Source organism: Arvicanthis niloticus, chromosome 5 (assembly GCF_011762505.2).
Source record: "Arvicanthis niloticus isolate mArvNil1 chromosome 5, mArvNil1.pat.X, whole genome shotgun sequence".
NCBI lineage: Eukaryota > Metazoa > Chordata > Mammalia > Rodentia > Muridae > Arvicanthis > Arvicanthis niloticus.
Genome location: NC_047662.1, coordinates 51951882 through 52095214, shown reverse-complemented (window position 1 = coordinate 52095214; position 143333 = coordinate 51951882). Strand labels below are relative to the sequence as shown.

At 41.0% G+C, this 143333-nt stretch overlaps 1 protein-coding gene and 1 long non-coding RNA gene across 4 annotated transcripts in view; both read left to right on the top strand.

The window, feature by feature from the left end:
- The first annotated feature begins 42786 nt into the window (after positions 1-42786).
- On the top strand, positions 42787-107140 carry Atg4c (autophagy related 4C cysteine peptidase). Of its 3 annotated transcripts, XM_076934626.1 has the most exons (12): positions 43010-43150; positions 62022-62156; positions 66925-67008; positions 68951-69184; positions 72669-72999; positions 74421-74491; positions 75797-75933; positions 81089-81167; positions 81818-81894; positions 87481-87600; positions 104541-104593; positions 105795-105932. In XM_076934626.1, coding segments are annotated over exons 2-12 (1263 nt in total). In that variant the 5' UTR covers positions 43010-43150; positions 62022-62080; the 3' UTR covers positions 105796-105932. The 3 variants fall into 3 exon arrangements, with proteins under 3 accessions (XP_034359463.1, XP_076790740.1, XP_076790741.1); XM_034503572.2 differs by lacking the exon at positions 104541-104593 and having other exon boundaries at positions 42787-43150; positions 105795-107140; XM_076934625.1 differs by lacking the exons at positions 43010-43150; positions 104541-104593 and adding an exon at positions 42885-43004 and having other exon boundaries at positions 105795-106100.
- A 25130-nt stretch (positions 107141-132270) lies between these two features.
- Positions 132271-143333, top strand: part of LOC143442406 (uncharacterized) — an 11566-nt gene continuing 503 nt past the window's right edge. Inside the window, exons 1-5 of the long non-coding RNA XR_013110572.1 lie at positions 132271-132442; positions 132978-133015; positions 136148-136356; positions 139159-139272; positions 140366-140481. This is a non-coding gene — a long non-coding RNA (uncharacterized LOC143442406). The remainder of the gene's footprint in view (positions 132443-132977; positions 133016-136147; positions 136357-139158; positions 139273-140365; positions 140482-143333) is intronic.

Here is a 143333-nt window from a genome sequence, read left to right as displayed (position 1 = left end):
CAATCAATCGATGAATCAATCAGTCGAATGTAAATGGACGCAGCACGGGGTATGATGGATGCATAGGGTTTTCCTCCGCTTTCCACGCACTGTGCACACATACGCGCTCCGGTGCTGGGTTTGCTTCTCTGTGGCTCCAACTCTTCCTCCCACTTTAAGTTTCTTCATGGCATCTATCTGTGTCCCACAGAGATCTGTTACGTTTATTAGTTCCTTATCCGTTTCTTCCCACAAGCTCCCCTAACGGAACTTTCAAATCTTTGTCAATATGACATAATATTTGCACATCACTGTTTTAATTTGCATTTTTCATACATGCATTAGCTATTTTTCTGTTCCTGCGGCAAAGTGCCCTGGCCAAGAGCAACTTAAGAAAGATAACGTTTATTTTAATTTACAGTTCCAAAGGGATAGAAGTCCATGATGGCAGAGCAGAAGCGTGGCCATGGGGTCAGGCATCTGGGGCGGAATGCTGAGTGAAAGCTCAGGTCCTTTGCTGTAAGCACAAAGCAGAGACAACACACTGGAAGTAAGCGAGGCTGTCTACCCTCGAAGCCTGTCTCCAGTAACATGCTTCCTCCAGCTAGGCTGTACCTCCTAAACTTCCCCAAAACAACACCCTCTGTTGGGGCCCAAGTGTTCTAATACATGAGCCTATGGGGGAGGGGGTGCATCTCAATCAAGGAACCACAATGTGTAAAGCGAAATTCACAGGAACGCTTTCTGTATCTGTTTAGAAGAAATGAGTGTTTTTATCATTTTTAGTAAATATTACATACTACATATTTTAGACCTTATTTTCCATTTAATAAAGTGATTACTTTTACAGTGATATTTATTTATTTATTTATTTATTTATTTATTTATTTATATCCATTCCCTGTTGTAAGACGGGCTGTTTTTCAGCCCAGCCCCAAGTTCCCCAGAACAACAACTTGGACTCAACATTTATTTACAAATACCTATGCCATATAGCTAAGATTGTTCCCTGGCTAATTAAGGTAAAATAACCCATTTATACTCACCTACTTTCTGTCATGTGGCTGCTTACCTATGCTCAGGTACCCTGTGCCTGTCCTTCTCACATACCCATCCCCCACCCCCCCCTCGTGACTCCTCCAACACCTCACTCTATCCCAGAATTCCTTCTGCTCAGATATCTCAGCTTCTATTCTGTCCTTTCCTATAGGCTATAGGTTTTTAATTGACAGATGATGCATCCCTACAACACAGACTCCCCTTTCAGGAATAATTAGAAAAACATTTTTAAAAGTAAGTATAATAAAGTGGCAAGCTATAAGTACGTATATGACTATTTAGCAAAAGAATACTAATATGGAGCCTAGAGAAATAACTAGGTTTCAGGTTTATTTTCCAGCATGCACATTGTGGCCCACAACTGTTCAGTTCCAAGGAATCAGATGACCCTCTTCTGGCCTCTGAGACCATCAGGTACACAAGTGATACACAGACACATACAGGCAAAACACCTGTGGGAAAACGCCCAACAAACACCCATATGCATAAAGGGTTGTTTTTTTGTTTTTTTTTTGTTTTTTAAAGAATACTAATATGACAACAATTGTAGTAAACATTGTATTTGATTTGTGGGCTTTTTCCAATGAATGTCTCAATATTGTTATAAAATTATTCTATAACTTAGGTTGTAGATATAAAGATGGACACAAATACTCTTTATTCTGGTATTTGTGCCCTGTGTTAAGCCCCTCTCCTTGAATGTGGATGAAGCCTGTGGCTTGCTTTAGCCAGTAGCATCTGGCACAGATGATGAGATGCCGTACATGACCATAGAGCATGCAGCTATAACTTTGACCCTGCTGGTAAATTCCATTGACTCACTGGTCCCGATGAGGCAAGTAACCACAAGGAAAGACTCATCTGACAAGGAATTAAAGATACCATTCTTTGAATAAGGTCCTCAGTCTGCCAGTGTCCAAGAACGTGAATGTTACCAATAGCCATGTGAACTCCAACAAAGATCCTGTCCCAGTGGAACCTTACTTACATAATATCTGATTGAAGCTGCTGAGACACCAGGAGTCACAGGACGGAGTAAAGCTACACCTAGATCATAAGTCAGAGAGACGAGGAGAGTTAAATGAGTTTGTCTTGAACCTTTAGTCAATGAGTGTTTTTTAATCTATTAGGTTTGTGGTACTATTGCTATATAGTGATAAATTTACTAAGAAAGAGGATTCCTGGAAGGAAGCTGTGTCTGCTGAGGTTGATTGATTCATTGGAACTGATACTGTGGGGAAGTTGGAATGTTGCAGGTCCAGAGGTTAGTTACTTTATCTTGACTTGTGAGGAGGTTGGAATGTTGCAGGTCCAGAGGTTAGTTACTTTATCTTGGGCTAGTTCTAGCTCTCCAGAACAGCCATTCCTTGCTCACCACTGTATCAGAACTAACATCTTGTGACTAATAGATAGAAACCTTTTAGACTCTATTAACTTGGCAGGCCAGTAGCTCTGTTTTTGTTTTGTTCTGTTCTGTTTTGTTTTTGCATTGAGATTACTGACACAATGAAAGTTTAGGAAATGCCACATTTTACTGTTTTCCAGGGCTAAATTAATCAAGTCTGTTAAGGTTGATAACTCTTGTTAGAGGGCTTCACTCATCTTCTACGAAAGACTATCAAGGCTTATATAATCGAGAAGACCCATTATGAGAGGGGGCAGGAGGAAAGGCCATTATTACACTGATGGGATGTCCATTGCCCAAATCACAGAATCTATTGAAAGGTGGCCACTTCCATGAAGAGTTATCTACTCCTTCTGCCAGATGTGACACCTGGAACCCTCACTCCACAGGGATGGCTCTGCTCAGCCCTGGTCTCCAGGAACACACACTCATGCCTCTCAAGATTCATGTTACTTCCAAGCTACTATAAGGAGTATAGATCCTGTAGTCTTTCATACTCAAATCATCTTGACTCTAAGCCCTTCTCTCTTGCCCGCAAATGTTCTCTCGTTTTGTAGGTCAAGTCTCTAAGACCCTAGATTTCAAAAACCAATTGTTCTTTTAACCAAGTGAAGGCAGCGTAAGGGTTATCATTAATCTATAAGCCCCTCGTGCCCAGGGACAAATAACTTTCTGGAATGCTCTGGCTGATGTTCATGTAAGATAACAAGTCATGTGTTTTCACTTCAACACACAAGGTTGGTTTTCCCAGTTGCACAGGATGTCCTGGATCACACATAGGTAGGAGATCCGAGGCAGGAAGCACATCAGGATGTATGCTTATCCCCCGATTAGACAAAGGCACAAAGTACTTAGCCTTGTGGGTTTGGCCTTTAAAGAATCTGACTGGCCTAATTCAGCAACATTCTCTGGGAATCCCAGGTATGGACCTGGCCAGTGTGCATCTTTCTGGCCAGTACTAAATAAAGCTTGCTTTGACTGGACAATTGTAGATTTGGTCTCTCCTCATAAACTTCAGGTTTAATAGTGGCTTCAACCTGCTAAATAGAGTGCAGTCTTAGTTATCCCAAGAAAGTGAAGGAAAAGAACTTCCATTCTTTTGTGATGACTCCTCAGCAAGCACAAGTCATTTAATCTGTTGCCTAGGTTACCAGCCACAAAACCAGCCAAAGAAAAACAAGGGCAGTCCCAATTTTTTAGTTATTGTGAAAGATGCCACAATAATGCTGTCTCCTCAAGAAAAATAAGGCTCCTAGCTCAAGATCCTTCAGGGAATTTTTATTTTAGGAAACAAAAGGGATGAGAGTGTTAAGATTTGCTTATTCTGATTCTAATTTAAAATTCAGATGTTGGTGAGACTCACATGCCAGTAACCCCCAGCCTGTACTAGTTACTACTCAAGTCTGAGAAGAGGAGAGCACTGGGTGTGGAGACCCTGTGGAAGAGATATGTTAAACTGCAACCAAACACAGACATTACACATTTTCTTCTCGGTACTGGGGACTAAACTCGGGGCTTTGAACGTGTTAGGCAAGTGTAGGCTATACTCGTCTACATAATGTCAACATTTTTGTATATTGTCTTTCTGTTTTCTGAGGCTCTTTCTTTTTTCCCCTCCTTTTAGATGCATTGGACCATATCCAAATTCACCAAATACACTTTTTTTTTCTACTCGCAAAGATATGAATTTATTTTTACAGAGGTTACACCCTCCTCCTTCCCCTTACCCCCTTCCCTTTTCTCTAATAATCCTGTATTATTCTTCCCACTCAATAGTAGAGAAAGACAGCCCAAAGACTTCCTCCCACAACCTACTTACAGGAAAGAATAAAAACAATTCAACTCCAGCTGCGCCAGCAGGAAAGCCAGGAAGCTTTCCTTGGATTTGGGAGTCTTGTGCAAGCAGCTAGCAGTGTAGGTGCTTTCTGGCAATTTGGTTTTATTATTTTTGATTCTGCTCTTGCTGCAGAAACTGTCAATTGTCCGGCACTGATGTTATGTAGTAAGCATTGCCAAGTTTAATTCTAGTTCAGTTGTTTGGAGAGTTTGAGTGACCACGGGAGAAACGTTTTTATAAAATTCCATGTTTGGTGCATTGGCAGTTTGCTCAGGAAATGTGAGTCAGGCTCCCTCCCTCGGCCTCAGGGGAAAAAAAATAGCTTGATTTATCTCCTCTAAACTGGAGGCTAGCCCATAAATATGACCGGCACACTTGGCGTTACCTTGGAATAAGACCTTCAGCTGTGCTTCAGAAATAGTGTTTTAGGAAGTACAGACTGGAGAATGTGTAAGCTAATTTCTTTAAAGTTTCAAACCCTGGGAAAAATGGCTAAGGTGCCCATTTAACATATCAAAGTGGACTTGGCTACCTGGTTCTCCCAGCATCTCTCAGTCCCTACCTGTTGCAGGGCCCTCCTGGATGCCTCCTGCCCTTCCTGTCAGCTGCCTGTCACTATATAATCCAGCCATTTTGGTTACCTAGTCTTTTCATTTTACTCTCTTGGGCTTCCTGACTACCTCACCTGTCTCCCTGATTCTCCCCTCTCCCTTCCCATCCCTCCTCTCTTCACATGGCTCAGGGTCATGTCCACTCTGGAGTCTCCCAGACGTCCCTGCCTCTGGCTATGTTTACCTATAATATCTATAGTACTATCTATATAATATCTATAATAAACGTTCTCCTCCACCATACCTCTGGGCAATCATGTTCTTTTCCTTTTTATTTCTTTTTATCATTCAATTTTAGACAATAGGCAGATACATTTTTAATATTATTCTTATGCATCAATTTAAACAAACTCATGTATTCAGACAATGTAATGTGTCAAGCCAGAATTTCATGCATGTTATTGCTTAAGATTAAGTTAAATAAAAAGTTTAAAAGTCCAAGGAAAACAGGAAGGAAATAATACCATGATTGGCAGGCAGACATCCAATATTCGAAAGCAGTAGCTGAGGAGTTCAGCAAACTGAATGGAATACGGATGTCTGATGTTTCCAGAAACATTGTCCAAATGAAAAAAACCCTAGGATTTATCTCCAGCAGAATGGTATCAAATTCAGTCTTGCTACTGAGCAGTTCTGTCATTTAAACAACTTCACAAACCTCTGAATGGACTCTCTCACTTGTAGTATAAGGATAAATTCCATTATAAATTTCTTCACATAAACTAAGATGCTAGATTTCAATTTAAGATTTATAGTGAGAACAGCTTATGCTCACTAAAAGGCACACTCTATCTGATTCTTTTTTAACTGCATCTCCTGACTACTCTTATTTATTGTCATTTATCTTACATAAAAAAATCTTGAAGCCATAAAGCAAGCAATCAGTTCTCCTAGCCAACAGTGGCGTCATAAAATGAGGGTACCTCTGAGAGACAGAAAAGCTCCAGAACCGGGCTCTGTTTTAGGGTGCAGGATATTGGACTGTCTCCTTGTATGTACTGCAACAGGGATTTGATTTGAAAAGCAAGCACAAAAACAAGTATGTGATTATCAGCTTTGTGTTCCCCTCCCTCAAAGAAACCATCCCTTTTCTTTCTTAACACATTTCACTGTTATCAGACTGTTTTCAGAATCAACAGGCTGGGGGGATTCATGTTCAGTACAGTTCGGCATACTCTTTTCCTTTCAGGACTTGATTTGTATTTATTGGTTCTCAGAAATAAATATGAAGAAAGCAAAGTTTCTGAACTTTCAATTACTCATTCACAACAATAATCTATTAATAAGCACTTAACTAGAAACCGTGTAGAATCTTGGGGAATCCAACAGAAATAGTTACTGTTCACATGGAGTGTACAGTATGAAGACTGAGGGGAGGGTTATACCGATGCGGTTCTCTTACGTGACACAGGCTGGGTAAGTCAACAACAGTTGCCTGCTCACTGGGGAAGCAGAAAATCAGAGAGAGTCGCTCAATCCAGGAAGCTCGGCAGTCCCTAGGTGGGACTGCAGGGCCGGAAAATCCCTGGAGAGTACTGAGTCCAGGCTGAAATGCTAATGAGGCAGATTCTGACGCCAGCAGAGGACCTCAGCAGCACCGCCAGATGAAGCTGCTCAGAGGAGGGAAGGCTCGTCCATGCTGCCTCGGTATGGATTTCCGTTTTCATCTGAGCTGCCCGTTCGAAGCTGCCACCCATATTGAGGCAAGATGCAGGCACAGATAAAATTTTTTTAAAAGATTTATTTATTTATTTTGTGCATTAGAGCACACTGTCACTGTCTTCAGACACATCAGAAGAGGGCATCAGATCCCATTATAGGTGGTTGAGAGCCGCCATGTGGTTGGTGGGAATTGAACTCAGAACTTCTGGAAGAGCAGTTAGATGGCTCTTAACCTCTGAGCTATCTCTCCAGCCCACAGATAATGTTTAACAGTCAGTTTTCAAAAACAAATATGGCACTAGAGTAGGCTCAGCAGTTAAGAGCGCTGGCTGTTCTTCCAAAGGATCTGGGTTTGACTTCCAGCACCCTCTTGTAAGATCATAACCGCATGTAACTCCAGATCCAGAGGATTCAGCATCCATTTCTGGTTTCTGAGGGCACCAGGCATGCATATGACGCACAGATATACATGCAAGCAAAACACTCATACCCATAAATAAAATAATTTTTAAAAATCTAAAAACTAACGTTTATGTGCATGTATACCATACTTTACAAATTTAAAGTAGGAATAACCTGCAATTTAAAAATAATTATGCAAATTACAAAATCATTATGGTTAATTGCTTTTATCCAGTGGTTTTTTTTTTTTGTTTTTTTTTTTTTGTTTTGTTTTGTTTTTTTTTTAGGTTAGCTGAACTTTAGCATCTGGGGCCAATGCGTGGTTGTACACAACGAAAGCATGTGGCTCCTACCCAAATGCTGGTTGACATTGTTATTTAAGCGTAAGGGCAGGATGAAAGCAAACCGGAAGGAGGAACTGCAGAACTCACATTTGTCGGTGACAGAGTGATTCTTCACTGAGTGCTGTGAAGTATTAAAAAAAAAAAAACTTTGTTTCGCTACTACTGGAAGAATGTCTTTTGTTCTGTTCATAATTTAATTGCAACACACACCTTGTTTTTAATTTACTAATGAAGAAGTTGTACGGAGATGAAGTTGTAGGGAGATGGAAGGCAGAAAGAGAGGCTTAATCTGACCTTCGGCAGGGCCATGTTTATCCATAGTGAGGGGTGACTTTTATCAACCACATGTGTGAATGGTCAAAATGCCTACAGGAGACGGTAAGCAGCTTGTCATGAGGATGGAAATGAATTCCACAGTCTGCATTCGGAGCTGGGAAGTACAGTTTTTTGGCAGGAAGCTATCATGTTTAATTTACATTTTCTTTTCTTTTTTCTTTTCTAAGATTTATTTTTTAATTTTAAGTGTTTTTAATTTTAATTTTAAGTGTTTTTGCTTGAATATCGGTCTATGTACCATGTGTACGTAAGTGCCAGCCTGCAGAGCTGGAATTGTAGTGTGAGAACAAAATTTGAAAGCAGCATTGTAACAATAACAAAAATTCATGGTCAGCAAAGACCACCAACAATTTGTTAAATATAGTCATAATAAAAATATTAAGCCCCTGCAGGGGCAGGGTGACAAAAAATAAAGGCATGCAAGGGCATGCCCAGACAAGTCCAAACAAGCCCAAGTGAGTAATGGGCTATCTGGTGTATACTTTTCTCTCCCTCCCTTTTCTGGGAGGTCCGAGTTTCTGCAAGTTCTGCCAGTTCTGCAAGTTGCTGATGTTTGAAATATCCAATCATATGTAACCGCGCCAAATTTTCCCGCTCTCCCCAACCCCTACCGATAAATATCCCAAGTTCCCTGGGTCCAGGGCCAGAACCTCTATCTCCTGTGTGAGATATGTTCCAGCCCGAGGGCCCTCGTCATTAAACCTCCTCTGCAATTGCATCAAGAAGGTCTCTCGTGTGTCCTTGGGGCGTGCAGGTCCGGACTTGGGTGAGGGTTCCCTTGCGGGGGGGGGGGGGGGTGTCTTACCGTAGAAGGTTGATAGCTGTCGTGTGGGTGCTGAGAACTGAACCTGGTGTTAATCCTGAGATTTGCAAGAGAAAAAACAGTTCCACAATTTTGAGCCAAATTTGAAGCAAACTTTAGTTAAATACTGACCAGGATGGAATCTGATCAAGTCCACTCTGGGATCTCAGAGAGTGGTGCTGATTCATGTTTTGCAGGGGTTTAAAAAGGTAAAATCCACAGTTCACTGCATTTCCCTATCAGGGCCAAGAATACATCCTGATGTATCTCTGTATGTGATCGAGCACATCTGGTGTAGTTCAAATAAACTTGTTTAGGGGACTGAAACATTTATTATGTTCTTATACCTCTGCCTCCCTTCCAACCCTTATTCCACTCTAATCCCTTCTGACCCCCAACACTAGGTAGGAGAGAAAGAAGGTTAGAGTGGAAAGGGGACATCAATCTCTATAGGCTACTTCCTGTTAATTAGGGTCATCAGGTTCCTTGGGTGCCAGGGGCCTTCCTGGGGGCCTTTCCAACATGGAGTAGACAGAGTCAGAGGGTCCTTCCTGACAGGGTGGCCTTCAGAGGAAGTAAGGAGTCGGTGAGGGGATCCATTGAGTCTGGCATGATGGTCAGGGAAATCTCACCGCTGATTTGCCAGCAATCCCTTCTGTGGCTCTGACTTGTTAATAGTCAGGCCATTTCTGCTCCTCTGACTAACTAGCAACCAGGAGTTTCTTTATTTATACAAGTTTCACAGAACAAAGACAGACTAATGATTATTCAAGTGGTTCAGAATATATCTTTGACTCTATATTATATGTCCAGGGTTACAAGTTCAGTCATAATTAGAAAATACAAACAGAACAAATTATTATTATTATTATTATTATTATTATTATTATTATTATTATTATCAGCCCCATAACTCCAATTTAAAGAATCTAAAGAATGTCACCTCCAAGGCAAACACATTTATTATATGACAGGCTGCTTTAAGATTGGCAGCTTTTGCTATTTTAAAGCATTCCGCACAAACACAAATTATCTGAACTGGTTTTTTTTTTTTTTATGTGTAGCAAATCCTAATATCTAACTTCTACTATATGTTTTATCACCTATGCTATAAAATAGGAAAAGCTTATTTTAGTCAATCTACCTTATTTACTGAGTTTTATTCCTTCAAGAATATACCCTATATAACACCCCTGCCTTTAAACTACATTTTTAGAGACTTCTCAGCCTATAATAAAAAGAGACCTTGAATCTGTAACCTATCCTGCTGGCCAGCCTGAGCGTTTCGGTTGTCTCTGTTTGCCTTGCATCAGGTATGTTGTTTCAGTTTGCTCAGGGGCAATACTCCAAGAAAATTCCTAGGGTAATGGCCTTATCTAGCTATGTGCTTATCTGTGCTTAATGGTCTTCGGGGTGTAAGAAAGACTTCCAAATAGTGGCCAGATAAAGTTAATTTTAGAATTTTTCTAGAAAGATCCAGACATAATTTTTCTCAGGAAAAGACATAAAATGAATCAAAATGTAAGAAGTCCCCAATAATGCAACACACAGAAACCAAATCCCCAAAATTAGAGAGATAGGGGGACAGAGATTGTGGCAATCTGCTCATCTTTGCTGGAACTGAGTCAAGCAGCTGTGCTGGCTTCCTGACTCTCGATGTTTCTCGTGGACATGGTTGTGACACTTAGGGAAAGTCCAGTTTTTGTTGTCAGAATATCCAGCCATTCAGTAAACCAGCAATAGGCAACGGGGGCAGCAGCAAGAAGGACAGTAGCTGCCTTCTTCTTCAGAGCACCTCTGCCCCCTCTCGGGGCTCTGACATCTGTACCCTCTCCGGAGTCCTCAGAATTATCTGCAGCTGGCAAGGATAATGCCCCCCTATAGCATGAAACAATCCTAGTTAATGGCTGTGGACAAACTGAAGCAGCCCCACATCCCATATCTGGGATTAAAACAAAAACACATTCACATAACATAACTGGTTTTTTTGTTTGTTTGTTTGTTTTTTAAAGAAACCAAAATTCTCCCTACAGAGAAATGTGGCTTTGTTATTTTACAAGAACTACAACTCCCAGAATCCCAGGAAGTTATCTTGTCCCTGGGCAAGTGGGACTTACAGGTTGTTGTTGGCTCTTACATTTAGCTTTCGGGAAGAGCAGCTAGTGCTCTTAACTACTGAGCCCTCCGTGCATTCCATTTTATCACTTTCGTACACAGCCTAAGTCTAGATAATGGAAGATCAAGATCAATCTCTTAATACACATTTTCCAATTTCTATGAAATAACTATGCCCACTTCTGCTCTTCTCTTTCCTTTTCCTTTTTCCTTCTCTCTTCACCCTCTCTTCTTCTCTCCAGTCTTGGGACATGAACTCTGTGCTATATCTGCAGTCCTTTTCAAGATTTTGTTTTGAGAAAAAGTCTTGCTAAGATGCCCAGGCTGGCTTCCGTTGTGACACTCCTACCATGTCCTCCCAAACTGCTGGGATCCCAGGTCTGCACAGCTACTCTAGACACTGCCCCATCTCAGATATTTATACAACTTCTCTAAATGTGAGGTCAGGGGCGCTTGACAGCATCCCATTACAGAGTATCCCAGCATAAAGACACGATGGATGCAAATAACCTTAAGAAAGTAGAAGGTAGTAGGCCTCCTGAAATGATTACAAGTAAGGAGTTTTGAATGTTTACCTCTGTTTTAAATAAACTTACGTTCTAGGTTATAATGCATATTAAAAGTTTATTTAATTTTTAATTATCTTTTAACAACTGACTCAAAAAAAAAAATCCTGAATGTAAAACAATCTATTTTTATGAGTCAGTATGAGCTGGCTGTAGCCTTGCTGGAAACATCTTGACATACTAACATTTGTGCTTTTTCTTTTCTGTTCTTCCTTGTAATCTGTCCTCTCTGAATAACTCACAAGTAAGTATTCAGGTTGCCTTGAGAAGTGTGCTAGTTATAAAAAGCCAACAATAACAACTACACTGTTATGGTCTGACCCCACCCCCCACCCCCAGCATAGCTGTAGCCATTTTGTTCCATGCCTGCCAGCTATTTCATATCGTTGCTGTAATATGCCTGCCAGTCATTGACACAGAGAAGTGACCTGACTCGGAGCAGGATCATGCCGACCACAACTCCTGTTATGATCTGTATGTACTAAGATTTGTTAATCTTGAGAAATTCCACAAAGCTTTACGTAGGACCCATCAGATCAAAGGTCAAGCTGAACTGTTGTGTCTAAAATGGCTTGAGTCAGCACTGACCCCCTGGCAGCACTTCCTGCACCTGTGTATGAAGTCATTGTGTTTTTTTTTTTTTCCCTTTATTAGCTGACAGAAAAAGATGTCCATTGTCATAGTTCAGATAAAATCCTTTCTGAACTATGTCCCTGTTCTGACCAGTATTAAGGGTGTGCGTTTAATAAACCAAGCCTGTCTGACTGAGATCAGTGTTCACGTGGTTTGTGGAGTGACTCCTAGACCACAACATATGCAAAAGAGTCTTCATTATAAACAGTGGATTAAATGTTTGTCGTATCCTCTGGTCTCCAATGGCACCAGACATGCACGTGATACACACACATAAATGTAGGCAAAACACCTATACATAATAAATAAGAAAATAGAAAAGAAGTTAACTCAAGCGGAAGCAGGTCCAGAATGTGCTTTAGGAAGGACAAAGGCTAATGAGAATGCAAAGGAAAAACTGTAGCTCTGAGCCATGAAATTTAGGGATAGAAAAGGAAAAACTGCACTACTTAAAAAAAAAAAAAAAACAACTATTTATGTGCACAACGGCGTGTGTACAAAATGCACACATTCTAAATATTGAAATAATTTTCAAAAGTTACTTCAGATGGCAAGCCACTGTGATAAAGAATAGTAGAATAATACAAAATGTAGATAGCTCAGAAAAACAAACAAACAAACAGCAAAAACAACAACAACAACAACAAAAAACCCAACGGGCTTCAAAGGAAGTAGAAGAACAGCAAGGGACTCAATAAATCAATAAAATCAAAGTAGAAAATATACAAATATTTGACATTTAAAACCTCAGAAACATAGTGGGTTTGCTTGTTTGTTTGTTAAAGTAAAAGGCAACCAGCATTCTTATTTTCCCCAAGCTGTCTTCAGAGAACCAGAGAGTGCCACGAAGAAACTAGAGGCCGATCTTGAAGGCTAACCTATCAGTCTGGCAGGAATGAATGGAGCTAAAGAAACACTGGGGTCCAGTCTATTGTTAGAGATTAGTGGAAGAAAGTGCCAAGAAGTCAGCATGTATGCAGGAATCCCCTGCTGGGAAAGGAAAGGCTGAAGCCTTGAGGGCTTCCAGAGGATAAATTTATCTCCTGTAGAAAGATTTACAATTTGTCCAATGACCTTGCAGGCTTGGAGCTAGGACATTGATGGTCAGGGGACAGTACCTTGCCTGACTGATTAGTTGTATATATTTCTTGCTCTCTATTCAAACCTTACCTTTATGTCAGGGCCCTCAAAGATGTTGGGGTCCACACTAGCCCCACGTTGGGGCGGCCAAAAAATGTCACAGCCCAAGCAAAATGTTGAGGCCTGGGCTGCCCCACGTTTGCCTGCTACTGTATCCCGGCCCAAGCTGCTGCTCTGGTCCGCGGGTCAGGGTTCAGCAAGAGAGAGAGAGTGAGGTCAGACTCAAGAATGCAGACCAGACAGAGTATAATTCAATCCTGTTTATTCTTCAGTCTAAGTCCTAAGTCTTGAGTTCCTAGTGCCTAGTCCCTAGCTCCTAGTCCCTCCAAGTTCCAAGTTACTTCTTCCAAGTTCTCTTCCAAGTGCCTGCTACCTGTCTTCTCTCTGCTGTGTCTGGTTCTCTAAAGTGTCTCCCTAATGTCTGATGTGTCTGGTTCTCTCTAGAGACAAGTGTCTTCTACCTAATGTCTGGTGTGTCTGATTCTGATCTGTTCTGTCTCTGCCTTTTATATGTCTCACTTCTAAGCCACGCCTCTAAGTTACACCTTTAATCATGACCTTAGGTCTTGTCTCTAAATCTGATCTCTACACTTCTAAGTCATACTCTTAAGTCACACACCTTTAATCTCACACACCTTTAATCTCACACACCTTTAATCTCAAGGTATCTAAACCAAGATTATCGGAGTGTGCTCAGCTGTTGTAGGCTATTGTAATCCAAGTCTCATGTCAGGGTATATGGCTCAAGATGGCTGCAAAGCTAACAGCCGCTTTCTGCTAAAAGTCGGCTCCCAACACAAAGACAGGCTTAGGGGGATACTTGACCACTGTACCTCTCTTCCAATAGCGGCCACATTGAATGTTATCTTTTTTTTTTCTTCTGCTTTTCATTATTAATTTGCCTCCATTGATTGGCTTATTGAAGTTGTTGAACTTGGTCTGGTAGCAATATTGACCTGTAACATAAAGGATAACTTGAGGTCACCGAGGACACAGACTAAGAGAATGCAGTCTCATCTGGGGCTTATGGAGGGTTCCCATACAGAGGCTTAGTGTACCCAGAGACAGGGTATAAACACCATTTCAGCACAAAAATGGCAAACAGAAAGAGGAAAGTATCAGTAAGGGTACTGAGAGAAACTCTTTTCTATCAAAAATAGTTTGTTTGCCTAGGGCATTCTATAAACCTTTCCTATCTCAAGGTATAGCTTTGCCCAAACCCTGGATGCTAGACATTCCTGGGAGTTGACCCTGTCACACATTTCCTCTTTGCAGGGACTATGAATTAGCTCCTCTAGTCAGACTGTGAGGTCGAGCTCACCAATGCAGAGAGACACTCTCACCACTCAGCATTAGAAAAGAAGCTAAGGTGAACTTTACCCCAGTGTGGTGTGCCCCTTTGCCCAGCTTGGGTCTTTCCGAACCTTGAAAAAGTAAATTGCCTTTCCAGATTACTTTGGCTTTGGTGTGTCTCCTTGGTGTGACACTGGGAATAATATTCTTTTCTAGCAGCACTGAGAACACGAGCAGGGTCACTGAGCCCAGCCTAGGAGGTCCAGCAAGGACTCCAGAGAAAAGAACAGCCAAGACTGTGGGGAGAAAGGATGAAAGATGCTGCTTCAGAAAGGTTTTGAATCTTCACATGAACAAGTTGAAAAAAACATGTTTAAGCCAATGATTTAACATCTATCTGCATTTATTTACTTACTTATTTTTAAGCTAACAATTTACTTAATTGACTGATTGATTGATTGGAAATGAACACTGGAGGATGAACATAGGGTCTCATTCATGCTTTTACGTTCTCTCATTGAGTTACAGCTTCAGTCCTTTATATCTGGCTTGAATATTTTAATAATGTTTAATAGATTTGGTATATAAGTGGAGGACTAGGTCTAGTTATATAAGACCTATATATATTTTATAAAAGTGAGTCAGTGGGTTTTGGGGTTTTTTGTTTATGTTTTTTTGGTAGTTCTTTGATTAATTTGGTTCGTTTTTTGTTTATTTGTTAGTCATTTTTTTTTTGTATTTTTTTTTTGTTTGTTTTATTTTGCTTTGCTTTGTTGAGACAAGGTTTTTCTGTGTAGCCCTGTCATGTCCTGTAACTTGCTCTGTAGATCAGTTTGGTCTCAAACCCAGAAATCCACCTGTCTCTACCTTGGTAAGAATGTGCACCACAATGCCTGGCTGATATGATTTTTTTTTTTTTTTAACTTTAGAAACTCCGTTTACTAGGACTGCATCATAATCTTGCAACTGATGTGCTTCCTTGTTTTATGCTGGGCATACAGAACTTCAGGAAACGCCCTATTCCACCTTTTGGGGGTTGTCTGAAACATTATCTCCACTTCACTCAATTTTATAATGTTAATATGTATTATTCACTAATATTATTTTATGTACTACTACTATTATTGCAGAAACTTGAAAATAATTTCAATTCAATGAAAAGGAATATAAAATATTATCTTTCTTTTGCTGTTACAACTCAAAAGTATGTTCAAAAATAAAATTTGTAACAGATAAGACATTTTTACATTTATTTATCTATTGTGTGGGGACACATGCACAAACAGCACAGAAGTCAGAGGACAACTTGTCTGAGTTGGTTCTCACTTTCCACCATGTAGGCCTTGCGATTAAACTCAGACGTGAGGCTTGATGTGAGCAGCTTTGTGGGCTGAAGCATCTCAATAGTGTGCTGGCTAAAGTTAAGTTTTAAGTTTGAATTACTGTGCTTAAGAGATCTATAAAACAAAAATGCCTCTAACTTGTAAGCCCCACTTGCCCAAAGACAGATACGTTCCTGGAGTGCTGGGGGCTGTTCATGTTAAGAAGACAATCCGTGTGTTTTCGCTTCTGTAAACAAGCTTGGTTGCCCCAGCTGCACAGGGCGTGCTTGATCACAGTTAGATGGGAGGTACATAGGCAGGAAATGCGTCAGGGTGCGTGCTTACCTCTGATTGGATGAAAGTGAGAAGTATATAGTTGTGGTTGTTTGTTTTCATATCTTCCCTCGTGGTGTTTAAGACTGCTGCACACCAAGTAGGGAAGGATGAAGCAAAGCTGAGTTCCATGGTCCACATCTTCCCTTGGGGTGTCTAGACATGGATGCACACCCCGTGGGAAAGAATGAAGCAACATCCAGAACAGGTGGATCATCAGGATCCTGGTCTGGCAGTGAATGCTGGAGGAGGAGGTCTCCTCCGAAGATCTCAGTGTCACAGCTCCTTAATGTTACAGGTCTTTTAGACAACAGTCAATGAAGCAGCTCTCTCAGATAGTAGCCAACAAAACATGTCGTGTGCATACGCTTTATTCAGAGTGAACCAGGGCTATACCTATGAGCCTTGGAGAGTGGGTAAAGTTTCATTGCCTGGCTCTGGAGTTGGATAATGGCTTTTGCTCCTCCAGATCCAAGTGTGCTTGTTTAATCTCTAGCTGTCCTGTGTCTATCAGGACACCCGACTTTGTGACAGGAATAAGAGAGCAAAGCAGAATAGCCAAAGTGGGGGAAATTAGACAATTGGTTTTATTTAACTCCCTAAAACTTTTACTAAGATATAAACTGTTGTGGAATTGTCTAATGCTTGTATTATGTTAATTGGGTTCCCAAAATTGCACGAGAATCCACATTTAAGATGCTGAGGGTCCCTACCCCCAGTTGGTTTTGATTGGCCAATAAAGTTGCCAGCAGCTAATTGCTGGCCAGGAAAACAGAGGCGGGACTTTAGGATTCCTGGGTAAGGGGACAAAGAGAGGGAGGAGGATTTAGAACTGCCATGCGGGAGAAAGGATAAAGACCAGGTAGGAGAAGTACAGGACAGAGAGACAGCCAACATGTAAGAGTTGAGGACTGTGGCCCAGGAGCTGCAGGCCTGGGTCCCGGGCAGCCAGGATGGAATATAGGTTTTAGTAAGTAATAATTTAGGAATATTGGAAAGGAGAGCATGTTAGTCACATGGAGGTTTGTGAGTGGCCCGGCCATTGAGCTGTTTAAGGCATATTAAAATAGAAGGTTGCATGTGTGTATCTTTCATTCAGGAACCCAGAACATTGGAGTGGGTAATGAGGAATGTACCACCACTGGGGCAGTTTGAGTAGCATTAATTGCCCACAGCAACATAAACCTTATCTCAAGATTTGTAAGACTATTATGTGAACTTTCTCTACCTCAAGATTTTGTAAGTTTATGATTATGGTTAAAAATATCTAATTAAAAAGCTAATTTAGAACTCATAGCACAGCATAGATAGTTAAAAATCTCATATAAGTAACCTTATAATAACCAGGTGGTCTGATGCTTCCTTGGGATATAAACAACATGTAGCTTGCTGTTATCTTAGCTGCTTAGCCTATCAGGATGGAGGCAGCCACATAGCTAGAAGCCATCTTTGTAAGGTTTTAAGCTGCACTTCCATGTGTTCATACACAAGAATGCACCTCATGCTGGTAGCTGAACTTTAAAGAACAATAACCCACATGGTGTTGTAGGCTATTTGATCACACTGTGAACACCGAGATTGTGTTATTTATTGAAAAAACTTTTTCTAGTTGTGATGTGGTTCAGCCTTAAACCACATCTTTAACACCAAACAATGAAGGTAAAATTAGTTTGCAGAAGAAAGTACTCAGGTTTGAAAGTGGTGTCTAATTGAGTGGCAGACAAAGTGATGAATCAGAGAAAGATTTAACAGAATAAGATCTGCCCAACTCTCCTGAGAGAAAAGAAGCTACTTAATAGAGAACAATGCAGAGAGAGAGAGAGAGAGAGAGAGAGAGAGAGAGAGAGAGAGAGAGAGAGAAGAGGCAGTTTTATCAGGAAAGTTTTATAGAGACAGATTGAAGAGAGAACAAGCTAGACACAGGTGAAGAAGAATGAGCTGGAGAATGAAAATGTGCCAGAAGATTAGAACAGCTTTCTAGAGTTACTTTGAAGCCAAGCAGAGCAATTCAGTGAGAAGCCAAGAAGCCAAATTGAATCAGTCTCAGAGGCTGAAAACATTCTAGGCCTAGATAAGATTGTATGGAAGCTAGAAGCTTCCAGCACTAGGCCTAGGTTAGCTGGTGAGGCAGTAAGTCTTGGAGACAACAATTACATCAGGCACTTAAGTCACATTTACAAGGTTTTAAAGGCAGCAATGTCATGGAGAGCTGCTGAGACTTGGCACTGAGTGGCAAGGATGGAGGGACCTTAGCAGGTTTGGAGATGCTGGTGACCTTCGAGAGCTACCAGAAGCCACAGCCACAATGAAGTGGAGCTGGTTGGCGCCTAGAAGACAGGCTGTATGTGTTGCCAAGGGCAGAGATGGAGAGAGGACCTTGGGAAACACAGAGGACTGTGAATGAATTTCAGATACGGAATATTGAATTGCTTGTACTGTTGGAGTGTTGTTTTGCCTTATCCAGATTATGTCTGTTTCTTCCCTCTTGAAGTAAAAATTGGTACTTTATTTTTGATATTGTAGGCACCTACAGTTGAGAGATTTTGAACTTCTTCTTTTTTTTTCTTTTTGGTTTTTCGAGACAGGGTTTCTCTGTGTAGCCCTGGCTGTCCTGGAACTCACTTTGTAGACCAGGCTGGCCTCGAAATCAGAAATCCACCTGCCTTTCTCTCCCAATTGCTGGGATTAGATTTTGAACTTCTTTAAAAAGAATTTTTTGAGTTTTACCAAAAAGTTAAATGAAAAAAAAAACCTGGATTTAAAAAAAAATATTTAAATTTATAAGTCTATGGGACATTCTAAGTTTATAAAATGTTTTATATTATGATGTCTTTACATATATGTAATCTTAAAAAATAAATAAATAAAAGGCCGAGTCAGGGCCACAGCTCTGAGCATCAAATGCTAAACTACAGAAACTGGGGTATTCCTATCTTATAATGTAGCAAGTCAGTGACCTAAGCAGTCTGGAAAGATCTATTGTAGATAGCAGAGACTGACTTAAGAATATATGCCTAGCCTCCTTGTCTTTGCTAACTTTAAGCTTTAGCTATTTTAATAAACTGAGTCATACAAGAAACTGTCATATTCTGTAATGGCGCACTATGTAAGGACCAAGAAATACAGTTGCTAGTCTCCCTATGGACTGTATTTATGATTTAAGGCTTTATTTTGATACTAAAAGAGCTTTAACTCAGAAATCTTTTTTTTTTTTAAAGGCTAAACCTGATAGGGATAAAAATGCAAACCCTAATGTTATAAAAGTTGCTAACTTATTATAAACTATCAAAGATGATTAAGACATGCAAGTCACCTTATAAGTGACATAATTCTTTAATGAATTGTAGTCATACTTGTAGTCATTCTAAGTGCTAATATGATTTATTACAAGAATAATCTTTATTTGGCCTCCAAGACGTGTTTTCAAAGCTAAGCCTAAAGCAAATAACTATGTACAAGTACATTTATTTAAATCAGGTATACTTTATAATCATCTTCAAACTCTTCAGAGAGCTTCTGAATACGGCACTTAGAATGAAAAAGGATTCCTGAGATATTTTCTTTAAATATTTAAATTTGTAAGGCTATGGGATTGCTAACTGGTTTCATATTAAGGGACAAACAGGTTTCAGATGTAACTTTTTCTCTTCAGTGAAATCTCTATCTTTATTATTTTTCTTTCTTTGCACTTTGTCTTTATTTTATTGGATATTTTATTTACATTTCAGATGTTATCTCCTTCCCCCATTCCACTCCCCCCCCATCCAGGACAGATTAACTTTTTACTATTCATTTACTTAAAGGAACTTGCTTTGCAATGACTTCTCTCATTAATTAACCACTTAATCTTATAAGTGATTAGATAGAAATAAAAGGTTTAAAGTTTATGTAAGTTATGAGGGCCTAAGAAAGTAATTTCCGAGGATGTGAAAGCTTAAGTAATTTCTGGAGGTCTGAGAAAGTGACTTACAGTGTGTAAATACAAGTTGTAAAGAATTAAGAAGATGATCTAAAATGAAAAATGTTTCAGACTTATTTTTCCTCTACGCTGTTGTTAGACTGAAGATTTCAAAGGTTCAGAGTTTTAACATTGATCAGTGGAGTTTTGATAAGCTGATAAAGGTAGCTCTAAGTTCAAGATTTTAAATCTCCTTTGGTTGTTGTGGTAGTTTGAATATGCTTGGCCTAGGGAGTGTCACTATTAAGGAGATGTGGCCTTGTTGGAGGAAGTGTGTCACTGTGGAAGTAGGCAATGAGACCTCCTCCTAACCACATGGGAGCCAATCTTCTCCTAGCGGCCTTCAGATGAAGATGTAGAACTCTCAGCTCCTTGTGTACCATGCCTGCCTGGATGCCATGCTCCTACCTTGATGATAATGGACTGAACTGCTGAACCTGTAAGCCAGCCCCAATTGTCCTTATAAGAGTTGCCTTGGTCATGGTATCTCTTTACAGCAATGCAAACACTAAATAAGACAGTTATCATCTGAGTATAAATTTAAAGGTGCTTCCCATCATGCTAAAAACATCTCTGTCCAATCTATATATCCAGCTCTCTCTGGAAAGAGAAGAGAATATTCAGGCTTTTTAACCCAAAGCCATAGCTTTTACTATAACCCAAAGGCATGAGTCTACTCCAGCTGTTTTACAGATACCTGTTAGCTGGGTTTTTTTTTCATACAATGTGGATATAAATACATATTATGAATAGTCGTAATGCTAATATATCTAAATATATCTAAAACATTTTTATCTCTCTATTTGTAATCTATAAATTTCATGTAAGCTTCAAAGAGTCAAGGAAGTCATAAGACTTGGTCATCTCTCATAAGTCAAACAGACTCCAGATAAGTACTACTTTCAATCAAAAGCCTAAGTTTCTCCGTCTGCCTATTCCCAAGGGTGAGATCTCTTTCTCTCCCCTGTTCTTGATACTCTTCCCCTCCCCCAAGTAACAGGACCATGGGCCTGAAAGCTCCAAGTGTAAGATTTTCATTTAAGCTCCTAAACTTTAACTTGTACCCTTAGTCTATACCTGTCCCAGCAAATTTCTACTTGGCTGACACCACCCAAGAATCAGCTGAGGACTACAAACTGCTCCAAAATTGCTGTGAGCCTTGGACTTGCTGAAAGCTGATGTGAACCAGTTCAGCCAATGTGGTTGCTCCTTGTCTTGTCGGCTGAGTCAGTGAACTAGATGCTTCTTATGAATGCCCCATTGTCTGGATCCCTTGCTGGCCTTTGACTAGCATTCCAGCCTTCTTGTGTCCTGACAATGGTGTCCTAATTTCATCAGGGAATAGTTACAGAAGACAGTACATTATCCTCAGCAAAAAGCTGGACTATTAGGTCCAAAAAAAAACAAAAAAAAAAAAACAAAAAAAAACTCCTTGGCAAAAGAGACAAAATGACTACCTATAGTTTATTGGCATTCCAGGAAAGGTACTTGTTAGCATAGACTAAGACTTATGAACAGATAGATTCCTTAGCTGAACCACTTCTACAGTATGACAGGGCACTCAACCTGCTCTGTGTAAAACAATGAGGTTATTGTATGGCTTTAAGAGAAAATTGTTGACCGAGAGTGGTGGTGCATGCCTTTAGTCCCAGCACTCAGGAGGCAGAGGCAGGCAGATCTACAAGTGTTTGAGGCCAGCCTGGTCTACAGAGTGTGTTCCAGGACAGCCAAGATTATGTAGAAAAAAATCTATCTCTAAAAACCAAAAGAGGAAGGGAAGAGCTCAAGAGCGAGAGCGATTTCACAGGAACTTGGGAATCATTAGAGATAATATGGGTGTACTAAAAAAAAAAAAAAAAAAAAAAAAAAAAACCAAAAACAAAACCGCAAAGAAGAGGGGAGTGAAATAAATGACTGGTTCCCAGTTTCATCTCCAGACTTCTTCTAGATAGTAACTCTGATGTCAGCCATCACAAGGCCGTTGGCTTTTCTGTTTCTGCTAATTATTGTTGGCCCTTCCATCATTAAGCTTTAACTAGATACATAAATTCCTGTCTGGGTACCATTGAACTAACGGTTGTTAGATTGCAATATGAACAAATACATATTGTAGAATCAAGGATTTGACTCAGGATACAACTCAAGTGGGGAATGAGATGGATAAAATTTTGGTTTTAGCTTCAATTACTGTGTTTAAGAGATCTATAAAACAAAACCGCCTCAGGGCAGTGGTGGCACACGCCTTTAATCCCAGCACTTGGGAGCCACAGGCAGGCAGATTTCTGAGTTTGAGGCCAGCCTGGTCTACAGAGTGAGTTCCAGAACAACCAGGGCTACACAGAGAAACCCTGTCTCAAAAAACCAAAACCAAAACAAAACAAAACGCCTCTAACCTGTAAGCCCCACTTGCCCAAGGACAGATAACTGCCCCAATGATGGAGGCTGTTATTCAAGTAGGATAACAAACCATATGTTTTCATGTCTGTAACAAAGCTTGGTTGTCCCAACTATATAGAATATCTATCCCTCAACATGTAGGTAGATATGCTGGAAGTACATTAGGATGTATGCTTGCCCTGATTGGATGAAGATGGGAAATACATAGCCTTGTGGAGTTTGTCTTTATAAGCTTCTGACTAATGTAATTTGGTGCTATACTCTGGGAATCCCAGGTATGGATCTGATCCTAGGCAGTACTTAATAAAGCTTGCTTCGAGTTTGGCTCAAAAATTATGGTAGTGGTCTTATTTTCTTGCCCAGTGGGATTAACAATAGCCCAACCGTCAACATTTTTAATGTAAAAAATTCATCCTTGCTGAGCAGCAGCGGTACACAGCTTTAGTACCAGCTCTTGGAGGCAGAGGCAGGTGGATCTCTGAATTTCAGGTCAGCCTGGTCTACAGAGGAAGTCCCCCAATAGACAGGACTGGACAGAAAAATCCTGCCTCAAAATTTAAAAAAGAAAGAAAGAGAGAAAGAAAGAAAGAGAGAGAGAAAGAAAGAAAGAAAGAAAGTGAGAGAGAAAGAAAGAAAATTCAGATAACAAAACAATTTTAAATAAATAATTTAGATGATAAAAGGTTTAATAAAAACCTTTGTCACAAGCTTACCAAAATGTACACACTCTAAATTTAATTGTTTTAGTAACTCTGGCGCTCTAAAGCACTCTGGTTCTTAGAGTTGAGACCCAACAGGTCCTAGCTAGTGAAGACGGCAGTCAGTCCTGTCTAGCTGTTCTCCAAGGCTCCCTAGGTTTGCTGAGCTCAGATACTCCACCAGCTCCGTATCCAACAGTGTTTGGTCTCTGCTTCTCCTTCTGGCCCTGTGCTATAGTCTCCTGGTCTGATAACATTTATCTTCTCCATTTTGATACTTGGCCCTGACTCTGACTTCTCCTAACCCCGTGCACAGCCAGAAAAAGGGCTGTTATTCTGCTGATCAGAATGATTTGCTTTGAGACATTCTTCACAGTATGGGAAAACACACTCTGCTCTTCACACTATATAGAAAAGCATAGCATGCTGACATTGCTTGTTTTAGGGGTGGGAGCTAGGGAAAGGGAATTTTTATATAGTCCAGGTTGATTTAGAATTCCTTTCTCCAGTGCTGAACTACATGCATGCTCACCATACCAGCTTTCCACTAGACGTCCTTCTTACAGGGAAGTCGGCAGCGACTTCCACTTTTTCTTATTCTAATTTTCCTGCAGTAAATAAAAGCAAGAATAACTAACCAAATCTATAAGAACTTCTGCTTTTCAATTCCTCTTTATGCCGAACAGCTCAGTTTTCTGGTTTTTTTTTATTTTTAACTTGCATAGTATTAATTTATTTTTTATCAACATGAGGTATTTTTTATTAGATATTTTATTTACATTTCAGATGCCATCCCCTTTCCCCATTTCCCCTCCCTAGAAAACCCCTATCCCATGCCCCCTTTTCCTTTTTGCTTTTATACAATTTTTTAAATGTTAATCAAAGGCTTTATAAGTTTGGTAATGCTCAATCAGAAGTGTAACCCAATACCCAGCCTAGATATATCAACTATCTTTGACTGGTGGAGACACGTGAACATCTGCCTCCATGTCCTCTCCCCACTTCTCAACATGAGGTATGTTTGTATGTCAGTGGGGTCCAGTATAATATTCTGACACATGTGTAGTATACTCTGACCCACTCAGGGTGATTAACATCGGCGTCTCCTTGTGTCTTCGTTTGAGAGCCTTCAGGATCCTTTCTTCTAGTTCCTCATAAGATATATAATAGGTTATTATGAACTATTGTCACCTGCTGTGTTTTGGATCATAAATATTTATGGTTCAAACTGAGAATTCAGCATTGCAGTGTCTGATGGTTGCTGAACATTAAGTATACAGAATCTCATTGTGTAGCCCTGATTAGTTTGGAACTCATATGTAGACCAGTCTGGGCTGAAACTAAAGAGATCTTCTTGTCTCTGTCTCCAGAGTGCTGGAATTAAAGACACATGCCACCATGCCTGGGTACAAATGGATTTTTAAAAAGTTCATTTTATTTTTGTTTATGTGTATGTGTGTATATTTACATGTATAAGGGTGTCTTTAGAGGCCAGAAAATGTTGCATTCCTTGAGCCTGGAGTTATAGGAGGTTGTAGGCCATCTGCCATAGGTGCTCAAAAGCAGCTCTTGTCCTTTGCAGATACACTGCATGCATTAACCCACAGAGCTGTCTTTCCAGACCCCCAGCTGGATCCTTAACATCTAGAACATTCATATTTCTTGTAAGTTTGCTGTATCTACCAGTGTACAATTACTTTATTTGGGAAATAATTGTTCCAACCCTAGTGCCATGATGGTCATCTTTTTAAAAGTAGAAATTATAATTTGGGGGTTGGAGAGATGACTCAGTAGTTAAGAACAGTATTGCCCCCTGTAAATAACCTGGGTTCAGTTTTCAAAATCCATATGGTAGCTTACACTTGTCTGTCTGTAACCCCAGTTCCAGGGGATCTGACACCTCTCCATCCTCTGGGGACACCAGGCATGCACTCAGTGCACTTAGGTTAGTGTAGCCAGAGTGCTCCTAAACATAAAATAAAATGAGTCTAAAAATTGTTTTTAAAGCATAACTTATAATTTAGCCACAGATTTCTATTCAAATAAACTAATTTATTTATATATAAAAAATGATTCCAGGGCATGAAAGTCAAATGCCAAGAGAGGAATGACCTTAGCTGTGGAAAAACAAAGAAAAAGAAATCAGTTCTGTTCTGGTAAATCTAGGACATCAAATTGTTAGGCGTGACATGTGCTTTTTCCCTCCGGACATAGGTCACTGTCAGTGTTGTTTGCCAAGGCATTGGATCAGCTGGACCTTGAGAAAGCTGCTCTGATGTGTTTTAGTAAGTGTATTAAAATGCTCTGCTCCTATCTTACTGGGCACATTATTTTAACTGGTAACAGTTCTTCCTGAGGACAGTAGTGGGAAAGCAGTCATTTGCTTACTGGTTATTATTGATCAATGTGCACAATTGTCTTAATGTACTAATGATTCTGATTAGAGATCTAAGAACTGGGGAAATAAGAGTTTTATATGAATAATAAATGAATTATTCAGCTGGCCGTAGATGTTTTCTCTGTTTTTAGGAAAATATCTGGAGATTGGGGTACATGGAAGATACGGACAGACACGCATATACATGTGTGTGCACATGTGTGTGTGCGCACATGCACGCATTTTCTCTCTCTCTCTCTCTCTCTCTCTCTCTCTCTCTCTCTCTCTCTCTCTCTCTCCTGGAAGTCTACCAGCCAGAAAGAAGAATTACTGAGATTTTGAGATATAGCTTTCCAGACTTCATATATATGTTCTATTTTTGTTTAGAAATTCCACACAAACCCGTTTTATAACCTGGTATTCATGGGCATATTTCTGTGTCAACAAGTAAGACACTAAAATGTCCTGTTAGTTGTTAACACAGTATTTTATAGAACGAAAGTCATCGTAAATTACATGGAAAAAGTTATCTAGCTTGTTTCTAACTTTTGTCATTTATAAACATTAAAATAATAAACCCTCTCATGATAAAAAAAAAAAAAAACTATTGGAGGTCTTTTTTTCTTTTAAAGATAAACCGAGAAGTGGAATTGTCAGGTTATTGGTTAAGAGGTTTTGGTGGCAACTGACAGACACCTGTTGTAATGATTTCTGGAAAAAAAAACATGGAACTTACTGATTTTCATTTCAAAACCTTATTTATAACTTTTGGTGTATTTGTTTACTTTTCAAATCAGACATGAAGATGCTCAAAGAAGATGATGGAAGCTTGTGGTTTTTTTTCAGTCTTAGGTACATGTGTGTACACACAGGCACACACACACACACACACACACACACACACACACACACACACACACGACTCAGACTTCCCTGAGCAATGAAGTGGGAGGGAGACATCAGTAAGACTCAGGCCAATCCTTCTAGGGAGCAATTTCCTCTCTGATATGCTGCACGGATTCTGGATTCTCGCTACCTCAGCCTTCCCAGACCCTGATCTCAGTGAAAACACAAGGTTCTATGGAATCCCTAGTTCCTGAGACATAGTAGAGAACTCTCCAGGCAAGTGAAATGGGGTGATCTTGAGGCTCACATGTTCTTTTCTCTGCCTAGAGATCAGTGACCACTCACTGTTTCATGATCAGGGTCTGAGGTCCATTGGTTCTCATCTTTTGTCTGGTTTTAAAATTATTTCCTGTGGGCATGTAAAGCTGGCCCCTGTCGTTGTACCTTCTCGTCAAGTCTCTAGCTCAACAATAAGCCGGAGCCTGGAGGTCATGTGCCAGCCACCTGAGATCTCAGCTTCTGTGGAGCATGTGATCTGTGGAGCATGTGATTGGATTACAGAAAGGTCAGCAACAGATCTGGCCAAAGTAATGGCAGAATCCAGGGTAGAAATAACACTGCCATCGACAATCACGTAACCCTTTCTTTTCCAAGTATGTTTCTTCAGTGATTTTTTGTTTTGTTTTGAGAATTTCACACATTCATGTGATGTATTTTGATTAAATCTACTCCTACCCCTATTCCCTCCCCTCCAATTTCTCTTCTAACCCCCTCCCCCTTCCCACTGTTCCTTCCCAACTTTATGTTTGTGGGTAAAGGGCAACTTCTGGGAGCATGGTTATCCTCTGGGGAGGGGGCGGGGCATCCCTGAAGGAAACTGATTCTTCCTACCCACACATTCACAACACATACCAACTACCAAAGCTACTCAAACTTGGGCAGGTTTTCATGGGCCCTGGTTCATCCATGCTGGATTTTCAGCTGGCTTGGTTTTGGATTTGTGTGAGTATGCACTGGTGCTGGGAACTGAGCTCAAGGCCTTGCACAGTGCTTGGTCACTGCTCGATCCCCTCAGCCTGTGACTTTTTTTCCTCAGCTGCAAACTGAAGAGTGTTTAGAAACAAACTCTATGCCCCTCAACTGCCCAAATGCCATATTGAACTGCTGTGACTATCGGGGAGGCCAGATGTTGAACTGACATCTGGGATCTCTAGTCAGAAAGGGCCACAGGGGAATTGTCCATGGGGCAGCCACCCCAGCTGTGTCTCCTATTGTAAAAGAGTTAGTTTCTGTCACTTCAAAAACTACTTCAATAATTTCGAACTTGACAGTGTTCACCAATGGTTAGTGTCAAGACAGTTTTGTCTAGTACAGTGCATAAAGAAGCTACTGTAGACATAAACTTGATGTTTGAAGGTGTGTGGCAGAGAAAAGCAGTATGTCACAGCAGGAAGCCTGCAGCCTCCATAGGAACCAGAGAGAACTCTTCAGGTTAGCTTAGCCAATGCTGTAAAAACCCAGGCCAGTACATTTGAAAACATTTAGGCTAACCATGTCAGGCTGGAAGAGAAAACTCCCATTTTGGAGTCATCTGTGATTGATTTCAAGCTTTCCAGCCAGCTAGGCATCAGGCACCATCCACCTGCCTTTTGAGCAGCATTTGAGTCTGGCCACTTCTCTGAACTCTGCTGACTTCTTGCCCAGGGCTTGGCCATCTCTTACTGGGCTTGAGTCAAAATCTCTGGCTTTGACCCCAGTGCTGATTTCTGTAACAGGTATTATGTTTGCTGGCCTGAGTCTATGTTTGATCCTTGTGTCAATTCTGCCGATGTTCAATGTGAACCGCCCTTTCCTAACTTCAGTCATGGATCATACTCCGTTCTAGAAGTGGGTCCCGGGGAGACTATCTTTAGTGGGATCATTGAACTCGTCAATTTGCCATCTCATTGGGTGAATTTACCTAGACCGTATTAATCACCTTAGACTAATTAGACACAAAAATGTATATGCTGGGGGCTTTTGGGCAGACAGCTTTTTGCTCCAAATGATGTCTTTCTCCTCTTGGGTAACATGTACAGAGGAAAACAGAAAGCATGGGCGGCCATCATATGAGTCAGCTTTAAGGACAACAGAAAAATCAAAGAAAAGAAACCAAGAGAAGTCATAGGAAGTTCATTCTGCCTCTGAACTCAGTTATATCAGACAGAAAGAGAGTTGTAGGGAGCCTCGGCGAGCAGTGACAACATTCGACATTACAAGATGGCACTGGCATCCGGTGCTCCCACAAGTAAACAACTAAACTGCGCAGGTGCAAGAGGTGAAAGTGCGCCAAGTCACTGCCCATCCCGGCCGTAATATGGGGTGATGAGTGAACAGCCAATCAGAAGTGAACATGCCACTCTAGGGTGCATATAAGCAGTGCCTTTTCCGGGCTTGGGGTCTTCCGATTCAGCTGATACAAGAATAAAGCCTCGCTGTAGTAACTACCTGAACACTACCTCCCGTGTCTCTCTTGCGGGCAAGGGGACTCGGAAGGGGTGAGGAACATCAGGGGACTCGGAAGGGGCACGGAACAAAGAGTGAAGGAGAGAGAGAGAGAGAGAGAGAGAGAGAGAGAGAGAGAGAGAGAGACAGACAGAGACAGAGAGAGACAAAGAGAGAGACAGAGAGAAATAAAGCAAATCTGAGAATCTTAGGTTGAGTTATAACTTTGACCAGGCTAAGAGAAGAAATGTGAAGTCTGAGAACCCAAGAACTGTGCCTGTAAATTCAATTTTGGACTGTATTTTCTTTCTTTATGCAATCTGTGAGCTCCAAAATCTATGTCCAGGCACTGTTTATTGTTTTGCATTCTGTATTAATTCAGTAAGAACTTACTAATTATACTAATTATGTTCATTTTTGCATTGTTATTGATGTGTGAGATGGGATGAATCAATTATAATCTCCAAAGGAATTTTACAGTCTAGTTAGAAAGACAGGTGTGAAAACAAATTGCTTATGACACCGATATTGTGACACGTGCTGGAGGCAGAAAACAGTGCCCACGGCTTGCTTCAGACAGTATGAGCGCTAACCAGAAGTCTCAGTTGCAAGGGACAGAACCCCAATTTCAGACAGTCTATACAGAAGATGGAATTAAGAATTCCATGGCAAAGCTGACCGACTGGTGGGCTCCAGTTGGTTTTAGTATTTCTTTCCAGCTTAATTTCTTCTCCTTGGATCTCATTTTCTTTTTCAAAAGCCAGTCTGAAATGGATTTAGTGACGTGCCAAAGCCAGTCAGCACCTTGAGTAGTAGGCATGGTTTCCTCAGCTCTTGGGATTGTTGGCATCAAGTCCAGGCTCCCTGAGTGAATCTGGCACCTCACTTGAGACTGTTCGGCTTCCCTGAGGCCAGCCTGCATCCAAAGACTGGTGAAAGGGGTACAAGGGCCTGAACACTTGTCTTGATGTTTAAAGGGATATCCAAGGTTTAGGGTCACCTATGGAATAAGTTGAGGAGTCCAAGGATCTAGCGAGTCTGACTCTTGGTAGAACTTTTATAGAAACGATGATTGAATTCACCTCCCCCTCTGCAGCTCCCTCTCGGTGCCTCCACCATGTGTTCGATAAGATAAAAACAAAAGACAGTTCCAAATAGTGAAAGGCCAGGTGATTTGCACAGTATCCTGAGACCCCTTTCTGGCATGTGCACAATCTGTGCAAAGCCAATGAAGAGGCTCGTCTTCGCCTTGGCCTGGCCTGGAGATGGAGATCCCTCTGCAAAGACAGTCATGCCTCAAGGCTTAGAGACTTCCATATGACAAAATAAGTCCTACAAGTTTTCAGAAGCACAACTAGGTAGAATTGGTAGATGCGTCTGTATTCTGTATAGCCACAGATATCTTGTGTGCATATCTAAATGGTATAGAACTCCCACATCTGAGGAGTTAGCAGTGAAGCTAGTGACACCAACTATACTCACCTGAGAGGAGTCAACCTTAACTGAGAAAATCCCCCCAATAAGACTATAGGAAAGCCTGTAGGACATTTTCTTAACTAGTGATTGTTGGGGGAGAGCCCAGCCTATTGTGGGTTGCGGTCCTGAGCATTGTGATCCTGGTGTCTATAAGAAAGCAGGCTGAGCAAGTCATGAGGTGCCTGCAAGTAACAGTACTCACTTATGGTCTCCAGTCCAGTTCCTGCCTCCAGGTTCTGGTCCAGTTTGAGTTCTTAGCCTGGCTTCCCTTGATGGACTGTGATTCAGGATATAGAAGTCAAACCCATCCCTCCCAAATAGATTTTGCTCACGGTGTTTCATCACATCCTTTTTGTTTGTTTGTAAATTATCACAGAGCTGTGTAATATAAGGAAAAATGGCAAGAAGAGTCAGCCAGATCTAAAGTTATTATAAAGAAATCTGATGACAAGAAAGACTAGAAATTATTGTCTATTAAACATAACACAGTTTGGTTTGGTGTCACATAGCTATAATTCTAGAACTTGTAAGTAGAACTGGGGTGAAAGAGGAAAAGTCTGATGCCAGCCTGGGCTATGTACCAAGTCCAAGGGCAACCTGAGCTACATAGTGAGAACCTGTCTCAAAACACCAAGGGCTGGACATGTAGCTTGGTGATGGAGCATTCGCTCTGCATGTGTGTGAGGCCCTGGTCAGAATTCAAACACTGTACACACGTGTACACACACACACACACACACACACACACACAGAATTCATTTATGACAGATTGAAATTCTAGGTTCCAGCTAAAAGTGGTCTCAGATCTATTTTATTAGCTATTAACAATATTAAGTTTAAAATACGGAACTTTTGACAGAACAGATACCTCTATATGTGAATTTATTACTGTGGGTGTTAAGCCTTATTTGAATATAGGTCAACTCATTCCATAATTCCTGTGGAAGTAGGTCTATCCCATTTAAAAAAAAAGTATTCTTTTAACATAGAAAAAAACTGAAAAATCAAATATCAAGTTACTATCACCATCTACTGGCCACTAAACGAAATAGGTTTAATTCATTAGGTTTTTATGCCTGCTTGCTGTTCTCCAGTAAAGGAGACTGAGCACTTCAGGGGAAGTTTGCTCCACAGAAACACGGCACTATGCTTCATAATTAAGGAGGGTGTCATTAATACATTGGTCCCAATTTATAACAAATACACTCATGCTTGGGAATTGCTTGAAAGAAAATTCTGTGACAGAGTAGAATTAAAACTAGAAAACCAATTAGCTTCTATCTCGTGTGTCCTTGGCTGCTTTCTGTCCTCCCTCATCATCCAACACTGCCGATACTTGCTCACCTTCCTAAATGTTCTGCTGTAGTCCCAAGTAGAGCAGCAGCATGCGCGTGCATACACACACTCTCACACACACACTATAGGTTAGGATCTGTGTATGAAGAACAGGTGACTTTTACCTCGGTGTACAATCTAACTCCACCCATTTATCCTGCAATCTTTTCCTAAATGTTACATTATTTTGAAATTTTTATTGGATTTATTCAATTTTTTATATGTGTGTTCTGCTTACATGCACGTTATGTATACTATTTGCATGCCTGGTGCCCACGGTGGTCAGAAGGGGGTACCTTGGAACTGGAACTGCAGATGTATGTACCATTATGTGTGCACTAGGAATCAAACCCAGGTCCTCTAGAAGAGCAGCATGTGCTGTGATTGTTGAGCCATCTCTCCAGTCCTGAAACCCTTTCAATCCTTCTTGGATTTTTTTGGGGGGGAGGGGGGGCAGGGTCCCACTATGGAGGTTTGTCTGGCCTGGAGCGCACTGTGTGTATCAAACTGGTCTCACTCACTCACTGCTCCACCTGCCAGTTTTCTTATCTGCTGAGATTAAAGGTGTGTGCCACCATGCCTGGATCGTTTCTCTTTAGAGCTGAGTGATGTTCTGTTTTATAACTGTAGCAGGTTTTCATTTCATCTGATGATGGACATTTAGTTCATTCCACTGCCTTGCTACAGTGAACAGAGCAGTAATAAACACTGATATGCAAATGTCTCTATGGTAGGATATAGAGCCCTCTGGGCCATTACCCAGGAGTGGGATGTCCAGGTCACGTGGTAGTTGTCCTTTTAATTTTCAGAGGACCCTCCATGCCAATTTCCTTAGTGGCTGTATTAATTGGCACCCCATCAGCAGTGACTATGTTTCCTCTTTCTTCATGTCCTCTTTGACATCTCTTGTCATGTCCTCTTTGACATCTGTTGACAGCCATTCTGACTTGGGTGAGTGGTGTCACAAAGTAATTTTAATTTGTGTTCCTTCTTATGGAAACTGTATTTAGTCCATTGTTCCACTTGTTGATTGGCAGTTTTATTTTCTGAGTATTTAATTTCTACCACTGTTTTTATGTACCATTTTGTGTTCATTGGTTTATGGTGAAATAGAATACGTTAGAAAAGACCAATTATTACATTCTTATGTATTGTTTTTATTTAGTGATGTACTTAAAGCACTGTTTGAACTGAATATTTGCCAAGCACGACTTCACTTGCTACCTGTGACAGAATGACCTGGAAAAACAACAGAGACAATGGGTCATTGCCCTTAACACCCTGCTGACTGTCACGTATGCTTCTGTAAAATCTTGCTTGCTTGCCCATCCTACGTTGTGGTTTTAAAGTATAAAATGAGAATTTGAACTGGATGCAGGGTCAAAGTTTTCAGGAGCTGTCCTGGCCTCTCTTTCTTCTCACTGGTGTGGAGTGCTTACCTCAGAACTCCCACACGGTGTCTTAGTCCAATGGAGGCTAAAACTCAGACGGCTGCAATGCCAGCCCTGTGGCAATCCCTTTTCTGCTTCTGGCTCCCCAGACTCTGAATAGAAGTCCTCTGGTCATTCTGGGTGATCCTGAGTGGTACCTCAGGGGTATGTAATTCCATGACATGCAGCCGTACTATCGTGAATACTATCAGAAGAATGTCTCCTATTTCTGCGCTAGAAGCAATCCCAGCAGCTTGTCCAGAAAGAGCATGATGCCTTGCACATAGAGCCACCCCAAAGGCTTTGGTGTTTGGCTAATCTGAAATACAGATTAGGATTTATAGCCCATTAGTGATTTTATGGGAAGAAATATCCATCACGAAGCACACATTATTGATCTACAGGGACCCTAGTACTGACTCTTGTTTCAAACCATCAAAACGAGCCTTAACAAAATGAATCTTAAAGTGCTACTGGTGGGCTCTGGATGTGACTCCGAAGAGTGTTGCCTGGTGTGAACAAATTCCTAGGACTGATCCCAGAACCACATGAACTGAGTGTGGTGTTGCATGCCTGTAGTCCCAGTCTCAGGAAGTAGAGGCAGGAAGATCAGAAGTTTAGGACCATTTTCAAGGACTGACTATGAGGTTAGCCTGTGCTCTTGAGGCTCTGTCTAAAACAAAACAAAAACACACAAACAAAAAACCAAAACCAAAACAACCAATTAACCATACACAATTGGGTGAAATTTAACCTGCCCCTAGAAATTCCTGAAATAACAGGTTAGCTTAGGAGGCTACTTTATTTTGTAAAATTTAAAATCTCACATTATATGCATGTAAGTTGCTATTCTTGACATGCTTGATTTTAAGCAATTTTGCTAATGTGTGTATGTTCATTAATGTGACACCGCCTACAGTTATCTCAGCCATTCCTAGCTGAAATACAGGTATTCAAGGGTTAATTTTAGAGGCTGGAGAGATGGCTAAGTGCTTTACAACTGTCTGTAGGCACTCAACATTCAACTGGTGCATGCAAACAAAACACTCATATACATAAAAATAGATAAATCTTTTTTTTTTTTTTTTTTTTGAACTCACTCTGTAGACCAGGCTGGCCTTGAACTCAGAGTTACGCCTGCCTCTGTCTCCTGAGTGCTGGGATTAAAGGCGTGCAGCACCACCATCTGACAGGAATAAATCTTTTTTAAAAAAAGTTAAAGCCAGGTGGTGGTGGTGCATGCCTTTAATCCCAGCACTTGGGAGGCAGAGGCAGGCGGATTTCTGAGTTCAAGGCCAGCCTGGTCTACAGAGTGAGTTCCAGGACAGCCAGGACTACACAGAGAAACCCTGTCTCGAAAAACCAAAATATAAATAAATAAATAAATAAATGTTAATTTTTTCCCCCTGAGACAGTGTTTCTCTCTATAAAAGCTCTGGGTATCCTGGAACTTGCTTTATAGACCAGGCTGGCCTGGAACTCAAAGAGATCCACCTCCCTCTGGCTCCTGAGTGCTGGAATTAAAGGTTTGTGCCACCACCCCTGCTAAAAAGTTAATTTTTAAACTTGGGACTTAAGGGAAAAGGGGTGTGTGTGGGGGTCATTTAAAAATTCAATGGAAAAATATATTTTTAGTCCATTAAAATTAAAAAGACTCAAATAAAATTAAAATTTAATATGAAAAATGTTTACATAACCTTTAAAAAACATTTTAGAAAGATCAGACAATTTTCAATGTTTATTTTACTTTTACTTTGGTTTTGTGATGGGAATGTAGAGTGTCACATACACAAGGCAAATGTTTTCCTGCCCAGTTAGACTGCCAGCCTGTTACTGTGGCTAATAGTCAAAGCCTGTCTTATTGCCCATGTAAAGAACTGGTGCCTTACTTCATAACTTATTACACACTAATCTATATAGATTTGTATATGTACTATTTAGTATCATACATATCTCAGCCACACCGTAGATATGTATTCTGTATAGCAAACTTCCTCAATTTGTTGTAGTTTGGAAAAATATTTATTATTTTATAACTTTTAATTGGAATCTGGGCATGGCCTCTGCTTCATGGTCTTTAATAAAGTCTATGCCCAAGTGTAGACCAAGGCCTATGCGCTCATCTGAAGGTGCGGCCATGGGAAGACTGTGTTTAGTTCCTTGGGGTGGCTGGACTGAGAGTTTTAGTTCCTCCTTGGCTACTGCTACATGGTTTCTCGTTTCTCCTACGTTAGCAACTTGCTTCATGGGAGCATGTGACCCAAACTCAGAGAGTTGGTCAAACAAGCTGGAAGTCACAGGTTTATGCAACCTAGTCATGGGAATGGCAACCAGCACTTTTTTTTTTTTTTATGTTTTAGTAGTTGGACACCATCCACGAGGCTTAAGTCACATTCAAGGGGAGGTGATTGCACAATGGAGCAAACTCAAGGCATCCAGTGTCACCAGGGCCCGTTCTGAAGACTGCTCACCACAGTCAGCATATCCATCTGTGTAAACACGCCAGTTCATGAATACCGAATCACAGATGGGAACACAAACAGAATCAAGAAAGTTGCCACTTGGCTCTACTAAGAAATGGTCTTGACTTTCATTCACCTGTTTTTGCTTATCCCAACAACTTAAAGCCTATTTTCATTTATTATTATAAGCTATTTATAAACATTTTTTTTTTTAAAAATTCATGGTACTTTTTAATACTTTACACTAATTTCCAAGGAAGGTCAGGTACTTTCTGTAGAATCTTTAAAGTTTGAAATATATGATCATACATACTGTCTATAGATAGGAATAGTTTGACTTCTTGCCTTCTCATTTATAGCTCTTTTATTTCTTTCTCTTGCTGTCTTAGTCAGGTGAAGAATTGAAGCCCTGAAGATTGGAGAGAGTGGACACCCTTGTCTCACTCCTGAATTTAGAGGAAGCACTTTTGGAAAGACATTTTCTGGTTGGTATTTTGTTGGCAATATATTTGTTGTATAGAAACTATTATGTTAAAGTTTGGTCCTTTCTTTCTTTGACTGTATACATGTATGTATACATACATGTTCACATGTGTGTGGATGCATGTGTATGAGTATACATGCCCATGTATGTGGAGGCTAAAAATTGATATCTAGTGTCTTCTCAATAGCTCTGCATTTTATTTATTTTGGCAGGGACCTTCACTGAACCCAGAGCTTTCCAGTATGACTAGTCTAGCTAGCCAGCATGCCCTGGGGATCCTCATGAATGTCAGGATTCTATGTGACAGCCACACCTGGCTGGCTTTTCCCCTTTCAGATCTAAACTCCAGCCTCCATACTAGCATTTGATCCACTAAGCCATCTGTCTCCTCAGTTCTAATTTTAGTTTCTTGAGGGCTTTTATCATGAAAGAGTTTCTGAAATTTGTCAAAGATATTTTCTGCATTGATGGAGACGGACATGTGACTTGTCCTTGGTTCTGCTTGTGTGCTATATCACAGTTACCAGTCTGCATGTTCTAAGCAGTCCTCGTATCCCTGGAATAAAAGCAACTTAACTATGGTGCACAATTCTTCACTGTATTATTGAATTTGCTTTGTGTTTTGTTGAAGATTTACATTCATTAAGAAAATTAATCTCTATTTTTTTCTGTCTGTGGTTTTGGCATCAAGAAAAATTTGGCTTCATAGAAATAGTTTGGAAGCATTTCTTTCCTTTCTATTTTATAGAATAGTTTGATGGGCATTGGAGATAGATCTTTAAAGGTACAGTAGAACACAACAATAAACTTGTCTGATCTTGGGCTGTCAACACAGATCAGCAAGTAGAGAGGCTTGCTGCCAAGCCTGAAAACTTGAGCCTGTCTTAGAACCACTTGGCTGCAAGTCCAACTGTGACTTTTTCACGAACAGTGTGGCATGAACATGACCATATATATAAGCACATGTGCACACACACACACACGTGCACACACACACACACTCAACAATATTTAAAACACAAGCAACAATATTTAAAAATCCATCTAATCCTACAGTTTTGTTTGTGGGTTTTTTTTTTTTTTTTTTTTTTTTTTTTTGCTTCACTGTTATTAAAGACCTAAGCCCCCTTTCTTTACTTTTATGGATTTATGTCTTTCTTTCTTTCTTTCTTTCTTTCTTTCTTTCTTTCTTTCTTTTTTTTTTTTCAGTTTTAATTAAGGTCACTCATCGTCTAAAATAACTAAATCCTCTTTTCATAAATCTTTTGCTCTTTTTGTTCCTACTTTATTTATTTCAACCCTGATCCTTTTTAAAATTACTTTTTCCTGTAGGGGATGATATTTAGAAAACAGTGCCTGGTCCGGCTTGTTCCTGGGCAGCCACCACTTTCCCGTTGCTCCTCGGATCTGACAGGGGCTCTGTCCAGCTAGCTAGATGCTCAGGCCCTGGCACTCATGAGATGCAGTATGGCTCTGCAAATCCCCCACGCTGCATCCATAAAGTTTGGCTGAACCCCAGACAATATCTGCCATCCTCGCAGTACCCAGTAGAAATGAGACTCTTAAAGCTTAATGATTATCTAAAGGATTTATATATTTAGAAATTCTCAATCAACAAGATGTCCACACAATGAGAGTTGTTACCCAGTATCTAACCTTTTGATAGAAGTTGCTACCCAGGACAGCTTTCGACCCATCGTTCTCCATGGCTGATATCCTCCTTTCTCTCCTCCTTTTCCTCTACTTCTCCCCTCCCCTTTCTCTATTTCTCCCCTCTCCTTCCTCTCTTTCTCTCCCAGATCCACCTCCTCTTCTACTGCCTAATTACTGAGCTCCACTGCGAATACAATGTAGCAGAATAAGTATCCTGCTACATTCCCCTAATTTTGTGTCTGGCTTATTCTCATGATTTTAGTGTCTTTAGGTGCAACATGAGGTTATTTATTTGAGACCTCCTTGATATTGTTGTTTGTTTTGGGACAGTGTCTCCTTATGGAGCTAAGGCAGCCTGTACACTCATGGTTCTTCTGCTTCAACCTTCCAAGTGCTGGCACTACAGGTGGTACCCCCATGCCTAGTTCATGATTGCAAATATAGGCATAATCACCAAACTTCTTAGAACTGCCTTATTCATATCCCAAAGGTTTTACCAAATTATCTTCTCCTTCTTTTGACTCTAAGAATTTCTCATTGCCCTCATTGATTTATCCAATGACCCACCAAGCATTCGAAAGTGTTTTGTTCAATCTCCATGTGTTTGCATGGTTTCTAGTTTTATGCAGATATGATCTGATAAGATACAAGAAATTAATTGATTTTTGAATATTTGCTAAGGCTTAAAATGTGATTTATTTTGTACCTGCTGAGAAAAATGTGCATTTTGCAGATGTTAGAGTATTTTTTGTGTTTGTGTGCATGTATGTATTCATATGAGTGTGTATGCATGGGTATGCATGCATCTGGAGGCCAGAGGTTAACATTGTTTTTCCCCCCTCAATTGCTTAACACTTTTTTTTTTTTGAAGTTGAAGGCTTTCACTGAGCTAGTTAATTCAGTGGGGTTTATTGACCAATGAGCTCCTGGAAGCTACCTATCTGCCATTAGCTGGTCCAGCACAGGAGTAGACATGCACTTCCATTTTGTCTTTTATGTGGATGCTGGGGGTCTGAATTCAGGTTCTCACGGTTGCATGGCAGGTACTTTACCAAATGAGCAATCTTAGCTCCAGGAAATTGCTCATGGTTATCAAATGTGGCATTCTGATTAATAAAATACTCTGGTTAGAATCATTATTTTATTATATAACTTGGATTACTAATGAAAGGAAAAGCATGCGAATTAGAAATAATCTATATTATCCAGGTGTGGTGGCACACACCTTTAATCCAAGCATTTAAAAGGCAGAGGCAAGTAGATTTCTGTGAATATCAGGTCAGCCAGGGCTACACAATAAGACCCTGTCTCAAACAAATAAACAAGCAAATCAAAGCAACAACATTTCTCAAAACAAAACCACAAAACTAATGTTACATTAAAGTTGAATCTGGTAACATAGACCTGTAATCTAATACTTGGGGTGGCTGAGGCAGGCAGAATGCAAGCAGAAGGCCTGCCTGGGCTACAGAGTAAGTTCAAGGCCTGAGAAACCCAATAAGACATAATAAATAAATAAATAAATAAATAAATAAATAAATAAATAAATAGTAGGTGTCTAGGTGTATAGCTCAAATAAAATGAATTCCAAGTACATTGAAAGCACTTGGGATTTAGAGGCAGGAGAATAAGGAGTTCAAGGCCATTCTCTGCCACTCTGTGAATTGGAGACTGTGGTGGTTTGAATATGCTTGGCCCATGGGAAGCTTTGAATCTCAGCCCAATGCAGAAGAGACCTGTAGCATGTAATTTTTAAAAACCATGCTAACTCCAACTAGGGGCTGACCACGTTGGTTTTGCCTATTCCCCATGGCTAGCCCTAAGCAGCTGTCTGGCCCTGATTCCTGCAACCAGCTTGCTAAGCTGACCAAAACCAGTTTTTTCTGAAAACACCTAGAGCTAGCCAATTGTGTTCCTCAGGCCAACACCATTGGATGGTCTGAGGAAGCCAACACTTTGGTCTCACTCAGCTCCCTCTATCCCTATGAAAGGAAAACACTAGAGATTTATATTATATCAGCCAGATTTATATCAGTAAATCTCCAACCCCAATATGCCCATGCAACGTACACACAACTTAATATGAATACAAGCTGAACACCTAGATTGGGCAACTATGCCCTACACTACTCTATTGTCCAGCTATGAAACCCCTAGCTACTTGTCCAGCTATGAAACCCCTAGCTACTTGTCCAGCTATGAAATCCCTACCTACTTGTCCAGCTATGAGACCCCTAGCTACTTGTCCAGCTATGAAATTCCTAGCTCCTCCAGCCTATGCTTCTGCTCCATCTTCAACCTTTTCTACCTCCATTTTCCCCCTCCATCCTCTGTCTTGTCCTCTCTTCTTCCTCCTTCTCTTAAACTTTCATCTTTGCCTTTTCCTTCTACTGTCCAATTACAGGCTCTAGCCTTTATTCGACCAATTAAGATTGCACTTGGAATTGCCTGAGTACGTGATCTACTCCTCTTCGGGGCACCTCTCCCTCGAGAGCAGAAAATACAAACAGCAATTCACAACAGAGACCCTCCTTCTGGCTGCTCGCAGAAGAAGAGTCTCCTTCTGTCTGCCTTTGGATCAAGACGTAGAACTCTCAGCTCCTTTTTCAGCAGCACCATGTCTGCAGGTATGCTGTCATGCTTCTGGCCACGATGATAATGGACTGAACCTCTGAGACTGTAAGCCAGCCCTAAATAAATCTTTTATAAGAGTTGTCATGGTCGTGGTGTCTTTTTACAGCAATGAAACACTAAGACAGATTATCCTGTGCTACAAAAAACCCTGACTCTAAACAAAACAATAATAAAACCCACACATTGACAAAAGTTAACAGTATTAATGAGAAGGATGCTGTAGAGCCTCTGGCATCATTGTGCACACTAAGAGACTCTGAGAACTTTTTGGTTTGTACAAAATATAGTGTTTGGAGTCTGAGGGACAGACGGGTTCAAAAGGTAGTTCTTACCTTTTAGAAGGTAGATCAGCTAATAAAAGGTTACAATTTAACAAATGTTTAAGTGATTGTGCAGTCAAGGTTATATGTATTATTTTTCTTTTTCTTTTTACTTTGTAAAAGCTGAAGCTCTCTTCTCTGTCCTCTTGACATTTCTCCTAATTATCAAATCTACCCCTGCTCCAGGAACAGCTAATAAGTGCTTTGTCCCTCATCTGTTGAAATGAGCAGTCTGTCCAGTTTTGACTCCTGTGTATATGGCAACTGGCTGATGTAGACAAAGATACATTTATAGGAGAGACTACTGCTGGGTGCTGCAGCTCTAAGAATCTCTAAAAAGCAGTCTGTTACATAAATTACATACTTTTAAACCTCTCCTCTGTGTTCATTTACACAATTGAATATTAAAACTGCTTTAGAGCTATGTCTACCAGAAATGCAGCATGTTTCAAAAGCTTTCTTAATATCACTGTAACTTCATCGTGTTTATTTACCACAAACACCAGTGAATCCCACTCCTCCTAACTATAGTTCATCAGCATTCCCAGTCACTACTGGAAATGTTCTCTCCTACTGCAATTCCGCTTTGGTGCATGAGTATGAAAAGCAGCAGACTCTTTTCCATGATCATAGATTTTAAATATTTACTTGCTTGCACTGCATAATTTAGCACTGGGGCTGGAAAGCAGTTTATATGGTAGTGGATTCCTTGCCAGTGTCAGAGAATAGAAAGTCCCTCTGTGACTCCTGTGTGAAATTGTAAAAATGTAAGACATTCTCATTTCCTTTTCTAACCAATTAAAGTTTGTTTTACCATAAATCTACAGAAAGCCTCTGCTTGTGGTATACATATAATATACCATAATTTTCTGTAGTTAGTATATAAATCCAAGCCCTGGCTCTCATGGTTTGTTAATATAGTATGCCAAAAATTAAAATATAGTCATTCTGGTAGTACATGTGTGATGGTAAATCTTGGTGGTCAATTTGACTACATCTAGAATTAATTCAGACTAACGCTGCTGGGCATTGTAGTGAGTTTTCTTAATCAGATAATTTGAAGTAGAAAGACCCACCCTAAATTTAGACCACGATTTTTTTGGTAGCAGCCCAAATAAAAAGGAAGGAAGCTGTTCTATGTCCATTTGCCCCCATTCCCCGCCCCCTTTGCTGGCAAGTTCATTTATCCTGTTGCTGCCAGTACTAAATACAACTTCTTTGGAATTGAAATGAAGACAGCGCTCTAGGAATCTTCCAGGATCCCAATGCTAGATTAGGATTTCTGAGCCCTCTAGCCTCATGGATCAAGCAACTACCAGTCTCAGCCTTTCCAATGTGAGACAGCCATTGTTGAACTACCTGGACACATCCTGTAAGCAAGTTAATAAACCCCCTTCTAATATATCTTCATTCTATCAGTTCTGTTCTTTTAGAAAACTCCCGTACAAGTCATAGAAATTATGAAAAGGCTCAGGACAGCTTGTGAGATCTGTGTTATCTCCTCTAAGTCCTCAGAAAGTGTTCTGTATTTCAAAATATGAAACAAACTATTTAAGCAGACAAAGGAGCAGATACTTTGTTATCTATGCTAATAAACGCCCCTCTTGTCTTGTTATACCCCTGCACTGATTACTTGGCTGTCCCACGTGACTGATGAATAAATTGCTCTAGTAATTCTAGGCAACCGTTTTCAGGAGAATAACATGAATTTTCCCAGTGTCACAGCACAGGTCTCTTATTCTAACACAAGGGGGTTGAGAAAAGATAATGAGTTCTGGGCCAGTCTGGCCGTATTGCAAGTCCCCATCTTCAAACAAAACACCACTCAATTCTAATCGTGAAACACAGTTAAAATTCAAAGAACATATTTTGTATTTCTGAAGGCTTTCATTCTCTCGCTGTTTAACTGTCGGGTAGCAGAGATTGTTGATTTTTTTTTTTCCTTGTAGTTTCTGCTCTTATTTCTTATGCATTGCTCCAACAGTCTGTTACTGAAAACAATATTAGTAAAATTACATTTAGTCACCATTTAGTATTTCTCTTCTCATTTCTTAAAAGGCAGGTCACTACAATTCTTGACAAGAATTCTTGACTGAATGCACATGACCCTAGATGCTCCACCAGGATGTAACCAATACCCCAAACCACAGCTTGCCTTGGAGTAGATAGACTGTTAGTATTTTAATCCAAGTGGGCTTGGTTGTAGGACCCAGAGCTCTGTGCATGCTGGATCTTGTAGTCCCGAGACCGCAGACGTTCACGGTGCCTGGCGGTTGTTAGTTGATGTCCAGTAGTTATAGCTACGAGAGACAGCTGTAATCCTAACACGTGCCTGCCGCTCACAAATACACGGCTCTAGGCTCTGAGCTTGCAGCCCCGGAACTTAGGGTCTCGGACAGGGCTGCCTGCAGGACCGCGGCCTGCAGAGGCTTCGGTGTCCTGTGCTACGGTGGCCGCGCAGGGCCGCTTGCCTTACGTCCCGCGGTGCGTACGCGTTGTTCGGAGCGGCTGCTGGAGCCGGAGCGTGCCCTGGTGTGGGGACTCCGCGGCTGTACAGTTATCCAGTCCTGTGTCGCGGAGAGGTGGGCTTGAGGCTGGCGGAGTGAAGAAGGTTGGAGCTTGGTGTTTGTAGTCTCCGAATGGCCGGTTTGGGGGCCGTGGCCAACCACCGTCTGGGTTCCTGGAGGGTTTTGGAGCGTCTCTCGATTCTGCTTCCTCCTGCGGGTTATCTTTTGACGACTCCACGCCTTATGAACAGTAAGCCTTCCAGTGACCAGCTCTTCTATTCTTCTTGACCAGGAGAGGTTTTCTTCCTAGCTGCTTTAACCCATTGACTCTTCCTGTGCTACTGGTCTTCACTGCCTATTTTCTCTTCATTTAAAACAAAAAAGTGTGTGTGTGTGTGTGTGTGTGTGTGTGTGTGCAAAATGTTAAATCTCAATCTGTCCATCTGTAGCCCCATTGCCCCTTTGGGTTGTTTGTAACCGCAATCTGTAGCACTATATACCCTGATGTACTAACACTGCTGACTTCATAGTCTGGGTTTTGCTCATTCTCACATGCCCACCCACATCTGAGGGTTTTTCAAGTTGGAAACTCAGAATACAATCTTCCGTGCGATGTCCCGACGTCACTGGGGTCAGCTCAGCATGACTCTGCTTGAGTTTATGTTTCTCAGGGTATTTGTCAATATATATATATTTTAGTGATTTCTCTTTCGAATGGGGTTCATTGCGACCGTGGAGCTAAGAATATATTGTTTTATGGCCTTTTAATATTTGAATTACTTAGGTGAAGATTTCTTTCTGTTTATTTACCTTTTCTGACCTTACATTCCCTTGGGAGTTTGGAATTGATTTTGTGTCAGCTGATAGCAGATAGACACAAAGGAGTGATTTTTCCTGCCTGCTGTTTGTGGTTTTTAATTAGATTATGAGTCTTTGGAAGTGCCCAGAGGGATTGGAAAGGCTTTGAAATGTATTTTCTGAGTTTCAAATTAGAAAGCTTTTATTTTTCCAAACAGGGAAGCGTCCTAATTAGTCTAGTGTCAGAAGCCAATTGACTGGTTTATTTGGCATAAGAATTTGAGAACTGAAGTTAAAAACTGGGCAATGTGAGGGATTGTATACATTAGTAAAATAAGTTTAGAGGCCACTCGGTTGATGCTTCTTCTATAAAGTGATATTCATATATATTTTAAAAATATATGTTGTTATGTGTTTTTCTACACATATGTCTGTTTATCATGTGTGTGTCTGGTGCCTCCTGAAATCAGAAGAGGGTATCTGATCTCTAGGAACTGGACTTGCAGATGGTTTTGAGCTTCCGTGTGGGTGATGGGAATCGAACCAAGGTCATCTACAAGAATAGCCAGTGCTGGTAACTGCTGAGCCAACTCTTTAGCCCTGATGCACATATATCGAAAGATGTTTTGTTGAACTCTTTTTTTTTTTTTTTGAAGCTTTGTTCTTAGTAGTCTGATAGGTTTGTCAACATTTTTGTATTACTATTTGCTAATGTTATGCACAGAGATATGTGTCTTATTTTCTGGGAACCCTGTAAATTTAAGTGACTTTCGCAGCTCCCCTTCTAATGATTGTGTTACAGTGTTTCTAATATTGCTTCCTTTTGCTTTGTTTTGTTTTAAAACCCTCTAACCATGCAACCTGGGCTGACTTCAACTCTGTCTTCCCATCTCAGTGTCTGGAGTGCTGGGTTTACAGGCTATGTTTAGTGTCAATCTTCTTTAAGAGAGAGATAAAATCTATATCAAGAAAATTAAAACATAGGCTTCTGAGTTGGAATTATTTCTAATGCATCTGAAATGCTTTCAATTATGTTTATGCTTATAAATGTATAATATTTTAGTATTGGTGGATGCCTGTAATTCCAGCTCTCAGGAGGCTGATGCAGGAAGAATTCCATGAGTTGAGGCCAGGCTGGGGTACATAGTTTGTTCTAGGTCAGCTTGGGCCATAGAGTGAAACTGTCTCCAAACAAATAAACTCTAAACCACCAAACAAACAAACTGACCTCCACAAACAAACAAAAACCAACATATTCATTTTCAGAATTCTTTCATTCATGAAATTCTTTATTGGAAAAAGGTTAAGAAACTGCATGACTACATAATTTTAAAATATATTTTCCTGAGGGTTTTGGGTTTCAAGTTGACTTTTTCCTGAGATTTTAGTCTCTTACTAGGCAGTTATTAGAGTCTTACTATTTAATGAAATGATGACATTTACTGCTTAGACCACCTTGCCTCCATGACTCATCTTTGTACTATATAATTTCAAAGTATTATCTCCACATTATATGAACTCAGTAAGCTATTATTATCAATGTTTTGCAAATGGAGAAACTAAAGCTCAAAGAATTTGAGTCCAGCTCCCTCCCTCCCTCCCTCTCTCCCTCCCTTCCTTCCTTCCTTTCTTTCTTTCCTTTTTTTCAAAATACATACGAGTACACTGTAGCTGTCTTCAGACACACCAGAAGAGAGCATCAGATTTCATTACAAATGGTTGTGAGCCACCATGTGGTTGCTGGGAATTGAATTCAGGACCTTTGGAAGAGCAGTGCTCTTAGCCACTGAGCCATCTCTCCAGCCCCAAGTCCAGTTCTTTTTGATGCTTCTCTCTCTCTCTCTCTCTCTCTCTCTCTCTCTCTCTCTCTCTCTCTCTCTCTCTCTCTCTCTCTCTTTTTCTTGTTTTTCGAGACAGGGTTTCTCTGTGTAGCCCTGGCTGTCCTGGAACTCCCTCTGTAGACCAAGCTGGCCTTGAACTCAGAAAGCTGCCTGCCTGTGCCTCCCAAGTGCTGGGATTAAAGGTGTGCGCCACCACCGCCTGGCTTCTTTTTGATGCTTCTCAATGCAACAAAGCTGCAAAGATTTGTTCTTTATCTTGGGATGCATAAAGAGCATTAGTTCAACAAATACATGTAAGTGGCAATTTTATATCTATCCGTTTCTAATTATCTTTCTGTTTATATACCCATCTATCTGTCTTATATCTGTTCATCCATATTTAACATCTATGTATCCTTCCATCTGTGTATTTATCATCTTTCATCTTAAGTAATGGGCAGAGATTGCTTTAAGTAAAAGTTATGAGGAAAGTACTTGCAGGTGGAAGCATGAAGTGAACAGATCCCTAAAGCTGAATTGTAGGGGCTAAAGATTAGAAAGATACCAGTGGGCTGCTTTGTCATGCACGTAGCAGGCACACAATGTCTGCATTCAAAGAAAACACTTTTCAGTGAAGCAGTGGCAAGAGCTCAGATGTGAAGCGCTGGGCTGCATAGTTCCTAAGTGATTACACTGAGAGGGGACGGAATCTGAGAGCCGATGGTGGAAGGACCGGTACCATGTATTTACTGTAGAATTGTGGGGATGGTCTAGCAGCCTAGAGACCAGGGTGGCTGGTTGTCAGGTTTGAAGAAGTAGACCAGGTAGGTGACTTGTAGATTCACCTGTTTTTAGTCAAATCATAGGATTTACATAATTTTCAAAATTGACTATTTTATGAGTTAGCATCAATTAAGTAAGCTATGATTGCCAACTATATGATAACTTTTGGTTCCGGAGTTAAGTTGCAAAATGCTGCTACCAGAATTTATGTCATTAGGTATTCCTTCTGTTGGAATGTGAGCCTTATACCCTCTTTATTTTTGTTTTTAGGACTATTTATGAATCCATTTGTGACTTTTATTTATTAGCTAGGCATTCTTCTAGGTCACATTGTAGTGAGCATCCTAGTTAGGGTTTCTATTGCTGTGACAAAACACCATAACCAGAAGCAAGTTGGAGAGAAAAGGGTTTATTTAACTTACAGGTCTACATTGTTACAGGTCTACATCATTAACAGAACTTGGAAGCAGGATCTGCTGCAGAGGCCACGGAGGAGTGTTGCTTTCTGCGATGCTCATGATGCCTTATTCAGTTTGCTTCCTTGTAGAACTAAAGGACCACTAACCTAGGGATGGCACCACCCACAGTGGCCTGGGGCCTCCCCCCATCAGTCACTAATTACGAAAATGCCTTATAGCTGGATCTTATAAAGGCATCTTCTCACCTGAAGTTCTCTCCTCTCAGATAACTCCAGCTTGGGTCAAGTTGGCATAAAACTAGCCAGCACATTGAGTAAAATAGTCTACCATAATCAAAATGTCTGTGTAATAGAGAAGGCAGGCATCCACCAACCAGATAGTCAAATTTGAAGTTACATCTGTGTCAAATGCTCTTACAAAAGGACTTGATGCTCTTTATTCTGAGGTAATTTGGAGGGGAAGACTGAAGATGGGAGAGACAGGTAAGGAGAGAATCAGAATAGCATACATGTGAGATGAGACTATCTGGAGAAGGGAGGTCAAGGCAGAAGCCAATGGATGTGAGAGGTGAGGGAGACGGTGCCATTGATTACCCCTAGGCAGTTAGTTCTAAAATGAAGGCCTTGTGACTATGGACAGAGGTGAATTCCTTGAGATAGAGATCAGTGAAAGGTCAGATTTCTAGGCATAAACCTTTGCTATTAGTATGTTTATTATGGCAGTGATATTACAGGTTAATTTTTTTAGTTAAATTTTTTTCTTGTATGTCATTGCTTGTGGTGTGTGTGTGTGTGTGTGTGTGTGTGTGTGTGTGTGTCTGTGTTTCTGTGGATGTAAGACAGTGTCTCACTATGTAGCCAGACCTGGAACTTATTGTGTAAACCAGAATGGCCTCAAGCCCATAGAAATTGGCCTGCCTCTGCCTCCTGAGTTTAGTATATTTGAATAATGGACTGTCACTCAGATTCTTTTGGTATCTTTTATCTTTGAATGCAAAAGAGGAGGGTTATAGGTGAAAGCATCTGTAAATACCTTGGTGTCTGTTTTGAATTTGCATGTGATGTATTAAAACCATTTACAGCAGTGTGAGTTTGAATGTAACCCCCCTCCCCCAACCCCCAAGCTCATAGGGAGTGGCTTCATTTGAAAGGATTAGGACTCTTGGCCTTGTTAAAGTAGGTGTGGCCTTGTTAGAGGAAGTGTGTCCCTGGGGATAAGGCTTTGAGGTTTCAAATGTTCAAGCCTGGCCTGGTGTTTCTCTCTCTGCCTATGGATCCAGATGTAGAACTCCCAGCTACTTCTCCAGCACTGTGTCTGCCTGTGTGTCGCTGTGCTTCCCACCATGACAGTAATGGACCAAACCTCTGAAAACATAAGCCATCCCCAGTGAAATGTTTTTGTTTATAAAAGTTGCCATGGTGTCTCTTTACAGCAGTAAAATTCTAACTAAGACACTGAGTGGTACCTTTTTAAATAACTTTTTTTTTTTTTTTTTTTTGGCTTGACATTTGGCAGTAAATAGGGCATCTTGCTAAATTCTAACTTCACTTACTTAGTTCATATATGAATACTCATGTACATAGAGTGATACAGACATGGCTTTTTCCTTCAGAACCTCTCAGTTGTGTGCTTTTTGATGGGTACTGAGTCTGTCCAGTTAGTTTAGATTTCATATTTCACAGTGGTGGTAATAGCATAGAGTATATGACAGAGTGCTTGGGCTTTGAAGTCAGTATAGTTGAATTCAGGGTCTCTTGTTATGCACTAAAGTATAGCCATGCAGAGTTGTACAGAACAGCTTAGACACTGAGAATAGTAGAGCTGGCCTTATCCTTGTCACAAGGGTCAGGAGAGATACTGTGTGCCTGGGACCCCCAGCGTCCCTGGTGCAGTTTTTGGTGATTGTTATTAGGATGCATATTCTGAGATAATGTGACTTTGGTGACCGTGCTTTAGTTGTATTGCTTGGTAGTTGTGTTTGGCTTTGGAGAAAACATTTATCTAATTTTTAAGTTTTTTTTTTATTCATTGAGGTCCTGAGATGACTTAGCGCAGGGTTCTCAGGGTGTGTCCAATTGTTTTGTGATTAGTATGTGTCATTCCCGTGAGCCCTCAGGAGTAGAGGAGCAAGTAGTTAAGCTGATCTCAGGTCAATCTAATTTCCACCTTTGCTGGAAGTGCAGGCTTGGAAGCGCAGGCTTAGGTGCAGGCTTAGGTCGCTAGCTGTTACCACTCCCCCGCTGGAGCTTTGTTATGGTGGATGTGCTTTCAGTATTTACTTGTGCTTACATGCTTCTTTCTTACTCCGCTATTAGGAAGTAAGATGACACCATTATGACACATCCCTCCTAAGCACTTCCTCATGCAGGTTTAATAATTACGTCATTTTCTTACAACCAAGTCACCATTAGTATACCATAGCACCATGACCTTAATGTTATCTACTGTATTATCAGTATTCAAAACCCCGATTTTCCCCAAACAAGACAACAATATTACCATAGAATGAAAAAATAATAAATCTTAGTTATACTATACTTGATAGAATAATTGAGTCGTCACATTTCTGTTTTCTTCTCTTTATCCTTTCCTTTTGCAGTGCTGGAACTCAGAGCTAGGGCATCTGGCCTGTGCGTGTGGGTTGTTGCTCTTCCACCAAGCTTCTCCCCACCCTCTCTCTTTTACAGAGAACATCTCCCCCTCTCCTGCTCTTTCCCTTCTGTCCTCATCTTTAAAGGCAATTGATTTTTTTTTTTTTTTTTTTTTTTTTTTTTTTTTTAGTACAAACCAATTATTTTTGCAGAGTACCTCACAGAATTGATAAGTCTGATCACCTCCTATCAGTTAGGTTCTGGGTGTCCTGGTTAGTTTTTTTGTCACCTGGGAAGAGGGAACCCAGCAGACTGATCTATGGGCATGTGTAGGGGGTCTCCTTGACTGATGATTGATGTGGAGGGCCCATCCCACTGGACAGTGCTGCTGTTGGGCAGGTATTGTGTGGTGTGTAGAGAAGCAAGCCAGTGCTCGGTGTTCACGCTTCCTCCAGGTTTAGTTCCCACCGTCTTCAGACTTCCCTCCATGATTTAAGAATTCTCGAAACAATTTTTGCAGTGCATTATGATCTGTTACTGTCATTCTGTTTTTGTTTTTTAGATTTGTTTTTAAATGAGTGCTTTATTTGCATGTATGTCTGTGCACCATGTGTATATAGTGTCCTCTGAGGCCAGAACAGGGTGTCAGGCCCAGTGTCAGGTGTAACTCCTGACACTGGAGTAACAGATGGTTGAGAGCCACAACGTGTATGCTGGGAACCTGGGTTCTCTGGAAGAGCAGTCAGTGTTCTTAACCACTGAGCCATCTCTCTAGCCCCACATCCTTTTGTTTTGTTTGTTTTGATGATAAATTACTTCAGATTCGGTCAGTGCCAGCCTACAAGCTTGTTCCCATTTCCTTTGGATATGTTCTCATCCGTTGTTGGGCATTTTTGTACACTTTTGCACTGTGAGATGTTCTGTGCTCATCTGGTCCAGTTTCTGCTGGAGATCTGGAATCAGCTATTTAACCATAAAATCTTGGACTATTTACTGTGAGTTGATACTTTGAAACCAAGATCTGGGTGTTGACTATGCTACTGGTATTTTTGTTTCTAAGCCTTTTAAATAGGTCCTACACAGCCACCTAGAGTTACAGATAGTTCTGTACATCTATCTGTCCATGAGTTCATAGAATATCTTCAAGTTCAGCATAGAAGAGTTCTCTTTACTTTCCCAGTTCACCTCTCTCTCTCTCTCTCTCTCTCTCTCTATATATATATATATATATATATATATGTGTGTGTGTGTGTGTGTGTGTGTGTGTGTATGTGTATCTGTAGTATGTGTGTGTTATTATTTACTATATATATGTTATTATTATTTTACTATAGGGAGAATTGGGCTTCTCAACCATATCAACATATCTGCTTATCCATTCTATTCTGTAACACACACATAATGTTTTAAGATTACTAGCTCATCATTGTGCCCAACAACACATCTAGAAAATAAAGGTTACTTTGCCATTTTATGACCCTAGACTATGTTCTACTAAAGGTGTTGTATTCGAAGTTTTATTCTCTATTTAAAATAGGTATCTAGTAAACTACTTTTTAATAGAGTATAAAATCAGTCATCTATAAAAACTACTAAAGTAGACGTTATAATGTAAACTTTATCATAGTGTGCAGTTATAGAGAATCCAGGAGCAGTTATATCCACTGAAGAACATGTAGTTTATAGTTGTTTTTACCTCTGTAAGGATTCAAACTTGTGGGTATATTTCACAATTACTGCAATATTATTTAAATTTAAGAATCATTAAAAACCCCAACAGTTTCTATCTATAAGGCAAAGCAATTGAAACAATGTTCTTCTTTGGAGAGATGACACAATTCAGGCATCACTCTTTAACAATGGATGCAATTGTTGAGAATACTAATGCATTCCTGAGTGTTATGTGTAGTGTTTTCCTGCATTATGTTCAGAATAGAAAGATGCATTTGTATGTCTTTGGTCTTTGTATCTGAACAGTTATAACTGTGTTTGCCTTCTGATACTGTTTGTGTGTGATGCTCTCACTGGGAAGGGGAAATATTTCTGCCCCGTCATACTTTGTATCCCTGTGTGATACATGACCATTCAGTGGTGTGCCTTTTAGCATATAAAGTAGATGAAGGCAGGAACTGAGTTTCCAGGCTTGAATTAGTCCCTTAGTGCTTTGCTTCTCAAATTATTTGTTGAATGAGTGAGATATTTTATGTTTAAATGGTATATAGTTACTGCCCTCAACACCTGTGAAGTTTTTCTTGGTAAAAGTGACCAATGAATGATGACTTGGGGGCTTGGGCTCAGAGGATAAGAACACTGACTGTTCTTCCAGAGGTCCTGAGTTCAATTCCCAGTGTTGCGGCCCGAGCTGCCCCACATTGGGGGCCAAAATGTCACAGGCCGCTCTGTCAGTGTTGGACCTGCACTGCCAAAGCCTTGGGGGCTAAATTGTTAGAGCCTGCTCTGCCCCAAGCTACTCAGGTCTGCGGGTCGGGGTTCAGCAAGAGAGAGAGTGAGGACGGACTGGAAGATTGGAGACCAGATAGAGTGTGATTCAATCCCGTTAATTCTTCAGTCTCTCTTCCTAGTCCAAGTCCCAAGTCTTGAGTTCCTAGTCCCTAGTGCCTCCAAGTTCCAAGTTACTTCTTCTAAGTGCTAAGTGCCTAATGTCTAATTCCAAGCTCTTCCTCCAAGTGCCAAGACTCAAGTGCCTAATTCCCACTCCAAGTTGTACTGCTAACCTAATTCCTAGTTCCAAGTTGTATTGCAAGTTGTACTCTCTAACCTAATTCCTAGTTCCAAATTGTACTGAACTCTTCTGTCTGCCTCTGGACTTTTATATGTCTCACTTCTAAACCACGCCTCTAAGTCATGCCCTTAGGGCTTGTCTCTAAATCTGATCTCTAAGTCACGCCCTTAATCTAAATCACTCCATTAAGTCTCACACACCCAAGGGAAGATCCTGGGTATCTAAAGCAAGATGTTATCAGAGTATGCTCAGCTGTTGTAGGCTGATGTAATCAAGTCCCTTGTCAGGGTATATGGCTCAAGATGGCTGCAAGGATGATAGCCGTCTTCTGTAGGCTCCCCACATCCAGAAACCACATGGTGGCTCACAACCATCTGTAATGGGATCAGATGCCCTCTTCTGGTGTGTCTGAAGACAGCTATAGTGTGCTCATACATAAAATAAATAAATCTTTAAAAAAAAGAAAGATGACTTGGGAAAGAGTTTATCCATATTTCTTACAAATTTCAAACTCAGTGTCTTATTTCATATCAAAATTTATCTATCATCCATCCATATCTATCTATCTGTCTATCTATCTCTCTCTGAACAAGTGTTTTGCTTTCATGTTAATCTATGCATTACATGCATGTTTGGTGCCTTCGGAGGCTAGACTATGGTATGGATTCCTGGGATTAGAGTTATAGATGGTGGTGAGCTGCCATGTGGCTCCTGGGTCCTCTGCAAGAGCAGCCAGTACTCTTAACCATTGAGCCATGTCCCCAGCCCCTATCTTGTTTGAAACTTAACCTTTTCCATTTGGTTTCTTGTTTCTGTTAGTGTGACCATTGTCCTCCTATATGTCAGATGTCAGATCTTTGTGTTATTTAGGACTCTGTCTATGTGTGTACCATTGTGACCCATTATCCATGTATCATCAGTTCCACTGTTTGAGCTTTCTGGTTGCATCTTGTTTCTAACCCTTCATCAGCACTGTGGTCAAGCCTTCATTATCTACAGCCTTCTGATCCATTAAAGGAACTGGGGCTCATCCATGTGGAAAAGAGAAGATTGGATGGGATTAGGTAGGGTGTTTTAAAATATCAGCTGGAGGCTGGGTGTGGGGACAGAGGCAGGTGGGGATTTTTGTGAGTTAGAGGCCAGCCTGGACTACATAACAAGTTTCCAGGATAGCCAGGAAAACAAACAAACAACCCCCCCCAAAACCCAAAAAAACAAAACAAAACAAAAACGAAACAAAACCAAAAAAACCAAAAAAAAAAAACCAAACCCCAAAACCAAAAAAAACAAAAAACTCACCATCACCACTACCAAAAAAACAACAAAACAGAAACCAACCCAAAAAGCGTGTGCACGCATACACACACACACACACACACACACACACACAAGGTGGGATTTCAAATTGAAAGAAGAATTAGTTTCTAAAAATGGAAGCATGGCCACTTATTGGAAATCATAGGGTAGAATTCTGGTTCCATATTACATGGTTTCTGGAGATTGAATTTAGGTTCTCATACTTGCCAGGCAAACAATTTATGAATGATGTCATTTCCCTAACCCACCATATACCATCTTTCAAGGAAATGTAGTTGTTAAACATGAGCAAATATCCTGAAGTTAACATGAATTCTCTAAAACAGTTCACAAGGACAACGAACAATTTAAAACAGTATTGAGCCTTTACGGTTATAACTGTATTTTGGGTTTTGTACAGCACTCATGAAGTACCTTGATCTAGAAATGTTCAGTCAGAGGTGAAGGGAGTGTGCTGGGAAGGGTGTTGCAAAGGAGGGCTCATTTCTGTGGGCTAATGCTGGGTTCTTGATCAGAGTAATGGTTTGTGATGGGTGAACAAGTGTGAACAAGAAGGCAGATTGGGGGTTTTGCAGTTTGAACAGGATCTACTTAAAGCCTTTTATACTTTAACATTTTCTTTTGCTACTCTTTTCTACCAGGCATCATTGGTTAAGAGAAATCACTGATGGACAGGAGTGTATCACACAAGGACCAGTGATTGAGAGCTACTCATGCTTTTAGGGCTGGCTGTCTAGTTATTAGACATTCTGTAAGTTCCTTTTGAGTCTGGAGATTTGTATAAACTTCAGCTCTTACAATGTTGATTTTTATGTATAAACTGAATATTTAACAGCTTGGCAAGCTGCATTTTTAAGTATAAAATCTTGAAGTGTTTGTAGTTGACTTGAGTTGATCAGAAATTACTGCGATCCTGACATAAAATTTATTAATAAAAATGTAGCAAATACTAAGTAGATATTGGAGATAAAATCAAGACAATAAAGTTATCTTCAGATAGCCCAGATATTAATAACTTTTTTTTGAGGTAAGGTTTCTCTGTGTAGCCTTGGGTGTCTTTTTAATGTTTTAAAGGAAAGACTACTACTTATTTTTTGGAGGGATTTATATTATTTTCATTTTACGTATATGAGTATTTGCCTATATGTATGTATGTTTACCATGTGTGTACCTGGTACCCTCAAAAGCAAAAAGAGAGCACTGGATCCCTGGTCCTTGAGTTACAGATGGTTGTCAGCTGCCATGTAGGCGCTAGGAATCCAACCCAGGTTGTCTGGAAGAGCAGCAGGTGTTCTTAACTGATGAGGCATCTCTCCAGCCCTTAAGAATTCTCTTAAAAGTATTTATTTGTTTTTTATGTGTATGTGTGTGTGTGCTTGTCTGTATGTGTACCACATGCACATGGCTATAGAGGCCAGAAGAGGGTGGCAGACTCCCAGGTACTTGAGTTACAGATGGCTTGCAGCTGTCCAGTGTGGGTGCTGGGAGCTGAACCCAGGTCCTCTGCAAGAGCAGCAAGTGCTCTTAACCACTGAGCCATCTCTTCAGCTTTCTCATTAATATTCTTCTGACAACTTTTAGGTAAACCGTTAGGTTCATTTCAGCCTGTGTGTCCCACACAGGGTGGTTATAATGATGACGTAAGACAGCCTGTGAGCATGATGTAAACAGTGCAGCTCAGGTGTGCACCTGAGCCACAAGACAGGTGTGTGTGTGGACAGTGCAGCACAGGTGTCACCTGAGCCACAAGACAGGTGTGTGTGGACAGTGCAGCGCAGGTGTCACCTGAGCCACAAGACAGGTGTGTGTGGACAATGCAGCTCAGGTGTCACCTGAGCCACAAGACAGGTGTGTGTGAACAGTGCAGCACAGGTGTCACCTGAGCCACAAGACAGGTGTGGGAAATGTGCTTCTGCTCCGGACTTGGATTCCTCTCTACCATTTGGATTTAAGATGATGTTTGAGTATTGCATTTCATTTAGGTCATCATTATGAAAGAACTGTGTATCAACAAAATGTTTTTACGTGGAAGATATGAGGAACCTTCAAAGTATTTACTAGACGCATTCTTGGTGCAAAACTATTATACTATTTCTTTTGCTATTGGTCTTTCATTGTTTTCTAAGCTTGTTCTGAGGATACAAGTCCTCCCTGTCTTGTGTTTGGATTTTTTTTTTCTTTTTAAAATTAAAAAAAATTTTTTTTTTGTTTTAGTGCCTTCTGCTTGTCCATTATCTCTAAGAGGAGACAGCTGCTGTATCTATCAACACCCTGCCTCTTTTGTGCTAAGCATGCCAGACTCTTAGGTGTCATTTAAGGAGGATTTACATTTTCTAGAGTTTAAGCTTAGAGTGTAAAAACAGCTGATTGGCAGGTGCGGGAAGGAGCAGAAGTGGGTGCAATGTGAGTATCTCTTTAAGTAAAAACCTGAGATGAAGACAGAGATTAGGAAGCAGTGGTGATAGCTGAGAAGGGATTGCTACTTATTATTAAAAATATGCACATGTAAGGCATGAGCATGAAGAGATGGCTTAAGAGATAAGAGCATATACTGGTTTTGCAGAGGACTCAAGTTCTGTCCCCACCACCCACACTGGCTACCTCGCAATCGCCTGGAACTACAGCTCCAGGAAGATCTGTTGCCTCTGGTCTCCACAGGCTTCTGCACTCATGTGTGTGCATACTCTCCCAACACATGTATAATAATTAAAAAATAATAAAAATATCTTTAAAATACATGTGCAGAAATGGTGCTAATGAATGAAAAACTTGGGGCAGACTTTACTATTCATTTTATTTAATGCTGCAACAAAAAGGCACGTAAAAAATTCAAAATGAGGGCAGGTGAGGTGGGCCGGTGGGTGAAGTGGCTTGCCGTGCCAGCCTGATCTGAGTCTGATCCCCAGAACCCATAGTGGAACTGACTGCCGTGACCCTGCACACACGTTCTGTGGCATGAATGGGTCCCCTCACCTTTCCTGCTCTCCTCATCCTCTCTTCCTCTCCTCCCTTTCCTCCCCTACAATATTACTAAATACAATTTAAGATTTCTGAAGCAACTTTTGCATTTCGTTTTGCTGCAGAATACCTGTCTGGGAAGGCGCCCAGGCATATGTGCATGCACACTGTGACTGAGCTGTGTTTTGTAGCCATCCAGCAGTTGTGAGGTTGTTGTTATTTTGATGCTTTTCCAGGCTGAGTTTGTAACATCAACTATATAGAATAAAAATCAATCTGAAGCACGGCCAGTCAGGCCAGGCATTACACACTAGAGGGGATGAAATACACCGGAAATACACCTAGGCTTTCTAGGCTAATGAAATGATTTCCCCCTTCTTTAAATCAATGTTTTAAGTAGCCCAGGCTGGCCTTAAACTGCTAACTCAGGTGACCCTTCTGCTTCAGCCTTCAGAAAGGCTAGCCCTTCAGGTGCATGAAGCTTGCACAAACTGGTTTTAAAAAATGTAAAAACTTGTCCAGTCAGGGTGGCACACACCTGTCCTCCCAGTACTCAGAAGGAAGGTGGTTAAGTTCCAGGCTGGCCTGGCTTCCATTGTGGGCCTCTATTGAAGCAACCAAAACCTAGGGAACTTGCTGGGAAGGGAAATGGGGATGGTGAGAGAGTTCAGAACCTTACAGTAAGACAAATATTCAATGCTTTTCTGAAAAAAGTGTGTGTGTGTGCATGTGTGTGTGTGTGCACAGTGTATGATTTGTGTGCTGAGACTGCAGGTGTGTGTGCCTTCACAGAAGACCACTTTGGGGACTTGGCCTTGGGACCTGGAGGTCAAGTTTAGGTCCGAAGGTTTGCCCAGCAAGCATTTGTACTCACTCAGCTATCTCACTGGGCTCGCTCACCCTTATCTTAAGGTGAAACTACATTAGTGAATTAACAAAAGAGATCTCAGTAATTTTCTTTAGTTTTGCCTGCTTGCATGGAAAGCAGCATGTGGAAGCCAGGAGATGGTGCTGGATCCCCTGGAAGGGGAGTTACAGATGGTTGTGAGCCAGCTGTGGGTGCTGGGAGCTGCTCCATAAGAGCAGACAGTGCTCTTAAGTGCTTGAGTTATGTTTCCAACTCCTGACTGGACTATTTTTTAAGAAAAATAATCATAATAAAATGTTTAGGAAAATGAAAGAGTAGCTCTTAAGTTTTCTTACTTCAGAAGAGGGTTAGGAGAATATTTCTGGAGGTGACACCTTGGTTTTGGTCTTATAAAGTTATGCCTATTTTCAAATCATTCATATTATGGCTATTAAATATGTGCATATTTTGGTATATAAAAAGAAAGAAAACTAATCTCAATCCTCATATCAGATAGGGGCTGACCTGTATAGTAAGGTATCCTCAGCACATCAAAGACTGCCTCAATTGCCATAGCAGAGCTTTGAGGTGTCACGGGGTCCACTTAGATCCGAAACATGAACTTAGTTTGACCCTGTCAGCCAGATGCAGAAGTTGTCCTTGAGATGGCTGGACTCAGACAACTGTCTCCTTACAGCAGAAGCTGTTCAGCTATTGAGAAGTCCCCAGCTCCCCTAGGGCCTGGGACTTTGGACTTAGTTTCCCACTGTGATTCGATGGAACCGGAAAGCAAAATGGTAGTACTTAGGACAAGTTCCTTTCTTTCCTTCCCAACAGAGGTTAAGTAACAGGGCTGTGTCTGTTTAGAGATTAGCACTATTTATTTGCATATGAAAGCAAATTATTCATTTGGTCTTAACCGGAGCATATCGAGAAGGAAGCACATTTAAATATCTTCTATAGTTTCACTTTAAAAAATGGTCTGTGTTCAACTATAATTTTTTTCTTATGTTCTGATCATGTTTCTACTTTAGGAAGAAAAAGTTATGGCCCCAAGTGCAAGATTTAAAAAGAGCTAGTACAGAATTTTAAGAACAGTTAGTGAGAAATCAGTGAAGGTCCTAAAGTACACAACACTAGCTGTACATCAGCTCCTGGTATTCCGTCCTTCCCAGGTTCTTCCAGGGAGACCTTGGGAAGTCCTCAGCAGGATACTTCGCAAACACAACTTTTATGTACTTAAAGTTTAGCTTTCATTGTTCTTGATTCAATTTGGAACTCAAATTCTCTCCAATCCATTATTACCTTTTTTTTTTTTTTTGGAGGCAGGGTACCTCTGTGTAGTCCTGGTTATCCTAGACCTCACTGTATTTTGATCAAGAGATCTGTCTGCCTCTGCTTCCCATGTGCCATCACGCCTTCATGCCATCAAGCAGAGTGCATACTAGTTTTGTCACCTACAGTTGTACACAGATTTGTAAAGCAGTGTATATACCAGCAGGCAAGGCCGGCCACACCTTTTTGACAATGAATTATCTCCCATTAAGTGCCATGTATGGTTCCAGCCTAGGCTCTGATCTGGATGTGTACACATATCTCCAGAGGTTTTTTCACTTGCTTGTTTGAAGCTGAAGATTTTGTAGTTTGATTGCCAGGTTTCTGGTTTTTAGGTTCAAAGATGACTGAATGAGGACTCATTTTACCAGGTTTCAAAGTCGGCAAGGTGCGGGCAGGTGCGTGCATGCATGCATGTGTTTGTGCGCGCGTGTGCGTTGATGCTTGTGCTTTTAGTTGGGTTTCTTATTAGAGTGGCTATTCACACCCTTCAGGTTGGCCTGCAGCTCACTACCTAACCCAGGCCAAACCCCAAACAGTGCTGCATCCTGACCTCAGGGTTCAAGACCGTTCCCACCGCATTGGGTTACCATCCATTTTCTTCATTTTCCCTTTAAGTGTCTGCAGTTGCTTAAAGCCAGGTCTCTTTGACTCTCAAACCTACAGAGCTGGTAGGAGCAGTGTCAGTCTGACACTGTAGCTTCCAGCGGGTGTCCTTTGAAACTGGCCCACTGAAGACCCCCATACTCGGGAGACCCTTCCTCAAGCCTCCGGAATCGCGACCACCCAAAAATCACAAGAAACCATACCTGGATGCAATCAGCAGAGGTTTATTAGGGGAGGAGCCGGCGGTCAAAAACGACATGCTCTTTAGCTCCAAGAGCAGGGTTTTTGGCCACGTGTGGTGGGATAAAGGGTCTTTTATAGCATGGGGTGGGGGGAGGAAGGCATTTTCGCGCGCTTACACATGATTGGTTGTTTTACAAATTTTGAACATAGCACTGGGAAGACCAAGGGAGGGGTAACCAAGAACAGTGGAACATTTCAGAGAATCTAGCCCAAACGATCTAGAGTCACTTTTTCCTTCCGGCTATAGGGCTATGGCCCCACCTAGGTGATAACATCTTTATCTGTAGTCAGGAATGCCTTCCTGCCTTGGGTGAGGCTTGGGGAATGTAATCCAGCAAGTGTCCTTCACCTGGAATGTGAAGGCCTGAAATCTTATTTTCAGTTCTGTAAGGCAAAAAATCTACACATATTTCATAAAATGGCCTTTATAATTTTTCACTCTACACCACCACTAAGATTTCTTACTTGCTTTAAAAACAAACAAACAAACAAACAAACAAACCCTGAATCCCAGTGCTTTTTAAGTAAGGGGTTTATTGATAGAAAAGCAGCTGTCACTTTTTAGGTTTTGAAAAAACTTTAATGCTTATGGGTGTTTTGCCTCCATCACATGTATGCAGCGCCATGCGCGCTGGCAGAGCCAGAAGAGGGTCTGGTCCCCTGGGTTTGGAGTTAGAGATGCTTGCGAGCTTGGGTGCTGGGCATGCACCTGGGTCCTCTGCAAGAGCAACCAGGTGCATGGGTGTCCTCTGCGACACCCGTTGTGAAGTTTTATCTCACTACCACGTGGTCTCCGGCCAGATTTCTCCAAGCATTTTCTGGCATTCCCTTTATTATCACTATTTTCAGAGGTCTCAGACCTTATTAATCTGGACCGTAGCAAATGGCAGAACACGATAGAGCATGTGGTGAGTGAGGCCACTCATCTCATGGCTTCACTCTGAGTTGCTTTAGTTGGGGCGGTTTTGGTCGTACAGAGTTTAATACCAAACCAGCTGTTATACCTGCATTTTATGTATTAAGTTTTCATCTCAGCAGCTTGTTTTTCCAGTAATTTGGTTATTTATTTATCTTGCTTATGTGTGTATAGTACCTGTATAGAGGTCACAGGAAAACTCTAAGAATTAATTTTTGATCATCCACAATGTGGATTCTGGGAGTCAAATTCAGGTTGTTGGGCTTGGTAGCAAACGCCTTTTACCTGCTGAACATCTGACTAATTTTGTTATTTTAGAAGAGACTCAGCTAAGCATTTTGCCTTACACCTGTAATTCCATATGAAACTAAAGAAAAGGATTATGATTTAAAAAAAAAAAACAAAAGTCATCTGGGTGTCCACAATTTAAATAATAAAAGTAAATTACAAAGGTAGAACTTTTACTTTGTAGAGTTGTCCATGTAAAATATTATTGGCATTTTGTATGTGATTGACTTCCACCATTTGACTATATTATTACTGATTTTTTTTTCTTCCTTTTGAGAAGTTGTAATTTAGCCTTTTGCAATCTCTCCTCCAGGCTGCTGTGCTGTAAAGTTAAAATCCTACAGAATCTGATTCTTTTGACACAGCTGCTCCTGGTCTTCAGGGCCTGCGTACCCGCCCCTTTAACCCTTTAACTTCACTCACAGTTTTATGTTTCTTGTTCTGGTGACACATTTGCTTTTAGCATGTTCCTTCTACCTTAGGGCTGTGGTATGTAGTCAGTAGCTTTTAATTCATACCGTGAAGTAGGATGGCGATAAAGAATGAATGCCAGTATTTTCCAGTAGATACTTCTGATCCCCAAAGCACAATGTCCTCATTCTTTCTTTGAAGAGTGAAATGTGAGCTATCGTGAATAAACACAAACATTTCCTGTTGTAATTTGCTCATCTCTCAGATTGTATCACCGGTCTCAACTTTCCTTCAGGTTACATACATTCTTAAAACCAGAAGCACTTTCTGTTGTCAGTTTAAGTCATTCTTCTTCCTTTTAAATGCTTCAGTATTGAGACAGGAAGATAATATAGAAAATGTAACAATGTCAAAAGCAAGACAATTAGATACAGTTACAGGGAAGCAAGGACTACCTAATCAGTGGAAGTGGAAGTTACCGAAGGCAGCCAACATCTCAGTAAGATTCCCAGGCAGCTTCTGTAATTACAGGAAGCCTTGGGTGCCCTTGCAAGCTGAGCTGAGCTCTTCAGGCACCCACAAAGTGAGTGGGAACATTATTGTTTGGCTCTATGTTAATTCTATTTTACATATTTTATATTGTATGCTTTATGTAGTTAAAATATTTATAGACTATCCTATTCTAGAAAAAATGTGAAATGAAAAAAATTCTCTCTCCAACCCTTCCCTCCTTCCTTCATTTCTGAGGCCATTGTAGCTCAGATTCAACCTCACTACACAACTGTGGACAGACTTGAACTTCTGATCCTTATGTCTTTCCCTCCAGAATGTTGGGATTTCAGATCTGCACCACTGTATTCATGTGGTGCTTGGAATTAAATCCACATTTTGTATGTTCCAGGCAAGCACTCAAGCAACCGAGCTATAGCCTCAACTTACTTTGCTTGTTTTCAGTTTAAATTATATTTGATAATTTAAGTAACTTCAGCAGTATGGTGCCATCTAGTATGTGTTGATTACTTATTTGCCTATTCTTTTTCTTTCAGTACATTGGATTTTCTAAAAGAATGGAATCAAGTGATGGCCTTTTCTTTACAATTTGAATATGGAGGCTTCAGGAACAGATGAAGTTGACAAGTTAAAAACTAAATTTATATCTGCTTGGAACAACATGAAATATAGTAAGTATTGTGATTTAAGTATTGTGTAAACTTACATGAGACTGAAATACTTTATTATGTCTGGAATAGTCATGGGATATGAAAGGCATGTAACCAGTGCTGATAAGAGTCTCTTGTAGCCAGACGGTGGTGGCGCACGCCTTTAATCCCAGCACTTGGGAGGCAGAGGCAGAGGCAGATTTCTGAGCTCAAGGCCAGCCTGGTCTACAGAGTGAGTTCCAGGACAGCCAGGACTACACAGAGAAACCCTGTCTCAAAAAACCAAAAAAAGAAAAAGAAAAAGAAAAAAAAATCTCTTGAAGACGGGGAATACAATCATAAACTGTACTTAGAGACTCAAATATTCTGTATGGAAATGTGGGCATGGTAGCATATACCTGCACATCCAACGTTCTGGAGGTAGAGACAGGAGTTCAAGGCTAGCCTGGTCTGCATAGTGAGTTACCTATAGTAAACATATACCTTATATTCTCCCAAGATACTCCTTCAGTCCCAGTTATTTTCCCTTTTGAGATAAGGTCTCATTTAACTTTAGCTGTCCCTAACTATCTGGCTCAGGTTAGTTTTGAACTTATGATCTTCCTCAGCCAGCTGAACATTAGGCTTCCATGTGAGTGGCACCTTGATCGGCCACTAGGTCCTTTTTTATGATTATACAATATTTTATTGGGTGGCTGTACTTGACATTTTGTTTGCTTTTTTCATCAGTTAATGTTGAGTCTCTGTGAATAGTGTTGCTGTGGATGCTTTTGCACAGATGTGTGTGTGTGTGTGTGTGTGTGTGTGAGAGAGAGAGAGAGAGAGAGAGAGAGAGAGAGAGAGAGAGAGAGAGAGAGAGAGGAGAGAGAGAGAAGAGAGAAAGAGAGAGAAACATCACATCTTTAAGGCTGAGTCAGGGCCAGCTGAGGAAACTTTAGTGCTGAGTCATACTGGGCAGTGGAATGACTGAGAATAACTAACTTTTTGAAGAATTACAAAACTGCCTTCCAGATGGCTGCGTCATTTCACATGTCCCTGCCAGCACGTCTGAGGTCTGAGTTTTCTGAGATCCTCGTCAGCTGATCAGGATGGCTCATCGCTGCCCCTCTCAGCTCAGTTTCACCTACCGTACACACGTCAGTCTGTACGCCAGCGTCTCAGCGCTGCCATTTATGTAGGTTTGTCATCAAGTGCAGACCTACCTGGAGGTTCAGTTTTCCAGCTTCATTTTCCTTTTCCAAGGTTGCTTTGCTTGTTCTAGAACGTTTGTGTTTCCATATTATTTTGATATTTTTTCTTCTGCCCGATCTAGTCCATTGATAACAGTTTCTATGTGATTGAGAAACCCGATTTTACTGAGTTCTCCTCTGCCTTCCACATGCTCTGTGGCATGTGTGCCCCACTCACATAGTCATATACAAATAACAAATCAGTAGTGCAGTAAGTAAAAGATTGTTATGGCTCTTATCCGCTGGCTCCCTGCTTTTGTTTTTGCTTGTTTTTTGTTATGGGGTCTCTCTGTGCAGCCCTGGAACTCACTGTGTAGACCAGGCTGGCCTCAAACTCACAGAGATCTGCCTACCTCTGCCTTCCAAGTGCGGGGATTAAAGGTGTGTGACACCACACCTGACTGTATAATTTTAAAAACATGATATTTTTATTTTTTTCTTTGAGAATTTCATACATGTGCATAATATATTTTGAAACCAATCACTTCCGGTCCCCCTCTCTTTGGTTGCTCATCTCTCCATCCCACTCTTATTATTATTGTTTTTAAAATAATCCACTGAGTCCAGTTAGCATTGTGCAGTCCGTATATGCACAGACGTGTATCTACTGGAGCATGGCCAGCCTATGAGGAATCATAGCTCTGAAAAACAAACAAACAAACCAACCAAAACCAACCCTCACCTAGCAGCCTTAAACTCCTCAGCTAGGGGTGAGGGTGTGTGAGCCCTCCATGCTGGAGTGGGGCCTGCTGTGGTCTTGGAAGGTGTTGTGCCGGCAGCTACACCTGTTGTGAGACCATGAGTGCAGTGACTCCGCCATGTCTAAAAGATACTGTTCTGCCCTAGTCCGACCTAGCTTCTTCTCTCACAGTCTTTCTGCTCCGTCTTTAGTGATAGGGGAAGGGGTGTGTGTGTGTGTGTGAAGGAAATTTATAAAATACTAGGTTTCCATATGGCTTTTTCAAACATGTGTCAGTGCTAATTACTTCTCCTCCTCCAAGCCGCCCCCCCTCCCCGCTTCCCCATGGCTCTGTTTTTATATCTTCAGTTTCTCCCTGTCTGCCCCATAGTATCTTGATTCAGCATCAGTAAGTAAAGCAAAGATAGGTTAAGGCGTTTCATATGATGAACACATTTATAAAGATAACTGGAAAGTGGTTAACTAAAACTGAATAGTTAAAAGAGAAAAAGTCCAACGCACGGGTTAATCTTTGGATGTGTTGAACTATGCAAGCTCCCACGTGCCTGTGGAAAGAGAAAAATGTCAGGGTCCTTTGAGAAGCACTGGACCGTCTTCTGTACCGGGCATAGAGCAAATCAGTCTGCCGGGAGGTCTCACGGGGAAGAGAAGAGCAGGGGAGAATGTGTATCCTGTGACTGATGTGTGGCAGTGAAGCACTGTGGCCCTAAGTTCTCGTTAGATGTGAGCTCTTGCGGTACCTCAGCTCACATTCCCTTCCTCTTCCGAGGACAGACTGGAGAGCGGTCCGTCAGAAGACGTAGGTAAGCAGCAAACCACAGGGAGGGAGACGGTGAGAAGTTTCTTTTTAAAAGTTGGTTTCTTTGCTTGAGCAGGTTTTTACTGAGTTCTCAGAAACTTGGTTGCTTTTTGGGAGAAGAGATGGCTGCTTTTGTGGGGCTTTGATGTAATGTTTATAATAGCTAATCTGTGGGAAGCCCTAGTGTAGTTCCTGGTGTGCACACAGCAGATAAATACACATGTCCTGTTGGAGTTGAGAAGAGAACCAGATCTAAGTGAAAAAGGGGGACAGCGTCCCCAAAGACGACTCTGAAAGGAGTAGGGCTTTGATAGACTGAAGTAGCACAGCCCAGGAGAGACGGAGAGTAGAGTTCTGATTTGTACCAGTCTTCACTGAGACTGAGAGGCCTATGCTAAGTCTGATAAGTAGTAATGGTATTTTTTAACACTTTTATTTGTTTTTAAATTATTTTATATTTTTAATGATATGTATGCGTGTGTGTTTGAGTATGGTTTTGTCCATGTGAAGGCCAGAAGAGGGCAGTAGATCCCCTGGTGTTGGGGTAACAGGCAGGTGAGAGCACCTGACATGGGAGTGGGCAAGAGCAGCAACTGTCTTAACCTCCGACTGTTCCTCTATCCTTTTGAGTTTTTAGTTTGTGTCTCTGTGTGTGCATGTGCCTTGCACACATGTGGAAGTCAGAGGACAGCCATGGGTCTTGTTTCCCCCTTTCACCATACCAGTTCTGGACCCACACAGAAGTCAGCCTTGGCAGTAGGCTTTTCATTGAGCTGTCTCGCTGGTCCAGTCAGATGCTTCTGAACAGAAAATCCGTCTAGTTAAGGCTGAGCCACCGGGAGTTTAACTTGTTAGTGATAGGTGACATTTTGAGGAAAGAGAAAGACTGTGAGCAGGGAAACTGTTTTTGACACTTTACAGTAAATCAAGCCCAACGAAGGCTGAGCAGTGTGTCTGACTTCCATCTGTCTCCTTGTCCAGCAGAGAACTGTTCTTGCATTATCATAATTTTTAGTATTTTTCTTTATTTGTATAAAGTGCTTTAGGGAATTTAGTTTTAAACTTTTGTTAATAACTTTGTATAATGTAAAGGCAGCTAGTCTGTTAGACCCATGTCTGTCAACTTTAATTCTGTCTATACATGTCCGTGCATTTAGAAAACCATCCACTCTGCTTTCTTTCTAGAATCTCTCTGTGTAGACCAAGATGGCCTCAAATTTGTGATTCTCCTGCCTCAGGTTCCCAAGTCCAGGCCTGACTGGTGTGTGCCACTGTGACATGTTCAACCCCATGTTCACCCTTAGCAGTCAGGGTTTTCATAGGCTTGGCAGTGTTCAGCACTGTAGGGGACCACTGCTTTTCACTGGAGATTCAGAAGGGCTCCTGCCATCAAGGATGCCGAGAGAACACTACCTCTCTTTCCCGTTGCTGACAGATGGGAAGGAAGAAACCTGATAATTAAAGTTTGTGACTTCAGTTGGGGCTCAGGACTGGGGATTGAAAGCCCAGGTGAGGATGTCTAGCACCTTGTATGCATCCAGGCAGTTACATCAGAGACCAATTTTACCAGGTGTGCTAGCCTACTATGAGCTTTCCTCAAATTCCTCTCCAGGGGTTTTCAAGTACTTTGCATTTTTAAAATACCTGCGATGGAAGTCATTTCAAACAGTTGATCATCTTTGCTTCCTTGATGGGCAGAAGCTACTGTGAGGGTGACAGTAGAGTTCCCACCTTTCCAGTTCATGTGGGGAGAGCATCGTGACCTGTCAGAATAAATCAAAGTCACTGTTTTCCTCTTCTTTTATAAGGAGGAGATTATGGTTAAGAGACTGAAATTTATTTAAACTAGTAAAGTTTATTTATTTATTTTTAAAATTTTAAATTTATTTAAACTAGCCTTTTCATTGTCTAATTTTGTTTCATTGTCTAAATAGTTTGTAACTTCTAAACACGCATATTCATAGTGGTAATCATGCCTTGCAGTCAAGTATGAGGAAAGAGACACTGCCAGGGCTTTTACTTTGAAATGTTAATGCCAGAACCTTTTTTCTCTCCTTGCAGGTTGGGTATTGAAAACAAAGACATATTTTAGTAGAAATTCACCTGTTTTGTTGCTTGGAAAATGTTATCATTTTAAATATGAAGGTAAGTGGTAAACATGTAAAATATTTTTAAAAAAATCTTTGAAGACTTTCATCGCTAAACATTTTGTTATTTCCGTATTAAACTGCCTTGACATGTTAACCATCTACATATATGCTTGTGTTCTTTGTTAAGTTCCCTGGTAACTTGAGTGTCTCATGGTAAAGGAAAGGGTCACCCCAGTGACATCACCAGGCATCCGCCCAGTGGTCACATTCCAAGCTCTGTATTGAATCTCCTATCAGTCAATCGGACTTTCCAGAACTTTCCTCTGCACCTTCCTTTCCCCATCCTTCCTTCCCCCCTTGCTGGCAGCTTCATGTCCCCACTGCTTGCATGGCACACACACTCCACGTCCTCCTGGCTCCCCCTCGCTTCTCCAGCTTCTCCACTTAGACTTCCTCCCCCTCGTAGCTATCTGCTTTCTTTGTAAATGGTGTCAGTATATCCCAGAGGCTCTAAGCAGTCATGCTTTAGTTTTCATTTGGATTTAGGCCTTCTTATATCTTGTTTCATCCAGTGGAATAACCCTCTGTCATCGAAAAGTGTATTGTTCAATTTCCACCTGTTCATATAGGTTTTGTAGTTCTTGCTATTTCTTAGTATCGTGTAGTCAGCCTCAGCTAAGCCTCCAGTATCATCAATAACTTTCTTTCTTTTTTGTGTGTGTTTGTTTGCTACCTTACCTCCACTTTTTATTGTGTGGTTCCTTGAAGTAGTTCTCACTTTTCTTAAAGCTCTTGGGACAAAGTTCCCTCAGTTCTGACAGTTTCCCCATAGGATTTAGTGTCGTCTCAGTCTGAAGAGGTTAAGAAATGACTTGACTTCTAGAGAGGAGATTGGAGCTCTGTGTAGGATGAGGCATGAGAGTCAGGAACTGCTGTATGACATTTAAAACAAATACGAATGTCAAAGGGGCCTAAATAGACATATTGTAGTGTCATGCTTAATTTCCAGGCACTTTTATTTATAACTAACTTCGAGTTCTGTATAATATTGAGAGAAAGTCATGTCAATGGAGGCTTACAATTCATTTGTTTATTACCATCTGCTGAATATAGATGAAGGTTGAGTGATGGAAATTTTTCAAAATGAGCAGAAAGGATGGGCGAAGGAAGAATGAAGACTGAATTGTAAAGCTCTCAGCCTGTCACATCCTGCAGAAAGGCTTCGGACGCTGCATGCTTTGGCATTGAGAGCTGTAGCTAGATGTATTTCCTCACTGTGTGCCCACACACCCAGGCCAGCCAGCACCGATGCTCACTGGATCTACTAATGCAGAGCAGTGTCTCTAGCTGCAGGGGAGAGGTGACGTGGTTCCTCTGAAAATCATTGAGGAATGGTGGTTCACTGCAAATCGTGTTCTGTGAATTATTGGGCAAATAGTGGCTTTTTTCATAGTATTGTGTTAGAGATAATCAGTTTGCAAAGGCTTTAAAATGATATGTGTGGGTAGCAACAAGTTCTGGAAAATGGTATTTGAACATAAAGGGCATTTACGTTTTAGAAATTTTATATTCTTTCTCTGTAGCTTCTTAGTTTTGATTTTATAATTTGAGTATAAATATTCACGACAGTACAATGCGCACATCAGCTCACGTGACTGTACACATCTTTACATACTGACAACTCATGGCATCTTATTTGCTTGTCACTTTTCAAAGGGCTCAACTGTGTGTGTCCTGAGCCAACTGAGGTAAAAAAAGAAGGTATTTTAAATTACCCTCTTGTCTAAGACGTGATTTTACAGAGGTGCAGATGGTCACTGTTGATAGCAGTGTTATTACAGATCCTGTATTTGTCCCCGTGTTCAAACCACCTCAGGGTTCCTTTGATTAGTCAGCGGAAGGCTTACGTTGCTCTTAAATGAGACGGCACAGTAATGACAGACATACATGGTCGCCTATCTTTATACTACATAACTTCCATTTTAAACATTTTGTAGATGAAAGCAAGATGTTGCCTGCAAGATCAGGATGTGCCATTGAAGATCATGTGATTGCAGGGAATGTGGAAGAGTTCCGTAAGGATTTTATTTCTAGAATATGGCTGACCTACAGAGAAGAGTTTCCGCAAATAGAAGCTTCAGCCTTGACGACAGACTGCGGCTGGGGCTGCACACTGCGGACCGGCCAGATGCTGTTGGCTCAAGGACTCATACTACATTTTCTTGGTAGAGGTAAATCAAGTCTCTCTGTTCCTGGCTGCTGCTGTTTTTACTCTGAGCATCAGTTTGAATAGCACATCCACCTTGCTGAGGTCAAGATGTTCTACTGATCTAAGAACATCTGTTACATCTGTACTGAGCTGAGCCAAGTGCCTTACACGTACACATTCCTGCCTCTCCTTTGAATACTGTAGATTCAATATGGCTATCTGGTCACCACAGTGAATTTACTTCACATTTTATTGTTTTAGTTGAGTTCTCTAGAGTGCCGCGTTAAATTCATTAAGCCCTGAGCAAAAGAATTTTTACTCTGTTTTTTCTTTGTACATGTCAGTAGTATTTTGAAATTTCTATCATAAATAATTACATTTATCATAATTATCACTTATATTTATATATCATTTAACAGTATATATTAATTATATATTATATATTATGACATATATAAATTATGCCATTATATATAATTATAGATTAATTATTTTATATATAATATATAGCAATGTATTACATAGAAGTTATGTTATACAATATGATATATTTAATTAACAGTATAAATATATAATTGTACTATATCATTATATTTATAAATTATATAATTTATATATCATCGTGCATAATCACTATAAATAATCTATAATTCTCTGTATTAATTAAATTATTATTATTTTTTGGAGACAAAGTCTCACTATGTAGCCTTAACTGGCCTAGAACTCACAATGTAGACTAGGCTGGCCTTGAGTTCACAGAGACCCATCTGTTTGCCTCTCGAGTGTTAGAATGTGCCACCATACCTGACTATAATTCTTTATATTAAAATTTTAGGCTTTTAATTAATGAGAACTTATGTTTAGAGTTTTAAAGATTTATTAAAATAAATAAATATGTGTGTGTCTGTGTGAGAGCCAGATGATGTCAGATCCCCTGGGGTTGGATTAGAGGCAGTTAAAAGCTCCCCAACATGGGTGCTAGGTACCAAACCTAATGTCTCTGCAAGAACAGCAAGCAGTTTTAACTGCTGATCCACGTCTCCAGCCCCAATGATTTTTTTGGGGGTGATTTGTCTGATTTGTCTGTCTGTCTGTCTATCTATCTATCTATCTATCTATCTATCTATCTATCTGAGACAGGAGTTCTCTGGCTGTCCTGGAAATCTCTCTACAGACCAGGCAGTCTCTGCCTCCTGAGTCCTGGGATTAAAGGTCTTATGCTTAGACTTTTAAACCCTCAGAGATCTCCTTGATAGTCAACTTACTTATATTTACTTTCTAATGTCATTTCCCTATCAGTCAGATTTTTATAATGTATACATTTGTAAGAGAGTTTTGTTTTATTGTTTTCAGGCTAAGTAGTATCTTTCTTTAAAGTGTTAGTCAGTAACTAGTGACTTTTCTATAGAGATGATCAAAGTCATTTAGCAAACAAGTTTGTGAGGAGTGTGACTAACACAAAGAAAAAGGTGTGTGTGTGTTTTAATTTTTCCACAAAGAAAAAGGTGTTTTTTTTTTTTTTTTAATTTTTAAAAGTTCTATATATTGGAAATTAATCTCAGGGCCTGAGCTATAATGCCAGAAAAGTGTTTTAACCACTAAACCCAACTAAGACTCAGTTTAGACAAATTTTTGGGGGGTGATTTGTCTGTAGTCCTGTGTACTCATGAACAGGGATGGGAATGTTTATTCCTGAGCAGATCTCTGAACCCATGACTTAATCTAAACATAAAAGGATTTGCTTCATCGACTTACAAATAATGTTTGAAGTTGCCTCTTTATTAAACAGTAAAATAATGGTTCTATTTGCTGTGTTTAGGTCTGATGTCTTCCCTGGCTTTATTTATTAGGTTTCAATTTGCTAGAGAACTGCTATTATTATTCTCTAACAAACCACCATTCTGAAGGAAGATATTCAGAAAATATCCAGAACAAAAGATATTTTAAAAATATTTTTTAAAAAATTTAAAAATATTTAAAAGATACTGAAAGTTAAAATTTCAGCAGTTTTACTTCTTTTTCTTTTTAAAACATAAAATCAAAATGAATCTCCTCCCTAAAGATATCTACTCAGAGTACTATAAATGTTAACAAATACTTTCTATTTATTTATTTAATTTTCATTGTTCCTTTGGGAAGCCTAGAAGCCTGACAGACCGGCAGTAAAGTACAGGAGTCCTTATTCCAACTGAAGATTGACAAGAAGAAAGAAAGAAGGAAAGAAAGGAGAGAGAGAGAAACAAAAAGAAAGGAAGAAAGAAAGGAAAGCCATATTGAAGGACTGTCCACTTGTTACTTGAGCTTAGCAGTTTTTCTTTGACTTTTACTTTTTGTGACTTTTCCTTAATTATGATGTATAGTACATCATACTTTTCTGTTTGGAAAAGTTAGAAATCACAGAGTAGTTCTGAGACAGTCAGATCTAAGCATACCATTGTTGTTATCATATTGGCTTGCTTATATGTTTATTGTTTTATTTTATAAGCACATCTTTGGCCTTGTCTGTTCCAGAATGCTGTCCTGCCTGGGTCTCCAGAACACTGCTGTTCCTCCTTCCTCCATTTTCCCTTCTGTCTTTCTACCCCCTTCAGTACTGGGGATGGATTACTGAGCTTTGAACATGTTAGACAAACACTAATCTATGCCCATCCCACTGTGTTGGTTCTTTTCTTGAGGCAGGCTCTTCCTATGTAGGCTAGGCAGTGCTAGGCTTGCTAGATTTGTTTCCTTTTCTTTGTTTTATTTTTGAAACGGTCTCACTGTGCGTCTCAGGCTGGTCTTGAACTCACAGAGATCAGCCTGATCAGCCTTCCTCAGATTTCCAAGTTCTGGGATTAAAGGTGTGTGCCTCCATGCCTGGCCTACATTTTTTTTTTTTTCCTCTTTCAAAGCAGCCTTTACAAGTGGTCAGCCCTGAAATCACATACATATAAGTAACACTACACATACTGAGCAGGTTATACTTAGATCTTTAGAAACATACACTCCATACACACACACACACACACTCACACACACACACCAACTTAAAAAAAAAAAGAGACCATGAATTTGAGAGAGTGCCAAGAACTGGGTACAAGAGAGTGGATGGAGGGAAGAAAGGGAAGAAGGGAATTATGTAATTATATTTTAATTTCAAAAAAATAAAAAAAAATTAAAGCAGCTTTATTGGGATATAACATATCTCATTTAAATTAATTTTATTAAATAAATGTACTCATTTAAAGTGATCAATTCAGAGTTCTTGGCATTCTTACCAAGTTCTTTAGCCATCAAAATATCCAATTTTAGAATATTTTTATTATTGCACAGAGAACCCTTTGTCAGCCATTCTACCCTGTATGTCATCATTATCAGCCATCACTCTAATTTCTGCCTTTGCACAGTCTTGAGTTTCTGATTTGCTTCAATAACCTGTTTGGCTTTAAATGCTGCATATTTATTTAGTACAGTCGTCAAGGTCTGTTTGTTCGAAAAGTCTGAGTCTTGCTTTGGAATTGCTATAGCTTGGACCTGGCCCGAGGCACTGCATATTGAGAATTCAGACTCTGACTCATGGACTTCCAACACTGTCAAAAAGTTTACTGCATCGTTTGAAGCATCACTTTCAGGGGAAAGAGAACTCAGAACTCCAGCAGTTTCTCTGAAGGAAACGTCTGGGAAGCATTCTGATGACCTTGCAGTACGGAATGAGATGTATCACAGGAAAATCATCTCTTGGTTTGGAGATTCCCCTGTGGCCGTCTTTGGCTTGCATCGACTAATCGAGTTCGGGAAGAAGTCTGGGAAAAAAGCTGGCGATTGGTATGGACCAGCAGTGGTTGCTCACATTTTAAGGTATCATTGTTTTCAGCTCTTCGGTTTTGTGCTTAGAAATACCAGCTTTGACAGTGAGTGTGTACAGCCGAAGCTCTTAAGACCAGCTACATGAAAACTTCTGCTTTTCTTTGCTAGTGTGTGTGTGTGGGAGGGGGGGTGTCAAGACATAGGGACTATAGTTGCCTTTATCTACAGACAGTTTCATGCTCTTGTTTATAGGTATAGATATTCAGGGTCTCTTTCTAAGTAGGTTCTCATTAGATTATATTGTTGTATGTTCTAAAAGTTACCATCTCTTTCAACCTGGAGGCTGGAAGGCAGGCCATATTAGTTTTTTTTTTTTTTTTTAATATAACCAATTTATTGATGTCTGATGAGATGTCAGTAGCTAAACTTATTGTTTCAGCATTTCCATGCACACTTTAAATTCCCATGAGTGGTACATCACGAAGCAAACATTTATAGAAGGATAATCACAAAAGCATAGTTTCTAACCTTCAAGGTGTCCTCAGGTGGAGGCAAATGGTAAATATTTGGGGCTTTGCAGACCTACATGTTTCTGTTATTTATTATTCTTTTTTCAAGAATAATTCTACTTGAACTTGTCAAAACTATTCTTAGCTTACAGTATAAAAGCAAGCTACAGGTTGTATTTGGCCATAGTTTCTGGTGTTTCTTCTAAACTAACATACAGGAGCATACACAGTAAAGACACAGACAAGCTAAATATTTTAGTTGCCACATCTGCATAAGTCCTTTTTCAGATGCTGGGTTTTGTCACCACCCATGCCCCTGAGAACACTCTTGCTGAGAAGTGCCTTCTAGCCTTCTAGTTTGCAGTTTTGCTTACAGAGTTCTGATGTGTTAAATAAGGACAGTCATATGCTCAGGTCAAATAGTTGTGTCTTGTTGCTCCCCTGTCCCGTGCGTGGTAGTAGGGATCAAACCCAGGGCTAGACAAGTGCTTTATCTCTGAGCTCTGCTCTAGCCCTTCATACTGAGTTTTGTAAGTGTGAATAAACTGTTGTTCAAAGGAGGAGGGGAAAGCTGCCAAATGTAGTTGGGGACAAGCACGGTAATACATCCTTTGTAGTGGATGTCTTACTGTGAAGCCAACCTTGAAGCTATGGGACTCACTGCTTAGAAAGCGTTCTGTGCAGCCAGGGAGCTGATGATGACAGGAAGTCCTTTGAGGGCCGGGAGATAAATCTATACCCAGGGATTCGAAGGTATATTTTGTGGCTTCATTTAGAGTCTTTGGGTAATGGAGTTCAGCTTTGGAAAGTGCAGCTGATATCTGACACTCTTCAGGTGATAGATTTGACAGCAGGCATACAGGGTTCATAGGAAAGGCAGGGCAGCTGCAGATTGCTTTCCTTTTTAAATAGGATGACAGGAAATTTGAGGTAGGATTTTAAGGATGTTTATTATTTTCCTAGAAAAGCAGTTGAAGAAGCAAGTCACCCGGATTTGCAAGGCCTCACGATTTACGTTGCCCAGGACTGTACAGGTACAGAGTGTGACATTCTAGCTGTGTATTGTAATTGTATTGGCTCAAACCCTTCATGTATACATAGCTCATCTCTTCCTGGTTATATTGCAATTGGTTATGAAGATGCCAGTCACAGCTAGTTCATTATTGTTCTACATAACACCCCTTTCATGTCGTAGGAATTAGTATTTTTTGAATAAATGTCTTAATTGCTAATTTAAATATGTTTGCCAGAAAAATTTTGAGCACTTAAAATGATTATTTTGCTATTATCCTCCCCTCCCATCCCTCCCCACCCTGAGACAGGCCATCACTATGTAGGCTGGTCAGGTCTTGACTTTATAATTCTAGTTCAACCTACCCCATCACCCCTGCAAGGCAGGGCTGAGGGTGTATCAACACACTTGGTCTAACCTTTCTACCCCATCAGCCCTGCAGCCAGGGCTGAAGGTGTACCAGCACACCTGCTCTAATCTTCCTTTTTGTTTAGTCAGTTTAAGCCAGTTAAGATGACTCTTGTTTATAATCCTGGCCCAGGGAGGCCGGGGCAGGAAGGTCAGACATCTGAGGATAGACAGTTTCCCTTAGAAGGATGTTTCCTATTAGTGTACCAATAAATCATCTCATTGTTGTGTGAGGTCTTCTGTTGATACTCAGTCTTTACAGTCATCTCGAAACTAGAGATCAGAAATAAAGCCTCTATTAACTTCCTGAAATAAAATAAGCCAACCCATGCTATAAGTTAATTTTTTGCAGAAGAGCTATTAAGAGGACAAAATTAATGCTTTAGAGACTTGAAATATGTCTGTTGGGTTTAATATGAATATATCTATAAACCTGGCAGCCAACGAGGGCTCAGACTGTGGAAAGCCTGGTCTGTGTTTGGCATTTTGTACTTCTTAAAACATGTATTTATTGTGTGTGGGAGTCATGGGCATGCCCAAGGCAGAGGACTGCTTGCAGGAATTTGTTGTCGCCTCCCATCATTCTGGCGGTGGACCTTAAGTTGTCAGGCTCAGGGCCAGTGCCTTCCTGCTTAGCCAGCGTTTGTCATGTAACCAGGTTAAACACTCTCTGACCTACCTTACGCTTTTACTCATTGTCATCAGTTTACTGGCCAGAACATATGCTCAGAGAGACCAAGACTTGGGTTTTACTACTGTTGAGTTTCCAGGGGCCACGGGTATGGAAGTTTGAACTTGATACTTTGATAGTGATAGTGGCGACAGATGACCAGCCAGTGGAGGGGTGGAGTTAGAGTGGGATGGTTATACAGCCGCTTTTATATCATTTAATAATACACTTTCATCATGTTTCTCCTAGTTTACAATTCTGATGTGATTGATAAGCAGACTGATTCCATGACGGCTGGAGACGCACACGACAAGGCTGTTATTATTTTAGTTCCTGTTAGACTTGGTGGAGAAAGGACCAATACCGACTATCTGGAGTTTGTGAAGGTAAGAAGTGCTCACTTCTCTTTGTTTTTATGTTCAAGGCAGTAGTACCTAATATAAAACAGTGAAGACAGAGGAGCATTCTTACTGGATGATTAAGGTCTTTCACTCCTCAGCTGTGTTTCTGCACTGCCCACCGCGCCTCACAGCTGGCTTCCCTTTTGCACTGCACCAGCAGCTGGGATACAGAAGGACCCTGACCTTGCTTTCTACTTTCCCACCAGTTACTTTTTATGCTCGAAGTAAATATTGTCCCCTCCATGTTAGTCCTAGCACTGCTTTTACAGTGTCTCAAAGGAAAGTAGAACCAGGGCCAGGGAGACAGACAGTTTAACTAGTCAAGTCCCATGAGGACCCATGTTTGAACCCCACATGCCCACAGAAAGATGGTCATGGTGGCATGTTCCTGAAATCCCAGTACTAGGGATGTGGACTTGGACTTGATGGCCAGGCAGCCTAGCCAGTCAGTGAATAAGGACTAATGAGAGACTCTTTCTAGAAACTGAGGAAGGCACTTTGGCTTCCACATGTATACACTGACACATGCGCACACTCATATACTCCTGGATGGGGGAGGGGAAGGGAAGTCCACAGGAAGAAACATTACAGATGAGAAAGACTGTTCAATGCAAAAAGGTCAGATGACTAGTTTTCTAGTTGAGATAAGTAGTAAGGGAGTCTGCCTAGCTTGTAGGGAATTTGTGCAGGTTTTCAAAGACTGTAATTTGCAAAGTCCTCACATGTAATCCATTCTGTCAAGCTGGATGTGTGTCAGGCTTGTTTGTCATGAGGACAAAATAGTGGAGCCAAACAAAAGACTGTCCTCAACAAAATTGTTTTTTGAAAGTTAATATATGGACAGATTCTATTGCAAAAGCTAATTGTGTGGCAGCATATTTAATAGCCAAAAATCAAAACCATTTACTGGTGGTGAGTTTACTCAGTGTTGTAAGTAAAGTGTGGCAGGTGGAATGGTACATGCATGCTCTGAGAAAAGGGACATGTCTGAAGTCAGTTTGTTTTACCTCGATATAGCCACACAAACTGAAGAAATTGGAAAAATCTATTGAAAGGGGGTTGTAGAGCAGAGCCTCTAATTTAAGGTTTCCTACTTGGACTCTAGGTAACAGCTCGACCACAGATAGATACAGCTCAGCTGGCCACTTTTAGTACAGGTATTGATGGTGAGTCTGAAGATATGGCTTCCTTAGTGCCGTTAAAAGGCACAACTAAGTCAGGGGGTCTCTATACAGTAAGTAAGAAACAAAGCCATTTGTCACTGTGTTTTCAGTAGTTACCAGTGGTGCCTGGTCATGGAGAGGTGAAGAGAAAGGACTTGTACAGTTCACAGAAGATGATGTCACTACTGCCCAGAAACTTGTATTGAGTGAAGTATTGCATAATACATCAAGAAAATATGGGTGCACAGCATTAAGATTGAAAAATGTCATGAAAATCTTCATTAGGACTGAATTTTATAAGGACCAAGGAATTAATCCTCACCAATTCCAGGAATTCCTTAAGAATGTTGCTACCGACTGTGACTGCATCAGTAACTTTTTTGGAATTAAGAGGCTAAGTCAAGACCAGATGTTAAGAAGATTTTACCATTTGCAAACATTATCAAGTCCTTTCTGATATCAAAACCAAAATTTGTATGAGAACTTGACAATGAAAACTGGCTTACAGCACTTAATCACTCTGTTTAATGGTTGGACATGTGTCTTCAAGGTTATAACCAATTGATCAATAACCACATTGTACTAGTAAACCTGCATATGTAATATTGGCAGATGTCAAGGAGATACTCCCAAATTTTAATAATAATAAGCTCTAAGCTAGATTTGGTGGCACACACCTATAATACCAGCATCTGGAAAAGTGGAGGGAGGGAGATTAATTCAGGGTCATTCTCAGCTATGTAGTAAGCTTGTGGCTGCCCTGGACAGCATGCGACATTGTTTTAAACAAACAAACACCTCCCCCCAAATCCTTTGGGTATTCTAAATTTTTTTGTGTTGTCTAACACACACACGCACACACACATGCGTGTGTGTATGTATATATATATATATTATATTATATATATAAAATACATTTTTAAGTGACCACATGTTATTTTAAAGAAAACAAATTAGATTAGAAACCACTTTCTCTGGCTCTGTTTATTTGTTAAAGGAAGAAGAACATTGTCCATCCACAGATGTGTTAGTTACCCACCTCAGTGCTGTGACAAAATGCCTGACAGTTCATCCTGGCAGGGGTGTGAGGTGGCAGGGGTTGTGAGGTAGCTGGTCAGGAAGCAGTCAAGGGGCAGAGAGATGGATGCTGATACTCTACTTGCAGTCTCCTCTTTATCCAGGCCGGAACCCCAACCCACAGGATGGTGCCACCCATATTCAGTTCAGCCTCTCTGGAGACATCCTCACAGATATGCCCAGAGCTGTGTCTCCTACCTGATACAAGTTCTGTCCAGTTGACAGTTAGTTGTCTTAGGATTTTTGTTGCTGTGATAAAACACCAAGACCAAAAGCAGCTTGGGGAGGAAAGGGTTTATTTGTTTCATATATCCTGGGTCACAGTCCATTGAGGGAGGCAAAGTCATGCAGAGGCCATGGGACAATGCTGCTTCCTGGCTTGCCCAGCCTGCTTTCTTATACCACACAGGACCACCTGCCCAGGGTGGCATCATCCACAGAGGGCTCACAGCTCCTATGTCAATCATTATTGAAGAAGATGCACTACAGACTTGCCTACAGGCAGTCTGATGGAGGCATCCTCTTAAGTGAGTTTCTTCTTCCTCAAAACTTTCTAGCTTGTGCCAAGTTGACAAAACAAAACAAAAATCAAACAAACAAAACCCAACCAGGACAATCATCGGGATTAACATCCCAAAAGGTGTTCCTCAGTCTGCAGTCTCAGTGGCCTGGTAAACCCTTCTCAAGTTATTATTGTTTAAAAATACACTTTTTTTTTTTTTTTTTTTTTTTTTTTTTTTTTTTTTTTTTAATTTCTGATCCTCAGGATCTATTTTCTTTATATGAGATACATTTTGGGCTAAATGTAGTAATGTTATTCTCAGTTCTTCAAATATCATAGGATACATATAGGGATCTATGTATCCATAACTAATTTGTGGAATCCCATCCATCTTGAGTATATACACATTGTGAAGAACTTAAGATTATGAGTGGGCTATGTCTACCTACCACACACTGACTGACTGTGCAAAGCCGCATTCTTCAAGTCTTCCTAGGACCTGTTAGGCAGGTTCCCAACTGACAGACAAGAGTGTATGGGAGTGTCACCGAAGAACCTACAGTCAGAACACAGGGAGATGTACCAGGACATAGGCATCTGCACTGTTTTCAGTCTCCTCAGTCCTTCTGCTGAAGTTTGGCGCTCACGATGACAGGCTGCTTAGGGAGTTTTTCCTCCCCCAGAACTCTGTAGCAGTCTAGCCACACCACATCAGTTTTCTGCAGCGTTGACCCGTGTCTGCTCACTGACCAGTGTCCACAGTTTATCCGTGTTGACAGTTGGGCAGAGAAGCTCTGGTTCTTCTCTAGGTGATAATAGCACATCTCAGCTTTCCCAGACTCACCTGGACGGTATTTGTGGAACTTAATCCTGTGAGGATGCATGCCTCCAGCACTCCCCTGGCCTCTTGGCTATTTCTTGTGCTTCCTAATGAGGCAGTGTGGCTCAGTGGCCCCTGAGTTTCCAGGTCTCCCTTAGCGAGGATAGCATGTCAGTGACCCCAAGCCTAAGCACACTAACCTGTCAAGCCTTACAGCTTTAGCAGCTGTTACACACGTCCCCTAGAAAGATGTGCGGAAATGCCTGCTCACCCCAGATAGCACACCAGCAGACCAAGGAAGTTACTCCAGTTAAGTGCAGTTTCGTGAACCCATGAGATCACCCGGGTTCCTCACAGGAATGTGGGTGAGTTGGGTGACTGTCATTGCAAATCCTTCCCTTAGCATGCATGGTGACTTACAGTAGCTGTGCTGCCCGAGTCCATCTCCTGTCAGCCTTTCACCTCCTGTGTGCTCTAACAGCAGGGATACATGCCAGGAGGAGGGGGACCAGAAGGAATGAGCAGCTGGAATCCCAGGGAAGAGTCTGATGACCTTCCCCGCCCTGTGCTAGGGAATGTCATGAGGCTGCTTGTGAGGGTCCTGTTCAAGGGATGACAGCTAGTCTGATTTAAAGATGGCAAGGCTGTGTCACAGCAGAGGATCGAATCTTACAGCTACAGAATGTCTGTTGTCTACCCTCATGATTGCTTGCCTGGTGGGAAGTGACACGTCACTCACTGCCACTGCTGAGCCTCAAAAGACGACACCACACTTGTCTGTTATTAGCTTAGGAAAGGTCAAAATACAAGATTCAAAGGTTTTTGGTTTTTCTTTTTACCTTCTGCCTCAGTCCCTTGAGTACTAGGATGGTGCATACGTACTACTGCATTCATACCCAAGTATGTTCAATGATGAATGTATAACAGCTTTTGCATTGTAATAAATGGTCCTGAGCTGGCTAGTGTTAAGGTGGGGAGGTGGGGGCCATCTGAGCCTTTATTTCATTCTCCAGATCAGTGGTTTTCAATGTTCCTAAGGCTGCAGCCCTTTAATACAGTCCCTCATGCTGTGGTGACCCCCAACCGTAAAATTATTTTCATTGCTACTTCATAACATTAATTTTGCTACTATTATGAATCATAATGTAAATATCCAACATGCAGGATGGTCATAGACAACCCTGGGAAGGGGTCATTTGACCCTCAAAGGGGTTGCGACCCACGGGTTGAGAACCGCTGCTCTAGATCAGAGAATACTCTCACGAGGAGAACAAGAGTTTTGCCGGGACTTCTTGTGCTTTGTGACGTTGTTCATTTTTTTCTGCAGCCCATCATGGCCTGTCCATGTTGTTGAGTTAACATCCTGATAAAAATGTTTAATGTGAATTAGTATTGAGTGGCTAAAAGAAAAAGGGAGGCAGTTTGGAAGACAAGGATTCCAGGACGCGGAGCAAATGTAAAAAAGTAGTAACTGTTGGCAAGAAGTTGGGGTGCTTGTAAAACCGGCAGTGCAGACTCGGCTATTTCAAGTCCTTTCCACCTGCCTCCTGATCTAAATCTATTGATTTCCTTTGACAGGGTGTTTTAAGCCTTGAATATTGTGTAGGGATCATTGGCGGCAAACCTAAGCAGTCGTATTACTTTGCTGGATTTCAAGGTCAGTGACTAAGGATGATTTGTTAAAATTGTTTTCTTTTAAAAGTGGAAAGTTATTATGAGATTGTTTGGAAACAAGATGGCTAACAGAGACCAATGAGTCCCACATTCCGTTGTCAGTCCCTTTCAGCCACTCGCGATGGTCATTTGGTCCACGGTGTAATTGGGTTCCTTAAAATGTGTGTTTCATTTCTGTTACTGCACAAATAAAGTTTACCAGTTTCCCTGAATTCCAGTGGACCCCCGCTACATCCCGGCAGCTGCTATTTACATATTTACTTTTCCCTGGTTTTTTAGCGGTGTTAGTTGATAATGAAATGACAAGCAATATGTTCTTGCTGTCAGAACAGAGAAGCCAATGCATTTTTCATATGCAAACTGTAGAGTATAATTGTGTGTTTGTGAAAGTAATTTCATCACCAAAAATTAAATGACAGTCTCATCGCTTTATAAAATTCTGCTTATACAAGCATATTTGATTATGCAAAGTTAATCTGTGCTGCACAGACCCTTGCTTCTGTCGGCGAGTCTCAGGCTGGCAGGCTGTTACACCTAGCCCTTTTTTCAGCTGCTCTACATAGAAATTGGATTGTAAGCAGTGTCATAATAAGGTGTTTTGTGAATTACTTGTCTTCTGTTTTGTCCTTGTAGATGACAGTTTGATTTACATGGATCCTCATTACTGCCAGTCTTTTGTAGATGTCAGCATAAAGGATTTCCCTCTCGAGGTACTGTACATAGAGAGCTGCCATTGTTCTCTTACTGTATGAAGCAGACTGCTATTTAGAGGTGTGCTAGGCAGCCATGCTTTGCCAGTATTACAGTCACTAGTTAGTGTTTTGCTAGTCTGTAAAACCCACATTCAACAGTGGTCACAGGCTGCGAGTTTGGCTGCTGGAGTTTTCGTTTGTGATTTGCTATCTTCTTCATACATGTCTGTCTCTAACTCCTTAGTTACCTTGATCGTACCGAAATAAGTGACCAAGGCTCTGAGTACTTTTGTAGCCAGCTGTCTAAGCAGTACCTAGAGAAGGTTTTATAGGGTTAGGTCTGTCCCAGAAGGAGAGACAAAAGCATGGTTTCCCAAAGAAAAGCTGACGGCTTGGTGTGGAGCGGCAGGATGAGATCTTGGAGGCTTCCGATGCTTACATCTTCAGGGGTTTATTTGGATTTCTAGCTGTCATTGAAACTCATTTCATAGACTCTTCTCTCCCTGTGGGTGGTCATTTTGTCACCCAGTATTTTAGTCAGAGAAGTTTGAGTTCCAGAGTAAGACAGGTAACTATTATATCAGACCAGGATGGTTTTGATCATGAATGGCAAAGTTTAAAGATCAGGGCTGGCACAAAATGTGTTAAATGTTCTGTTTCAGAAATGTCTTTTGTGCTAATATCAACACTTAGTATTCAAGGGGGTCTATATGAAAACAAACTGCAAGATTAAGTTTGGTTTGGAAAGATGTGTTATAAAATAGCCTAACCTCTTTTGCAAGTTATGTGTTCCTCAGTTCATAGAATGTTGCATGCGAGCCTTAATAAACCTTAGGAGGTCTGCTGGGTAGCCGTGCCTAAGCTGGCTAAGGCCTCACCCTTGCTAGGCAAGAGCACTGCCACTGACCTAGGTTTCCCCTCAACTCTCACTTTCTGCTTTCAAGTGAAGATTTTAAACTACCTTACATTCCCAGGGATCCTTGCTTTGATATCTTGTGTACATGCTACTGAAAGTTTGTGGCAGACAGTGAATAACATTCATAATCTAAAACTGCTTTTATACTTTAATTGTTAAAAATCATTTTTGTAGATTTTTTTTTAGTGGATGAAGATATTTAAATCGCAAACATTTTTATTCAACTCCATGCAAATAATTACGTGTAATCCTGATGTTTTAAATGAGTGATCTAAGTTTAACAGGGTTGTGAAATTTGAAATGCAAGGTGTAGCTAGAGAAAATGTTTAAATATATCATTTGTATTATTCTTTCATGTTGATTTCTTACAATTTTAGAGTTGAACTTTTAACGTTTTGAAATTAAATTAAGCCAAATTCTTTCTTTCTGAACTGTCATTTATTACATTTTCCAGATGAAAGTCTGTAGACCTCTCTTGAACTCTTTCTTGTATCTTCAAATGCCTTTGTTATGTCTTTATTTGATTTCCATCTTTGTGATAATTATCTCCTAAATATGTTAGGATATATTGTTGACTTAGCATCTGTAATTGAAGACTAGAATCTTCCTTGTCTTTAGTTATCTTCATTGAGGTTCTTTTGTTTGTTTGTTTTTTGAGACAAGGTCTCTCTCTATAGCCCTGGCTGGCCTAGAACTTGCTATGTAGATCAGGTTGGGCTTAGACTCATGGAGATCTACTTGCTTCTGCCCCAATCAATAATGAGATTAAAGGTGTGCATTATGCCCAGATGAGGGAAGCTGTTAATATATAAAGCACACACATGATTTTCCAAGTGTGGAGTTCAGAGGAGCAGTTTAACAACCTTAGAGAAAATGTCACGCAGAGACAGTGAAAAACAAGAAGAGAATCAGGGGAACCTGGGGCCTTAGCAGCGAGTGCAGATTGAGTTGCAGGTTTTCATTGCTAATGACCAGAATAAGACAGAATCTTGGTTGTTGGAGTGGGAGGAGCATAATACACATGTGTACCCATGTGTAGGCATGTATTTCTACATATACCCATATGTATATGTATATACAAATGTATATACATATACATATGTATATATTTGTATATATGTATATATAAATATAATTTTATGTGCACATATGCTTTTGTGTACTCACAGGAAATGTATATGCAGTGTTTCTCCTACTCAGCTTTAGCTCGGACTTACCTGAGGGAGTCTCAATTGGGGGATTGCTTCAACCAGCTTGGCTTGCCAGCATGTCTGTGGGGGCATTTTCCTGATTGCTAATTGACACAGGAAAGCCAATGTGGGTGGTGTCATCCTTAGGCAGGAGGCCTTGGACTGTCTAGGAAAGTTAGCTGAGCAGAAGCTAGGCAGTGAGGCAGGGAGCATTCTCCTCCATGGTCTCTGCCATAAGTGCCTGCCTTGAGTTCTGCTCTGGCATCCCTCATTTATGGACTGTGACCCAAAAGCTGAAATAATCTTCTTTCCAAGTTACATGTGGCTCTGCTGTTATCGTGCAACAGAACCCAGACTAGGACAATGTTACACATATATTATTAGTGAAGTAAGATTTCCTAAACCAGACCCTGTGAGTTCTTATTTCATATACACCCAGAATTATAGACTGTGTTCCTTAAGATGATATTTTAATTTTTTAATATTATGTTTTGAGATGGGGTCTCACTGTGTCACCCTGTCTGGCCTAGAACTCATTTTGTAGACTAAGCTGGCCTTGAACTCACAGAGACCCACTGTCTTCCAAGTGCTGAGATTGCTGGCATGTGCCAACACTGCTAGCAAATACTAAATTCTTAAAGGTAAGAGAAGCCCCGTTAATGGTCATGTGTATCTGTTCCAATTCCTAGGTCCCCAGTTCCAACTTCCAGACCCTAGAAGGATCATACAGTAGTGACTGTTTCAATCACCATCAATAAATTAAGAAAAATAGTGGCATTAAAGTTACTGGGCAGGCAGACAAGTAAGGAAGGTGAATCTGTCAGGCAAAGATACATTCTTTATGAATCACACATGTAAGTTACAGTTAGCAGGCATGTTCTCTAACTAACATGTGAACTACTGCAGTTAGCAGGCATGTTCTCTAACTAACATGTGAACTACTGCAGTTAGCAGGCATGTTCTCTTACTACCTAGGAAGCTTCATCCCAATCTCCAGAATAGCATAGGCATACCTAAATACAATTATTCTGGTGTCGTTTATATGTTTAGGTAATAAAATCCATTATGTCAATAATTATTATTCTTAGAGCATATATAAAGAGTATGAACCCACAGTATCTCTTTTAGGAAATGAATTCCTTAATTAAACATGTAATCATGTCTGGAATTTAATAGGTGCCTAATAATTATTTGTTCAGGCAATGAATAAATGATATTAAAATGAAATAAATAGGAATTGATTCTTCTTTTTCCAGAAATATATTTCATTGTTACAGAGGGAAGTATACATAGTTATTACTCCCTAAATTGTGTATGTAGGTAGAGGCTGCTATTACCAGACATCAGAATTTTAAAATTAAATTACATATGCATAGCTTAAAGAGTTGTCATAAAATGAACATAGCCTAGTAGCACCACTTCAGAATACATTTTAAAGGTGGACTTATTTCACAATAAATAGAAATGATTCAGAATTTAGATTAATATCATTTTGACTTCAGAATCTTAGGTAAACACAAAACAACATGACTTAAACCAGAGATGGATCTAAGGTGCCTTTCTGAGTCCTATGCTTGGGGTAGGGACAGCCACAAGCAGCCTCACTTTTGAGTGAAATCAGAGACTTTAACTGGTTTGTGGGTAACTAACAAGTTCTTTGTAGACATCAAGTAAACCACAAGTTACAGGTTAGTGTTTGTGGTTCTTATCTATGGAGATTGTGGTGGACCAGGCACATGGTGTTCTAGTAACTGATTCTAGGAGAAGCTGTAGTGAGTGCTTTGTGGGGAGAAGGACACAGTCACCGGTGAGGTAAGCCTGTGGCATTGGGTCTACAGACCTTGTGACTATCTTCCTTACCAGCCAGTAAAAACTGAGAAATTAGTTCTCATAAGCTGTTTTCTACAACTTTTAGACATGCTTTATGTAAAAGACTTTCTCATAAATATGACTTAGAATTATCCCGTGTACTCCAACACTCTGTATTGCAACTTACATAAGGTTTTCTTAGCTTTTCTATGTTTCAGATCTGTTTCTTAATCTCTTTAAAATAAAATAATTGAAACCATATTAGGGAAAGTCCAGTGAAGCAGTGCTTATATTGGGTAGTGCCAGAGAGATCCACCTTAGCTAGCTTAGACCCCACAAATTAAAGGAGGTAATCGCTAAGCACTTTGTACAGGTCAGGGTTGGGTGCGTGTTTACTGGCATGCTGTTGACTGTAACACAGAGTTAGCCTGCTCAGAAGGTATGTCCTTTGCAGAGCCACCGTGGGTGAGTTTCACCTGCCTCTTCTCATGCTCTTTATGGGAATGAATATTAGAAAAGAAAATTCGAAGAAAATTCAACTGTGGGTCAATAATTTTATATTCAGGAGGCAGAGGCTGGTGGGTTCCTGTGAGTTGGAGGCCAGCTTGGTCTACATTGCCAAGCCTGTGCTAGTCAGGGCTACACAGTGACAGCCCATACCAAAAAAAACAAAAAAAAACAAAAAAAAAAAAAAAACAAAAAAAAACACAAAAAAACAAAAACAAAAACAAAAAACCCCCAAAAAAACAAAAAACAAAAACAAAAACAAAACAAAAAAAAACCCCAAATGAACAAAACAGCAGGAATAACAAAATCAAACAAACAAAAACTGTGAATCTGACTCTATCAGTGTAGGACATTAACACAAGCCTGTGGTTTGGGTGCTAGATTATAAGAATAATCTTATTAAAAGAGTTTTAAGCCCTAGGAAGAACCTTCATCTATCCACGTGCACACACAATATTGAAAGGAACCTTCATCCATGTGCACATTCAAAGTGTTTGTTCTATTTTAATTCCAAACAACTATGCTACAACATGAATTTTTACACTTAAAAAAAAAGACTTATTTTTTTATTTGGTGTGTGAGTATGTGCATTTCATGTGCGCAGTGCCCATGGAAGCCAGAACGGGGCACTGGATCCCTTGGCACTGGAGTTACAGGCAGTTGGGAACCACTTTGTAGGTGCTGGGTCCTCTGCAACTGTAGCCAGTACTCTTTACTACCAAGCCGTCTCTCCAGTCCCCCAACATAACGGTTTTAATTCAGCCATCTGTTTATAGATATTTGGTCTGTTTCTTGCTTTTGTCGATATGAATAAAACTGCTATGAATTTATAAATAATGAAGAATCTCTATAAGGCAGACTCAATTCAGCCTGATAGAGATGGCTGGCTAACAGGGTTCTAGATTAGACAAAATGTGCAGACTCTAGTGATCTGTGTTCCTTCCTTTCTTCAAGTATTAGAAATGTATCCCATATTTGATGAACTAGCTTTGTTTTGCTGAACAGCCAGTGTCATGAGGTTGAAGGTTTGGTTAAAAATACACAATGCTTGTTCTTGTGTTTTGTATCTTTATACAGAATGGTAAGGGCTAAAATGCTCCTTAGAAAATGTGTTTATTATGTTTTGAGAAAAAGTCCATCAAGTAAGGGAAAATTAACTCCAAACTATCTTAAAAATTACAGACATTCCACTGCCCATCTCCTAAAAAGATGTCATTTCGAAAAATGGATCCTAGTTGTACAATAGGATTTTACTGTCGTAATGTCCAGGACTTTGAACGAGCATCTGAAGAAATCACTAAGGTACCTTATTAAAAGCAATATGTAATAATGTTTGTAAATTGCATAATTTATATTCCATGACAATAAATGTGTGAGCTGTTACATGTACATACATGTAACATTCCTTCTTGAATGTTACTATTACTAACTTTGGGGAGCCAGTGTTTGAGACAGATGGAGCCAATGACTAGTTAAAAATGTTGTCCACTAGGTGGCAGTGTTGAAATAAAAATTCTGTCAGCTGTGGCCCTGGGCAAGCAATTAGGTTACATCCTATTTGAAGAGGATTTTAAAGGGCACTCCCTTAGGGGTAGAAAAAAAATTAATGAAGTATTTGATCAAGTCAAATTTCATTTCTTTTTAGTCCAAGTGGTTCTTTTATTTATTTTTTTTTTTTTAAAGAGAAGTGATATTTTTGGGTTTCTTAGAACTGCGTTATTAAATGAAGTGTGTTGTTAGCAGTAACTGTGTCTTGTCTGGTCTGGTCTACATAAGTGCTCCCTGAAGCAGTTACTCAGTCAGCCACTTGCTACGTTTAAGCTGGTGAATGTTTTTGGTACATGGGTACTGCTGGACCACCCACAAGAGCTTCAGTGCCTCTTGTATTCTTGTATTGTACGAGTAACTGATGGGTGTCTCTATGGGGCAGGAGTTAACATAGGCTGCTCTATGGTACGTCGGAACAGACTAGAATCACTGTGAGGCGCTCGGAGCTGGTACTCAGATGTAGTGGGGATTTTGTAACTGTTCAGCATCCAGTTGATTTTATTCATTCAGGAAGGTAGACATAGTAGGTCAACATTTTACTTTAACAATGTAAAAATAGTATGAAAATGTTAAATACAATGTCTCAAATGGGAATTTTAGTTTACTTGACCTGCTAAGAAAAAAGAGAAATTTAACAGGAATGTGACAGAAAAAATGAGCAAGGAGAGGGTGAGCCCCATGAGCCCCTCCCCTGCCCACCCACAGTCCTCTCCTCACCCTCCCTGGGCTCTCATTGCTTCCTTCCCTGAAATCATGGTTGACAGTGTATATTCTGGTTTGATATCCCTTTGTCTTTGTAAAATACCATGTATGTCCTAAAATATATAAATCCAGGCAATGTAGTGATAGATGTTGAGATTGATAAATATTTCCCACAGAAAGGTGAATTTCTCTGTTTTCTTTGGCTTACTTTCTATTTGGATCAGAATAAGTGTGTTTGAAACAAGAGCACAGTTTCAAACTCCTGTGGCGGAGGCAAACCGAAGCGTTTACCAAGGAGTTGCATATTGGCCTTCTGATCAAAAATAGCCCCGATGGCTTCCTTCACCAGAAAAGCAATTAGAATTATCACTGACGTATCAGGGAAAAGGGAGAAGGAAACTGTGCCAAGATGTCTTCTGGAAGTAATGAGAATGTTTAAGAACAGTAAACTGTTCTCTTAAGCTAACGGCCACTGAGTGGTACCAAAGCCTGGCTGTGTCGGTCACTGTTGCCCAGGCAGTTAGTCTAAGTCAAGCAGACACCCCCCAACACCAGAATTTGGCATTGTCAGTCAACCCGTTTGTTTTCTGTACTTTTTTCTAATAGGATTTACTCTTCTGTTTTCTCATGTTGAAAACAAAGCTAGGCAGTCCAGAGTGTCATGTTTAGTTGTAATGTTCTATGGGTGAATAGTCTCCGTATGCTGTCTGATTGAAAAATGTTAATAAAAATTATTAAGGTAATTATCAGATGGAGCTCAGTCTCTGGGTATGAACATAGCTGCTGTATGCAAAGTGTGAAATGACCGAGATGGAATTCCTGCTTCGAATAAGACATAAAGCTTCTAGACTCAAGTAACATTTATGCTAAAGGAGGGGGATTACGACAAGCAGACATATATTACATTGAATATGATAAGCGTCCATATGAATCTAGAAATAAATTGATGAGGACGGAACTGAGTTGAACCCAGAGAGACAGCATATCCAAGTCAAAGTATTTTATTGTGATGGTGATATTTAAGCTGAGCCTGAAAGTGTATGCATAATTTCCATTGCTTAGTAAGAAAGGAACGTACTTAAAGCCAAGGGAATGACCAGAGAGAAGGCCAAGAGAAGTGGCACTATGGTGCACACCCGGGCAGGGGTCCACTTTGACGGCAGAAACCCAGTGTATATACTGGGCAGGGTCTCTGTCCTCTGACCGTCTGAGCAGAACCCTGAAGGCTGTGCTCTTCAATTCTACCAAAGCAATCTTTTACACCAGACATAGAAAACTACTTGTACATTAATCCAGGGTGTGATACCTCATATTTTCATATGGCACTAAAGATACACACACACACACACACACACACACACACACACACACACACGAACTCCCTTCATATTAGAAAATATTGTGGGTATAATGAACATGGTTTCCCCCTTTCATTTATTTGTACAAAATTGTTTAAGTTATAAATGATGAAAAGAAGTGTGTTAGTTAATCATGTAGAGGTAACATACATGGGAAGCAGTGAAGGCCGTGCAGGAGTATCTGCGGCGTAGGAAACACTGCACTAGGAAGTAGCACAGCGTGAGTGACACTAGAAACGTACGTTGACATAATATTGTAGAGAAGCCTGAATGTCAGGCTGGAGCTGCACATTAATAATGTATTTTATGCCATTAAAATTTAAATTTCAGGCATATAGACATATGAAGAAAAATGCCTGTATTCTAGCACCAAGCTTATGAAAAATTACACATATACTATAATTGGTTATAAACCCAGTGTAAGTGGCTCTTTCCCCAGCTGCATTCCTTTTCTCACTGGTTTTTGGTAACTCACTTATCGGATCAGTCCACTACACCCGTTTTGATACATCTATAAACACCATATACCCCTTTGTATGTTACTTAGCTTCTCAGTCTTTATTTTGTCGATGGTCATTTAGCTTGTTTCTAAGAACCTAAAATTGTTTATTTCAAGTTTTAGTTACAAATAATATTTTATTACTTGTATTTTCCTTTTAAAGGTTATTTATTTATTTGTTTGTTTTCCAGGACAGGGTTTCTTTGTGTAGCCCTGGCAGTCCTGAAACTAGTTCTGTAGACTAGACGGGGCTTGACCTCACAGAGATTTTCCTGCCTCTGCCTCCTGAGTGCTAGGATTAAAGGCATGCACCACCACCTCCTGGCTAGAGTTATTTATTTTTGTGTGTCTGGGGTGGTTTACCTGCAACTATTTAAATATATCACATGTACTGCAGTGCCTATGAAGACCAGAAGAGGTCGTCAGATCCCCTGGGAGTGGAGTTACAGATGGAGGGCCCATGTGGGTGTTAGGGATTGAACCCAGGTTCTGTGCAAGTGCTTTAATCACCGAGCCATCTGTTCAGCCTTACAAATAATGTTTTAAAGAATATTCCTGTGCATATCTAATTCTTCACAAGTGCATTAGACGTACTCTGTACATCAGAGTAGAAATGCTGGGCATAGGGCAGTGTAGTTCTGTTTGCCTCCTGCTGTCAAATGCTGTCCAGAGTAATCCTAAAAGCAGTATGCAAGAATTCCCAGTGCCTCATGTGATGATGCTCGAGACTGCCTGACTGAAATACTCTGTTTTATAAACAGTCTACTAGATAGAGTTAGTATTGGTTTGCAGTTTAATCTGTGTTTCTCTGATTGGTAGTGATGTTGACCACCTAGATGATGGTGAATTCATCTAGTCAAGAGTCATTTGAATGTCCTACACCTCCGGTTTTACAGAACTCTTCAAAGTCCGTGATCCCTTGTAGCCACACCCATTGACCTAACTTCGGTTTTTCCTCTTCGTGTCCCAACAGGAATTAAACACCCAGTTAGTTCTCTTTGCACAGTCAGGTTTGCCGAGGATAAATTCTCAGTAGCTGCTGGCTTCTCAAGACTTGATGGAGTAGCTTTCTTTAGCCCTGTCTCTGGTCTTTCTGTCACCCATTGTCCCTCCTTCCTTTCCTCCCCCCTTACATTTTTTTTTATGTCCTGTATTTTCCTACATGGATTTTAACTTATTGAAAGCTAAGCAATTGCTATGGTTCAAATCTGAGGTGTTCCTCACAGGCTCGTGTACATGTGCACCTGAGCCTCAGCTGGTGACAGTGTTGGCAGCAGATGTTACAGAAACTTTAGGAGATGAGCCCAGACTTTTAGGGGAGGGGTTACCAGGGGCAGAGGCTGCAGGGGTTACAGTCTGGTTCTGTTTCTGGCCCCATGCTTTTTCCTGGTCCAACCTCCTCATACACCCCTGCCACCAGGAGCAGAGCTGTTTGTATGTCCACGCCTTCCTGCCACAATGAACTGAAGCCATGAACCCAAATCACTATTATAGTGTTTTAGTTAGGGTTTGTATTTCTGTGAAGAGACACCATGACCAAGGCAACTCTTATAAGGACAACATTTAATTGGGGCTGGCTCACAGGTTCAGCCCATTATCATCAAGGTGGGAGCATGGCAGCATCCAGGCAGGCATGGTGCAGGAGGAGCTGGGAGTTCTACATCTTCATCTGAAGGCTGCTAGGAGAAGACTGGCTCCCATGTGGTTAGGAGGAGGGTCTCATTGCCTACTCCCACAGTGACACACCTACTCCAACAAGGCCACACCTCCTGACAGAGCCATCCCTGGGCCAAGCATATTCAAACCACCACACAGTGCTTTGCCAGCTGTTTGTCACAACAGTGAATCATGTCATTATAGGAGCAAGAGGATCATGCCTGAGTTAGATTGTGGGATAAGTTCCCACCTGCTGGCATAGAACTATTTCTTCTTTATGTTTTCTTGCTCTTAGTTTTATATATTCTGTGGCAAAATAGTTGATTATGTACAATTATGATTATCAGGTCTTACTGTTCAATTGAATCTACTAATTGACTAAATTTTTTTTATTGATTGAGTACAATTTTTTTTTATTAGATTTATTTATTTTATGTGTGACTGTTTTGGCTGCATGATGTTTGTTTCCCCTGGACATGTTTGGTGCCTGAGAAGGTCAGAAGAAGGTATCAGATCCCCTGGAACTGAAGTTAAGGTGTCTGAGAGCCTCCATATGGGTGCTGGGAATCAAACCTGGGTCCTCTGGAAGAGCAACAAGTGCTCTAAACCACCAAGCCATCTCTTTAGCCTCTGAATTGAGTTTGGTTGTTTTTTGTTTTTGTTTTAGACAGACCCTGGTGTAGCTACAGCTGGCCTTGCAAACTCTGTAGCTGAGACTAGCCTGGAATTTATTCTCTCTTAAAATTATTGTATTTATTATTTATGTGAGTTTATTAGTGTGTGTGTGTGGGTCCATGTGTAGGTCAGAAGACAACTTGTAGGGGTCAGCTTGTCCCTTCTCCCATATGGATTCCCACAACCGTCAGACTTGGCTGCAGGCCCCCTTACCCACTGAGCCATTTTGAAGGCCCACATTCCTGACTCTCTCGCTTCTGCATCACAAGCATTGGGATTACAGGAGGCCTGCACCACCTCACCTGGCCCAACTGGATCAACTACAGTTATATAGTTACAATTGCTTCCACTGCCTCTGGTAGCATTTCCTGTCTTACGTTCTGTGTCTGTGCTTCGCTGTCCAGAATCTGAGTCTTGTAGGATTCTGAATTCCTTGTGTTGTAGTGAGTGGCGCCTTCCTGATGCCTCTGTCCCTTCTTTCTCATGCTGCTTCTGTCTGGGGTCATTTTGTGTCACTCATAATAGTTTCCATGGTTATTTCTTGTAGTGCTTTTTGTTGATGAACAAATATTGTTTTTACTCGTTTATGTCTTTAATTTGCATCCATTTAAAAGAGACAGAAATTTTAAAGAAGAGTTGAAAATATCAACTCTGCCCCAGAACCACGTGAGAGTAATTGCAAGCACGATGTCCCATTATGCTTGAAGAATTGAATGTGTGCTTTTTACAAACGATCTCCTCCGGAATAAGCTCAGTTCAGCTGTTCTAATCAGAGAAGTGATGCTGTTCATCACGTGAGCATCTGGGCTTTAGAAGGCACCACATGGCTGGCATCTGTGTGACTTGAACCTGCTTTGATCTAGAGGAGTTTGTCATCCTCCATGACTCCCACTTTATCTTGTACTTTTAAAGATGACCAGATTTGCTTAAACAGCCAACCAACCAAACAAAAACACAAGACATGTTTGATAATTCTATAGCTTGTTCCCTCTTGGTGGGTTTACCTGTCATTTCCTCATGATTTTCAGGTCCCACTTCCAGGTCATACACCTTTCAGGTCAGGTGTATTCTAACAGGTGATACAGAATACTGTCTTCTTACTGAATTTTAGTGGCTAGCACATAATTTCATTTTGTCCCTTTGCTGGTACCTACATAATTTCATTTTGTCCCTTTGCTGGTACCTAACTTCCATCACTGAAGGTGATGTCTACTGCCTACTTAGTAGGCCAGAGACACACTGCCCCTGCCCCGTGTGGAAGCCTGTTTTGCCCAGCCCCACCTACTGGCTTCGGAAGTGGTTGCCTTGGAGGTATTTTCATGGGACCTAGGTTTCTTTCTATGTTTCGGCCACTGGCATCACTCTACCCTACCAGCTTCTCCCTCTTTACAATGTATTCTTCTCACTTGTTTCCAGAAGCTTTTCAGTGGTGCTTTTATCTATTTTGTCCACCCTTACAGTTGCTCTTGGTGATGGAGTTATTTTGCCACATGCTGTTTTATCAGGCTCTTCTAACAAGGGTATTTATAAAGTGGCTTTTGGCTTTCTTTTTTAAGCTGTAAGACTTGACTATAAAATAAAAAGATCCATTTTAAAAATCGTAAAATTATTTTTATTTTTTTATTTCACTAGGATTCTGCCACAGGTACTATGTATAGAAGGAGACCTGTTACATTTTATCTGCTACCCATCCAAAGGAATGTAGACACTAAAGTAAATTATAAAAGTGATAAAGCAAAGCAGAGCAATTGAGAGGGAATTTGGCTGCTCTATAAATCAGCAAGGCTGTCTTTATGAGCCCTGCCCTCCAACTGGGTCTTTCTCCACCTCACCCAGTGTGTGTACCGCACAGGCATCTCCCGTCACCTCCCACCCGGTGTGCACATTGGTACCTGCTGACCTTTCCATCACTCTGGCCCATCACAACACCTTCCTTGGAATGTCTGCTCTAGTTTCGTAACAATCACCTTGCTACACCCACAATCTGTCGCCAACACAGCTACCACAGTGATTTTATTTAACGCGTGATTAAGGGGCTAGAGAGATAGCTCTGTGGTTAAGAGCACTGGCTGCTCTTCTAGAAGAACTGGGTTTGAGCCCCAACACCCATGTGGTGTCTCACAACCCTTCGCAACTCCAGTTTCAAGGGATCTGATGTCGTCTTCTGGCTTCCATGGCCACTGTGTGCATGGAGTGCACAGACAGGTGAAATACCCATTCCTATAAAATAATGAAATAAATTAAAAATGCAATCAAGATTGTGCTAGTAACTTCTCATTCATACCTTCATAGTTTCTTTTCAACCTATTCAGAGTCAACGCTCAAACCTGTACTAACTCATAAGACTTTATGGGCCTCAAGAGGGGTCACTGCTTCCTCCCCCAGCAGCCCCAGACCTTACCTTCTGCCCTATCTCCTAGCTCTCTTGTCCAACCACAGTTGGCCAACCTGCTCACTGGTCCTGCTTTGCTCTGTGTGTAGAATTTCCTCCCAACAGATGCAGATGTGCTCTGGTTCCTTCCTGTGCCTCTTCAGGTCTTCATTCACACTCTCTGCTTAGACTTCTAGCTGTCTGTGTGTGATCGCCTCCTATCTGGTTTGTCTCCTTACAGCCTGTCATTCATTTTGCATGGGGCGTAACAAGTCTGTGTGCATTCTGCCGCTTCAGGCATGCACATGACTTTTCTACTGCAATGTTACCTTGGCAAAGTTATGGAAAGTTTATAGTTGAATTACCAGTGCTAAGCATTGCTGTCACACTCTCGGGGTTAGTAAATATTTGTTGAATGAAAGAATTAAAGAGGCTTTGTTCAAAGTTTTTCTTACAAGTTATTAAAGAGCTCAATGACTGAGCTAAGTATTTGTCAGTATATGTTCACCTATTCCAGTGTTATTTTCCTTAAATCACTGTGGCCTTATCTTAAAATTTACAATAGTCTATTGATTTAGAACTATTAGCATGTATAGCTCAAAATACTCTTTTCAAAAAGCTAATTTCTATATGTAATTATGTGTGTGTTTATGTGAAGGTAATATGTACACATACCTTAAAACTCTGTTGATTGTGCCCAAGCTTCTCCATTCAGGAACAAAGTGATGACCAGTGTGGGGTTAAACCCAAGCTTGGCTGAGTCTTGGCTTCCCACTCCTGTTTCCCTGGGACCTCCTCCCTCCCCTTCTGTGTCTCCAGTTCTTTCCTGGGAATAAGCCCAACTTCAAATTATCTGTCTTAACTCTTCTGTTCTGGAGGCCTGCACTCCTGCTTCCTGTAAAGAGTTGGCTGTTGACAAGTTTGATGTTGTTGTAAATTATTGTCCCCCACCCCAATGGGAGCATCTTTCTTTGGAAGCTCTCAGGTTTGAATTCTAACTGCTACAACCTACGATCTGATATGCTGTGCCTCCATGACCGTGCTTTTTGCCTCTCTGATGTACTGTGCATCAGTGAGCAAGCATTTCCCTCTCTGATATGCTGTGTGTCTCTCTAGTTGGTGCTGCCTGTAACACCATTCTGAAGACTGAGACCAAGTCAGTGGGGTTTATGAAGTGTCCTCAGCCTGGTTTACTGTTTCCCTGTAAGTCAGCACCGGTGTTGTCTTCCTGCTTCCTCATTTGGGATCCTGTTCATTGGGCGTCCAGTTTCTTTCTGTTTAAGGACCTTTTTCTTGAAATTGAGAAAAGAATTTCATTTCATCTTGTTTGTTCTGCTTTTTTTATGTGTGTTGTCTCTTCGCATCTATATCCTGTTTATCTCTGAGTTCTTCAGGGTAGACCTGAGGGCTTTCCGTAGCTTCTGCTCACACACCTGCTTAGCCTGTGGACTTAGCTTGCACATGCTCTGCTCCACTGCCCTGGAAACAGTGTAATGGGAGTATTTGTGTTTTCTTTCATATTCCTTTTTGAAATAATTGTTCCCAACCTGATTATCAAATAAGATATTCCTTTTGTTGGCAAGCAGATTACCTGATAGTGCTACTGTTTGTGGTCAGAAATCACACAAAAAACAAGAATATTAAGAAATTAATCACTGAGGCTGGAGAGATGGTTTAGTACTTAAGAGCGCTGGCTATGCTTCCACAGGGTCTGGGTTCAATCACATGGCAACTTACAATTGTCTGTAACTCCACTTCCAGGAGATCTGGCACCTCTTCTGCTCCAAGGGATCCTGCATGCATATGAGGCATATAACTCAAAGAAGCACAGGGACACACACAAATAAATGATAAATCAATAAGAACTAAAAGAGAAATTATTTCTTTGTGCAATAGAGGTTAACACAAAAAAGTACTTATGGCTAGTCATTCTCTAGCTGCAGAAGAGAGTTACATTCATGGACTTTTGAGATCACAGAGGCAACTCAATGCATTTCTAGTGTTGAGTCCTTTGCTGAACACCCTACCTATGTCTCTCTAACTGAACTTTGTGAGGCAGATACTGTTACACCTCTTATACAGCTAAGGAAATCCTAGGAAGGTCAGCAGCTTTCACAAAATTGTTACTACTGGGCCTAGAGAGCTGGCTTGCAGAGGACCCCAGTTCGATTCCCAGAACCCATGTGATCAATAACATCTGTCTGTCACTCCAGTTTCAGGGGTCTAATCTCCGTTCTCTGAGGGCACCAGGCATGCACGTGGTGCACAGCCTCATATACAAGCAAAACCCTCATATGCATAAAATATGCATAAAGAATGCATAAAATAAATGAGTCTTAGGAAAAATGGTGATAACTATTAAGTGGCAGTGCTGAGTCAAGCCCCTTGCCACAACTCGAGGCCGCTCATCACCTCTGTCCTGTCTCCTGTTTACCTGAGAGCTCACCTGCCCTGCAGTAGTCTATATTCCCAGCAGCAGGGGGCACATTCTTGGAAGTCTTTTCAGTTTTCAGGTAGATCCTGTTGAGTAGTTGTTTGCTTTTGGTTGCTTGTTTTATAATGGGTTGGAACTTGCCTTCGTGTGCCTCTCGTCCTCAGTCCTCAGTAGTCAAGAGTGAGAGAGAGAGTTACTCTGCTTTCTCCTCTCAGGTCAGCATCCCAGTCTCCTCCAGCATCGCCGTTTCCCTTGCCTATCACTGTCTTGGAAAATGTTTTGTGAAATCACTTTTGTGTTTCAGGCACATGCTTAGATTGTATTTCCCAGAGATGCTCCTTTCTTTAGCTCTGTGCTCTCCAAATGCATCCTGTCCCCTTCTGGATCTGGTGATGAGAGCTCCTGATTTCTTGTGTAATCTTCAGGGGTTTATAGTTTCATTAAAAAGAAAAGAATGGACATTAACGACAAATGACTCTATATGTTTAATAAATGCCAGAAGACTAATATTGTGATAATAACGGCAATAACAGTATAGAGCCAACATATCAGGCACCAGACAGTCTTGTAAGACCTTTAAATACTTTAGCAGATTCAGTCTGCACAAGAACTGTGTTGGGTAGATGCTAGCATCACTGGCCTTTACGTCTAAGTAAGGCGAGACAGTCTGGTCACATAGCTCAAGCAGGCCCACACACTTCTTAGGTATCTGGTTTGGAACTGAGTCTGCTCAGTGCCACAGCCAATGTTAGTTGTCTTTATGCTCGACTGGATGAGTCCATGGGGCCTTGGAGGAACTGTCAGTGTGGGCTGAGATAGAGTCAGTAGAATCTGGCTGGAGCTGGAAGGACTAGTTGTTATGCAGTCAAGAAAGAAGTGTGAAGAAGAACCAGAAAATACTGTGGGCAGAAACCCCAGGAAGAGTGTTGTGAGAAATTTTCGGTAGAATGGTTATGAGTTGAGTGCTTAAGCAAACAAAGAGACCCAAACCACCTCCTCATCTGGCTCAGCAGGACCTATGAGATCCAGTCTCGAGGACTGTGTTCTCTGTTCAAGTGTACTAAGAATGCAGTCTCCAGTCCATCTGCCGACAGGGCTTGTTACCTTAGTGTTATTTGGGTCTCAGCCTGGCCCTTTCTGTTTTGGTTTTTGTTTGTTTGTTTGTTTTTTGTTTTGTTTTTTGAGACAGGGTTTCTCTGTATAGCCCGAGCTGTCCTGGAACTCACTCTGTAGACCAGGCTGGCCTCGAACTCAGAAATCGCCTGCCTCTGCCTCCCAAGTGCTGGGATTAAAGGCATGCGCCACCACAGCCCGGCAGCCTGGCCCTTTCTGACCACAGACCCTGAAGATGTGCTTAGCACATGGCCTTGCTTGCTTTTTGTATCACGTGCTCACACGCTCCTCAGCTGTGAATGGCACACGAGCATTAGGTTCTTGTTTAACCCCCATCTCCTTTCCTTTTCTTTCCTTTCACAAGAAGGATCCTGATTATGTTTGTGGTGTTAATGTTCCCTCGCACTCAGTCATGCAGATACACTGGCTGGTGCAGCCTGGGTGAGTGTGGTTCAGGACTTCCAGGGATGATTCACTGATGAAATAGGATATAGATGCCATGTTGTTTCTCTCCTATCCACTTCCCCTACCCTGAAGGCAAAGGAAACATATGGGACATTAGTAATCGTACTGTAATTAGGAGAGGGAGGCCAGGGAATTGCTGAGACTGCCTTTTAATGTTAACTAAACAATCCAAATTTTAAAAAGAAGACTTCTTGTTGATAAAACAGTTTCTATTATTAAAACCTTTGTTTTTTTTTTTTTGTTTTATTTTGTATTTGTCATTTGCAACAACTCCACTACTAATTAATATAAAAGATATTACTATTGATAGACATTCGTGAAGGGAACTAATTTGGGGAGAACGAAACTGCTCTAGTCTATTGTGACTGACTTGATCTGACATTACAGTGAGCCTTCACTTGCTATTGAAGGCTCTATAGAATATTAGCCTTATTAGAATTAAGCTGCCATGGTCAAAACCTGGCGTTGTCAGCTCTCTGTAGCCTTGAAACCATAGAGAGGCTGCCTGACCCTCCAGTGTTCGCCACCTCATCTGTGCACATGGATGGTAATAATGCTTGGCAGAGAAAGAGCTGAAGCTGAGGGCAGATAATATATATTTTTAAAGATTTATTTATTATGTATATAGGGTTATGTATATATGTCTGATGCCTGAACACCAGAAGAGGGAACCACATCTCATTATAAATGGTTGTGAGCCACCATGTAGTTGCTGGGAATTGAACTCAGGACTTCTAGAAGAGCATTGAGTGCTCTTAACCTCTGAGCCATCTCTCCAGCCTGCAGGAAATATTTTTAAGGGGGTGAATGTAGAATGACCTAATATATAGGAGAGATGAAGGATCGATTTTCTATCTGTGTTTTGGGATGTGGAACTAGATGAATACAGAAAATGAATAGTTATTCAAAAGACACTGGGAAGTGAGATGCCGCAGGACCAAAGGGAGTAGGGCTGAAGAAAGAAATGTTCCAGGGTGATCATTGTCATGGAAACAAGGTGGGAATAAGAGCTAATAACAAGTTGTTTCTTGGGCTGGAGAGATGGCTCAATGGTTAAGAGTACTGACTGCTCTTCCAGAGGTCCTGAGTTCAATTCCCAGCAACCACACGGTGGCTTATGGCTCACAACCATCTAGAATGGAACCCGATGCACTCTTTTAGTGTGTGTCTGGAGACAGCTACAGTGTACTCATATAAATAAAGTAAATAAGTCTTTAAAAAAAAGTTGTTCCTTTGAGAGTTAGAAGAGTGGGTGGGACTTAAGATTAAGTATTGAGGAGACAGATAAGGGAGTTAACAGCACCTGCATTCTTAATGCAATTCAACAACAAGGCTCTTATAGTAACAAGGAATTCATGTTCTATATGTGTCTGTTTATTTATTTTATTCTATTTGTGTGGGCATTTCACCTATCATGTGTGCCTGCTGCCTGTAGAAGCCAGAGAGGGTATGAGGAGTTACAGATGGTTGTGAGCCACTAAGTGGATACTGGGAATCAATCCCTGGTCCTCCGTAAGAGCAGCCAGTGCTCTTAACCACTGAACCGTCTCTCCAGCCACTTTTTCATAGTTACCTGCCTATCTATTTATCTATCTATCTACCTATCTATCTATCTTCTATTATTATTATAATTATTAAATTAATCTATTTATTATCTATCTATCATTTATTTGTCTATTTATATCTATGTATGTGTGTTCATATGTACATATATTTGATTTTAGTTGTGGCATTTTAAGACAGTATCCTGATATATTTAGTCCAGGCTAGCATCCAGCTGCTGATCCTCCCGGGTACTTGGGAGTGTGGCACACTTATGGGTGTGTGTCACCATTTCTGGCTCACAGTATATGATAGTCCATATTGTACATTTACACATGTCACTGAAAAGGGTGACATAAGACTGACATACTTTAAACAACTGAAAGGCTTTTCACGATGATTTTTGACATATTTTTCATGTTTGTGGCTGGCTTTAGAATGTGACCAACGCATAAGCTGTAGCTCATACAGTGACCATGGAGAGTATGGACAGAGAGCTGTGGGCTGGCATGGCGTTACGTGTGTGGTGGTAGCTGCAGTAGCAAGGGCTGTGGCGCGGGGAAAGGGATCATCTCCTTGTTTTACTTGCATCCTTCTAACTAGCTTTGTGATGAAATAAAATCCCCAACTTTGTCCTCTAGATTTTTCCTGTCTAAATTTTGAGGCCTGTCAACCCAGTACACAGATAAAGTATGATTGTATTTCTTTCTTGTAAAGAAATCTGTGACCTTCTTTTCAGGCGGTAAAGCAGCTTCAGCCTGCATTTAGCTATGCTGTGAAAACAGAATAGAATTTAGACCACTCAAATCCCATTTCAAAATTAGATATGCTTTGTAAACTCATTTATCTTAAAAGCTTAAAAATGAGATTTTTCTTCATTTATGGATTAAGTACATGCTTAAAAGTTTAGAAAGTCACATGCACACACACGCAGACACACAAACACAGACACACAGAGAAGAAAGCTCATTGTTAATTTTCCCATCTACAGACATGTGTTAATGTTTTCATTATATTTGTTTCTAGAGTTTTATAAATAGATTTATATCTTGCTTTTAAAGATATAGGATAGGGCCAGGAGATGCCTCAGCAGCTGAAGGTGTCTTCAAGAGACCCTGATGATTTGAATTTCATCCTTGGTACCCATGTAGCTGAAGGAAAGAATTGACTCCAGCTAGTTTTCCTCTGACCCCCATAGGTGTACACACACATATAATAAAAGTTTACAAAAGGTTATATAGTAAATGTTTGGGTCCTGGAGACATGGCTCAGCAGTTAAGGGTGCTTACTGCTCTTCCAGAGAACCTGAGTTCAGGCTGTTCACAACTAGTAGTAACTCCAGCTTCAGGGGATTCTAATGGCCTTCTTCTTCCTCTTACCTGCACTTGAACACACATGGCACATACATGCACACACATGGCACACACACACACACACATAGTATATACACAAACACAGAATACACATGTACACACATGGCATACAGCATACACATGTATACATACGTGATATATATCCACTCAACACACACATGATATACACACACATAGAATTTATACACACATATAAAAATAAATCTAAAAAAGATTATAGAATAAACATTTTCCTAAATCATTAAATAATTGACATGTATTTTACTTTGAATAGTGTTAAGTTATTGATATTTTGTCTCTAATTTGGAATTTCTAAGCGTAGGTTTTAATATTATCATCCACTTTGGAAAAATCCCAACATTTTGACAACATTGCCATTGTTCTAATAGACTGTCAGATTTTTCTTTTTTTTAAAAAAATTCAGGATTGATTTAAAAAAAAAAAAAAGTATTTGTATTTTTATTTATGTACCTGTGTTTGTCTGTGTGGGTATCCATTAAGGCCAAAAGAGGACATTGGATCCCCTGGAGTTGGATTTATAGGTGGTTGTGAGCCACCTGACGTGAGTACTGGGAACCAAACTTGGGTCCTCTGGAAGACAAGCAAGTGCTTCTAACCACTGAGCCATCTGTCCAGCCCCCAAGTTTTCAAGCTAGTAGTTCTTCGAATTCTTAAAGGTGTCTTGCTCCTCCTCGCTATGGGAAGTTCCTGGAAAGTCTGTTGGCAGGTCATTGGAGACGCTCGAACCAATAATGAATTGCTGATGTAGTCGTCTTCTGTGGCTGTAATCCTTTGAGTCCTTTGGTTCTGAATGTTGATTTAGAAAAGAGTGAGCTAGACAATTTACAAAGCCTCCTTTGGCATTCCAATTTTTATTTGTCTTGAAATGACATTTTAGCTGCTCTACCATGTTGATGTGCTGGTAGGTTTTCACTTGGCTTCATCTTCTAGCCAACTGTCCATTATAGTGTGTTTTTAATAGGTGGAATAATCTTTAATGGTTAGCTTTAGCTTCACAACAAAACTGAGCAGGAAACTTCCCTCATGCCCCCTTCCCCACTATCAGTCTGCCCTCCCAGGGGAGTGTATTTGTTACCAGAATGCTCAGATTGACACATTGCTATTGTCCCAAGTCTGGAGTTTTGAGATTTACTCTGCATGCTGTATATTCTGTGGCTTTTGACAAGACATACCGAGACACGTGTCATTATGACATCATAAACAATGGTGTAACTGTCAGAGCATCTCTCTGCTGTGCCCGTCCATCCTCTGTCCTCTTAGACACTGATTTTACCGTGGCCATCCTTTTGCCTTTTCCAAAACGTCTCACAGCCGAGGCCGTCCAGTGTGCAGTTGCGCTAGACTGACCTTTCACACGTGGTGACACGCATTTGAAGCTTTCACACGTGCTGTCTGTCATAGCTCACTTCTTTTCAGTGTTCCATTTTCTGGATCGCCACAGTTTATTTGTTCTCTCACTAGGAAACAACAGCAGCATCTTGATTACCTCCAAGCTTTGACACGGTGAAAAAGAACCTGCTATAAACATGTATGCAGGGTTTTTAAAGAAGCGCATTTATTTTTGCTTTATGTCTGTGAATGCTTCTCTGAATGGATGTTTGGGCACGACATGTGTTCCTGCTGCCTGTGCAAGTGAAAGGGTGTTGGATCCTGTGAAACTTGAGTTACGTGTGGTTGAAGATGCCGTGTGGATACTGAGAACTAAACTCGGGTCCTCTACAGGAATAGCCGGTGCCCTTAACTGCTGAATCACCTCTCCAATTATATGCTGCAGGTTTTATGTGGACATTACATTTTAACTAATTTGGATAAACCTTCATTTTTAATTTTAATGTGTGTGGGTATTTCCCCACATGTGTACCCAATGGAAGGCAGAAAGGGGCACCAGGTCTGGAACTGGAGTTATAGATGGTTCTGAGCTGCCATGCGGGCCAGTGCTCTTAACTGCTGAGACTTTTCTCCAGCCCCCTGGATAAACCTCTGTCTTGATGTCCTGTTCTCATTTGAGAGTCTTTAGTGTTATTTTAAATAAACTCAGAAAGATTTGCCACTGACAGTTCTCAAAGCTGGAACCAACAGGTTTTATATAGGAGGCCTTAGATTGCATGGGGGCAATGCACTTTATAAAGGGTAAAAGTTTTCTTTCTGACACTTCCCCTGCAGTGCAGATTTAACTCTGATAATGGATGAGTATCTTGGTCATAGGTAACAAACCCAAATGACTCCTTTCTGATCTTGAAAGGAAAGTTAGAAGATTCTAATGTTAGCCGTGCCTTGTTGATCTGAAAGCAGTATGATATGGATGCTTGCTGCTTGCCCATCAGATACTGGACTTTACAAGTGACAGGAGACGGATGTGAAGTGACAGGAGGACTGGTGTGTGTCCCAGCTGTTGGCTGGTGGAGAATGACTCCTCAGAGGCAATCCTCTCTGCCTCTTGTTCATCATTTTGATATTTTTGCCCATCTCCTACTTTTTTTTGTAGAATGCAAATCAAATAAATTGGAGTAATGGAAAAATAGAAGCCGGAAACGAATGGTAAAGTCTGGTTTTATCAACTAATGTTTTTAGCACTTGGTTGTCTTAAAAATGGTTTGTTTCCTTGCAACCACAAAGAAAAAAAAATGTGAATTATGTTAACTGTCTCATGAAAATGTTTTTAACCTTGTTTCTTTTGCAAGAGCTACTTATGTCAAATTTCAAGAGAATCTATAAATGTAGATTTTTTTTTTGCCCAAACATTCTTCAGAGAAAGTTTTCTGTTCATTTTTTTACGAACATGGTTTACATTTTAATACAATTTATTTAACAGAAAGATTTAAAATTGTTCAAATACACTTGAATTTATAAACATGTATATTACATAATAGTTGCAGGTCTCCCACAAGATTTTAGGGGCTGAATTTTTTGTAAGGAGCCAATTTGTCATTATTGAACAAGAGATCATCACTCTTTCATGTTGACTAGATTCAAACTGAAGTATTTTAGTGAAAAAAATTAGCATAGAAATCTTTGGAGAGACCAAACCTGGTTTTTACATTTTTAAAATTGTGAGTATGCACATGCCATTGTATACATGTAAATCAAAGGACAACTAGTAAGAATTAATTCTCTGTTTCCACCAACCACATGGGTGCCAGATATTGAACTCAGTTTGTCAGGCTTGGTGGCAAGCCTCTTTACCCACTGAGCCATCTCACTGGCCCTCAAACTGAATATTTAAAAGAGCTTCATATTACTGCTTTTAACCTTTTAAAAACTAGACTCTGAAGGAGGGAAGTTGGCCGACTTCAGCTGTCTCACAGAGGATGAGGGAGAGTCATTTGCCCAAGGTCACTTTGAGGTAGTTGCAGACCTGAGATAAGACTGGGCCTCTGTCACTGCTTTTATGTCTTCCCTTATCAAGCAATGCTTCCCAACATTTCACTGCCATTTTGTCACGTTCTAGTTACTTACAAAAGGAAGATAAATATGAGTTAGTTCTTCAGGATGACTACAAAATAATGGTGCTAGAAGACTTCACCTTGGGGTGAAGAGGACTGATAACCCAGCTATGTTTATGGGTAAACTGTGTGGTGCCAATCAACTTTAAGCCTGTAGGCAGGGCAGTTAAAACAGCAGCACAGGATGAGCTTGAGTGAGAGGAAGACAAGGTCAGGGCTAAACGCGAAGCTGTGTTACTCAGCCCTACTATGCATACCTGCATCTGGTGAATGACTCATTGTGCTGTCTCTTACAGATGCTGAAAATTTCCTCTAAGGAGAAATATCCATTATTTACTTTTGTAAATGGCCATTCCAGAGACTTTGATTTCACATCTACTGCAGCCAGTGAAGAAGACCTTTTCTCAGAAGACGAAAAAAAGAATTTCAAAAGATTTAGCACGGAAGAGTTTGTCCTCCTTTAAAGGTGAAGACATTTGTGCTTATGAGACGCACTTGAGCACAGCAGAGTTGAGAAGAGTGACGAGTGAGCTGGAGACCCTAGCCAAGCACATCCCTTTAACAATGCACATTTGAAAACACCTAGATTTTAAAGGTATTTTTTCTGAATACCTTTTCTAAATGACTTGATGGCTTTTGCTTTCCAGTGATAAGTAACAAGCGATTCTGGTTGCATTCCTGTCTCCCAAAGATGTGCTAACAGAACACTACATTAACTGCAAGCTTTTCGACTTCCAGCATTTTCTACCTGAGCCCATTGGTCCCCTGAAGGTTTTATTATACGTGTTTCCTCAAAGATTTGGATCTCCAAATTACTTTTAAAAGCTTCACTTTGTATTAATGACAGGAGACTGGATCTTCAGAGCTACCCAACCTCCTGCTCTTAACGTAACCAGAGGATGTTTTGGGTTTATGTATCTGGATAATGAAATGGACACATAAAATTATGTAAGCGGGGTTTTAAGGCAATACTTAACCAATATGACTTTACAGCAGCCACTCTTTATGCATTCTGCAGAGTCTTCTATGAGGAATGAATATAAAACATTTGTTTTCCTCTCTCTCCCTCTGTTCTCCCTCCCTCCTTCCTTCCTTGTTTCCTTCCTTTCTTCCTTTCTCCCTTCCTTTCTCCATCCCTCCCTCCCCACTTCCTTCCTTCCTTCCTTACTTACTTCCTTCCTTCCTTCCTTCCTTCCTTCCGGACTGGGGATTGAATCCAGGTTCTTGTATATGATGGGCAGGTGTTCTACCTCTGAGCTGTCCTAAAGTATTGATTTTCTCTACATGTTTAAAAGTTAAAATTTTCATGAGTATCTGTATTTATTTTAATTAGGTAAAGGAAATTACAGAATTGTTGTAGCATTTGTTTCCTATCTTAAAAGTGAAATTTTATGGAAATCCAATGTATTACTTAATTTTTAACTCTAATGATGAATATAAGAAAAATATGGATGCTTTCTGATTTTACTGTTTGTATAAAATGATATCATGGCATTTAGGAGCTGAGACTATGTACAGGTTAAATCTGCCTTAAGTGTGCTGTGAGTTTACTTAAAGACAAACTTGTGATATAAGAGTTTAAGAGTTATTACCAAGCCAGGATTGTAAAACAAATACTTTAATTAAAAACATGAGAACATAAGACACTTTTGTTTTAGTTTTAATGTTGGGATTATTTTAATTCATTGAAAAAATTGTTATCTTGGATGAGCTCTATTTATTTTTGATGACTGGAATGATGCCCAGGAAGCAGGGTTTTAACCATTTTAGCAAGCTCTTGTGTTTCAGTGCTGAGTGATGACTTACAAAGACAGAAGTTCGTGTCATGTGTAGACGATGACCTCCTTCACCAGAGAACCCCTCTGTTCACAGTGGCAAGTGAAGCTACAACAGAGGCTTCAGTAACCTGAGGAGTGAAAACAGGTTTGATGTTTCCCATTGAGAGTGGTTTACTGAATTGAGGCAGTCTGAAATCTAAATCTTCCCTTTGCCCCTGATAAATCTGGACAAATTAAGTTCAATACTAATTTTCCTAGGACTCACACCTTCATGTGCATCAGTGTTGTGAGTGTTCCTGTGTAAGAACTCAGAAAAGCTTGTCAGCGCGTTCCTAGTTTTAAAAAAGATAACATTAAAGCAGAATATTGGAGTGAGACAGAATTCTACCTGGGGAATGGTAAGGAGAGAGGAAGTAGCACGCTGTCGGCATTAAATCCTGTTTTAAAATGCAGTTTTGGGATATTGTGTAGTGAAAACAAACACATCTTACAACACAGTCATCTACCTGACAGGGAATAAATGTCTAGAATCGGAAACTTCGAGACAGTGATATGCATCTAAAGTGTATTCGGTGGTGTGTAGGGTGAATGAATGTTCGGGTGGGAATGGCGGTGGGTGGATCTTGGTTATTTACTGATTTGACCTCATCTGAGGACCAGCTAGGTTACTCTTTCACCAGGGAAGTGGCTGCTGAACCGTTAGGGTTAGGACAGAAGCACTGTGCATCCTGGCCTCACACTTTGCTTTGAACACAAACTTAAAAGTTCTGTAAGACAGGAAGCACAGCCAAGCAGGGAGGCTTAGGAGTGCTCTCTTCCAGGGAAGATTCTAAGATTCTAAGTTAGAGTCTCCCATTAAAGATACTAGATCTTACCGGTCACATTTCAGAAAGGATGTTTAACAAAGGTTTTCTTTGTTTTCTTTATAAGGGTTGATGTTGCGAATTATTATTATTATTATTATTGCCAGTGTGTTAACCACCAGCAGGCAATTTTAAAAGTCATCCTTTACAGAATGAATGAATAGGTAAATGAAAGGATCCTTTACAGTGTATTTCCAAAAAAATTTCCCCAAGTTATTCATTTTCCTGGTGTTACATTAAACCAACCCTGTTAAATCTGTATTAATGAGAAGGTAATCTCAGAAGATTAAAACTCAGATCACTTTGGAGTCGGTTAACCTTGGGATTTGTCACTGTCCGTGAAGGCAAATACCACCTTCTATGCTAATTCTGGCTCTAGAGTGGTTGCCATTAAAACAAGAAGCAACAAAATGACTTTCCTGTGTAATTCATCCAATTTTGGGTCAGAGACCGACTTTTTGGTAATCTCTAGCTAACCTCTAGTATTCTGTGCCAGAAAGCTCTTTACTTTCCAAACTCGGTATTGCAGTTTCCTCAGAGAAGTCTCACTGCCATGGTTTATTACAGATCACCAGCAATAGCTTGTATTTGACATAGAGGTGTTCTTATGTGGAAGCATTAAAAAGAAAAAAAAAATCAAAGGATTTTTGAAACCCAGGAAGCAAGAGGAAGGACAGAAGATAATGAAGAAACAGTCTGTAAAACTAGAATCTCTAAACGTGTTGTTATTAAAGCAGACGTGAGCTGAGGCAGAGCCTACGTTTAAAGAATGGATAGAAACTAGACACGAGACGCGATGGCAGCAGGGGCAGGGGCCGGCTCAGGCAAGAGTGCCTGCTGTACACTCCTGAGTACCTGAGTTTGCATCCCCAAATCCCACTTGAAAGACAGTGTCATTGTGTACTCCCGTAACCCTGGCACTGCTGGAAGTGGAGACAGGATTGCTGAGACTTGCTGACTAGCCAAGATGGCAAGCTCCAGGTTCAGTGAGATACCCTGTCTCAAAAAACTATGGCTGAGAGAGACAGAGAGCAGAACACTTAGTGTCCTTTTTTGGCCTATGCATGCGTATGCAAGGGTACAGGCAACCTGTCAGACTGCCTCCCTCTCATGCAACAAAGAATACAGGAAAAGAGCGGTTTCCTGGAAAGATAAGGGATTCCTGTTTTCCCTAAGAATAAAAGCATATCTCTAACCCCAAAGCCAGGTTGGGCAGCCGCAGAGGCACTAGGTTTAGAGGAGCCCTGCTCCCCCGGCTTGAGCAGCGTGCTTACACAGGGCTTGCTTTTTACTTGGCAATGTTCAGATCAGTTTGCTTGCACTAGAATACAGCAAATGGATACAGGGAAGTTAGGGCTGAGTAGGAAAGCCTGCTTTTGAGAGTAATTAGAACAGGGGTTTCAGTGGGGAGCTACTACACATGTTCATTTACATTATTTACTATATTTAATAGATATCCCAAGAGAAAACACACCCATCCCCTGTTACCTAAATACGTTGCTTTCATCTCTGTATGTCATGTTCACTGAATCATGGAAGCATGTCTCGTTGGCTGAGTTGGATTTTTATTTGATCAATCTGTTTATTCTTGGTGAAGGGGACCACCACGTGCTCAGCCTCACATATTTTTATTTATGTGGCAGCATTATTTTAACTTCTGGCTTGCATGGTGTTTATTCCTGTGACCTGTGACCTGTGACCTGTGACCTGTGACCTGTGACCTATGACTGCTTTCTAGCCACAACCCTTTTGGCTGCTATCCCACTCAGAGATACTCCTATTTTGCATATAATTTGTTCCTATAAAGACTTGAGACAGTTGAATCTTGAAGGGCCTGAATAATAGAAGTTTTAAAATAATAGTTTAAGAAGATTTAAAATATTATAAAAGGTAATTTAAAATATTTAAAAATATTTGAAGCTCAAATTATTTTTAATCATATAGGTTTGACATGATCTTGATACAGCTGTAACTCATTCTCTTCTTATTCTTTTGCACAGTATAATGTATACTTGTCTACTTTAAAGTAGATATACATTTGCCTGAGCATTTCACAGAGGCTGATTATTTCCGTCTGGACATTAATTAGATTTATGAGATCTGCATTTCTTACCAGTAGTTTTATCACTCCTATTTTTCTATCTTCATGACATAGTTACAAAATAACTGGTAATAAAATCCAAAAATTGTGTAGTCTGTTATTTAAGGTAGTTACAGGGGTGGAGATGGTAGAGGGGGGTACAACTGGATTATATATCTAGCGTGCGTTATAAGTCCCAGATAAGGGTATTTATTATAGTCATTTGAGTTAGCAATTTATTGCTATAACAAAATACCTGGATCAATCAACTTGAAAAGTGGAAAGGCCTATTTTAGCTCAGAGTTTGGGAGGTTTCTGTTCATAGTCAGTTGTCCCTATTGCCTTTTGGCCTGTGATAAGGTAAACATATCAGGGCAGGAGTGCATGGTGGGGGCAAAGAGAAGGGAGGAGGGTCAGACCATAATATCCTGTTAAAAGGAAATTTCTCTCCACTGGACCCCACCTCCTCGAGATTGCAGTGCCCCTGGTAGTGGCTGGGACCAAGCCTCTAACCCTTGGCCTAGGGGGCTACTTATCCAACCAGAGTGTCATCACAGTGACGTGGATGCCATCTCATGGCTCACAGGCAGTGTTCTTTTTAAAACAACAGCCCCCCCCCCTTTTTTTTTTTCCACAGGTTCTCACTGTGTGGCCCTGGCTGACCTGGAGCTGGATGTGTGGAGCACATTGGCCTGGACCGCTCACAGATCTGCCTGCCTCTGCCTCTTAAGTACCAGGACTAAAGGTTGTAGGTACAATACCTGGTTTAAACTGCAGCTCTGTTGTGTTTGATTTGTGTATTGACACTCATTGTTTTTTAAATGTACAGTTCTTGATAGATTTATTTGTGTATGTGTGTGCATGTACGTGTGTGTGTGTGTGTGTGTGTGTGTGCACCTATGTATGATTACACTAGTCCCCACTGTACAAGTGTAGACATCAGAGGACAACCTTAGGAGTCACTTCATTTCTTCCATCTTGTGAGTAGAGATCAAACTCAGATAGTCAGCCTTGGTGGCCACTGAGCCATCTTGCTGGCCACCCTTTTTTTTTTTTTTTTAATGTTGTCACATAGCTGTAATGACAGCATTGTGACACACCAGCTCTTGTTCATTACCCTGAGAAGGAGCTCTGTGCCTGCTTGGTTCTCAGTCCTGGCTTCTCACTCTCAGCCTGACAGCTGCTGATTTACTTTATATGAATTTACCTCTTCTGGGTATTTCTTCTGATTTCTTCATTTAGCGTGACTTTTTTTTTTTTTTTTTTTTTTTTTTTTTTTTTTAACATGCTCGTGTACTTCATTCCTTTTTTGATTGGATAATATTCCCGTAGATTGATAAATCACATTTTGCTTATTCATGAATTGATTGACGTTTGTATTATTTATACTCTCTGGCCTCTGTGAATACGGTGTGACAGCCAACCATGGCCACGATTTTATGTGGGCGTATATTTTGATTCTCCTGGGTGTATGCTTAGGAGCTGAAATTGCTAATAATGTGGGGACATTCATGTGTGACTCTTTGAAGAACTACCAAAAATGCTTTCCAGAGTAGGGACAGCAACATTTGAGGTAGGGTCCTTTCAGTTTTCCCCTACCTCACCCTCCTGGATTTTCCCAGTTAGCAACAGTGTTGGGCATCTTGCCATGTGCTTTTCAGTTCTCATGCACTACAGAGGAAATTCAGGTTGACTGCTCACTTCTAAGTTGGGTCATTTGTCATTGTGTTACTTAGTGGTAAGGGTTCTTTCCACGTCCTTGGTCTAAGTTATTTACCAGTTGTATGATTTCCGGACTTTTCTTCTCAATCAGTGGGTTGTCTTATTATCCTGATAAAGGTTTCTGTCCATGGTCAGTTGGTCCTGTTGCTTCGGGTCCCGTGGCAAAGGACTGAATGGAGGGAGGGCACAGTGGAGGAAGAACAGAAAATAGTTCCAGTTTTAATCCAAGTCTCATTTCTCTGAGTCTGTCTAACCCTCAGTTTATGCTATTGGGGTCATATTTGAGAAGCCATTTCATAATCTGTGATAAAAGAGTGGTTTTATAATTCTTACATTGGTTTTTATTTTTTATATTGTATTCATTTTGAGTGATTTTTGTATATGCTATGAAGTAGACTTCTGGATTCATCCTTGTGCCTCTGGCTGTGGAGGTGTGAGTCCCACTGTTGAAAGGATTCTTCTTTTACCCTGCTGAACTGTGTTTGTATTGTTACAGAAACACAGGTGACCATGAATATAAGGATTTGGTTCTGGACCCTCAGTTGAATGTCAGGGGTAGGGCTTGAGGTGGGAGTAGGGCTTTGAACCTGGGGCCTTGGCTGTGTTAAGCACATGATTGTATCACTGAGCCACACTGCTGGTCCTGACTCTCAAGTCCACTTTGTCTTCATTACTGTAACTTTGCTAGACAGTGTGAAATTACAAAGTTAGTCCTGCAGCCTCATTTCTTCTCCAAGATTCTTCATGTTCTTTCTTGCTTCCTGTATTGTTTTAGTCTCTTCTACCTCCCTCTCCTCCCTCCCCCCCACTTTCTTCCTCTCCACGTCTCCTCCCCTTCTCTACTCTTTCTGTCTCTCATCTCACTAACTTAGGTTGGCCTAGAGCGTGCTAATCAGTGCTGCAGCAGAGTGCAGTGATTACAGGCAGCAGAGTGCAGTGATTACAGGCACACCCCACCACGCCCAGCTGCCTTGACAGTTCTTAATCCTTATATTTTCATAGTTTAGGATTTTGTCAATTTCTGCCAAAATTTCCTCATTTTTTTCAATATCTATTTTAAAACACAATATTATTGATTTTTTTTCATAATATAAAAGTGATCCCAAACACGAAAGGTAGATGCTGAGAGAGTAAAGTGTATTGTATAAGGACATCATATTCTGGTAGACTATACTGCCATGGCATTTGCTAGAACCAGGCTTCACAAATGTTGCTTTATTAATTTACTTAGTGCTATTAGTTTGATTTTTTTTTAAAAAGGAATTTTTATTTTTATTTACTTATTTTTTGCTAAGCTTTCAGCATTCCACAGTAGAGATGGCAGCGTCACACTGGCTCTTTCAGTTGTTACTTCGACATTTAGTAGAAACGTGGCTCTGAGCAAGCTGTTTAACACCTATTAGCTGGAATAATAACTACAGAAGCAGGTACGGTTACAGCAGGTGACGGTGTGAAGTTTCAGTGTGGAAAATGCCCGGCCCAAGCTGATCAATAGGTGCTAAACATGTGGTCAACATTCGTTAATGTCTGTCCTCAGCTTCTAAAGGATTGAAGAGATCTATTTTGAACTGGTATTGGAATACAAGCATTAGAAATTTACTCAAGGGTGGGGACTAGACACATGAAACTGGATCACATGTTAAATCCCCAAAATAGGCATATTAGAAATTCTACAAGGTAAGACGATGCTTTGTCCCTAGATAGAGCTAACATTTGTTATAGTGTTGGAGCCAACTTTACCAGAAAGCGGCTAGATCAACTTTGCAGCCATCTGGAACCATATACCCTGATGAAAGACTTGGTTTTCAAAAGCCTATAACAGCTGAAGCACACTCTGATATCGCACATATTTTGTTTTGCTGTTTACTGCCCCCAGATGCAAGGCGCACGTGGTAGCCACGCCTGCAAGGCATGCGGTTCACATGCTGTCCATGTGCTATCCAGGCCATATATGCCTGTAAGGCACACGGTGCACGTGCTATCCACGCTATAGACTCCTGTAAGGCTTACGTCATATCGACACTTGCAAGGCACGTGGCAAAAGCGTATAAATACCTCAGAATTCCCTTCAATAAAAGAGACTTGATAAGAGACTTGAGACTTGATCACACCCTGTCTTGTCTCCATTCTTCGCGTCTCCTGCCCCAAGAGCCCCACTCTCTCTCTTGACCAGAGCACTTAGCCCCAAAGCATTGAGGCAGAGTACAAGACACAACATTGTGGCGTCCAACGTCGGGCTCCAGTAAGCGGGATACAGTGGAAGACACTCTGAGCTGGAGAACCAGTCGACTGACAGAGCTGGCTGAATTCAGAAGTGAAACAAAGGTGATTGCATAGTAACAAAAATGGGGCAAAAAATAAGCAAAAACAGATGAAAAAGGTTTTAAAGATGCAAGGAGTAAATTGCAGGCTGCTCTGAGTCAAGAGAGCCAAACAGATAGATAAAGGTTATAGTAACAAAAACGGGGCAAGAAAAAAAAAAGCAAAAACAGATGAAAAAGGTTTTAAAGATGCAAGGAGTAAATTGCAGGCTGCTCTGAGTCAAGAGAGCCAAATAGATAAATAGATAAAGGTTATAATAACGAAAATGGGGCAAGAAATAAGTGAGTAAAAACAGATGAAAAAGGCTTTAAAGATGCGAGGAATAAATAGAAGGCTGCTCTAGACAGAGAGCTAAGCAGAATGATAATGTTAATAGATTTAACTTTCAAAATGGGTGTGATTCTGAGTTATATAGTTATATTTTTCTGGATAAAAACTCAGTGTAAAGGTTTTTCTGGTTACTGGCTTAAGGAAAGGCTAATTTGGAAAAAAAGGTTTTTCTATGAGTTTTCTGATGAGGTCATTAAGGTAGTAGTTATGTCTTCCAGAATTATATGGATCAGACATGACAGAGGTAGGCCTCCAGAAGACTAGATTTCAGAGAAACAAAATAATTATCTTGATACTAAAATTTGTTTTTGAGATTTGTATATTACAGAATACACAGCTTTGGTGAATGAATCTTCTTATCACCTGCATGTTCACTGATGCCCTGGACTTCCAGCTGGATGCAGTTAAGACAGACGTCAGAGGCTTATCAACTTACCCTACCCCTCATCCCTCTTCTAATATCTCAACGCCCATGCTCAGCTTGAAGAAGTTACTGAAGAGTCGGCGCCCCAATTCCCTGGACTTGGGGACTGAGGTGGTTAATATTAGGCTGTCTTTATCTGTATAATTGTTACTAAGCTGATGCAAAATTCAAGGATTTCATTGGTATAAATTTGTGGGTACAAGGCTTAGACCTTTCACTTCTCCAACAGGGGAAGTTGTGTGTTGCCTTAAAGAGTGTTGCTTTTATATCAACGGTTTAGATATTAAGTCTCTTGTCTCTCGGGTTCATGCTGTTCATACTGATGGCTTTGGTACGGCAACAGATAACAAATGAAACCCATACAGGTCCAATATTACAGGCTGGAAGTAGGGGACTCTGAAACCTCTGTCATCAAGATTGACAAGGATTAACCCCTAACTTACGCGCTAAGCTGGATAGTCAATGATGGGTAAGAGAGCATATTGAGACCCTTGCCCCTAATATAAGGGAGGCCTCACCATCTTAAGTGAGGCTGGGGTCCTTTGTTCCAACCTAGGACAGGCATGGTTTCCCTAAGTTTTCCCAGCCTTCCCTTTTGAAAAAAATTTAAAAGGGGGGACCTGTTGGGAGCCGACTTTACCAGAAAGCGGCTAGATCAACTTTGCAGCCATCTGGAACCATATACCCTGATGAAAGACTTGGTTTTCAAAAGCCTATAACAGCTGAAGCACACTCTGATAAATATATTGTTTATCCCACATAGCTTGTTTTGCTGTTTAGTGACCTCAGCTGTATGCTGCACGTGGCATGAGTTCATGGGCTCCTGGCAGGGTTTATAAGCTGTGCCCAGGAAGGGATCGGGGGCTCGCCATCTTGACTACCAACTGCTAAGCATCTTGAGTAAACTGCTGTGAGAAGGAACCGCTTGTTCCGTGTCTTAATTCCTGCTGGTCAGGGTTGGCGGCACATTTGGTGGCCCGGTACGGGACATTAAAGTCCCGGGGTTCCAGAACTCTCAGAGGACAGGGCGGTCGACCGAGACCTTAGCGACAAAGAGTTGAGGCAGAGAAAAGGTTCGCAACATTATAGGATTAGAAAAACCTTCATGGAAGGGATGGCCTTTGAGATAAATCAAAAATTCTAATAGGGCTATATGTATGGAGAAATGAGTTAATTAACAGCACAGGGGCTGGAGAAGCTGGCTCTGTGGTTAAGAGTGCCCAATACTCTTGCATAGATCAGAATTTGGCTCCCAGGCCCATGTCGACAGGTGGCTCACAACAGCTTGTAACTCTGGCTCTGGGATCTGATGCCTCTATTGGCCCTTCCATGGTCACTGCATCCACGTGCACCCCACCACCCCCATATATATATACACACAATCAAATAAAAATAAAGTCTTTTTAAAAAGTAGCATAAATACCCAGACTCATGGTCCACAGGCATGTTTTCTACATGAGAGTGGGGTTGGGAAAGAAGTCATCCCGGAGGAACTTTGGAGGTGCATGTGGCTGCTTTGACACTGGCTGGGGCTGGGCATCAGTAGGTGATGGCACACGGCAGTTATGTGTGGTGAGGGACTGACCTGTGTAGAGATCAGACGACTGGGGACGTGCAGCCTGGGCTGCAGTATGCACTTAGGTAGATGCCTGGAAGAAGACGCGGAAGGAAGAACGGGATGGAAATCAGGACTGAGGTTTAGTCTTCACACGTTAATCTGTGAAAATTTAAAGCTGGAAGATTCCTCAAGCCCTTCTCTATGGCTTTACCTAGGCATAAGTCTGCAGATTCTGCGGATGTGCTTATTGAATATATATAGGGCTAAGAACAGGTCACTAAACGCGTTTCATTCTTAAGGCAATGAACCACTGAATAGTCCCCAGGGATCTGTGAACTCGGAAGGAGAAGCTTGCGGCTATGTTTCGATTAACATGCAGTTTAAACATAGAACTTATTTTATTTTTATTTTGTGAATTTCTTTATTAGGAATGTCAGAAGCAAAATACAGTGTTATCAGCCTTAACTATAACCTTGTCACGGATGGGAATACGATGTTTTCATGTGATAGTTAATGCAGAGGTCTTGAAATAATTACCTGTCTTTGAAATGAAGGTAGGGCTGTTGCTCAGATTTATTGATGTGTTGATAAAGAAGCGGATATGTTACTATATATCACACTTTAAAAATACTGAGTAACTTTAATCATACATTTATTTACATTTGAACTTAAATCCTTTCTGGGGCATTCCATAGGTTTTTACCACACTTTCAAAGGAGTGAATGTAAGCAAGTTTTGAGAGGTGGAAACCGTTGAAATCGTTGATCAGGAAGAGCAGAATTGAGGCTGGTGGGCAGACCTGGAGGTGTGGGGGGTGGTCGGGTGTCGTGAGCTCCTCAGGACAAGGCACAGAGCGATGGTGATGGTGGAGCAGGCAGCTGGCAGTGGCTGTGCACAGCTGTGCTCACCAGAGGTACTTAAGCTCTAGGAGGAATCTGTTGGGTAAGTCGGGAAGGACTTAGTATCCTCAGACAGAGGAAAAGTTGGAATCAGCCTAAAGAGAGACAAAGGGAGGGACTCCTGCCATGGTGCACACACTAAAACACACCCACTTCAATGCACATCTCTAAACCATCTCCACTTTTATAGATGAGTAAAAAAAAAAAGTTGCGTGTCATCAAATGCCTGTTTGTTTGCAGACCTGGGAGTTAAACCCTCCTGATTTCACCGCTGAGTCTAGGTGTCCCCAGGAGGACTGGGCCAGATGGGGTGAAGAGAGCTTGGTGGCAGAGAACAGACTTGGGCCTAACCTTGGGAGGAATCCTGTATTAAAGGCCTGGCATTGTGAGTAGTAGGCTGGGATGGATGGAGAGGATGAGGTGCTCTTGAGAGAATTGTTTCTCCCTAGGGGCACTGAGAATCCAGTCCGTTTTGGGAAAGTGAGTTGCGTGCTAAAGGGGAGGCTTACATTACATGTTCTTTCTCTCTCCCTTTTTCCAAGGCCCATCTTGCCTACCACGAGGTAAGGACCTGATCCTAGCAGCCTTATGAGGAAACATTTGTGCTTTCTCATCTGTGGCTGGCTTCTTGGACCCCAGTTTTCCAGACACTGTGAACGGGAAAGACCTTTTGTTACTGTACAAAGTGATGAAACACCCGGTGTCACAAAACAGACCCAGGGCTTTGCAAAATATAGCAAGTTCATGTCTGTTAACACGTTAAGTCATTTGGCCTTCCTAGTCTAAGTAGCAATTTGTTGTTTTCATGCTAATACAAATTCTTGTATTAATAGGAGCATGGCCCTGGGTTTCTTCATCCGCCTGGGAAAAAATTACTTGTTTGATGGTAAACAAAGAACAGAAGAACCAATTCACTGTCCTTGTTTAAAAAAAGACGCTATGAAGCAATAGCAGAGTCATTTTAATTGTGGCTGTCTAACACTTGCAATGAGTAAGATCGCTTGTGTTCTGTTTTTAGGAAATAAAGTATTGAAAGTACATAGTACATTAGAAATGCAAAACATGACCACATGTTCTCAGGATTTTGTCAGTGTTACATGAAAGAGCACTTGTGTTGGGATGCCCAGCTCTGAGGGTATTCTCTGTTTCAGCCTGTATTTACAGAGATGTATGAATATTTGATTAATGAGTCATGGTCTCTGGAGAAATTTAATAACTGTGTTGCTGTACAAAGCCAGGCCCTTAGCTGTTAACACAGATGCCGATAGTGTCATCAACACTGAGGCCCCTTCTGAATCGAACATGTTCTGTGGGGCGAATTCCTTGCTTTAAAGAAAAGAATCTTTGAGAGGCATTCTGTTGTCTGTTTTAAACTTTGTTCAATCCACAGGCTAAGGTTTGTAAAGATTTTTCCAGTGACTACAAGCAGCGCTAGGAAAACTTCAATATAATGTTTGCATTTTAATGATCACTTTCCCCAGAAATTAGTTGTAAAAATCACTAATAAATTTAAAAAATTTTTCTCTTCAGGATTATTTGAGTTCAGTTGAATTTTTGTTTTTATCTTTTAAAAAATATCCACAAGAAGAAGGAGTATGAGGAGTCACAGATCTGATTTAGGTAGGTAGAGTTGATGTCTATGTGAATGCCACATCATTAAGATAATGGAATGATTGTGGGGACAGTAATTGATGGCTAATTTATCCTTTCTCCATCCTTCGTTCTCTCTCCCCCTCCTTTTGTTTTGTTTTAAATGGTTGTGGAGAAATCAATTGTAACTTTTAAAGTTTGGTAGGTGTTTTAGTGATGTTACCTCAGTTTAACTGCTCAAGTAACAGAGAGAAATGTCAAAAAAAGATAAATCCAGTGTGGGAGCTTTTGCTGGAAGCTGTAACCTCGGGTTAGAATTATCCATGCTATGCAGAATTTCCTGCGACACCTCTCCTTAGGGCCACAATGCATTATGGCAGACGTGTAATGAAGCCGCTATAAAGTCTCTGGTAATTAAGGGGGATTTGACAGTAATTGCAACAGTGAATCAACTTAATTATTACCTGCTTCAAAGAGAGCTAACCTGATGTTATAATCTAACCTTTTCTACTTTTAAAATGGGAAATTAAACAAGTATATGTAGCATTTAAGAATTAAATGTGTTGAAATAGAGTTGTATTAATATACTTCTAATATACATTCTAATGCCTGTATACATATCACGTTCTGAAGAACTAGCATTTGACTCTCTGTGATCTATTAAAATTATTTGATATGCTCAGAAATGGAACCAGACTCACATCTCTTATTCAGATCAGCTTCTTACCAAGCTACAGACAGACCTTGATGGCTCTGGCGACCCTGCTCACCACAACATCAAGGATACATTCTTAATATTTTTTATCTTCTAAGGAAAAGGAACTGAAGCTGTTATAATTGTTTGCATCTTGGCAGAGTCTCTTTTAGAATCTCAAAAAAAAAAAAAAAAAAAAAAAACCCAAAACAAACAAACAACTCATCAAAGCCACAAGCTCAAAGAAGGCGAAGATTTAGAACTATCTGCAAGATCTTAGGTCACTCAGTCCATCTAACCTCAGAACAGGAGCAAGACACTCAAGTTTCAGCCCAGATTAGGCTAATGAACGCTAATGCTAACGCATGGCCTCTGTGCACTTCTTATCTTGTTGCTTGCAGAAGTAGGAGTGGGAAAAGATGACGAAGTCAGTACGGCTTCGATGTGGTCATGCCATGTGCATGTTCTTAGCTTCTGAGAAAATGTCCTCCACACCAATTTCATGTGTGATTCAGCCTTCTCCCCACAAATTTTCTCAGTGCTTCCCCCCCTCCCCAAGCCTGATCATCTTACTTGTGTCTTTCCTTAACTCTGCTAATAGCCATGTTGACTACGGTGATAGCAATTGAAATTATATAAAGTCTGCTCTACAGTAGTCTTATTTTGGAGCATGCGTGTTTTTGTTTGCTTTCGTGGTACTGTATGAAGAGACTAACTGAACTGGCTCACTCGGCTGGTGATGACTTGTTAGACACAAGTTAGAGCTAGAACAGGATCACCCTTACTGGATGTCGCCATAGGGATACAGTGCTTTTCTGGCCAGGGTTATGGGCCTCTGATCATAGATCTTCTGGTGTGTTCCAAAATCAACTTGAATTCCTTGAGATGATGTGTTATAAGCTTTTTTTTTCTGATAATGGTTGATGCCACTGACCACACGTTTTCTTAATGTACGTAATAACGGAATGTATGGTAAATAATGGAATAATGAATGAAAAACTTTAGTCATGTAAATTCTGAGGGGTTTTGTTTGGTTTTTATTGTTGTTTGTTTGTTTTTGCCTCTGACTGACCTGTGGGCAAGCTGTCTAGAACCTCTCTCAGTTTTACACCTTACCAAACTGAGTTACAACAACTCCACAGGTCTCTCAAAGCCCAAGGTCTTTGGCTCTGTAAGAAAGCTTTTACAAAGCCTGTCGCCAAGGTAGTAGCTTTGCCAAGCCCAGCTTCCAAAACCACCTTCTTTCCAAGTCTCCTGTCCCACGTAGAACATGGATGTCTTTAGTTCAGCTCATAAGATTTAACTTACTGTCGGCACCTGTGTAGGTACACTCCCCATCCCCCAAACCCCCGTTTAGGTGGCTTATTGCCTGTTAGTAGTGAGCAGAGGAGGTAAAAAGATATAAAGCTCAAACCAAGTCAATCTCTCTTTAGACATCATGTCTGTGCTTGAGGGAAAAAAAAAAAAAAACCGAATCAGACAGGGCTGCTGCTCTGCTGAAGCTCACATCCTAATTATTTAATTGTACAGTTAATTACATAATTGTATAATCTGTTCTGTTCTTGCTGTTCTGAGCCCTGTACTGAGTGTTTAACCTAGGCACTTTGCATACACATTAAAATACACAAATAAAATAATACGCATTCATGTTATGCTGTTTATGCTTTCCAAGGAAGAGCATGGAGGCGTAGGTTAAGAAGATTGCTCAAGAATACCTGGCCGGTGAATAACACGTGCAGGATTTAATCCCACATCTGATGACTCCACCGGTGGCTGGAACTACCAAGTTTGATGTTTTCTGGAATCAGTGAGCCACACTGTTCCTTTCCTAGATGCCAGTGAATGTTTTCAGTGTTCTGCTGAGACACCCTGAAGTTCAGAGTCACTTCCAGGGTTAGCATTTTTCAGAATCAGACATAACATGGGAACAAGTGGGTTTGCAGCCGTCACCTTTTCTCAGTTCCTCTCGGGGCTTTCCCAGGAGCACAGTGTGGACTAACTTGCCATGAACTCTTGGAGACCTCACAGGAAAGACAAGTCATAGTTCTTGGATCCTCTTGGAGCACAGCGGAGTGAAAAGGGTCATGATTGTGCTTTCTCGCAGGAAGTGTCTCACGCAACCATCTTGGGTTTTGAATATTAGATTATTAGAGCTAAAATATTAGATTAAGGATATATTCATTTCTGCCTTTGGGCAATGGAGAAGGAATTCTGGACTAATACCAAGGTGATCTCAATAAGGGATTAATTAAGGCAGCCTGGAACACAATGGCATGCCTTTGAGAGGTGACAGAGCTTTTAAGGACTTTTAAAAATTATCCAACCCAATCAGTCCCCAATGGTAAAATTATTCTTGTTGTAGTTATGCACCTGTTTATGGCAGGGCTGCTCTGTTGGTCTAATTTGTCCATGTAGCTCACAGAAAATTTATTTTAGTGAGTAGTTTCTGGGGCTGGAGCAATGGCCTAGCAGTTAAGAACACTTGCTGTTCTTGCAGAGGAAACAAGTTTGGTTCCCAGCACCTACATGGTGGCTCACAACCATCTGTAACTCTACTTCCACGGAATCCAATACCATCTCCTAGCTTCTGTGGGAATCAGGTATGCCACTGGTATACATGCATATGTGTAGGCAAAACAATACAAATAAAATAATAAATCTTTTTAACAGGGTTTAGTTTTACTCTTCTTTCCTCCACGGTTGTGCACCATACTCCTGACTCAGCTTCTCACCACACCTTCTCACACAAGTTTCAGAATCAAGCAATTCCTGGCCCAAGAAACAAAAGCAAAACTGTTCTATTCCCTAATGAATTTGAGTAAAAACTGGTAACAAAATCAGATACAAGTCCCTATTAAGATACAAGTGTCTGAAGACACTGGAGGAGGACAAAGTTGAGTCTGTAAGGATTCACTCAATGGCAAGTGTGAAGGTTTATAGTTAATCAAGGTCATTGATCAATCTTACCACACAGGGTTCAACAGTTTTTAACCTGGAGACTTGGTCATTTTAAAACTGGGTGTGTGGTTTGCCCAGTAATAAAATGTAAAACCTTTCAAAACAACAATAAGAAGAACAATTTAGTTTTTGTTTCGAAATTTTAATATTACCAGCACAAATAGCCACCTATTTGTTGGGATCTTAGAAAAAGGCTTAAGTAAACTGGGACATTGGTTGATTTTCAAGCCCACACTCCTAAGAGCAGATGCTATTCAGAAACTGTTTTGCTTTGGTATCCACTTGGAACATTGATATCCAGTAGAGTTGGGGAATTGATATTGCATGGGGGGATAGTGAGCCAATAGAAAAGAGAATTAATCTAAGCATCTTTTCAGAAACATTGCTGCCCTTCTCATGGCCAGTTTACGTCTTGACTTCCATTTCTTGTTGGGTTCCTATTTCAAGAGGCATAGGAGTGTGGGTGTCGGTTTCGGCTACCATGCTTTCAAAAGGAACAAGGAATTTGAGAAAGAGTCAAAGTTTCAGTTATTGATTGCAGTGAAACAAAGCTCCCCTAAACTTACTGTTCTCTCCCCCCCCCCCCTCTCTCTCACATATCCATGTTACAGTGGTGATAGGACATCTGTATTTTTGGAATAAATCAAAATGAAGTATAACATATTGCATAATTTCCGAACACATTAGTTATTCCCTGTGAACATCAGAGGCATTTCGTGAGGGATGTAAAAGCCTGTGACTCTCTAGCTCTATGTGTTCTTACAAATGCACTCTATTAACCATAGTTGCTCCTTCTCATGATTTTGTGGGCTGGGTGGGCTCAGTTATGAGTCTCCTCTGCTTTGCTGTGGTCACTCACCCAGCTGTCTTCCCTGGGGAGTGTGGGTGCCATTATTCAGGAGCATTTCCAAGTGATCTCTCTTTAGTTAGTAGTCCACCTAAATGTTTCTCCAGCATAATAGTTGGCTTTGAAAAATGCCAGACCTGCTTCCAGGCCTTTTAAAGGTTTGGGCTAGGATAAGCATAATGCCTCTTTTGCCATAAAACAGTTTGAGAAAACAATTCTAAGGGTCAGCCTAGACTCAGGTGTTAGGGAATAGATGGCATTTACTGTCTGGAGAAGTGGCCATGTTTAATCTTCAGAAATCTTAATTTTAGGTGATTTTTAAAAAAGATTTATTTATTTTTATGTGAGTGTACTATCTGCGTATACACCTGCACACCAGAAGAGGGCATCAAATCCCATTACAGATGGTTGTGAGCTAGCGCGTGGTTGCTGGGAATTGAACTTAGGGTCTCTGGAAAAGCAGCCAGTGGTCTTAACCACTGAGCCATCTTTCCAGCCCTTTAGGGGGTCTTAATGTTTCTTTTACAACAATATTTTAACTTTGTTGACTTTCTGGTGTCCACATAAAATACTCAACAAATGCCAATATCTCTTTAGCATAAGCAAGAATGTTTTTCCTCAGTTTCCCTCAAAGTCTCAGATGTACATTACTCAGAAATACCACTTGTATTATGACTTTATGAAGCTTCGGTTTCAGAGATTACAGAGGATTCCTAATCGCCTGTGTTAGAGCCGGGGTACAGGTTCCCACCCCTTTTCCTTTCAGGTGTGTAAAAATGACTTTCGGGTCCTAGAAAATTTAAATTTCAGTATAAAAAGAAACATGAGCACATGATTGCTCCAGAAAAAGAATTTTGGCTGGGACTTTAGATAGGTAATTTTGTTCTGCAAAAAGACCCTATCCATTTTCTCCTTGGCTGCTTAATTCTCATTTCTCTATTAGAGTCTGAATTTAGAGAGTCATCTCTGACTAGATCCTGCTCTGCCAAAACAACAGAAAGTGCCAAGCTGCCAGAGCCATGGTGGCCAATTTGACATGGAAGCATTGCAAAAACAGGACTGAGAGATCAGCTTTGAATTCCCTAAACTTTTTTTTTTGAAATACTTACAAAGGTTTTACACACAGGCACCATGCCGGCTTGCCTCTGCAAATGCAGTCAGTGCCCAGCCAGCCAAGTCTCCTGCCGAAAGCCGCAGACAATGGTGGGAACTGCATTATGGGGTGGACTGCGCTGTAAAGACAGCCATGTGATTCTGAATCCCCCTTCCCTGAAGGCAGCAACAGAATCACCAAGAGGCACCTGTCCCCCTCAAATGAGATACAGCAGTTCATCATGTCAGACTCTGCCACAGAGGGTTAAGGCTATGGGGTTTCTGGCTGTCAGGAGCAAGGATTTCATCTTGGGGCCCCTCAGGTCATGTGGAAGAAGCCTAAAAAGTTCACCCTGCTATTTCCATTGTCTGGCTTCTTGTCTCCAGTTACCACCTCAGTGTCCTCTTGACCAGCCTTGTAACCAGAGTCATGTTTATGTTCAAGAAATTAGCATCCGGAGGCTTCCCTGCTCTTCTGTAAGAGAAGACTCCAGCTTCTATTCAAATAGATTTACTAACAGTAATATAAAAAGATTGGCTCATTTTAACATGGAAATCTTAATATGTGTCTACAAACTTAGAGAACTGTCTTTTAATATTTAGATTAATTCTGTGAAGAGAATTTGAAATTATTTCTACGGAGTATAAACTTACTGTAGGGGCAGAATTATGAAGGAATAACACATAAGCAGTTCTTCAGTGGAGTTACAATGTTGAGATTCTGTTCACAGCTCCTGTGGGCTCCATCGGGACTCAGTTCAGATTTTGCACACAGCAGTTGTTTCATTGTAGAAATCTTTTGTGTCTTTTTTTGGAAATTGCTACATTGTCTATAAATATTTAGCATAAGCCCTGATTGGGTTGTATTTACCCCTGTAGTTCTGTATTACAAATGCATCTGCTGAAATGAAAAGTGGCCACATTTTCACTAGTGCTTAATTAAATGCCAAAATTTATCTACATTAACAACAAAGTCGTGAAATTTATTGATCAATTCACATGATATAAGTTGACAAATGGGTTAAGCAATTTCCATAATTTTCTACACGTGTTAAAATTTGTAATGAAAGAGAACACTATATTCACATTAAATGAGAGCTGAGAGGGAGGCTTTGTCCCAGGGCCAGTGCCCTGAAGCAGTGTACGTTGTCTGCTCGCCCTGTCCAGGCTTGCTGTTTGAGCTGTGTACAGATGGGGCTCTGACAGTCCTACAGCTGTTCTCCTAATTGTCCATTAAGCGTTCTATTGATTCTCTGATTCAAAGTACATGTCTTTCAGCTCAGGCCCGCCTGTGAAGTGGCAGACACATTCCTTGTAGAATGACAGAGCCGCTCGAAAGCTAAAAATGTGCTCTGCCAGTTTCAATTGAGGGTGCTGCTTTGAAAGAGAAGGCTTGGTTAAAGGCGCTCTGTGATCGAGGGTTAGGCTGTATTTTCTAAACTTTTAGCATCAATCAATTAAAGTAGCAGCAGCAGCATAGAGAGTTTTAATTCTTGGTTAAGGGTGTATGGATCACACCTGGCCAATACAGGTTAGGGCAAAGGGGTCAGTACCAGCGACAGATCAGATGACCGGGCTATCTGCAGATGCTTCCCCACATGCACCTGACATGCACAGTCATTTTTATTTCTCCTGAAAGTTCGAATTTAGCATTTAAAAAAAAATTGAGATCATCTGCAATTCCACATTATGCCAATCAGAAGCATGTTTAGAATCCACTCTCTTTAACCCAGAAAGTAAGAGATAAGACGCATATCTGCAACCCCCATAAATCTTCAGAGGAACAAGGGGTCCTAGATAAAAGTGTGAAGGTTCTTCAGGTCTGGAAGGGGTCCTTTGACATATCACTTCCAGTCCACGGTGTTGCAATCAGCTTAGCACTTGATCTAATTTTGCCCAGCTGTGCCTCCAGTCATACACTGCTCTTTTTAGAGTGTTATCAGTTGTGTAGTCCACTACAGGTCAGGTTTTAGGACTGAAAACAAAGCTTTCATCCCCCCCCCCCCCCCGCCATGGTTTAAGGTTGCTTTGACAGTACACAGCCTAATGCTTTTTTATCATCTGGGTTTAGTTCTTAATTACTGTATAACATGACATTTTGTTGGAAACAGTCTTGTTACCTAGTGATCTTTCATCAGTAAATGAGATGAACAGTGTTTGTTGCCGCCTGTGTTTCATTAATTTAATTAGGAGCAACCCCATGGCCTTCATTACTGTCGAGGTCCTCTGGTATGATTTTTAACTATTGAATAAGTTTAGACATTTATCTAAAATTTCAAAGGGGAAAAAGATTGTCAAACGCATCTATGTGTGTTTTAAGTACTAAGGATATTACTTTAAAGGAAGAATTAACTAAAAGCTATTTCTTGAAATTTCTTCGTTATATGCCATGTTCTCATCAGTTCATCTTCTCCCAAGAGCCTCTCTTGAGCGATGCCTGCCTTTCTTCTCCACTTGGTTTTGTTGAGTAGAGGAGCAGTGTCCTTGTGCACAGTGCTGTCTGAAGTCTGGCTCCTGTGACCCTGGCCATCTCTGTCCTGAATCCCTGCACTGCAGCATCAGAAGCCAGCTGTGAGCCGTCTGCAGAGAAAAGGCAGGGGCTCAGAATGTCGGTGAGTTCACTGTTTTTACTGCAACATCTTTAGTGTTTAGAACTAGAAGTTTCTCAGTCTATTCGCCTTCAAAACATTTGTTTTAAAATTCAAAAGTACCTGAACAAATGAGACATCATGACATGTACTACAGAATCTAATCCCAGTGCAGAGATTTATGGATTTTGGGAATGTGGACACTTCAACCTAAAGCCCCTGTTCCCTCGCTGAAGGATGATAAATTCTCTCTATCTGCTTTTCCCTCGGAAAACAAGAGAAAAATCCATTTTGAGCACTGTAATATAGTATATATTGATACCTGCAAAACATTATGTGAATCTACTTAGACCCCGGCACTTTCAATTACAGTGTTAGCCAGTTTTTAAAGAAGATTTTCAGAAGCTTTCAACTGTAGACTTTTGTCTTGTTGAATGAACTTCAGCTACACTAAATTTTAAGTAAATTTGTGATGACTGAGCAATATACATTGGCTGAGCTGGAATCCAATAACCCACAGGACAAATTAATTTTCAACAAAAAGGGCAGAAACCTCAAGTGCCATGAGTATATGGAGTCTCATTCTTTCTCTCTGGAGCCATTTTTTGCAAATCACTACAGCTATTCATAATCTAAATCAGTCTCCTTTAGCAGCGGAAAGATCTTTTCTCATGACAAAACAGAGGATGACATTCATTACTGCTAACTTGCGTAAGCTACCTTAAATTTATTGGTGCTTCTCCACTTTACCTGGGTAAGAATTCTTTTGTCTCCCGCTATAGGGAAATTTCAGCTCCACTACTTAAAAATATCAATTGTCACTTTTATCAGAACTTTTGGCAGTTTACTTTATTTTAGAAGTAAAACTGGCGGTTAAGGTTTTTAGGACTTCCAATGGGCGTTGTTTCAATCATATTTAATGGGTGTCGAGGATAGTAATATGATTATGTTTAAGTTCTGTGCCGCACCAAAAAAAAAAAATTCATATTTCCATCCGTGTACTGCTTGGGAGGTACTGGGGAAACTAGCCTTTTCATGGTGGATGTGGCATTATCTAGCAGTCGTGAGTAGACTATAAACCACCCAGGTCTGTGCCCTCATTATATTCAAAGGTTGATTAAAATGGGAGGGGGTGTTATCAGATGGAACTTTAAAATGTTCCATAAACTACCAAAGCCTTTCTGTCCAGCAGTGGACACAGTCTCATGTGTGCTCACAGTGTCCTGATGGAGACTTTGGTAGATCAGCATTCTTTCCAGGTTTTAAAAAAAAAACTGGCCTAGAAGGCTATCTGAGAAATCATGTTATTACACCATCAGGACTATGCTTTTGGTTTTTAGGTCTCTCCCTGTGCCCCCATCGATTCTGGCTAAAAAGGAACAAGGACAAACTGAATATACAGACAGGCAGTGATAAATTGGGTGGTTTGTGTCTAACAGGCAGGTCCCTGTCACAGTGGAACAGTGAGGAGAACTAATCCCACAAATGTTATGTGTGGTACAATGTGATGTGTGGGTGAGTGTGACGTGACTGTAACCTGAGCTGGACTTGACCCGGAGTTGAGATGAGCCCCAGATGAGCCCCAGGTAGACAATAAGATCTTGCCAGGCAGTGGTGGCACACACCTTTAATCCCAGCACTCAGGAGGCAGATGCAGGTTGAGGTTTCCTTTCCTGGAGTTAGTCAGAGCTCTGTCTGGGTAGTGGGTTTCCATCTTGGCTGTTCCTTGGAGTTAGTCACAGCTCTGTCTGGGTAGTGGGTTTCCATCTTGGCTGTTCCCTGGAGTTAGTCAGAGCTCTGTCTGGGTAGTGGACTCCTATCTCAGCTGATGTTTTGTTTAGGTTTGGTATTCATTTGATGTCCCCCTTCCACTTTATAAAAAACAGCTCTGTAGTCTCCAAAATCTAAGTATTTCTTTAAAATCAGAGTTGTTGAAGATGCTGTTTCCTTATGTGGGCACAGTGAACTATACCACCCTTTAACACTAAGGGAGGAAACAATATCTTTTTCTTGGGTGTGAGACAGCCAGGCTGGTCTGGAACTTGCTGTATAGCCTGTAACAGACACACAGACACGAACTCAGAATCCTCTTTCCTCAGCTTTTTAATGCTGGCATTAAAGTGTGTGCCATCATATTCAGCTTAAAATTACTGAATAGGACTTAATACCTTAGTAATAGAACACAGATTTTTTTTTTCTGCCAGGAGATAAACAGCCACATTGAACCTGCATATTAGATATTTGTTCAGGACAAAACACTTAGCACATGTCCACAAGACAGAGCTGCACTCTAACTCTGGCTGGCTCTTGGTGAGGAATAAATACACTTGTATCCTGGAGTCAATCATAATACAGTCCACACAACTGAGCCACTCGCTCACACCGTACATTGTATGCACCCATAAGTCCTATAAGAACGGAATTTGAAAGTGTGTCTTATAGCCGGCTGTACAGCCGACTGTGCTGAGGACAGGGAGAAAGAGTTCTGGTATAATAGGTTAGAAACATCCCAGGGTCTTCCCTGACAACTGGCCAACTTCCTGTAAAAGGTTTATTCTGGTTTTTCTTATTTTCCCAGGTAGCTTGCACTTTTGAATTGCACAATCCTGCCAAGCATACCCTTGCTGTGTGGTCTGTATGGAAACTTCTCTTCTTGAGAATAGTCTTCCATCTCTAGAGAATAGTCTGTATTGGTCATGGAGGCTTGTTGGGAATCCTCAGTGAGACCTAGCTCTTAGCATCAAGTTGCTTCTCCTGTCTCTGTGTAGATTAAGTGCAATGATCAATTCTTAGTTTTTGTTTTTTGTTTTGTTTTTCACTTGGCCAACCAGGGCTGTGTTGCTTCCTTCATGCCTGCTCCGTCTGCACTCCCTGGCTTGCACAACCCTGATTCTTGGCTTTCTTCTTCTGGTGCACTTTCTCCTCCATTCTGTAAACGTGAGATGCTCTAATTTTAGGTTTAGGTTTTTCTTTCCTTGTGTTATCCTCCATGATGAGTTCATCCAAGCTTGCAGCTGTGAAGATCTTCTTTCCAGTAGCCATTCCCAAGGTAAGAGCACCAGCCTAGATGCTCCCCAGCGCCGCTTCCCAGTTGTATATCAGGTAGCATATGGAACTGAAGAATGGTGAGGACTTCAGAAGAACTAAAATCCTATAACAGAGCCATGTTGAAAGTCATAGAGGTGCCAAATAGGAAGGAACAATGAACTCTGGAACATGGTGTGGGTTGTGGAGGAGTTCTTGTTTTTAAAAGGAAACTTCAAAAAAAAAATATTATACCCAGACAAAACTATTATCTGAAAATATACAAATAGGATTCCCCCTCCAACATCCTACTTTGTAGGGTAAAGACTGGAGAAGGGTCAAGGGCATTTGAGACAATGAGAAGGGTATTTTGAAAAGAAAGATGTAGCTGGGAGTGGTGGTGTTTACCTTTAGTCCCAGCACTCGGGAGGGAGAGGGGGAGGGAGAGGGGAAGAAAGGGGGAGGGGAAGAGAGGGAAGGGAAAGAGAGGGGAGGGAAAGAGAGGGGAGGGAAAGAGGGGGAGAGAAAGAGAGGGGAAGGGGAAGAGAGGGGGAGGGAAAGAGAGGGAAGGGAAAGAGAGGGGGAGGGAAAGGGGGGGGAGAGAAAGAGAGGGGGAGAGAGGGGGAGGGAAAGAGATGGGGAGAGAGACAGGTGCCCCAGCATACCATGTGCAGAAAATTACTCATAATTTGGCATTGGAGAAGCACAATGTGTACACGCATGTGCAAGTGTGTGTGTGTGTGTGTGTGTGTGTGTGTGTGTTTGGGGATGCATATGTGAGAAGGATCTTGGGCTCTAGGGCTTTCTGTGCATTGGAGAGCTGGTACTGTTTGATCAACAAGGAGTGTGGCTCTGTAATGATTGTGATTTCTGAAATGACTGTGCCTGCTTTACACACAGGAACCTGGAGTGGACAGGTCTCTTAGGAACGCATGAGAAGAGTCTGTGGGTGAGATGGAGGCAAGGAATGCAGAGATGGAAATGAAGAAAGGGATTCTGGTACATTCTTGAGACTTAGGCAAAACTTGTCTGATTGGTTATACCTAGGAGCATGAGGAAGACAAACCTTGTTTGTAAAAGTTTATTTCCTGTTCTTAAGTGTTTCATCATTTGCTGAGATGGGACTTTCAGTCTCCAGTTCACAGGCCAGTGTAAGCCAGGGCTGTTTCTCCAGAACCGAATGATTTATCAGGACAGAGCTCAGCTTAAGATGTCATTTAGTCTAAGCTCCCACTAACATCAGAACCATCTCAGAAGGTCCTTGAATGGAAGATCATTCCCAACTGAAATTCACCTTCAGTTATAGAGAACTTGACACCTGGCCTTCCCTTACCCAGGAGGTGGTAAGTTCTTTACACCTCGCCTTCTGTCTTACAAAATCATGAGAGTCTTACTCAGGAACTAAAGCTGATGTTTGGGACTCCCCAGGTTTTCAAAGCTGAGCTGTCTCCTATGGGAAATGGTTTCTGGATTCCTTATGAGCTTGGTCATACTCCTCGAATATGTTTGAAATACAAGTGTCAGACAGTGGTGGCCCACCCCTTTAATCCCAGCACTTGAGAGGCAAAAACAGTTAGATCTTTGTTAGTTCAAGGCCAGCCTGGTCTATAGATCATTTTCCAGGATAGCCAGGGCTACACAGAGAAACCCTGTCTCAAAATACAAAACAAACAAAACAAAACAAGTGTCCTTCATAAGACCCTTACCAACAGTCCATTATAATACTGCAAATGAGGTCTGGCCAGAGTAACCATGGTTTCTATTGATATTTTGAACAGTGTATCCTAAGGTGCTTTGTTTCTTAGCAGTTAGATGGTACAGTCTCTGTGCACCAAACCCCAGACATCTTTTTTTTTTTTTTTAATCCTTTAGTCCTGTTCAGATCAACTGACTTTTAGAATCTGCGAGCACATTTTTATATATGTGACTTTTAGTTCATGAACACCAGCTAAGCAAGTTTACCAAGACTCAAGATAATCATGGCAACCCTATTATGTCAAACTCGAATGCATCTGTATTCCCTTCTTGTCTGACCTTTTCCTGCTGGTAGAGTAGTCCAGCTGATGCACTCTGCTGCAGCCACTGGATGTGGGCCCAGAGTCCACTGCCCTCAGCCTCAGCTCTTGCTGTCAAGATCCTGCTGTGTCACTCTCCGCTGACTTGGACATATTTTAGGTTTGTCATTTCAGTCTCACTGTTTGTTTTTATACCAAGCATACGATTTCCTCTGTGTTGTGTTCAGATGAGGAAACCTTCATCCCCCTAAATTCATATCTCACAATGGGGGGGGGTGGTGGAGGGAGAGGAAAAGACAAAGAGAGACAGACAGACAGATAGAGACAGACACAGAGACACAGAGGGACACAGATACAGACAGAGACACAGAGACAGAGTAAGAATCTACTTATTATAGGCCCTATTGGTTTCATAATGGTTCAAGCCCTGGCCAAATGATAATGTGAGACGGATAAATAATCTTTGCAAGCCCTGTTGGGCGGTGGACACCTGGTATTACCCTCTAACGGTGTTCCTGACTTGAACTGGTGGTCTTTCATTACTTAAGATAACTTCCTTCTCGGCCCTTGCTTTAACTTTTTATGGCATTAGGAGTTGAAGAACAAATCTTATTCCCTGTCCTTGCACAAGAGTCATTGCCTTAGAAGTGTCCAGCCTTTGTGACTTCTCTTTAGACTATTGCTTCTTCACACAGGATTTTTCCGGCAGACTCTGATGCTCATGGATTCAGAGGTGAGTTCAAGGGTGTCACAGGGCCAGAATTGCCAAATTTCATGGTAGAATGAGGCCTGAGAGATCACTTGGCACAATCCTCTGCTTTGCCAATGACGACATGAGGCCTGAGACTGCTAGGGTGCACATTTCCTCATCACGTGAGCACCCCTCATGTCGGAGGAGCTGTGTGGAAGTCACCATTCCACAGAGCAGCCAGGAGGCATTCAGAAAACCGGTCCCACCTCTCCCAAGATCAGGGAAACCACTGGCCTTTTTGTAAAGTGGATTATTTTTAACCACATTTCTTTGGCTTCCTCTGACTCACTGGCTCCTCCAAGACCCCTCTGTTTCCTTTAAGGAGCAGGATTTCCCAAGCAAACACAACCATGTTGTTTGTCTCTCAACAGCTCTGCTGTGCCGGGACCGAGGGCTGCACGCGTGATGAGCCCAGGGACTCCTGTGCCAAGCTTCTGATATATAGTGTGGGGACTTCAGGGCATCCGAGTTGTAACAAGAACAAGATGAGCTTGTGGCCTCGGGCTCCTAACCTGCTCCTCAACCCACACTTCAAAGAAAGTTATTACACAAGAGTTAGACTAAATCAAACCAAACTGCAATGTTTGCGCACTGAGGTCCATTTTCAGATCTCCGTGTATCTCACCACGAGTCCCTCAGAAACCCAGTCAGGAACAAAACAAAACGACCCAATGATAATTTAGTTGTAAGTCTTTAAAAAATGAGCCTGACTGATTTATTTTGAAATTTCAGTTAAGCACAATGTCAAGAAAATCTCTGTGGCTATCTGTCATTTTTTTCTCCTCTTAGCATAAGTCCAAGCAGGCAGAATAAAATTAGAAACCCGCTGCTCATAGGCTCCTCAGTTCCTGTTGTAGGCTTGATTTCACTACTAGTGTATCAGAGATGTTTTGGTGATAATCTTCTGTCAGAATCCTCGTCACAGTAAGGACGGCCTTTATTATGCCATCGGCTCATTTTATTAGCCTTGTTATCCAGCTCCAGGAAGGCACACACTAGATCATCCAAAAGACATATATTTCACTGTGGCTAGACCTCCTACTCTCATTTTTTTCCCTTACGTACAATCTGAAAAGCATGAAAAAAATCAGGTTTTCCTTTTGTAGCTTTGAATAGGGGAAGGTTCAGGTTTTTGAATTGCAAAAGAAATAGAGCTTATATTCACTATCTACTATTGTGTTTTAAATTTTTTTATATTTATGTGTGCGTGTGTGCATGCATATGTGTGTGATTGCAAATGGTATAGCACGTTGTTTCCTTCTATCATGTGAGCCCCGAGGATGGAACCCAGGCTTGGTGACCACCATATTTATCCACAGAGCCACCTCTTTGGCCCCTGTTAAGTATATTAAGTATAGACAACTTTGTGTGGTAGATGTGGCAACTTCTCATGCTCTAATAATTGAAACCTTAAAACCTGTCCCCTGGGTCATCTCACATATATCTCTTGTGTTTCAGAAAATCTAGTTTCAACTATGAGTCATTATGGTCTCATGATCATCTAGGGTCAGTTCTAGGAGAGACCACCAAGTTGTGTGAAGAAGGATGCTGGGACTCTGAGGACAAGTGGTTTTATCTCACATCTTCTCAGGGAACTGCTCCCTCTATCTACCTTCTGACTGCAGGAGGTTTATCAGCTGGCCTTCCCTGTGGCCTCCTCAGCCTCTGCAGGAGATGCTCAGAACACCATAGCCATCATGCTAAGGGGGGCCTCGTTCTGTGCCAGGGGTTTAAGGGACAGTAGTATCTTGAAATTGTTTGTGTATATATACCCATTTAGGTGTATGTTGGAGGATAGACCATAGATCTGTAGAGAGGAAAGGGCAAGTGAGCCAGATTGGGTAGAGAAGTAAGGGTGGATTTGAACCTAAAATGTGCTCAATAGAACATCTGTCCTATATTAGGTACTTTATACTATGTTTGATCTCATGTACTCTTCAGAGCAAGCTAAGAACATGGAGCATATGATGCTCCATGTCACGGGTGGAAACATTCAGAGACCACGTGCCTTGTATAGAGTTAAGAAATTAAAGCCCATGTCATTTGGCCTCAAAACTGTTGCTCTCCCTTGCTATCCAGTAGCTGTAGCACAAATAGTAATGTTAGAGGAGCGGGCATAACACATGACACACGGAGAACAGAGGGGCTGAAGTGAACAAGGAGCAGGCCTTGTATGGTAATAGTAAGACTAGTGCCTCTTGGGCAAGGCTTTTGGAGGGACTTCCATACACGAGTCGCAGTGCCAGAGTCTATTGCATGTAATACTGACGTGATCCTATGACTGGGAGCCATTGTTATAGTGGGTTTGCTGGGGGAAGCTTGAGGTCTAAGTAATCTGTCCAGCCCCCACAGACAATGGGGGAGCTGAATCGGCATGAGTTGAAAATCAGATTTTATCTGTTTGACTACAAAGACCGCACTCAAGTCACACTAGAACATCAGAGTACAAATATCTCCAAGGATTGCAGTCTGAAGAGGACAGATACACAGACAATAACGAAAATGTGTTTGTGATGAAGGCATGCCCAGGAAAGGTAGTACCAGAGAGACTGAATGCCTAACTCAGACGGAACAGAACGTCAGTGACTATTGGGAGCCAAGTCCTAGCAGAAAGCGGCTATCATCTTTGGAGCCATCTCAGGCCATATACCCTGACAAGAGATTTGTTTTTCAACAGCCCACAACAGCTGAGCACACTCTGATAAACATCTTGCTTTTCTTACATATCTTGTTTTGTTGTTTAATGCCCCAGCTGCAAGGCACACATGGTAAAGCTCCTTCATCTGTGTTCCCCTGCTTGTCCATGGCTGCAAGGCACGTAGTAAATCGTATAAATACCCAGGATTTCCTTTCAATAAAGGGGACTTGATCAGACCCTCTGTCTTGTCTCCATTCTTCTTGTCTCTTGCCCCTCCATCCCCACTCTCTCTCTTGCTAGACCCTGTTGACTGACCCGTGGACCGGAGCAGCAGCACAGGCTGGGACATCTTGTTCCCCAAACGTGGGGTAGCGTGGAGCAGTGCGGACCGGGACAAGTGACATCTGGGGACAATGTCCCAAGGCAAATAGTATTTCAATTAAAGGTTAATCGACCTTATTTTTTTTTTTTTTCAGAACTGGGACTCAAGCCTTAATTTGCACACGCCAGGCAAATGTTTGGCTGCTGAGCTACATCCCCAGACCTTGTGTTTTTGTTTTTGTTTGTTTGTTTTCCAGACAGGTTCTTACTGGTAGTCCAAGAGTGCCTTGAATTTAATATGTATCCCTGGCTGGCCTGGAGTTTGTGATCAAAAGCCTCAGCCTCCTAAGTGCTGGAATTACAGGTATGCTCCTCCATTGCCATCACTGGGAAAACTGATTTTGACTTAGGGTTTCTTGTATATATTCTACTTTTTTACAAGTGGACATGCTGAAGCTGATGGTTCCAAATGGTGACTTCGGTGGACGTTTCTTGCTTTTTCTTTCTTACACATACCTGGGTGTTCACACTGTTTACACAGACATTGTACAACTGCTCTTTTAATCTTAAAAAGCCAACACACAGGCCAGTGAGATGTTTCAGCTGGCAAAGGCTCTTGACACCAAGACTTATGACTTGATCCCTAAACCCTTCATGGTAGAAGGAGAGAACTGACTCCACAGAGTTATCCTCTGACCTATAAACAGGCCCCCACACTGGATAAATAAATGTAAAAAAGAACCAAACAAACCCTTTTTAAAAAGTCAACAACGACTGTGATTTGTAGAAAACACTTCCTGCTTACATGCGCTTGCTGCCTGTGTAAGAGCTTCTGTTTCTAGGAAAGACTGACCTTCCTTAGGTGGCAGCAGCAAGCTCTGTTGAGGAAGCCAAGCTTATTTCATCCTGTCACTCTTCCCCAGGGCTATGCTCAGGCACTTCCCATACTTAGAAGTTTTTGATTTTTATAAAACCCACTTTTAATATAATATTGTTTATTTTACAATATAATTAATAATTTATTATAATGTATGATATATTATGTAATTAAATTTGATTCAGTTTTAAGTGTGTAGCTGATTCGTTTTGACAAATGTAACCAGTTGTGTAATCACCATTACAGTCAAGTTACAGACTGTGGTCAAAGCCTGAAGAAGCTCCCTGTGCCTTTTGGCAGTTACTGGAATCAGGCGTAGTAGTGAGTGTCATGGTTAGCAGCTGGCAAGTGAGTTAGAAGGCTGGACAGAGTGCGGCCAATCCAAGGACCTAACACCTGTGGAGCCTTATCTAAGGACTGGTTCATTGATTTAGTCAGACCTCCTGTCGACTCCGTAGAGTCTTCTATTCTGTAGAAGAGAAAGCTGCACCCAGGGGATGTCAACAGCTAGCCCCATGCTAGATTCCATCCAACTTGTGTTTCCCACACCACTGCTCTCTACAGCTAAGATCGCGAGAAAAGATATAGAGAAACACAGAAGGCAAGTATGCAAGACTGGGCGGTGTAGGATTCTAGTTATTTGAAGTCCTAAAAGAGTAAAGCCAATGGCCAGTGGCTCCCCACCATGAGTGGGAAAGGAGTCCACTCTACAGGTTTTTCCCCCCAGTCATGGTTATGGGATATTGACCAGAATGGTAATTGCTCAGCTGTATGCATTTGCCAAGATGTATAAAACTATATACTTAACGTTAAGTATTAGATGCAAATTATAGTTCAGTAATGCCATTTTAAAAGTATTGTAAGAAAACAATGTGGAAAGACATGGGAAATCTCTTTGTTCAAAACTCAAGACAGAAATGGTGAGGTGGCTTGGTGGGCCAAAGAACTTGCTGAGCGTGATCACCAGAACTCACGTGAAAGGCAGGAGCTACCTCTTCAAGGTTGTGCCTTGCCTTCTGCACACACACACACACACACACACACACACGCACAAACGATACATAACATCATTATCACATTCAGAAATATAGCTACTGTAGCTGGGAATAGACTGCAGGAATATTTTTATGTAACTTGGTGCCGAGAAAATTTTAAATCTGGCAAAAGATGCATTAGGTGTCCACTGTGACTTGGAAATTAAACCAGTAAACTCAATTTTCTTGCGGCAAATGAACAATTCAATATACACGCTTCTAAATCTATTGCAAATGACTGCTGACTGAGGATCTGATTAAGCATGGTCCGGAAAGAGCTTGCAACTAGGAGTGTTTACTAACATTTCAATTTCTATGGCTCATTTATTAGACTCAGAATAAAAAGGTGAGAGGGCTGTTTGGGATTGTCTTTAACCTTGATGATATTTCCACTGAAGCAGCATAATGGCTCTTAATTGCTTAAGTGAAGAGAGCGTGTTGACGTGTCCTTCTTTGGGCTAAGAGCTTCTAGCCTAGACTATTATGCTAATTCAAGCATTATATACACCTAAGTATTTATGAGGCTGACACCGGTGATGTTGCAGGTAAAGGACTGTGAAATGGTCTGTAAACAGAGAGAATTGATTTGAGGCCCAAAAGCAGTGCTGGTAAAAGTCACAGCCATTGAACAGCCAACTCTACAATTTCTATCCAGATTGTCAACCTAGGTCAGACAGTATCAGCAGGCTGTCATTAGAGATCAGATGGGTGGCTTAATAATATGTAAACCAACCCACAGGAACTCTCACAGTGGCAGTCTAGTCCTATCTGGTGTGGCTGTGTGCATGAGCCTACTTGAACATGAACTTTCATTCTGGAAGCTTCACAGTGCTAAAGTCAGTGGACGTTAATGTGTTGGTGCCTGTCAAAAGAATGGCTTTTATCTGGTCAAGTTTGACAGCAGTGTGACTTATCCAGGGACTGTGCAGCATCAGGAGACATGGGGAAGCAGACATCAGAAACCTTTCATGGGATGAAGAAAGGGTGGCCAGCTGATGGTGGTGCCTGATGGTCTGCCTCATCAGCTTTATTTAGGTGTTACGTCTCTTCCCACATTAGAACTGTACAAGCCAGCCTCAAGATAACTGTGTGAAAGACAAGGTCATCGTTTTTACTGAGATTGTTACAGGCTTTGTTAATGTAGCTTTCAAAGACGGTGTCAGGATGGCTTGGCTCTGTCTTTGCTTTAAAGTGGAATTATCTATTTGTTTAACTGACTTTGGATGATGGGATGGGGCATTCCTTCCCATCCTAGTTTACAGGCAGAAGGAAAAAGGGTCATGGTTCTCTTCTCCTGCTGGAACAGAACAAAGCAGAAATGTGTGATGTCAGTAGGACAAGCTGCTTGGAGGCCAGGAGGCACCTTGGGGTAAGTGTGCCACCTCCTATGCCCTGTTTTCCTCACTGAGTGTCGGCCCTACAGGATTATTGTGGGGATGGACTGTGGGAAATGCTCAGGAAAGTGGCCAGCACCTAAGCACACGCTGGATGGTCGATATGGCGGGCACATATTTGGCCTCATACATTTTTAAACAAATGTGCCTGAAGTACACTTTGGGATTCATGGAAGTTATTCTGATTCTAGGAAATCTGTTAAATATGTTTGGTATTTTAAAAAGAAAACAAAAGAACAGAGCAGAACATAGCACATGCTTGTAAGCTCAGCACTCCCGAGGGAAGGGCAGGGGAAATCAACTTTGAGGTCAACTTGTGCTACACAGCAAAAAATCTGTCTCAAACAAACAAACAAACAAACAAAGGCAAACACAATCAACTCCTTTCCATCTTTCTTTCTCTCTGCTGGTGGGCTCAGGGGTACCTAGAGTACATCATTGTCTCCTTTTGTTTTGACGCTGTGCCTCCATACTTTCTGAAGAGCGACAGGAGCATCATGGGTACATTTATCCAAATTAGCTAAACTCTGTAAACACTCAAGGACAACTTGTAGGAATCGGGTCTGGCCTTCCATCACGTGGGTGCAGCCCATCAGGCTTGGTATCAAGCTGTGCCATCTTGCTGGCTTATAGGTTGGCTAAATTCTTCAACCTCACCTTGGATGGGAACCTCTGGATGTTTTTCCTTTTGTTCAAGTAGCATTTATGCCCCTGTGTTGTCATTCTTGTCCAGGCTGTTAGAAATGAGCTCCTGTATTGCTCAGCTGTTATGATTTAAGCATCTTTCTCTCAGTAGACACTTGGTCTAAATAATGACATTTATAGTGACACATTATGGAGCCAGGACAACATTTAACTGTCAGGTGTCTTTTTGCTGCCCATTTAACAATTTTCCTCTATTATGTACATTAATAAAAAGGTTTTGCCCTAATTTTAATCAGCTCAAGGGGTCAATGGTATTGCATTGTCTAAAAGTATAGCACATGTGACCACATTTAGTATGACATAATCTATAGTTACAAAAAGTTCTGTTTCACAATCCTGATACACTATAAATGTCTGTTTTAGGAATGCTTAATTAATTGTGTTCACATGGCCTGCCTTGGTTCTAAGCAGAAGAGGATTCCCAATTTCTTCAACTTCCAGTTTGAAGTCAAGGTTTCTTTGAGTCTTTGAACACACAGGTTTGTGTCAGAGATGATCTTCTTAGCCATGTTTAGGTAGAAAAGCCAGTTGTAGGACCCAGACCAGCTTTAGGATTATTTTCTTTCAATCCTTCCAGTGGCAAGGCTGTTTTAACTAATTCTGAGCAGTAGTACCAAGATTATTCATAAGGTATCTAAGGGGGTTCACAGCCTCTGAATAATCCGTTCAGACCCACAGTATAGAGATCATAGCCTCTTGAACTCTTAAAGAGTCAAAAAATAAACAGCTTAAAGTGGTTCTGGGTCCACTAGGGCCACAGAGGCAAGCCTTTATAATCTATTAGGGGTGACAAATAGATTTCAGTGCATGTATCAATTCTAGTAAGTTACTGGGAGTTGCTGGGAGCAAGGCACTCCAGGACTCTGGAGGCCCTGTGTAGGACTAGCCGAGAAACTGCTGGGATCCATTAGCAATGCCTGATGTGGTGAAGTAGTGGAATATAGGAACATTTCACTAGGGAGTATCACCTCAAGTTAGTACGCTGTATGGCCCTCCCTGGCACTCATTTTTCTCAGTTGAAATAACTTTTAAGTTTAGTAAAGTTGGGCCAGTCTAGATCATTACATCCTGGGGTCTGTCTGTATTCCTGGGTCTCGCTCTGTCTCTTTGTCTGTCTCTGACTGTTTATCTTCCTCTGTTTCTCTCTGTCCCCATCTCTTTGTTTTCTGTCTTTCTCCCCCTTTGCTCCCCCTCTCTTCCCCTTATCCCTCCCTTCTTTCCACTCTCCTTTCTCCTAGAAAAATAGAGAAGAGAATATTACTGAGAATATTAGAATATATACTATTCTCGGTAATATATTCTAATATATTACACACACACAAATATATATATAAACTTTTACTTCCTTGAACAAATATACTGAGTACTTGTTAGGTCCTAGGCACTTGCCAGGTGTATATGAAGAATAGGCACAGGCATATTATTTTCTCAAAATACCTTCACTAAATAACTTAAAATATAGAACTTTACTAAACTCTATAGCAGCTATCTGTGCCCAACAAATACAAATTTTTCTTGTATACCGGACTTGGTTAATGTGTTGGGTTCACAGCATCTCTTCATGCCTTTGCCAAGAGGGAATGTAAGAAATATTCAACTTGGAAGTTGAGAGACCCAGACTCTGGTCCAGGTTACATTACTAACAAGTTCAAGCGCTAGACTCTGGTACTCTACCTCACTCTCCCATCCCTGAAGGCGACACTGGTCCCTACTTCCCCTGACTATAATGTGTCCGGTCATATGGTACTTAGAATAAAAAAATAATGCAGGCCATTGCTTAGTATAGTACTTGAAGTCCTGTTTAAAATTAAATAAAGGAGAAATAGGAACTGAGACATATTATATTTTCAAATATTAAAATGTTGAGGTTTGTGGGGAAAAGACAAGAATTTGGCCCATCTGGATATATGAAGAATGAAACAAGTCTGAGTTCTGACGTGGCCTCAGGCACTTAGAATTCTTTAGAAAGACACTGCAATCAATCGCTGTAAACACCGATTTCCTTATCTTCTCATTGCAGGAGATAATAGTATCGTCTCAAAGGGCTGCATGCTGGAAAATATGACACATGACAAACTTATAAAACTTGCTAGAATAGAATGTAATTTCAATATACTAGCTACTGTGACATTGCTTGATGATATTTAAAAAAATACTTATTTGTATTTTTTTACAGGTATGAGTGTTTGCCTACATGTATACACATGCACTGTGTGCATGCCTGATACCTACAGAGGCCAAAAGAGGGCATTCAATCTCCTGGAACTGGAGTTACAGGTTGTTGTGAACTGTCATGAGGGTGCTAAGAACTGGTCCAGGTCCTCTGCAGGGCAGCAAGCATTCCTAACCCCTGGACCATCTCTCCAGCCTCACCTTGCTGTTTGTCTATGCACAGGAATATGGTGATGTTTTGTATTATTTTGTCAATATAATTTCTCACACTTGTTAATGATTACCAAGTGCTATGATATAGCACCACAATGCCTTATGCAACACTTTAGGGAATCCTGATATGATCTTTAAATCAGTCTTTTGGGGAATCCTGATATGATCTTTAAATCAGTCTTTAGATTTAATTCTCACTCACACCTAGAAAGATGGATATAAAAGCCACAGAGAAGGCCTTGGGGACCTAGCTAGAGAAGTTAGTCTGTTGTCATGGTTACAAGACTAAGACACAGCTAGTCCCAGAATAGGATTGGAGTGCACAGCTCCGAGTTCAAATTCCATCATGAATAAGGTAATGTGTACACTATAGTACCGTTGTCTTATCCTGTATGCTCTATTGACACTTAAATGTGTACTCTCTGTGCAGTACTAGGGATCAAATCTAGGGCCTCAGAGAACCCAGCCTTTCACTTAGCTACATATCAATGCATATCACTACATATCAATATATATATACATATATATATAATGCATATCAATACATATCACTACATATAAATATATATCAATACATATTACTACATATCACTACATATCAATGCATATCACTACATATCAATATATATACATATATATAATGCATATCAATACATATCACTACATATAAATATATATTAATACATATTACTACATATCACTACATATCAACGCATATCAATACATATCAATGCCCGCCTCCACCCCTTTCTTTCACCTTTTATGTCAACACAGGTCTTAAAGTTCTCCAGTGTCCTTGAACTTGCAATCCTTCTGAGTAGTGGGAATGCAGTCCTGAGCCAGCAGGCCTGGCTTGTATACTTTTGAATGCTTCCTGTGCTAGTGGCTGTTCCCGCTCAAAGAAAAGGAAAGCATGTGGTTAAAAATAAAGAAAACAATCTCAGAC

Excerpts from the sequence above, each read along its gene's own strand:
- Atg4c (XM_034503572.2), top strand. The coding sequence starts at position 62,081 with ATGGAGGCTTCAGGAACAGATGAAGTTGACAAGTTAAAAACTAAATTT. Across the intron at positions 67,009-68,950 it reads TTATCATTTTAAATATGAAG|ATGAAAGCAAGATGTTGCCT; the intron begins GTAAGTGGTAAA and ends AACATTTTGTAG. Across the intron at positions 75,934-81,088 it reads ACTATCTGGAGTTTGTGAAG|GGTGTTTTAAGCCTTGAATA; the intron begins GTAAGAAGTGCT and ends TTCCTTTGACAG.